The sequence below is a fragment of the Necator americanus genome, chromosome III (genome assembly GCF_031761385.1).
Source record: "Necator americanus strain Aroian chromosome III, whole genome shotgun sequence".
Taxonomy (NCBI): Eukaryota; Metazoa; Nematoda; class Chromadorea; order Rhabditida; family Ancylostomatidae; genus Necator; species Necator americanus.
Genome location: NC_087373.1, coordinates 34876430 through 35014680, shown reverse-complemented (window position 1 = coordinate 35014680; position 138251 = coordinate 34876430). Strand labels below are relative to the sequence as shown.

General features: G+C 38.0%; 14 protein-coding genes across 21 annotated transcripts; 8 read left to right on the top strand and 6 right to left on the bottom strand.

Moving 5' to 3' along the window:
• Positions 1 to 15747: 15747 nt before the first annotated feature.
• On the bottom strand, positions 15748 to 17441 carry RB195_011961 (uncharacterized protein; the record flags this gene model as incomplete). The annotated part of the gene is made up of 3 exons (XM_064193602.1): positions 15748 to 15873; positions 17200 to 17347; positions 17398 to 17441. The coding sequence occupies 3 exons, from the start codon at positions 17439 to 17441 to the stop codon at positions 15748 to 15750; spliced, it is 318 nt and encodes a 105-aa protein (XP_064051185.1).
• A 23353-nt stretch (positions 17442 to 40794) lies between these two features.
• On the bottom strand, positions 40795 to 48029 carry RB195_011960 (uncharacterized protein; the record flags this gene model as incomplete). 2 transcript variants are annotated; one of them, XM_064193600.1, is made up of 3 exons in its annotated part: positions 40795 to 40870; positions 46050 to 46271; positions 46352 to 46383. In XM_064193600.1, 3 exons carry the CDS (start codon positions 46381 to 46383, stop codon positions 40795 to 40797), a joined length of 330 nt encoding a protein of 109 aa, XP_064051184.1. The 2 variants fall into 2 exon arrangements, with proteins under 2 accessions (XP_064051184.1, XP_064051183.1); XM_064193601.1 differs by lacking the exons at positions 40795 to 40870; positions 46352 to 46383 and adding exons at positions 45906 to 46049; positions 47878 to 48029 and having other exon boundaries at positions 46112 to 46271.
• Positions 48030 to 62700: 14671 nt separating this feature from the next.
• On the bottom strand, positions 62701 to 63012 carry RB195_011959 (uncharacterized protein; the record flags this gene model as incomplete). Its single annotated transcript, XM_064193599.1, has 1 exon — positions 62701 to 63012. The coding sequence occupies one exon, from the start codon at positions 63010 to 63012 to the stop codon at positions 62701 to 62703; it is 312 nt and encodes a 103-aa protein (XP_064051182.1).
• A 2071-nt stretch (positions 63013 to 65083) lies between these two features.
• Positions 65084 to 82384, top strand: RB195_011956 (uncharacterized protein; the record flags this gene model as incomplete). Of its 2 annotated transcripts, XM_064193597.1 has the most annotated exons (14): positions 65084 to 65105; positions 65302 to 65406; positions 65488 to 65598; positions 67623 to 67774; positions 72658 to 72770; positions 74887 to 75016; positions 75695 to 75750; positions 78665 to 78771; positions 78862 to 79060; positions 79131 to 79227; positions 79799 to 79987; positions 80548 to 80697; positions 81517 to 81677; positions 82330 to 82384. In XM_064193597.1, the coding sequence occupies 14 exons, from the start codon at positions 65084 to 65086 to the stop codon at positions 82382 to 82384; spliced, it is 1647 nt and encodes a 548-aa protein (XP_064051179.1). The 2 variants fall into 2 exon arrangements, with proteins under 2 accessions (XP_064051179.1, XP_064051180.1); XM_064193596.1 differs by lacking the exons at positions 65084 to 65105; positions 65302 to 65406; positions 65488 to 65598; positions 67623 to 67774 and adding an exon at positions 71830 to 71886.
• On the top strand, positions 67628 to 70210 carry RB195_011958 (uncharacterized protein; the record flags this gene model as incomplete). The annotated part of the gene is made up of 2 exons (XM_013449578.2): positions 67628 to 67774; positions 70139 to 70210. 2 exons carry the CDS (start codon positions 67628 to 67630, stop codon positions 70208 to 70210), a joined length of 219 nt encoding a protein of 72 aa, XP_013305032.2.
• On the top strand, positions 71147 to 71560 carry RB195_011957 (uncharacterized protein; the record flags this gene model as incomplete). Its single annotated transcript, XM_064193598.1, has 1 exon — positions 71147 to 71560. One exon carries the CDS (start codon positions 71147 to 71149, stop codon positions 71558 to 71560), a length of 414 nt encoding a protein of 137 aa, XP_064051181.1.
• A 7948-nt stretch (positions 82385 to 90332) lies between the features above and the next one.
• On the top strand, positions 90333 to 113335 carry RB195_011955 (uncharacterized protein; the record flags this gene model as incomplete). The annotated part of the gene is made up of 31 exons (XM_064193595.1): positions 90333 to 90472; positions 94181 to 94319; positions 97303 to 97365; positions 98837 to 98960; positions 99226 to 99346; positions 100196 to 100330; positions 100666 to 100812; positions 102029 to 102148; positions 103390 to 103465; positions 103549 to 103653; positions 103720 to 103797; positions 103968 to 104081; positions 105205 to 105278; positions 105339 to 105438; positions 105562 to 105648; positions 107169 to 107323; positions 107389 to 107471; positions 107805 to 107917; positions 108020 to 108138; positions 108408 to 108499; positions 108580 to 108653; positions 108820 to 108906; positions 109087 to 109190; positions 109304 to 109381; positions 110259 to 110336; positions 110422 to 110585; positions 110730 to 110875; positions 111024 to 111195; positions 111497 to 111652; positions 112804 to 112916; positions 113216 to 113335. 31 exons carry the CDS (start codon positions 90333 to 90335, stop codon positions 113333 to 113335), a joined length of 3477 nt encoding a protein of 1158 aa, XP_064051178.1.
• Positions 113336 to 113812: 477 nt separating this feature from the next.
• On the bottom strand, positions 113813 to 117190 carry RB195_011954 (uncharacterized protein; the record flags this gene model as incomplete). The annotated part of the gene is made up of 8 exons (XM_064193594.1): positions 113813 to 114129; positions 114191 to 114290; positions 115184 to 115264; positions 115326 to 115373; positions 115463 to 115492; positions 115549 to 115602; positions 116725 to 117087; positions 117155 to 117190. The coding sequence occupies 8 exons, from the start codon at positions 117188 to 117190 to the stop codon at positions 113813 to 113815; spliced, it is 1029 nt and encodes a 342-aa protein (XP_064051177.1).
• A 956-nt stretch (positions 117191 to 118146) lies between these two features.
• RB195_011953 (uncharacterized protein) lies at positions 118147 to 118557 on the top strand (the record flags this gene model as incomplete). Its single annotated transcript, XM_064193593.1, has 1 exon — positions 118147 to 118557. The coding sequence occupies one exon, from the start codon at positions 118147 to 118149 to the stop codon at positions 118555 to 118557; it is 411 nt and encodes a 136-aa protein (XP_064051176.1).
• Positions 118558 to 118704: 147 nt separating this feature from the next.
• RB195_011952 (uncharacterized protein) lies at positions 118705 to 119100 on the top strand (the record flags this gene model as incomplete). Its single annotated transcript, XM_064193592.1, has 1 exon — positions 118705 to 119100. One exon carries the CDS (start codon positions 118705 to 118707, stop codon positions 119098 to 119100), a length of 396 nt encoding a protein of 131 aa, XP_064051175.1.
• Positions 119101 to 119331: 231 nt separating this feature from the next.
• Positions 119332 to 120764, top strand: RB195_011951 (uncharacterized protein; the record flags this gene model as incomplete). Of its 2 annotated transcripts, XM_064193591.1 has the most annotated exons (2): positions 119332 to 119717; positions 119771 to 120764. In XM_064193591.1, the coding sequence occupies 2 exons, from the start codon at positions 119332 to 119334 to the stop codon at positions 120762 to 120764; spliced, it is 1380 nt and encodes a 459-aa protein (XP_064051172.1). The 2 variants fall into 2 exon arrangements, with proteins under 2 accessions (XP_064051172.1, XP_064051174.1); XM_064193590.1 differs by lacking the exon at positions 119771 to 120764 and having other exon boundaries at positions 119383 to 119760.
• Positions 119892 to 120764, top strand: RB195_011950 (uncharacterized protein; the record flags this gene model as incomplete). Its single annotated transcript, XM_064193589.1, has 1 exon — positions 119892 to 120764. The coding sequence occupies one exon, from the start codon at positions 119892 to 119894 to the stop codon at positions 120762 to 120764; it is 873 nt and encodes a 290-aa protein (XP_064051173.1).
• A 1114-nt stretch (positions 120765 to 121878) lies between these two features.
• On the bottom strand, positions 121879 to 127707 carry RB195_011949 (uncharacterized protein; the record flags this gene model as incomplete). 2 transcript variants are annotated; one of them, XM_064193588.1, is made up of 15 exons in its annotated part: positions 121879 to 122131; positions 122519 to 122575; positions 122630 to 122675; positions 122997 to 123075; positions 124847 to 124904; positions 125004 to 125050; positions 125088 to 125251; positions 125537 to 125615; positions 126179 to 126260; positions 126323 to 126408; positions 126488 to 126529; positions 126615 to 126668; positions 126764 to 126814; positions 127359 to 127415; positions 127486 to 127707. In XM_064193588.1, the coding sequence occupies 15 exons, from the start codon at positions 127705 to 127707 to the stop codon at positions 121879 to 121881; spliced, it is 1377 nt and encodes a 458-aa protein (XP_064051170.1). The 2 variants fall into 2 exon arrangements, with proteins under 2 accessions (XP_064051170.1, XP_064051171.1); XM_064193587.1 differs by lacking the exons at positions 121879 to 122131; positions 122519 to 122575; positions 122630 to 122675; positions 122997 to 123075; positions 124847 to 124904 and having other exon boundaries at positions 125004 to 125251.
• A 321-nt stretch (positions 127708 to 128028) lies between these two features.
• RB195_011948 (uncharacterized protein) lies at positions 128029 to 137825 on the bottom strand (the record flags this gene model as incomplete). Of its 4 annotated transcripts, none has more annotated exons than XM_064193585.1 (20): positions 128029 to 128100; positions 130281 to 130394; positions 130726 to 130859; positions 131909 to 131978; positions 132132 to 132236; positions 132682 to 132789; positions 132862 to 132957; positions 133133 to 133232; positions 133554 to 133626; positions 133750 to 133826; positions 134349 to 134515; positions 134870 to 134973; positions 135109 to 135259; positions 135393 to 135500; positions 135582 to 135665; positions 135750 to 135843; positions 135905 to 135977; positions 136178 to 136338; positions 136585 to 136606; positions 137810 to 137825. In XM_064193585.1, 20 exons carry the CDS (start codon positions 137823 to 137825, stop codon positions 128029 to 128031), a joined length of 1929 nt encoding a protein of 642 aa, XP_064051166.1. The 4 variants fall into 4 exon arrangements, with proteins under 4 accessions (XP_064051166.1, XP_064051167.1, XP_064051169.1 ...); XM_064193586.1 differs by having other exon boundaries at positions 135905 to 135968; XM_064193584.1 differs by lacking the exons at positions 134349 to 134515; positions 134870 to 134973; positions 135109 to 135259; ... (5 more) ...; positions 136585 to 136606; positions 137810 to 137825 and having other exon boundaries at positions 133750 to 133819.
• Between the last annotated feature and the right edge of the window lie 426 nt (positions 137826 to 138251).

Genomic DNA, 138251 nt, shown 5'->3' with positions numbered 1-138251 from the left:
AAAATTCTCGTAAACAACCTATTTCTCGAAATCCATGAAATAATCTATTTTATTCTACGATCATTCTAAAATCATTCTAAAACATATTTTCTTTTTTTATATTATCGTATCGTTTATTTTTCCTTTTTTTTCTCATCTCTTCACTTTCTTTTTCTTCTATCACTTTTTCTCTTACGTTTCCACTTCAATTTCTTTCTTTTTATTCGAAATACTCTCTTCTTTCGAATTCCGAATTTCGAATTTTTTCGAATCGAATCACCGAACAATTTTTTTACTCAAAAAAAAAACTCAAATTTCTACTCAAATTTTCCTCAATCCAAGCAGTTTTCATTATAGTAATAATTTCGAGTGAAAATAAATCCAATAATCTTTTGGGAATTTTCGCGTATCTCTGCGTCTGAGCTTTTCACACACTCGCTCACTCATTCACCTCATTTCCCTCATTTTCCCGTTCCCGCCCCCAATTACTGCTTGACATTGTGTGTCTCGTGTTGAACGCACAGCTAGCCAGCCACACTAGTCCACAAGTCCCGAAACCGGCCTGTTTATCTTTTCATCTCGTCGTCTGCGTCGTCCACAATTCTCCACACTATTTCCACGGCATCTCCATCTCTCGGGCCCTCTCTACGTTCCCTATTGATTTCCCGGCCGCTCGTTGAGTCCTGTACTACGAGATTCCATTGCTGCTGCAATTGCAGCAGCTCTATGCCCTATGGGGCTTCCTGAAAGTGAATTCGTGTCCGAGGAGGAGGTGGTGGTGGTGAAGACCCAACTTGTAGATCAAATTCGTCCGACCGGTCGAAAAGTGCATAAATTTTTTCCCCCAAAAAATCCCATCGAAAATCCTCGCTTTAAACCTCTTTTTCTCTTGAAGAACCTGATATTTTTAGGATTTCCCGAATTCTTGAAAATTAAAGTAAATTTCTGCTTTCTACTTTGGCTTCACACCTCCTCCTCCTCCTCATTCCTAGAAAATCTGCTATTTTTCCTTGAATTCTGTACTTTTTACAATTTCCAGAATTTTTCATCGATTGAATCGATGGATTCTTCCTTTCCTTTCGCCTCTTTGCTCTCTTTTTTTCTATTTATGCAAATTCGCATCACTTAAGAGAAATTTCCCCTTTCACCTTTGATGCCTTTTCTTCCAAATTGAAAAATTAGATTGTTTCTCTCCTATTTCTTTGAATTTTCTTTCACAGTGAAAAATTTGTTCGTCTCGAAATTTTTTGCGTTTTTCAAAAAAATCGTATGTTCTTCCCAGTTTTGCGCTTTATTTATCTTATTTTTATTTATTCTTTATTTATTCCAATTTCTTTCAAGAATTTCGAAAACAAAAACGCTGTCCTTTATTAAATTCTCTTTTTTCTTCTCTTCGAATGCTAAATTTCACCATTGGCTGAACGTTCTGTTCGGTTTTTACCTAATAGGACATTCCCCAAATTTTTTTAAAATTTATTCCCTGCTCGATTTTTTATTTTAGCGCATAAATAATCAAATAATAAATAATAATTAATAGTAAGTGTTAATTTATAGTCCATTTGCACTTTTTTTTATAATGGATAAGCTCTTTAGCCTCAGAGGATTCGAATGTTGTCCGATTGTCGCTTAAATTAAACCTGCATTCGAATGAGAAGAAAAAAAAATCAAACTAGCCATAAAAGCTGTGGAGTTTTTTTTTCCACAAAAAAAAACGTCCCGTCTGCTTTACTGGTTCCTCGCTCTAAATAGTTGTGAACTTTTTCTGCAAAGCAAACACCGTTTTGTGCACGTGAATAGCAGGAAAATTCTGGTATTTTTCTGTTTACTTACTTTTTTCACTAATTTATTTATTTATTTATTTATTTATTGTTTAGTCACTGGGACGCTTCTGAAGAAATCAGTAGTTATGGGTGAATGATTGAAGTTTTTTCTCTTTCCGAATTATTTCACGATTTTTACGTTCTCAAAGAGAGCCAATCCTCAAAGATGAGTGAAAATATGAATAGTCGAATCACTTCGAATATTCGTTCGAATGTTGGAAATCCCCTCCAATGGGGCTTCTACGTAGAAACTTTTATTTTATTTTTTTCTTACTGAGTGATGGTTGAATACAATTTCTCGTTTGGAGCGAATTTCTAGGATTCAAACTAATATTCGAACTCATTCAACCATTTATATTTTCATTCCTGGTCAAAATTCATTCGAGTTTCGACGTTCGACCAATCCAAATCGAACACGTCCAACATCTAACGAATAATCATTCATACGTATTCGTTCGAGGACTCTCCTCTTTTTCGATTATTCGAATATTCAAAATTGTTCGTCGAAAGTCCAAGAGAAAGATGATGCGCTTTTGTGAGTTTGCACACACAAACACATTAGACGCAAGGGTGCTCGGATGTAGTTTTTCATTTCGAACGAATATTCGAACTCATTCGACTGTTCATATATTCATTCGTGGCGGGGAACTTAAAAACTTGTACACTCGACTATTCCAATTCGAATAATTTCAAAATAAACAATAAAATAATATAATAGGTGATCGAATAATGATCACTCATTCGTTCCTACTCGTTCGAATACGGCCCAGATTTCTGATTGCTCGACGTGTTCGAATATTCGAATTCGTTGATGGAATCGTCGAACGTCTTCCACACTAAACATAATCGTATTCGGATCACATATGATATTCTTTCGCTTTGTGTACGGTACTAGGAGGTCCGTCCGTTCGTGCGTCCATCCGTCCGTCCGTCATCGAGCGGACCTCCTTATCTCCGCGCGACGGCGCTCGTCGTCGTCGTCACCTCCGCCGCCGCCGCCGCTCGCACATACGCACAAGCTCTTTGTCCGCTTTTCAAACTTTCCGCGCACTCATCGCGCTGAACTGTCGTCGACGGAATTTTTGAGTACCGTTCCGCATTCCACGCATCCCGTGAACTTTCGAACAGGCGCTCATCGAAACAAAAATTTTCGAAAAAGTTTTCGAGAAAGTTTTCCCAATAATTCTCGGAATTTGGTTTAGTTAAGAGAAATCCTTCGGTTAGGTCCTGGGACTATCGCTGACATCAGACGTTGATCCAAGTGATGAATAGATCAAGAAATTCCCGTAACTGGACTAGGCTCGCCCGTCGCTGACAGACGATATGGACGTTTCTGAGGGAATTTCCTCAAAATTTCCAGAGATTTATTAGGGTTAGTTGGGAAAAATCCTTCGATTACCTTCTTGGCTATTCGTTCACAACATCACACAAATCATCCAAGTGATGATCAGATCAAACAAGGTCCATTACTCGCATTGTTTGGTCTGATTTTTCGGATGACCCTGAGCTGATCGACGGTAATTTGTAGGGTCATTGGCAAGGTGAACCTCTTCACTAACCGTAGAAGTTTTGTTGGAAAATGTCAAAAAAAAAAACCTCTAAAAACTTAAGCCTTTTCTTTCGATCACACTCCTTTTCTATCATTGTTCTTTTTTTGCTTTTTTTGCCCTACCTCATAATCTCCTCTGATCCTCTCGGCTTTTTCATGCGTCTTTTTTCTCCTCTGCACTTTCTTTCGAGAACATTCTTTCTTTGCGTTTTTTTAAATGTCTTTTTTTCTATTTTTACTATTTTTCAACAATAACTTTACAACATAGATTAAAGATTATAGGAAAAAAAGTCAAGTGAAACTTCTTAGATCGGGTTTTAAAATTAAAAATGAAAATGGATCAGTTATGGGAGGAGAAACATAACGAGCTTCAAATCCGATTTTTAGGTTGTTCACGACTTATATGATTAAAAATTCATTTTTTATTACTTTCCTTGTTTATTAATTGTTTATTCCCGATTCTCGAAATTCCATTCTCGGAGATCCTCTTCGTAAAATTCCTTTAAATCCTCTTCATTCCTGTTTTTTTCACCCAATTTTTGTCAGAAACATCCTTCACCTTTTTGAGATGGGGATGGGGTCAATTTGTTTTATTCTTAGTTTTCTTAATTTAGATCTTAAAATAAATCCTAGGGATTTATTTCAGTTTCTTTACCTTTTCTTTATTATTTCTTCTTTTATGTTCTATTTCTTTTTCTTATTTATCCACATACTCCAACAGCGCAGCAAAAAAGAACAAAATAAATTTTTATGGAATTTTAGAATGAGTAAATTTCAAAGAAAACCTATTTTTTCCGACTTGAACGGTCTTATTTTATTTTTATTGCATATTTTGGATACTTTCATACATTAAGCGAATAGATTCATTTATTAGATGCTAGAGTTAGTGAGCCCTTCCACTTTAGGTCCCACCACCCCTTCGTCCAGGGTCCCTGACGGATTCATCCGCTCCGGGTTAAGCTGATCACCTAAACCTCAGTAACTCTTATATACTGTAGCGTTCTGGGTTTGGAAAAAGAATCTCGTGTGAGAATTTCTCAGGATTTCTGTAGCAGGAGAAGAAACTGCCAATCCACCACACATTATTCTGTGAAGGACCAGCCTTGCTGTGTAAAACTTATGCGACTAATGGGCTCTGTTCCATCTTGTTTTTTGTTTTATGGCACACCTGTGGGCGTTTTCAGATAAATAAATAAATAAATAAATAAGTAAATAAGTAAATTAATAAATATTGATCCGGTTTTTCTCGTCTAATTTGAGCTCAGTCCTAGGACAAAACTCAGGTTCGCGATATCCCCGTGTCCGAATGAGTTAACCGGGTTTTGTTTGTTAGGTTCCTCTTCAGTGATTACTCAGAATCCTGAGATCAACGTTCAGGTTTGCAAAATCTCTGTGTCCGAAAGTGAAAATTTCGGAAAAAAAAGTAAAATGAAACTTTTTAGATCAGGTTTCAAAATCAAAAATGAAAATGGATCAGTTACGGGAGGAAAAATTTACATAACGAGCTTCAAATCCGATTTTTAGGTTGTTCACGACTTATGTGGGTGGAAATTTAGCGGTTTAGCGGTTAGCGGCATTTTGCTCGGTTCCTCTCCAATAATTACTCGGAATCCTGAGATTGGGCATTTGATGGAACAGCTGCTGCGGCTGCTGCTGCTGCTTGTGTCTGATTCATTCGTTCGTGTATTCCTGTTCCTGGACGACGAACGAGCGAGGAACGAGCGACCGACCGACCGATCGAGCGCTTCTTAGCGTTAACAGACACGCGGACGGACAGAATCGAGAAAAACAGGGAACGGTGGGGGTGACGGTGACGGTGACGGTGACGGTGTTTGTGCATTGCTGCTTACTACTGCTGGTGATGGGGGGTGAGGGGGGAAGGGGGTACCAAATGCCACAGGGGCTCATCCTCACACGTCACTTTCACTTATAAACGCAGGTTCTGAGAAGAAAAGAGGTGTTTTCACTTTCGTTTCGGGCGCCGGGGGGAGGATTCTGTGGGAGTTCGTCTGCTTCTGCTTTCTTTCTTTCCTTTCCTTCCCTTCCCTTTCCTTTTCTTCCCTCTTTTTCCTTCCTTTCTTTCTTCCATTCTTTCCTGTCGATGTCCTCCTATAAAGTATGAAATATGAAATTCCTTATTCATTTCCATTTAACTCTATGAATCTTTGTAATTATGTTAATTAATATGTAAATGTTAATCTTTTTAATTAGTGTTTAATTTAATTCCAATTTTCTCCATTTATTTGTTTATTTGTTTATTATTTCTCATAGTCTAGCGCTTTATTTACTCTTACCTTTATTTACCTACAGTTGGACAGTTCGCTATTGTTTATCATTTTGTTGTTTTTTTTTAAAATTGAATACGTACCTTGGATTAGTACTCATTCACATGAGAACACTGGGGATTTCTTCGCTCAGGGCATTTTTTTTAAAAATAAATGCTCCACCTCCTACACATTCGTGTAAAACTCGTCCTCGAACAGATTCGGTTGCGAAAAATCCCCTCTAATCAGCGCAGTCATTACCTCGTTCGTTGTTCTTGTTTATGGTACACCTATGGATGTTTGGAAACAAATAAATAAATTGATAAATAAACTAAAATATAAATAAATAATGACTAAAACATTGTCCGGAGTGTGTCTCACATAAAATTCACCTTATTAATTGAATTCTACACCACTAGAATTGTACCTGCCTCCTGATTTTGATAACGGAAAACTCGTCCATATCTCCGCTATCTTCTTCTCATCAAGTGAATAATATTTGAAATTATTTATTTTGTGCAGGAATTAACATAGTGCTCACCTGGTGGTCTCTAATTTGCTCCAAATTTGATCCTTAAATCCGATCAGACCGCTGTACAAAAATGGTAATAAGTAAGTAGTAAGTAAGTAATAGAAAAATAAATTTTAAAAAATATTAAAAAAATAGTTCTTTGCTCTTCATCACTTAGAACTCTGTGTTCTAAGCACAGAAATATTTCTCTAAAACTTTTTCCATGGATAAACATGTAGAAATTTTCTGTATTATTGATCGCTTAGATGTTTAGCGTTTTTTCTCAAAATTTCACTCTTCGATTCTGAAAATATTGCTGGAATAGCGATAAACGTTACGTAAATACCTGTAATTCGTGCAAAATTGCGTGTTTTCATTTGGTTTTGAATTTTTGCCAACTCGCCAATTAAATGAAAAGTGAGACGCGCGCATCGTATTCGAAAATGTTCGACTTCTTTTTTTTTGCACATAGTTTCTCGTTTCTCCCTCGTATTGTACAATTTTCTTTTCTTTCTTTTTCAGAGAAAAAAAATCCAGCAAGAGTTTCCATCGATTTTCAGGATTCCCTTTTTTTCATGATTAGATACATATGAGTTGAAGTTCTCATAGACTCACTTGGGAGTTTCTAATTGCTTCTTGGAATTGAATTTTTTTGTTCGCTTTTTTCATTTTAATATTTGCAAAAACTTTCTCGCTCTCTTTTTTTACATTTACACAAGATGAATTAAGAATTTTTCCTTTTTTTCTAACTGAATTATTTCTGTTAATTCTATTTATTTTTACTAATTCACTTATTTTATATTTTACTTTTTTAAAAGTTTTTTCAACTGCTAAACTTTCGTTAGTAAATGATCCCTCTCTACAAGCTTTTTCAAGCATTACTGTTTTTTTTTGTTTAATTTTTTTAAAATTTCATATTCTTTTCGGGAAAAAATTTGGAATGAAATAAATAAACAATTAATAAAATAAAATAAATAAAATAAAAAACACAAAAAATGGAATAGTATAATCACTTCGTCACAAAAATCCGTGATGAATACGCGACGCGTCATCTCGCGCTGCCTCTGTCCTCGTCCGTCGAACCCACCGTATCAGTGCAGGGTGCGTGGTCCGTTGGGGAATACTCGGTCATAGCCTGAACTCAGAGCTACTACAGATAACACTATGATACAACTGAAATTATCGAATTATTGATCGGTTCCGGTCGATTAGGACGCGATAGCATTTACGCAATATTGCACCAGAAAGCAACTTTTTGAAATCTTTACCGCCATTAATCATATTTTCTTATACATACTTGTATGTATGATATATTTCCACATTCTTTTTCTTTTTGGCGATAAGTGATCTTTTAAAGATTTCGAATGGATTAGTCAATTTTAGCATTTTTCACTACGTTGAGTACAACGTACAACCTGCGTAGTAGCTAGAGTAGTAGCTTGACTTTTCTGCTTTCCACTGCACTTTTACCACCCGTTATCCGGTATTCGAGTTCTTTTTTTCCCTCTTTCCTCTATTTACGTTTCTTTTGAATTTGCACTTTGGTTGCACTTTACGGAACGTTCTAGAATTTCCATCCAATGGCTTCATTTTTACGATTTTCGGTTTACCTTGACTTACCACAATTTTGGGGTCCCTCCATGCTGGGGGCGGGGAGTCTTACAAAACTTCAAAGTGTTAGAAGTTAAAAATAATAGATAGGTGAATAAAAATATAATAGGATAGTGTGATAATGAATGGAACAAACTCTTTAACTTTTTAAAAATTTTCGAAATTATATTGAAGGACAAAGGATAAAGTCACTGGCGCTAATCAATCCGCTTGGGACCCGCCAACACGCCCAACTTCAATTCAGAATCCCCACTATATCAAAATTCAGAATCGTTTGAGGTTTACGAACGTGCAACTGGCCTCTACAATGACTTGCGGTGGCTAGCCGATGTGTCAAGTCAGTGTTTTTATCCTCCCAGACAAGTCTGGTACCAATTTATCGACCCCGGAGGGATGAAAAGCTTGGTGACACCGGGGCGGACTCCAACCTCCGATCGATCGTTCAGTAAACGGAACCTCTAACCGCTACACTACAAAAAAACCCACCAACTCAAAATTATGTTATTGAATATTTATATTACTTAAAAACACCTAAAAGTTGTTTGGGTACTAACTTTTATTTCTCAAATTCTATTTTTCCTTTCAAGCCTTTTTCCCATATTTCCTCCCAAATACTGAAAAAAGGTTTTTTGTTGTCTGTTTATGTATGCTTTGTTTATTTCGATTTTCGACCTCCTTTCGTAACTTTGGATGTTTTTAAATTTTTTCTTCGTTTTCTGTATCTTTCAGAGGCTATCGTAACATCTGATACCGTAAGGTCGTAACTGATGATCATTGCTCATTTTTAAAAGTTTTCTTAAACAAAAAAACAATCGATCACGCGACTCGATCCCTTCACTTGTTTTGTTTTTTTTGTTTAAATTTTCAAACTGACTGACTGAAGAGGAGTGGACGTTTTGATTAGTCCTACCGTACTCCCGGCTCACTCGAATAACTCACCTATTACACACTCATAAGTCTTGTCGGAGCAGTGAACGACGGAAGTCGGCCGGCTCGCCTCGACTGACCGCTGATCGTCAGTTCAACAATTCATTCATTCATTCATTCATTCATTCATTCATTCATTCATTCATTCATTCATTCATTCATTCATTCATTCATTCATTCATTCATTCATTCATTCATTCATTCATTCATTCATTCATTCATTCATTCATTCATTCATTCATTCATCCATTCATTCATTCATTCATTCATTCATTCATTCATTCATTCATTCATTCATTTAGTCGTCCATTCAGTCGCTCAATCATCCATTCGCTCATTCAGTCGCTCATTCATTCATTTGCTCATTCATTCGGTCATCCTTTGATTAACTCGTTCATCCGTTCGCTCATTCAGTCGCTCATTCATTCATCCGCTAATTTATCCATTCACTCATTCTTTCATTCACTCGTTCATTCATTCGCTCATTCATTCAATCATTCGCTCGTTCATTTATTTGTTCATTCGCTCATTCATTCATGGTCTCTGAACCGTCTTTTCCACCATAGAATAACTGAGCGTTCGTGAAAATCGAGTAGTTTCCATTGTTTTCTTCCTTTACGACGAGGTCGTTTTTCGGAGAAAGGGGGTAGGGGGAGGGGGGTGAAACCCGTTCCTGGACGGGGCCGAGGAGGGTCGTGTCGGCAGCAGTAGTTCAAGCAAGAGACAAGCCTCGTTTCTACCCCCTAGAACCACTTCTCGAGCGGAGCGTCCTTTCATCAGAACTCATCCGCTGGAACGTATTGAAGATGGTCGGCGGTCACACACATAAATACGTATTGTACACACATGTCAACATACCGTAGTCCGAGTCCGTAACCTGTCCGACGCCTATTCTCCGTTCTTCCGTCACTTCACTTCAGACCTCTGTGACACAAAGCAACGATGGCACTACCTACGGTTGTGATTGGAGGGGGCCAGAGGGGGTGCGGGAGACGGTAGAATTCAGGGAGAGGAAAAAGAGGGGACCATGAACGGTGGTTTTCTTCAAACACCTTAATTTTTGTATATTTTTACATCTTATTTTTTATATTTATTTTACTACGTTATATATATATATTACACATATAGTGCATTGTATAACATATTTTTATATCTTATTATTATTTAATTTTATTTTTGTATATATATTTGTTTTGTTATTTATTTTACTTTATTATTTGTCTTTTATTTCTCTTTTATTTTATTTTCTTCCCTATTATTTATTTTGATTTTTGAATTCAAATTTAAATTCAACCCGAAACCCTGCCAAAACTATTTATTTCACCTAAATTTGGAATATTTCCTTTTTTCTGGAAATTTTTCCACTGAAAGCTTGTTGTGTTTTCAAAACCCCGCTTCAAAATCCGCTTAGCTCGACTTAGTTGCTTCTATCTACGGAGATCTGCGGATTTTTTACTTTGAATTTTATTTCTGGAGTAAAACGTCCAGCAAAACGTTCCTTTTCAAATCCGTTATTGATTCCCATTAATGCGTTTTTTGCTGTGGATTTGTAAGTTATTGGAAAAATACTTTGTTTCCTCAAAAACCACTCAGAATTCGCGCTTTTATTGCTTGCTGCATCGATTCCCGCCCGCTTTCGATTTCTACTAATTAGTTCCTCATTGAGGAGAGTTTTTCGCTGTAGGCTATAGGGTCCATGGTATAATTTTCAATTCAAAAATTTTTCGTTAAATATTCTAGGTCCATTTCTTCTCTTTCTTCTTCCTCATTTTTTTTCCTTACGCCTTTTATGCCAATTAATAATACTAAGTTTTTGAAAAATCCATTGTTTCTCAGTTTTTATCGCTTCAAACGAGCATTTCGATTGCAATTGATCCTGAGAGCATTCCTGTAGAATTTTTAATGAGAAGAAATTTTTGATGGCGAGAAATGGAAATTTTTCATCCAAATTTTTTCAAGTAAAGGCAAGTTTTCCGGCGTTGTCTCGGTAGAAGATTTTTACTAAGTACTGTCGTAAAAATCCATTATTTTGGTTTTTTGGAAGATTCAAAGTTTTTAACTTTTTCCCCAACTTTCTCTCGATTAAAACGACGACTGAGCTATTTTACAGAGGAAAAGAGAGGAAGAATGCCATTTCCCCTGGAAATTTCAAAATTTTGGCGTTTTTCGTCTATGCTAGTGCTCTTACGAGCTTTATAGACGGATACTTTGTAAAATCCTTGACGTTTCAACGTTTTGGCTTGAATGGAATTTTCTATTGAGAGGAATAATTTAACACTTACCTTTTTCTTCTTTAAAATATCAATATTCATCATTTTGACAATTTTTCTATTCTTTAATATTTTGTTATTTTTAAATGTATAGATTATTATTAATTGATTGATTATTAATTGCGATTTTTTGATCCACAGTTGTTTGTTTTTAAATTTCTTCATCCAACTACACATTTGTTTAGTCACTTTATTGCCTATTAAATGATAATCCTCTTTTTTGATTATTTCATCAGTTTACCCAATTACCATTCCATCCAACAATTCAATCTTTCTACTCATTCATTCATTCATTCATTCATTCATTCATTCATTCATTCATTCATTCATTCATTCATTCATTCATTCATTCATTCACTTATTCATTCGTTCATTTGCTAATCCATTCATTTATTCATCTATTCATCGAGTCTTCCTTTCATTAATTCGATCATTCGCTTGTTCATTCATTTACTCGTTCATTTGTTGCTGATGGAGGAAAATTTCTCATTACCTTCTGAGAGAGGATTATGAGAGATCAAACTAATCAATAATTGATTAACTAATTTTTGCTGATTGAGATGTCTGCCATGTGAAATTTTTATAAGACACTGAATTTATCCTTGTTATCTGTTAGAAAGTTTAGGAAAGCAGGAAACTCTCTTCTTTTTTTTTACAAGAGTTGAAAAAATTATTTCTATGAGGCACATTGAAAATTTTTCCACTTTCGGACCTCTCGATGTCTAACATGTCTGACGCTATCCGATCAATCGATAAGCGATAGTGAATGGCAAAAAAAGCGGCGGTGCGGATGTGGATGTGGAGAACTTTGAGCATCCAGCGGGATAACGTTGTAAAAAAACGGGTTCCCCGCGAGTTTCACGACGAATTTCACGCATATCACTCTGGAATCAACAACGTATCTGGAAAGATTCCGAATATGTTGGGTGCTTGAGCATCCAACGATCTCGGTTCTGTCTCTGCCTCCAAAATTTTCCCGGCATGAAGATCTCATCTGGATTCGTTCCCGGATCAATTTCTCTTCTTTGATTTTGCTTTTTTCATGCACTTTTCATCCCGATTAATACGTAAAAATTTCACTGAGATCGAAAAAAATCATTGATTCCAAATTTCTGTCACTGAAAATGTATTTCAATCATAGTTAATCCAAAGAATGAAATATCGTCTGTGGTGTAGTGGTTATCACGTCTGCTTCACACTCCCGGAGTCAGCGGTTCGATCCCAGCCAGCAGCTTTTCCGTAGTCTTATTCGTCCCAAACGTGCATCCCAACACAATTTTTAATAACAAGAGAAGATCCTAAAATTTTTGGAAAGTTCTTTTCAAATTAAGAAGTGTTCATAGGTCTCAGAAATTTCGAAAAGTTTTTTCTTCACCCATTTCTAAGATGAGCCTAAAAATTTCCGTGAATTTTTTCTTCCACATTCTCGCATGTTAATGTAAATTTTATTAAATTTTCTCGGTAGAAGGTTACGATCGAATCTCAACGATTTCATGTTTTCTAAGCGAAAATAGTTTCATCGTTTTTTCTGTATATTTTTTTATTTAGAAATCTTTTTTCAGTCTCTGTCTTTCAGGGTTCACCAATGTTTTTACGTTTTCTGATCGCTTTTCTATTTAATCGAATTTTATTCCGCGAAAAAATGGGAATACATCGAAGAAAGCGAAAATGCGGAACTATTTTACTTTATCATCTAAAATAGCGGGACCTAGCACTAAAACCAAAAAATTCCTCAGTCGCACGGTCCTCAAAAATGGACCAATTAGAATTATATTATATAAAAAGAATATTATAAGAATATTCATAAGAATAATAATGAAAAAAGGGGGATAAGGCCGTCCACAGTGAGAAAATGTTTTAAAAGAATACAGATTTAAAAAAAAAAAACTAAAGTAAAAAAACAATTTTCAGACGAATAATTCTGGGTTTTTTCTGGATAACATGCTTTCACTTCTCGTCTCAAGCTATTTTTGTTTTATTTTTTTTCTCTAGAAAAAAACTCTAGTATGATCCATAACTCCGTTCTGCTTGTTCAAGTGAGATCCTGAATTTATGAATTCCTCCTACGAAATGAGTTATCTTCCACTTCCTACTACTTTCTACTCTTCCTACTACTTTTTTCTACCATCTCGACGGAGGAAGAAAAATCCAGACCGAAAGCGCTTAGCGCTGAGTTGAACGAGTCGGTGTCTCCGGCGCTGCCGATAGTGGTCATCACTCATTCGGCGCGCCGGCCGTTCCCACAACGTTCGGCCGTTGCTCCCTCGCGTTCTTGTACACAATCCGGAAAGTCCAGAGGTCGAAAGATCGAGGAATTCGAATGTGTATCACGTTACCGAGCGAGCGAAAGGGTTCGCAACTCGGAATCCTCGAAAGAATGACCATTAGATTTTCCGTCAGATTTTTTTTCTCATTCACCTACCTCGGCTAGAAAGTAGTGGAGTTCATCAAAATTATAAAAAATTAGCGATAAGATCCAGAATGTCTTCCATATAATCACAAATCACAGTCGGAATGGGACCTATACACCTCCTAGGTCCCATTGTTATATGTCTAATTAGCGAAGCCGTGCACGGCTGTAGACATGTCTTCGCTCGCATTATCCGTTTACAGTCCATCCCATGCCTTTTGTTCCCTTATTCACTGCGTCGTGACCGTGCTGCTGAGCGGCTCAACTAGAGCCGCGTCAGATCTTCAAAAACAAGGACACTACGGGAAAATGGCTTCTTAATCGATTGAAAATCGATCAATACACCACCTCCAGAGACGGGAAAGTGTCGGCTGCTCACGCGTCGCAGCCGCACACGCGGAGCTGGCGCGCGGGACAAAAACCATGGGAACTAGTATAGTTGATCTGATGAATAAATAATAAGCCATCAAATTGTGGGAGTACCGAGATTTTTTTTTCGAGGAAGTGGCAAACTCTATCGTGTACATGCGATGAGTGTGGAAAAAAACTGTTTCTAGGCAACACGGTGTAAGAAAATGTCATAACATCAATTTTCATTTTGTCGCAGCACAGACTCTGTAAAAACGACAGTATTCCTTCTTCTCTTCACCATTCCTCTGCCTAGCTTCTTTTCTTTCTTCCTACATTCTCTTTTCTCTTTCTTTTCCTTCTCATTTTTTCTTCCTTTAAATGGATGTGGATAAAACCAACGAAGAGTATTGTTAAATAGCTCTCATAAAGATATTTTCATAAGTTTTCTCTTTAGTTTCTTTATATATTATTTATTATTTTATTTATTTATTTATTATTTTTGTTTATTATTTATTATTATTTTATCATTTTTATTACATATGTTATTTATTAATAAAAATATTTTAAAAAAATATTTAAAAGTTAAATCTATCAAATATTATAAAAAAAAATGGTATCCAACAACGAAAATCTTCCGCGTGGTCAGGCCTAATTATGTCCTCAGGGTATATCTGCATAACAAAGTCAAAGGGTCATGGCAAAGAAAAAATCTGCCGTTTTTCGTCGTCTTGGATATGGATACGTATGGATCAAGTATGTAGACCAATTGTGAAATTTGAATACTCATCTGATAAATTTTCTTTTATTTTCCTGAATTTCAAGTTTTGGTTATTTTTAGTTTAGTTCTAGTTAGTTTTAGTTTAACTTTTTTATGATTGATTTTAAAATTTGGTGAAATGAATTTATTTTCAATATTTTTCTGCATTATATTACTATAATATTGAATTAGCTTTGAATTAATTGAAAATTTTGAGATTTGAGCGGCATATCACGAGCTAAATTCTTTTATTTTTTTTATTCTTTTATTTCTCTTTTATTTAGCATGTATTCGAGCAAATATTTAATGCAAAATTTTCTAGCATTATTGAGTTTCAAATTTATTATCTATAATAATCTTTTAATACTTGATTTTTGAGAAAAAAAAACTGTTCTACTTAGAAGCAACGTTCTATACTCAACTTGAATTGGTGAAAATACGTCCTCGTCGTCGTTTTCGTCAAAAATAAAATATAAAAAGGAATATGAAATAATAACTAAATAAAGAAATAACAAAGAAAAACAAATAATGAAGAAAATAATAACAAAGAAATAATTTTAATGAAATAAAAAAAATAAAATTAAAATAAAGTACATGAGTTTCCTTGTGGATACACGGCTCTAACGATAATTTCCGTCTCCATAGTTCTAGACTTTTTTTAGTCCGGGGCAAAATTGTTTTTAGATTGAAATTTTCGCTGTAATTTATCCGTTAGATCCATCAATATGGACTAGGTTAATCCTTGAGAAAAAATCCCCACTTTTATATTAATTTTTATTTTTGAGAAATAAGAAAACAACCCTTTAAAATTGGAAGTGTTTTATCCTTCATTATTTTTGAGGCTCTTTAGTTTTCTCGGTTGGTTTTTAATTCTCTTCTTCTATCTGACTTCAATTTCTTCCCGAATTTTTTTTTATATCTATTTCTTCTTATTATTATTATTTCCTGTTTTTATTAATATTAATTTTCATGAGCATTGTCCATATTTTCCATGAGCAACAGAATAGAGACAGGAAAAATTCTTTCAATTTTTCTTCTCGATTTTCTTAAAATTCTTCTAATCTTTTTGAACTTTCTATAACCGTTAGTCGTGGATTTGAAGCCGATCCAGGCTAAGTACAAAGTGTAAGGGCCATCCAGTGCAAACACACACACACAGCACCGTTATGGATGTTTCCATCCGTCCGTCCGTCCGCCCGCCCGTCCGTCCGCCCGTCCTTCCGTCCGTACGATGGCGGCACTTTTGACGGACGGCGACCAATTCTCCGTTGGTGGCCTGCGGCCGATTGATTATGCGCTTAGTCTCTCGTTCGTTCGCTTCTCGTGCTCTTCGTTTTGCTGCCACCACCAGCAAATGGTCCCTGAAGGAGGAGGTCGTCGGCCTTATTAGCATCCAAACCGCCTCCGCTCGTTGATTTCGCCCTCTGAACCTCAATCCTCACGAGTGTACTCGCGAACTACAACTACAATCCAAAAGAAAAACCTCGAAAACTCCAGCTTAGCGGTTTTTCCCGCAATATGCGTTGATCCGACGACGGCTGCGGCGATGATTACCGTAGTCGCGCCGCTTACTTTACAGTGTTGTTGACGTCATACAGCGATCGACCGAGGACGACGACGACGACGACGACTCGAAAATCCGAGTCTTCGTGTCTCGTGTCCATCCATCCGTCCGTCCGTCCGTCAAACGATGCGGGTTCGGATAGAGATATGTGTGTGGATGATGGCTGTGGTGGTGGTGAAACTAGTGATCTCGCTCCTATCGCTCGCTCGCTCGGTTGGTCGGTCTGTCTGTCTGTCTGTCGCGTTCCTTGCTCTGCTCTCCATCACGGATATTCTTCCTTCAACACTACGTTCAACGATTGATAGGAACTCCACGATTTATCGCCGTCTGGATCTGTTATATTTTACTGCTGTAAATGAATGTTTTGTTGAACAGTTGCTATCCGTGCTAAACTACGCGGAGGGAAGGAGGGGACACCGAGAGGAACGTTTGGAGCCGACCTCCTCTGCAATTCCTTTACTTTTAACCTCGACAATTCTTCCAAATATTTGATAATTTTGGATGAATAAATCACTGAAAGAGTAGGTTAGAAACGCTTATTACATGAATTAATTTTTTCCCGATCTTTCTTTCTTTTTTTCTTCTTCCTGTTTTTATTTTGTTTTGTTTGTTGGGTGTTGTTTGTTTACTATGCAGTTTTTCTTTTTTTGTCTACGATTTAGTCTAAAAACCGGTTTTCCTTCTTTTCGATTAATTTTGAAGACTCATACGATATCATAAATTTTCTGCAATATCGAATAATTTTTTATTTAGTTGCGCGGTTAAGTTCTGATGTTTTCTTCCAGCGATTTAAATGGAAAAAACCAAAAAAACTTTGAAATTTGTTTTAAAAATTGTTCATTACTCTTGGATAAAATCTATATTTTAATAGGAACTGTGGTTGATTTAAATGCGCTTTCAAATTAGTATTTTTTTATTTAAAAAAAAGAATAAACAGATGTGAGATTTCTTTATACATAATGCTTTAATTTACCGATTTGCAGTCCTTTTCCATCTTCTGTATAGATTTTTGATGACTTTTTTTCTCTCTCAGGTGCTACCTTAGTTTTTCTTTTGTTTTTTTTTTGCAGGGATTTTAAAAAATTAAGCATCAGTTATAGGGTTTATTTGGTTAAGCTCTTGATTATTAGTAGATCCTAGATCTGGATCATATGGGATCGGGTTAAAATAGTAATAGTATCAGTACTAATGCTGCTAATAATAATAATAATAATAATAATAATAATAATAATAATAATAATAATAATAATAATAATAATAATAATAATAATAATAATAATAATAATAATAATAATAATAATAATAATAATAATAATAATAATAATAATAAGTAGCTGAACGTAGAAACCGTTTTTTTTATTGATTTATTCTGTAAACTACTTACTAATCGAATAGTATCAACTTGGAACTTTCTTGGATTTTTTTCATGGATCCGAGTTATTTCTGTTCTCAGTGACAGTATAAAGTTTTCCGTCAATTACAGTTACAAATCAGTCTTTATTAAAAATTTTCCGCTTTTTTAAAGGCTGCCGAAAATTCGACTTTGCGAAAAATTTCCAGTTTCAACCGCTTGGTAAGTGAACCACCACGGGAGATGGGGTGCTGTCCGTGTCGAACGTATAGATTTGCACTGTTGGTTGGGAGGTTTTTGAAACAAACGATGGAATTAGTGGACCTTCCGGATCGAGGGTCCATCATCGATCTTCAGGATCAAATTCTCGTGCGAGTATTGATTAGGACAGATTTTCTGAGAGATTTCCTTGCATGTGCGGCTGTTCTGACGTATTCTCCAGCTCTTGCCACTCAAATCTATCATTAATTTGGGTAATGTAAAATTTTTTCCACATCTGTTCTCCTCATTCTGTTTTTCACACAAGATTTTTTTTCTTTTTTTTTCTATTGTTTAAAGTGTATTGTACTACAAATTTTATCTATTCAAAATAAAAAGTATGATTTTCAGCAGTATTTTAATACATTTTTACATTTTGTTCGGGCTGATGGGGGAAAATAGGACTGGAAAAATCCCTCGATAATTCTTTACAACAGGAAAAAAGTTTAGATAGATGGATGAGAGATTACTCCCTTGTTTTCTGTTTCTACATTTTATTTATTATATCGATTATATTTATACTTTAATAGATGTTTTGTTGTAAACTGTATACGACATTTTCTTTCTTTTTTTTTTCTTTTTTTCTATCATAATATATTTTGTGCCCCTGCTGTGAGCCATGTAACTTTTTTTTTAGTTTCATAAAAGAAACAGGATGGCGCACAAACAAACAAAGTGCATAGATAAAGTGAAAATAATTAGCTCAAATATATAAAAAATAACAAAAAAACAAAAAAAAAAACGAAAAAATAGACCGAACAGATAACAACAAAGTTTTGCTGGGATAAACTGCCCGATACTGGGCGTAGCACGTTGAATTTGTAACTGGATGGTATGGTGCCGTTCAGATATTTTTGTTGGGTAAATCGTTTATATTTTTTCTATAAATTTTTCGTATCGATTTTCAAGGAAATAGCAGGTAACAGGCGGATATCTTCTGTGCTAACTGTTTCTTCATTTACCTCCTGCACTCTGATCTTTTGCGAACTCTTTTTCTCTTCATTTCAAAACTGATCGGATGGAATTTTTGGGAAAAAAATTGTATCCATTGTATATTTTCCAAACATCTTCAAAATATTACAGGTAGATGATTGTTAAAAAATAAAGACCGTTTAGTTTTTTACTTGGATATTTCTTTGTGGTACGATACGGTACAGTCGACTTTCTGTATTGCGGACACGGCGCAACTCACAGCTGCGTCGCGTATCTTACTTTGCCTCTTTTTTCTTCTTCATCTTTCTTCTCTTTTTTCAGATAGGAACTCTTTGATTCTCTTCAAATTTATATGCAAATTTCCTCATGTAGTGGAATAACCATCGTTTGCATTTGTTTCCTCAAATTTCGATTTCCTCGTAGAGTTTTTATTTTTTTTTAAAGATTTTCTCTACACTAGAACTGTACAGTGCCGCTCCACTTGCTTATTCGCTGATTCCTAAGCGCTATCCAGAATGTTCTGGTGTTTTTCCGGTTGTGTTCTGAGTCTTCTCCTCGCCGAATATCGTGCCGCATTAAAATCTTCAGCATTGTGCTTCTCACACAGTGCCGGCTAAGTGCTGAGGTTAAGCACTTCACGTCGCCGTCGTCACCGCTTTCCCTCCGACTGAGTGCCTCGTTGAGGTGAACGCTTAGTTCTCGATCTGTTTCGCTAATATATATATATATATTTATTTATTTATTTATGGTGCACTACAGGTCGAACACACTTGATTTGTGATATCAGTCCAGTTTCAGCGCAGGTCGCTCTCTTTCTCTCTACCATACCCCCCGATGGATAAATAATACAGTTCGGTGAAGAATTTGCGCCCTTTTTTTAGTGTTTCCGCATTTTGTTGCCCGTTCTAGACGGTATACATCAAAAATGACGATATTGGGACATTTTCGCAAAAATTTAGGGTGGAAGAGAGGGAGGTGGAGTGACAGGGTTCAGAGAGAAAATGACTACTATGAGCGCAATTAAGCTCAATTTTCCCTAATTTTACGGAAAACGTCTTGTCGATCGAATTTCCCTACGAGGCACCCAATAACGTCCCATGTCTGCGAAAGCAGTCGTACGCGCCGCGTCCGCGCGCGAGCGGAGCTTCAAGTCGTTTTGATTCAACTATACTAAGCAAAAAATCCGATTTTCTCTTGATTCGGAGTAAACTCGATAACGCGTGGTCCAACTTAGATTCATCCTCCTCGGGTCGTGGGTTAGGTAATACCTTTCGCTGATACGTCCACCTCGGGCTACTCCATTATGTGCAAAAAAAAAAATTCCCACCCCATTAGGTTCCCAGTATTTAGAGAAAAACACCTGTTAGCGAATTGCTTTAGCAAACAATTAATTAGATTTAACCTTAATTGAATTGAATAATGTAGTAATATTCATTTTTTATAGTTTATATTTGTGAAATTTGTTTCTTGTATGCTTATGTTCATACACATATGGATAATCATATTGTGAGTAAATAAATAAATAGCTAACGAAGTAATAAACATCAACAAATAGTGAGTATATGTATAAATATATAAATAATGAGTAAACATCTGAAGAACCACCAGAAATACTTTCTCCTGGCCATTTCCTGAACGCAGTTGGATCGTGCTGTCTCAATAATACTCGAGTTCCCCCCAAGTTACCGTCTAATCCTGTAATTATTTCGAAAAAAGGAATGTAGCGTGGATATTTTCTTGAATTTTCACACACTCAACTAATGGGTAGCTTCTGGATTTTCTGAAAAATATTGCAAAAATATTTTCAAACTACAAATCAACTAACTAATGAGTTTTTTTTTCTGGATTTTCCGAAAAATATTGCAAAAATACCTCATTATCATCCTCGCCATCTTTCTATCTCCTTTTTTTTTGTTTCTGATTTTTCCAGGATGGACAGTCACCTTTCGCATGCTTCTTGGGACATCTTAAGAGTTTACGGTGACTTCTCTCTATCTTTCTTTGTAAAAAAAAGGTGGAATGTCCTGGTCGTGTACTCAGTTGAGATTGTTTTATTCTTGTTCAAGTCGTTTTTTTTTTTCTTGCTCGCATTTTTTCTCCTCCTTCTTTCTTTTCGTTTCTCTTGCTTTAGTTCTTTTTTTCGTCGTCACACATATTTATGGGTTTTCGGAAATTTGTGACGATGGTACGGTAGTAGCGGGTAGCGTTTCTTGATTTTTTTTAATCTCAGCCGCCATACGAGCTGCTCCGGCCGCTTCGCAGCCATTCCTGTGCCGACGCATACAGCTGCTGCCGCTGCGGCGTCCGCGTCGCGACCGAAACCTGCCGCCGTCGGTGAGGAGTTTGTCGGGAATTCTGCAGGTACGTGGTCGTCGTTAATTGCTTCTTTGCTTCTTTTTTTCTCAATTCACGAATTTTCCTCCGGTGTTTACGTTATGTTCACGTTTGATTAGTGATTTACGTTTTTCTAACACCGTTATAAGACCTGCGACGAGCAGTTCCAGAAGTTGATTGGATTCCGTTTAGGACCGGCATTCGTTTTTCTCACTTTTCTCTTTTTTTTCCTCCTGCTATACGACTGGTCCTTACGGCTTCGTTCTTCTCTTCTTCTTCGCTTTTTTTCTCTAAAATAATTAGTAACTGCACTAATTTTTCTGATCTAATAATGATGTTTTTAATTTTTTTTTTCATTTTCTGCTGTAACCATCAAACATTCGTGTGATAAGGAGGTAGGAAAGGAGAAAAAGGGGTTTCTTAGCTGGGAACCCACTTCTTTTCCTCATTTTTCTGGAAAACCCACTAGAAAGGAGTTTCACGTTCCTCTGTTCCCACAAAGGGAAGGAAGAAAAATGAAAACGCCAAGTTTTTATTGCTTAAAACAATTACTTCTTTTCCTGTGTTCATTTGAATAAATTGATTTTTACTTTTCCTTACTTTTTTCCAATTCATTTTTGGATTTTTTTGTTTTTATCTCCTCCTGCCCATTCATAAATTTGTCGTTTCCTGGTCTAAGGAACCAGTCTAAAATGTTCATCGACATTAGATCTACAGCAATTTTTAACGATATCCAGGAAGACCGCCAACTCTTTTTAACCACGGAAATTTTTTTTATATATATTATATTCTATCACCAATTTATTACAACTATTAATGTTATTATTTAATATATTTATATTATTTTATATGTTTATTATATTATATATTATATTCGTTATTCTTATTTGAGCAATGATTTTCGGAAGGATCCAAGGGTTTTCAACCTAATTCATTTTTTCATCCTCAACCCAATCCAAATTCGATTCCTTGATTTGTAGTCACCGTTTTCACCCCATTCGACACTTTCTGGATTTCTTCTTCTTTTATTCCTGAACGAATACTTCCGAACGAACGAGCACTTCTTTCACTATCGTTTTGTTTTGTTGTTCTTGTTTTTTTTTTCCAAAAGAAGTTTTCCAATAATTTTCCTTTCCGGGTGGTTTTTTTTACATTCTTTTAGTATATATACACTCAAATTATTTTCCCTTATATTACCCTTATTTATTTGTTTATTTGCACTTTTGATCATGCAGTTGAGGTGCCGCTGGGTAATTCAAAACAACAGAGCAGAACACTAACGTGTCGTTGTGGAAGAAATTTTTCAAGAAAAAAAAACGATGTAAAATATGAAATGCAAATATAAAATACGAATATAAATAATAAGAAATTAATTATTTTTCAAGGAGTTAATGATCTATTGAACAAACGGCCTCTTCCTTTTTTCATTTGTTCTTTACCTACTTTTTTCCTTGTTTATTTAGCAATCAATCAATCAATATTTCATTTCATATACCGTTTCTCTACATTTGGATTCTGGTGGAAGTGTCGTTAACCTCTTAATCCATTTCAATTCCCTCGAACTAGTAGTATCTATGACGGATGTCATAGATCTAGGATTATTGATTTTTTTATGGCGCCTATTTCCTGGAACGGGTTGCTGCACACTGTTTTCGCTTGTCGTTACTCTTCACTTTCACTTCGATTTATCCACGCATACGATTTTTGGGTCATCGAAAGAGACCTATTTCTTTTCATTTTCGTATTTTTGAGGAGTTCAGAGGTTTTTTTTTTTGAGGAGGTGGGCTTCTGAATCAGTTTTTAGTATTTTCAAATATTTACGATTTTATTGTTTAATAGTATTTTATTGTTATCATTTGAAATTTAATAATAATAATAATAATAATAATAATAATAATAAAAAAAAAAAAAAAAAAAAAAAAAAAAAAAAAAAAAAAAAAAAAAAAAAAAAAAAATAATAAAATAATAAGTAATAACAAGTAATAAGTAATAATAATAATAATAATAATAATAATAATAATAATAATAATAATAATAATAATAATAATAATAATAATAATAATAATAATAATAATAATAATAATAATAATAATAATAATAATAATAATAATAATAATAATAATAATAATAATAATAATAATAATAATAATAATAATAATAATAATAATAATAATAATAATAATAATAATAATAATAATAATAATAATAATAATAATAATAATAATAATAATAATAATAATAATAATAATAATAATAATAATAATAATAATAATAATAATAATAATAATAATAATAATAATAATAATAATAATAATAATAATAATAATAATAATAATAATAATAATAATAATAATAATAATAATAACAATAATAATAATAATAATAATAATAATAATAATAATAATAATAATAATAATAATAATAATAATAATAATAATAATAATAATAATAATAATATATGGGGTGTAGGGGGAGAAAGTTACCTCAGTGGGACTCTTTACAATACGCCGTATTTGAATTATCGCTTGAAGGTATTTTCTTTTAATTTTATTTAATTTTTTACCACTACTTTTATTTATTTTATTTGTTGTTTACTTTCATTGAATCATTTATTATTACTAATACCATTTATAATTTATTATCATTAATATCATGTATTATTTATTTTCTTCTGTTTATTAAATTATTTATTAATATCATTTAAAACTAGCCCTTTTCTCACTTGTTTACTTCGTACATTTCACACCTCATTGGTTACCACCTCGTTGTCCGTCCATTAAAAATTTCATTGAAACGGTAAAATTTTCCTCAAAAAAAATTTTTTGTCACAAAATTATATTTAGCTATCCTCTAATCTCTGATTTTCTAGAAAAAAATTTTCAAGTCGTTAAAATTTCAAAAAAAAGCTGTCAGTTTTTATTTATTACTGTCATTAATTTTTCATATAAACCGTTAAAAAAAACAATTTTGAAAAATCATTAATAATTTAAAAATAATAAATAATAAAAAAATAATAAAAAAATTTTTTGTTTAATATTAAAAATAATAGTAATAATATTCTTTTAAATATCTTTGTATAATATTAACAATGATTTTAAAAACATCTTTGTATAATTGTAATAATAATAATATATATATAGTTACAAATATACAATCTCCTTCTATAATATTAATAATAATAATTCTAAAATTGTTTGTGTGTAATAAGAAATAATAATAGTAATAATTTTGGCGGTCTCCTTTTATTACACTAATCAATAATGTTAATAATGATTCTAAAAAATATTATTTGAACACTCTTATAGAATCCTCGCGTTCTCATTGTATCCAAAATATTTTTGGTTCTTTTTTCTTGATCCTCTACGTGCGGTCCCAACCTTTTCCCATTTCCAGAACTATGGATAGCGTTTCGGAAAACGGGGAACTCGTTGAAAGCAACGCTTGACGGTGTTGGCGCCGGTGCCGGTGGTGGCGGTATTGTTGTCGTCCGAGCATGCGCGCGCTCCGCTCTGCCTGTGTTGTTCCGGATAGTATTACCTGGCTGGACACCGTCGGCTGACCAGTTGCTATCGCTGGATGCTGGCCGGGCCGGACGTCAGGACATCGCGGATACGATTTTTCCTACGAACCGGATTCTCACTGCCTTCTAGCACGGAATTCATGTGAATCTACCTGAAAAAGCAACCATTCTTAATTTTCTCACAATCTTCTACGTATATAATCAATATAATAATAATATAATATAATTCTAGGTATATAATATATAATAATAATATAATAGTACGAATTTCCCGCCTATTTGGTGAATTTTCACTTGAACCTCGGAATTTTTAGCCGGTTGTAAACAAATCCTGGCGTGGACTCGGATGGCTGTGCCAAGTGCTTAGTGTCAACAATAACAATTCTGCAAAATTATTCCAATACCTTCCAGAGTGTGCTGTAAATTTTCTCCATTCTCAATTTTGTTTTTTTTCCTCGAAATTTCACATTCTCAATTTTTCAAGATACCTTTTTCCTTTGATTTCTCAAAACCTTTTGAAGTGATTTGTGAAAAAAAAATTACGCACTCTCTTTTCTAAAAAAAATCTTCAAAAAAATCCTATCTAAAATTTTAGAACTGAAGCCATAGGGCTGATAAACGCGCGGAAAACATTATTTTAAAAAAGCAAAAAATTAAAGTTAAAATCCTTATAATCAATTCTTTGTAGATTCGTAACTGAATTTTTTAATTGAATTAACAGTTCATAGCTATACTTACTATGGCACCTTAGACACATTCACATTCGCACCGGAAAAGAAGAAACCACTTTTTTTTCTAACAACAATTTTGGTTTTTTTTAAATCTAAATCTAGTAGTTGTACGAATAGCGTAGCGTTACTATGAGACTTTTCCAGACATTCCAATTCGTTCATCGAAAAAATGTGATTTTCTCGAAAATTCTTTCCATTTCTCAGCGTGTACCATACGTGAAATGTTGGCTAATAGTCGTCGGCTATCCATTCAAATTTCTATTTGCAATCACTGGAGCTAAACATGCAATTGTATAGGTGGGACTGTATGCTAAGCTAATAATAGCCAATTCAAAAACTCTAGAAAATTTTATTTAACTATGAAATTTAAATCCTTGCAACCACCCTTTTTCAACATTTGCAATCTAAATTTTAAAAAAATAAAAGAATCTTTATAGTACAATCTTTTATGAATTCGGAAACTGCAAGGTTTTTTTTTAAATAAACACTAATATTTTAGTTCTAAAAATTATTAGATACGTTTTAAATCTACTCAAAATCAAGTTGCGATCTTATGATTCATTAAAGTTAGAAAATTCGAAAAAATTGGGAATTTTTTTTAGACGTAAACTCTTCTTTAACACGCTAAAACCGATAAAAAGTGTTTTTGCCGATAAATAAAAAAAATAATAAATAAAAAAGAACAATATTAAATTGTTCTGTAAATGAAAATAATTTGTTAGTAAGTAAGTAAATAAAAGTAAAAAATAGTTGAGTAGTCCCAAAAGTCCTGTTGTCTGATTCACAGCTTAATTGATGTCAAGTGCAAATTTCTTTAAAAAAATAAATAGCAAGTCGATGATATTTGTCACAATTTTAAAGCTCTTTATCCCAAAAGATAAGTATATCAAATACAAGTCGAGTCTTTGTTTTTAGAGAGGAGCTGTGGTTAAGAATTATTCCTTTCATAATTTAATTCAATCTCTATGAATGAGATTTTTAATCCTTAAATAATATAAATACAGTTATACACGTCTTTTCGACAGCTCACGAAAAAACATCAAAATTGACGATGTTAGAATCTCTCACCGCGGAACAGATAGGATTAGTGACGTCGTGGATCACGATCCACTTTATTTATTTATTCATGTCGTACGCTGTTATTTATTCATTACTTTTGCTATCAACTCAAAAAAAAAGAACAACACCAAAAAAATAGAGATATTAAATTTTTGGGCGAAAAAATTTCTTCCACAAATGAGTGCGACAACGTGTTTCTTCTTTTTTCAAGTGAAAATTCTTTTTTTCTAATTTATGTTTAATTAATAATGATTATTATGATTTTTATTTAATTAATAATTTATGTTATATTTTATGCGCTTTTTGATTCTCTTTGATGATCTCCCCGTTAAATAAATAAATAACTATATAAATAAATATAAAGAAACAATAAATATAACTAAATAATAATTATAAATAACTACATAAATAATAAATAACATTGGATCGGATTTTTTCCCATGTCTTTTTTCTGTGGATTTTCTCACGACGTTCCTCTCCCGTTAAGCACTTTCGGTCGCCTTGTTTTTGGTCATCCATGTGAATCTTCGTCGGGATTTTCAATTCCTGTGATTATTTGAGTTGTTTGAGCGCTTTCTTCGAATATCTACATATCTACGCGTCACGCGTCACGTACGTCCCTTAATCATATCGCCACATTCCGAAAAACAACACGCACGCACACGTATAATTCTTTATTTACGTCGCTCATTAATTTGTTGACGTTGTGTCGAAGTCCGACCAGCAAGCACGAGATCCTTTCGAGGAAAAAATGAGTCCATTGGCGCCGATCGCTGATATCTTGTTTGTTTACCTGTTCGTCCACATATACTAGGTGTAGGGTGAATATAAGAGAAATTTTTGGGAAAAAAATAATAAATAAACATAAATAAATACACAATTAAATAAATGTAGCAAAAAAAAACAAAGAGGAAACCTTCTAGAAGTGTCTAGAAGTGCTTGACTTTAACGAACATTATGTAGCTTTGTCCAATACTAGGGGCTTGGAACCTAATATTTCACTGATTTTAAAAATTAAAAAAAAAACTCGAAAAAAAAATGTCACAGTAATAAGAAAGAGTCTCCTGAGTCTTGAGGAAGCCGTGGTACCGTAGTCAACGAGGCTACCAAAACGGAAAACGATACTAGTTGCTTATGTATACATACTAACCAATTATATCAACATAATTATCTCATAATTATCTCAGGGGTTTTTTCCAATAGCAAAAAAAATAATTGAATTACAATAGAAAGCATTTTGTTATTTTAGTTTAGCATTTTGTTAGTATTAGTTAGTATCTTTATTTGTTAGTATTTTTTGTTATTTGTTAGTATTTTTTGAGTATTTTGTTCGAATCAAAACGAGAAAAGAAAAAAGATTTTTTACCAGTTTTTTTTTGTGCTGAAGGAAACTGGCGAGATACGAAGAGGGGGGAGGGTGTAAAACAAAATGTTTCCGTGTTTCGTTTTTTTGTCGAATTTTTCCTTGTTCTTGTCTCATAGCTTTATCGTGAAATTCACTCTTGATTCTACTTTTTACATTCTTTAGAAAAATTTTTTTAGAATATATTTACTAAATATTTCACTACATCATCTATCATTAGCTTTTTCTTGTGTAATAATTTGTGATTTTCAAACATTCACGTCCAAAAATGGTTTTTGAAAAATGACAATGTGGAAATAAAGAGAAATAGCTGGAAAAAGGACTAAGATACATTAAGTTCCTTCTCCCCCCCCCCCCCCCCCCTCTTTTGTTCAAAAAAAAGTGATAAAATAGAAATTCCTATGGATTTCTACGCTTTTCTCAGTTCAGCACACTTTTTTCTCGTTCTCATCCCGTGATTTCTGTCTTTTGTCGTGTCATTCGATTCTGTCCATCCATGCGTCGAATCCATGAAACTTTTTCGCTTCGAATTTTAAATATTCTATCGTTCTATGTGGAACACGTTTCAAATTAATTTTTAGCAATTTCCGTGTCCTATTCAAAATCAATCGTATTTTTTACCGCGGAAAAATTCTCTAAACATGAAAATTGAATTTGAAAATAGGATCATGTGACAGTTGATTCCTCGTAGCCTCAAAAAATATCCATGTCTGGGTGTGAACGAAGTCGATGGTGTTAGCGCGCTGTTGGAAATTACTTCCCTACTACACCTTCGCTAATCCCAAAATATCCCCCTACACGGGGCACGGCGCTTCCTTGTTTTTATTCTCGGATTGCTAACGGATAAGCTGCCTGAGGAACAATTCCCCGTGCACGTACTGTGTTCGTCGGTACGTCGGTGATTTGGGTGGTGGGACCTGGGACCTGTGCCGCGATCCGTCAACCTGGGACTTACTTGTGCCATTCTTGTGGGTTCTTGGGGAGGGGAGGGGGAAGGGAGGGGACATTTGTGTGGAGCGTCTGGTACCATTCCTGAGAATAGTTCAGGTTGCTTGTTTGTTGTCCACGTTAAAAATTTTTGATCCAAAAAATGTAAGTATATATTATATTTATTATTTATCTCACTTATTGTTTATTTATATTTATAATTTATTTAAATATTATCCTATTGTGTTGTATTTTACATTTTTCTTGAGTGTCCTTGTGAATAATCTCCTGGTCTCATAGCTTTATTCTTTCACGTTTTTTTTAATTCATTGCAGGGTCACGTGAATAACAAAGAATTATTCCCATGGAAAAAATTAGAAGTCTTTTTTCTTTTTCGTTTTCTTTTTCTTAAAGGCATCACTCCTCGAATCTGAATCCCGTACCACCTCAGATGCGTGGGGTGATGCCTTTAACCCAGTGATGACGGCGTGGATTTTTTTTTGCGTATCGGGAACGTGCGACAACTCAAAACGGCTTTTACGAGCTACATTTCTGCTCTTTTTGAAAATAATATGCTTAAAAATGTTTGAAAATAATAGATCCAATAAGTACAAATCTTTTTTTGAGGGAAAAAGTTAGAAAATCATGAAAAGTCACTGTTGGAAAGTAGGCGCCCCTCACCTTTGACCCGCACCGTCATCTCAGGGTTAGCAATATCAACTCATGAGGTGCAGAAAACCCCAAATTGACCATCCGTATCGATTCCTCAGCAATTCCTGACTTTTCTTGATTCTTCTCCGTCAAATATCCGTATTTCGTATGAAAAAGTTCGGTTGACGTACTGTAGTTGGCATCAGTGACAGGACCAGCACATCACCTTTAATAAGCTTCAATACCCATCTAAATCATCTAACTCTTTCTGGATTATTTTCTTTTATACTTTTTCCTTCTTCTTCTCTTATATCTTTTTATTTTTATCATTGGAAAGTTCCTTCTCTTCTTATTTTTTTCGTCTTTCTTCCTTTTTTTATTACTTCCCTACCGTTTCGAACTTAAAGTTATTCTTTTAAAAAAAGTGAACTAAATGTGGAGATCATTTCTCGCAATTATTCTGAACAATGGAGAGGACTACTTTTCGCAAATTCAAGCGCTTAAACTACTTTTCATGGTGGGAATTGTAAGGATTTTTGATTTTAGAAAAATAAGAAAAATATAATAGAATTCAGTAATGTTCATAGAATAAGAAATTTTTGCAGAAATTCAGGATTTGTTTCTTTATTTTTGTGTTCCCTCTATGAAAAATTTCTTTTATAGAAAATAAAATTTCTCCGTTAGGAAATTTCGCTTATGTAGGGGTCCTTGACCTCTTCACCAGTTCAGAATCTGGAAATCATCTTCCCCCCCCCCTTCCCTTCCCTTCCCGTCCGTGAAAAAAAACGTATCTCGTCCATCCAGGATTGTTGTTGTGTTGTTGTATTTTATGTGATCACTAAGGAATAATCTTTGATTTTACGGAATAGACGGTTGTTTTCGTGTTCGGAAGGCGCGGACGAGTTGAACGCCGTCGTCCATAGCCGTCGTCGTTCTTTGATCCATGGGGTGGGGATGGCGGTCGTAGATTACTTCCTTGAATGGACGGCGGCGGCGGCCGAGGCAGCGGCATACACACAGAGACACGCCGTCGCTGCTGCCGTCAGCCGACGGCGGCGGCGACGACGACGACCGCGACGTAGTAACGTAGCGTCAAAACATTCGATGAAACACAAAGACCAGACAACAAAACTACGCGCCGTATTCGCCTGCCGTCGGCGGAAGATTGGATTCGTTCCTGAATTCGAAATGAAAAGCTTCGATGACGTCATCGCGCCGGCTGGACTCGATGAGTATTCAGTTTTCTGACCACATTCAACTAGTTTTTTCAGAGGTTTATGTGTCAATTACTCTGATAGGAGGATTTTTTCTTTTCTTTTCTCTACAGAACCCTTTCATGTTATTTTTTTATGGCATACATTTATTTTCCTGCGTTTCGTCTAAAATCTTCAGATATTGTTCTTATAACTATTATTACCACTTTTATATCCTTCCTGTGCTGCTATTTTTGAAAGTTTTCTTTTTAGAAGAACAATTTTAGTAATATTGTTATATTATTTTTAAGAAAAACCAGTCTTTTACGTATTTTTTGAATTTTTTATTCGTTCAATATTTACTTTATTTCATCATCCGGTTATTTGATTTTATTTGTTTTTTTTTCTAAACTTTATCCAGTATTAAGTGTTTATTTTAGATTTATTCCACTTAATTAATTATTACTACTTACTAATTATTATTATTATTATTAATATTATTATTATTATTACTTATTCATATTCAATTCATATAAAGGAGCCTAAGTAAAATCTAAATATTTTTTTAATTTATAAGAATCTTAAAAATTTAAAATCTAAATATTTTTTTGATTTATAATTTTCTATTTTTTTAATTTTTTTCAATTTATATATTTATTTTTTAGTTTATAATTTGTAAGTAAATCATATTTTTTTATTTGCCGTATTTATCGTCTATTTTTTTATTATTTATATTTATTATTATTTATTTCTGCATTATTTTATTTTTATTCATTTTACGTGTTTATTTTGTTGTTTTTTTTTTCAATTTTTCTTCAGCATCCATATATCACTAGTCTCTTGGCCTCGTTGTTTTATTCTTTCATGCTTTTTTTCATTTTTTTTTCTAATCATCACGGACTCACGTGATGATTTGAAAAAAAACGTATTCCTATGGGAAAAGTCAGAAGTCTTTTTTTTTCTTCACGAAGGTTCGCGGCTCGTTACATTAGCCGCCGCATACTGTACTTTGTGTTCTCTCGTGTCCTCAACAGCACTTTTTCTTCAACGAACGAACAATGAACGAATTATCCGGCGGGCGCAACTGTTTATGAGACGTTCTCTGATGTATTTTTATTTGCTTTAATTTACTTCATAAAATTAATCGTTTCTGGATCGCCTCTGCTCCAACGTGCAATGTTCTTCTTATGTATCATAATAAGTTATTACAGTACTGCCGATATTACTGTATGTCCCCAGTTTATTTCATCTACAAAACCCCTGAAAATAAGTCGAGTTTCTGAAATTTGCACTTTGAACCATCTGAAATCAACCTTCGGTCACGTAGCATCCGAACCGAGTCGCCACCATCCTAGCGAAATTCCTAGATAACCGACTCAAACTTGGATCTGAGAGATATAAGCAGGGAAATTCGGTCCCACGACGATTACTGCGTAGTGTAAATAGCGCCGGAATGTTTTTGATGGAATACACGAGAGATTTGCGAGTACAGTACATTCGCATGTGGAAATAGAGAGCGCCAATTTACTGATTATTGAGAAATGCTTTTCTGGGAAAGTTTTCGATGGCGAGTTCTTTCTGGATGACGTTCTGGACATAGCTTTGCAAATATTACGGCAAAAAAGCAAAACCGCCCATAAACCCGGCAATCAGAGGACTCGACAGCATCGTAGGGATCAGTTCACCCAACGATGCAACACTTTACGCCCAACAAAATTGACAAATTAAACCACGTGGAATTCTTTTTCCACTTTTTTTACTATTCTGTTACTATCTTATTTCTTCATCAATACCAGTGTAAAAAGTTGCTTCATTGTGCTATATCAGCATTAGTTCATTGTAGACTCTTTCAGTAAGTCAGGCCGCAGGGTGTAAATAGTTGCCTCGTCGGACGAATAGAGCCTATGGCGCTTTCAAGGCCTCTTAATTGTGCTTTCAAACGACCTCCTAAACCCTATGTACCTCTGTCGGCGAGGAAAAAACCCCGAAAATATAGTTCATGAATCCTCGTTGCCCTTAAAGTCATCAGAAAAAATTATTTGTGTGGATTTCCACGGATGAAATATCCGCTAACACCCTCAGTTCACACTTCAGTCAGAAATATACGTTAAAACAACATAAAGGGCGAGTTCTGTGCACCTTACATTATTATATGATTCACGTGAAATTCTCATGTGTACGTGTGTGTGTGTGTGTTGACGTGTTAGAGACTATCAGTACAACTCGTCCGCTTCCGCTCGAAATCCAAACTCTCGATCCTCATTTCGGGACTTCATTCCATTTCTCTTTCTTATTTCCAACCGAATTCCATTTTTTAAGACCCTTTCATCACTTTTGAGGGACTTTTGACCCATTATTTATTCCAGAATAGTGTTATTTTGTTCATTACACTGCAAAATTTTACATTTTAATTTTCAATAGGAATATAATAAAAGACAAAGAACAGTAGCTCATATGAAGAGCATCTGCGGGGCGATCTGTGATAAATAACATTTGAATCAATCGAAAACATCCCCTAAGCGACACATATGGGGTCCCATTAATAGGGACGTACCGAAAAATTCCCAAAAAAAAGCTCTTTTAAATCAGAGCTTGATTTTTAAGTGTTGAAATTAGTTCAGGCTCTTGGAATCCATGAAAGTCTCCGGAGTCCCTGTTTCAGTACGCCTCGCCGTTGAACATAAATAGTAAATATGTGTGAATAAATAAGTAAATAAGCAAACAAATAAACATTGAATCCGAAAAAATAAATAAACATTAAATATAAATATTAAATATTAAATAAACATTAAATCCGAGAAAATAATTAAGTAAATAATAAATAAATGTTTAAAGAACCAACCTGAATAAATAATTACTAAATCTAAAAAAGTAGGTCAAATAAATAAACACAAAAAATAGATAAATATATACTTAATGTCTCTGTATTTAATGTAATAATACCTATGTAAAGACAATTAAAAAGCTATTAAAATTGAAATTTGTTCAAGATTTTAATCTTTCTCATTTTCACCTTATCTTTTTCTCTTTCGTTTCTATTTTTCTATTTCATATTTATCTATTCTATTTTATATTTTTTCCATGTCTTTTTTATTCTCGAAAATTCCTGTTCCTCACTTTTTTCTCACTCATTATCGAATTTATTTGATTACTCAACGAATTTGCTTTGTTGCCGTTTAGCGCTTAACGCTAGACACCTCCATCCAACAACTCCCGCTAGACACTCGAAGTGGATTTCTTCCTGAATATGCGTTTGTGTGTGTGTGTGTTTTAAACATTTGCGGTCAGGAACAAAGCACACACACACACACACTCGCAAATATCCTCACAGAGAATCCGTCAATACGAGTTGCCGACGCCGCTGCCGTCGACGCCGCCGCCGCCGCCGCGCCGCCACACGCAGCACACAAATGTTGTAAATTTCCCGGAAAAACTCATCGCTTGCAGTAACGGCGGCAGTAAATCGTCGGGTCACGTCTCTCATTGTGTATATATGTGTATATACATATATTTCCATGCGTGTGGAGTGATATATGCATATATATATATATATATATATACGTGTGTATATCTGTGTGGTTTCCCCTTTATAACCGTAATTTCTAACATTTGGGGGTAGGAACAAAGTACACACACACACACACACACACACACACACACACACACACACACACACACACACACACACACACACACACACACACACACACACACACACACACACACACACACACACACACACACACACACACACACACACACACACACACACACACACACACACACACACACACACACACACACACACACACACACACACACACACACACACACACACACACACACACACAAAGCACATATGTATATCCCCACAGAGGATGTATGTGCACGTATATCTGTGTATACACGTGCGTATACATGTGTATATTTGTATTTGTGGCGTGATGAATGCGTGTGTATGTATGTATATCCATATATCTGTGTGTTCCCCCCCTCTATGACCGTAATTCGTGAGACTTCCTGATTATTCTCTCTGCCTATTATTTATCTAAAAATTTTGTTTCAATTCAATTTATGTTACATTACTTTTTGTTTACATTTATTTTAATCATTTTCCCCAATCGTTATGCTTGCTGTAATTTTGATAACCTTCAAAAATTTCCAACAAGGATAAATGGACAGAAAAATGTATGTTTTTTTATTTATTTATTTTTAGTAGTTTTTGATTGTTATTCAATGCTGCGGTGCGAGACGTTGTTCCTCCTTGTTTGTTCACTTGTTTACTTGTTTACTTGTTTATCTCATGTCCCGCAAGATATGACATTAAATAGAAAATGGAGAATTTATGGAATTTGGTGTTGAATGGCAGAATCCTTGCGAATTTTCTTCTTTTCGCGGATTTTTGGATCCATTGGAATTTCGAAGATCTCGTGCGTGCGCTCACAGTTCCTGATCGATTACTTCCAAAAATCCGTGAATTTACACAAAGGTGCTTATGTTTGACCGCGCGGCCCGTGCACGCGTTCGATTAGAGCACGAAAAGTGGCAATGGGTGCATGTGGAAAGCGTAAAGCGTGTTTTTAAGTTGTAGCGGTGGAGCGTTGCGGTCACACGCACAAACATAGGCGCCGGCGACTGTGAACACATTTTAAAACGCGATGTACATGTGCATGGCACCTAAAAATTGATTTTCGTGCAAAAAATGGTGTTGAGGTTTGTAATCACCCCGCATAGGGTTTTTTTTAGAATGACTTAATTCTCAACAATCAAAATAATTAGTTAATTTTTAATTATAATAGAGGTATTGTCATAATTTACAAGTTTTGCAGGAAATTTGCTAATGTTTTACGAAACAGAATCACTTCAAAGAAAAATCTTCCCACCTTTCAATTGCATTCAGGAACAACAACCACAGAAATAATTCTTCCACTGAGATTCTCAGTAATTTTTTTTTCGCAGTTAGAGTCGAGCTCGAGCAAATTTGAATCGTAAATCTCTTTTCAAGAAGAAAAACAGTCACAATTGGATGGCGTGACTATTTAAATGGGGGTAAATCCATGAATTTGCAGCGATCTGAGCAACTTTTCAGCAACTAACAAAATTCTAAGCGAATTTTGAAGGTAGAGGAATTTTTTTCCTGTAATTTTTTTTTCAATGGAACGGGAATCTTCTCCTATTTATTTATTTTTATTTCTAAAAAGTAACGAAAGTATTATGATGCTACTATTGGTGTAAGTAGTAATTTATTTGCCAATTAGAAAATAAATAAATAATGTCTTGTCTGGATTCTTGTACAGATCAGGATCAGAGTACGTATTTATTTACACGTGCAGCTATCACATGACCATATATATTCGAACGCGATTCGAATGCACTGAACTCGTCCTTTATGTCCGTTTGTCGCTGAGGTTTGTGTGTACTTTCGAACGATTTTTATAACAACGTTACGGTACGTATTATATGATCAGCCCATAGATATCCATATAAATAATCCAGCAAGTCGCCCACATTTTATGATTTTTCCCCATATTTTTATGATTTTTCCCCATATTCTATGATTTTTCCCACGGATTACTCCATACTTATTTATTTTTTAAAATTACATTTGTGTTTATTTTTATCTTAACCACTTTCTATTTTTTTTTCTGGAAACGATTAAACAAACGATTATAACGATTTTTTGTCAAGGATTCCTCCATACTTTGCAAATCTCTGAATGCATCCCTAATTTCTTCATTTTTTCCCATGAGGTCCAGTTCTATGTCCCGTCCGGAAATCTTCGACCTCGTCTCCAACCTCATTGTTTTTGTTTATACTATATTCGTTGTCTCACGCACGTGATGATGTCAACACGTTCTCGTCGCGTCGCATTCGTGCCGTCGCCGCCACCGCCGTTCACGGTGGCACCATGATTACCTCCGTATGGTGTGGTGGTGACGGTGGCGGCGGCGGTGCCGTCACGTCACGTCACGTGTACGTGTACGCTCGCTCGCACGCGTACTAGCGCGAACGTTTTCGTGCTAGTATGTGTCAGTAGCGCCCCGAGCAGCCGAGTCTCTCGTGGATGTTGCGGGGTTGTCTCGAACTGAACTGCATCGTTGTTTACTGCGTTGTTTACTCAACGGCGGCGGCTCGGCAGCGACGGCATCGCCACCGTCACTAGGAGGAGGCGGCGGCGACTAGACGTGCCGAGTTTCGTGCTGGCGCACCGAAATAACTGCCGCGATAGCGCTTATCGTCGGAAATTCGTGGCGATCCAACTGCAAATAAAACCCGAGCAGAGTCCGCGTGTCTCTTTCTGGAGCGTCTCCTGGCGCGATCCGTGAATAAAAGTGTCGTATCACATCACATCCTAATCATTATGCTATGTGTTTATACTCGATTGTTGCCGAATCTTACATAATCGATTCATTGATTTTTTGATAAGCTATACACATAGCATTTAGAGACGTACCTAGCATTATCGATTTTTTTCAGAACATTTTACTGAATTATTTTACTCGATCGATAAACTAGTTTCAGCAGCACCAATTCATTGATACTTTTGGGTTTCCTAAAGGTTTTTTTACTTCACATCCTTGCTTACAATCTATTAAAAAATCGATATTGTTTTTTTTTTATTTTTTGCTGATTTTTTGCAGATTTTTGAAGTTTTTTTATGATGCAACCATTTTTAGAATTTTTAAATTTTTGAAAAAAATTTAATCAATTACATTCATTTTTTATGAGATGAATCGATATATTTTCCAATTTACTACAGCCGTGCATAATTCCATCTCTGAGGTTTTGGGCGGACTGAGGAACTCGGTTGAACTCAACTGAACTCCTTAGTCAATTAAGCGGTTAAGGTAACCGTGATAGATGACTTTGTGGGACCTGGTCCCACTTGTTCTTGAATAGTCGACATTTCGCAGAATATCCCGATTAGAAATCAAATGCCTCAAATTCGTACAATATCTTTTCCCACGGTCCAGTTCAATTTTGTAACACATCTCGAACAATCGATATATCCTGCCAAATCTCGATTTCCTTTTTTTCGAATATTCGAATAGTTTCAAATAATTCGAAACTCTACCACCACAGATTTCTGAGCAAATCGAATCCAACCAGTGAACGAAGGGTCTACGGGAGGTCAACGGTGGTGCGCATCTTCCTCCCGTGGACCTCGGTGCCACAATTTTTCCCTCCTCACCCACATTCGTGGTCACCGGTAGAAATTCACGTTCTCGTCGATGTAGCTGTTACGATGGCGCTGTTACGATGGTATCCGTCCGTTCGTCCGTCGGTCGGTCGTGGTCGTGGTTTTTTCCCCCATGCCTCCCTGGTAAGAACATGATGTCCACCAGGCGCCTACTGGTAGGAAGGTCGTCTCAGCCGGTACCACCACGCGCTGATATACCGTCCGTCACCATCGCTGCGCGCTCGCAGCTGCTGCGATCGGCGGAGGAGGGTGCGCGGCGACGTCTCATCCGTCCGTCGTCAACTCGCTCTCACGTAGGATTCAACCATCCCATTCAGTCTCCTGGATCTCCTTTTTATGTGATTCTGTTTCATGCCGGGAATACGCATCCAACCACCATCAAATCGTGCATAATTGAATGGAAATATGCCCGAAAACGTGAACTCTACGATGATTTTTGAAACATTTCCTAATTTTACGTATAATCTTTCGTTTCCAATCTCATCAATCAATCGATCCAATCGATCAATTTCGTTTCCGTTTCGGTTATTGAAATGAAAATTAATCTCCTCAGAATGAGGCATCTTTCAAAAAACTCCAGTAAAATTCCAGAAAACCTCCGGATCACTTCGATCTTGCCTTCTTTTCCCACTTTAGTTCTTTGTCGGATTTTGCACATTATTTTATTTCCCTGGCGACACTTCGTTCATTAAATCCACCTCTGACTTCTTTGGGGAACAAAATGTATTCGGGGAATTTTTCAAGATTAAGGAAATAGTACAGAAATTGTCGGATTATTCCACTGTGTACCTCCCGGGACAAAGTTGAAAATTGATTCTTTCGGAAAACTTCGTCGAGAAAAAGAAATTCTCCTATGAACAAAAGAGGAGGAAAGATTTGTGGTCGAACTTTCTTCTCAAGGGATCACCGGGATTACATCCTTCGGTTTCGGGGGGAAGTTCCTCGAAATATTTTTTAATCGACAACTTAATTTAGAATTTTTGATGAAATTTTCTGTTACTTATTAATAATATCTTTATTTATTATTTATCTTTATTTATTTCTAAATTAGAAGCCGCTCTGTGTGGAAGCTATGATCCAGACATTCTTCGTGTGTTTTTCTTTGTACTGATTTTTGTCTGCAATTGGTGTAATGATTTCATTCATTCATTCATTCATTCATTCATTCATTCATTCATTCATTCATTCACTCATTCATTCATTCACCTGTTCATTCACTCATTTGCTCACTCATTCATCCGTTTATCGGTTTACTCATCCGTCCATTCATCCATCCATCCATTCGTTCACTCATTCATCCATTTAATCACCTAGTCATTCACTCATTCATTCATTCTCCCATACTCATCTACTCATCCACTACTCATCCATCCTTTCTTTCATTCATTCACTTCTCCACCTATTCATTCATTCACTCATTCATTCACCCATTCATTCGTTCATCCCTTTCATTTTTCTCTCTCAACTCCAAGAGACCTTAAAAATCCACTCTATGGTCTCGTGTTGACCGTAAACACGCTTCCACAGGCAGACACTCAACAATCGTTTCTAAATCGGGCATGTCTCGGCGGCTGTGCGCTGGCGGTGACCTTTAGCCGTCCGTCCATGGCACTTGTTTACATATTTATTTGTTTATTCGCTGTGATTGTCGGCATGGGGAGCGCGGCTGACGAGGTGCAAATGAGGTAATAACAATCGGCGGGCGGGCTGCTGAGGAGCTCCTGTTCACGGGAGGATCTGGCTGGTCGGTCACGGTCGGTGGCGACGAAATGAAGACGAACACAGGTCGTATGGTGGTGGTGGTGGATGGATGTATGTACGAGTATGTATGTATGTGTGTATGTATGTATGTATGGTGTCTCCACATTGACCCATTCTCATTCGTTCCGGAATCCACCGCCGCCACTGCCGCCGCTGCTGCACGCCGAAATGTGTGTGTGTGTGTGGCAGAGACGCAGAGGCAGAACACTCACTGACAACGGGTGCTCGGTGAACTGAGGACATCGGTGTCGACGGTTGGCTTAGCGCCTAGCCTGTTGCTGTGTATGTATGTATGTATGTGTGTATGTATGTATATATATGTATGTACGTGTGCGGCTCGTCGCCAGGACACATCCACGGTCGTCCTTGACGTCGCCGCTGCTGCACTTCGAGGACATTTCTACTCTCCGATTCGGCTTAGACGTATGCCCTTACGTACATATTTCTTTCCTCGTCGAATCGTCGAGAACTTACCCTGTCACTCCCGATGCTGCTAAACTACCGCTTTTAAGGATAATTCTCTCACATGGCTCGTGACAACCAATTTCTCTCGATTCCTTTAGTTTTCTTTAATCCTTCATCCTACCGTACCCGCCTACCGTACTACTCGATAATTACTCTGATCGTGATTTCTTTGTTCCTTGTATGGTAGGGATATATGAACGTTGAGTTCGAGCGCGGTTCAAGCGCACTTCGGGGATCAGCCGAACTGCCGCCAACCAACGACGAAATGTGACCGCTGCACTACACACGCACACACAGACACAGTTGTCCTTCCTCATTGCCTACGTCTCCCCTCCTCCTCCTCTTCTTCTTCTCCTCCTCTTCTCCAGCTCTTGAAATAACTTTCCGAGAAAAAAAAACGTTCATAGCTTTTGCAAAATGTTCGGCACTCGATTACACTTTTGCCATTTGCCGTCCACGAAATTTCTAACAACTGTTCAGACCACAATATGCTTTTTTCCCGTTCCTATTTCTTATTCTTTTTTCTTATCATTAACTTTTTTTCCTATTTTGTCAAAAGTGCTGCATCGTGGCTAAAAATCTATTGATCTTCAAAAAAAAATACCTTAAGATTTTAGGAATTTTCAAGATCAGGAGTAAAAAGGATTTAATCCGTTTCTCTAATTTCTTGAAGTTTCTTTTCTTCAAATTTCTGCGTTAAAGATCCTTAAAAAGTCTTTTAATAATATTTCCTTTTCCGTTTCTTTTCTCCAGCCATCGAACTTTTTTCTGGATATTTTTCTATTCTCTGAAATTTTCCAAACTATCAATAACGTTGGAAGCTCTTGCATTTCAACGAATTTCTTTCATTTCTCAGATACCCGGTGGAATATTTTTTTATGCTACCCACGATTTTGTAACTGTTCCTCCGTCTGGATGGTCATTCCATAATCAATCCTTTAATTAGATTCTCCTATAAATTCTTTTCTATTGTTTGGCTGAGGTTTTTTTTTCTTAAAATTTCTATTTTCTACCCAACAATGGGGACATTTCAATCAGCAATGGCTGCCAAAATCGTCAGTGATCTTCATCGGTCGATCGGGTAGATCCGCGATCTCTTTTATCTGAGGCCTGGACGTGAAAACTTTGTCCGTGAAAAAAAAAACTTATAGGATCATACAAGAACAGTTTATTTCCATTCATATTTGATGATGATGATGATGGTCCTGAAACATATCTACAAGGTTTGTTGAAATAAAAAGGGAGGGGCGCGTAGGGCGGAATATTTAAGCGATTCGAAAAATCCGAGAGTGCCAAGACGTGACCGATTCGACACTTCTGCACGTCATCTGGAGCAGATGGAGCGTTCGTGCGTGTGTGTTCGTCGTCGTTCCCCCCCCCCCCGGTCGCCTCGTGAACATCTGTTCCATCTGTGTGGTGTGTGTGCGTGGTGTGATGATCATGAGCCTCATTCACCCATGACCGACCCATGATGAGCGGCGGAAGCATGAGGTCGAATCCGAAAGCAAAGGATGAGGTTTCGTGGATTATTCCGTCTTCTCCTGGTTTTTTTGAGTTTCAAGCACAGTTTTCCCCATATTTTCCATGTTTTCCCCATCCATCGACTGCATGGATCTGATTCCCTTGGGGAATTCCTGCTTTTTCATTCGATTTACCGTAATGATACGTAATGATGGCCGCATGCATCGTAGCGGCCAACAATCGTCTCCTTACGTTCTCATTCTGCACAAGAAATCGATTCAAACGCCTCCTCACCAAAGTGGGTTGGGTCGCCGCTCAGGAAAACGTTGTACTCCGAATTTCTGGGATTTTCCCAATTTTTTCCCTCCAGAGTGAGAACATTGTCATTCTATCTCAATATGCGGTCGAATGCCTTCTTGCTTAGTTTGTACTTTTACTCAGGAAAAATCTGAAGAATACGAAGCTTTTTTTTTGTTGTCTATTTATTTCTTGTCTATTTTTCTTTTTTCTATTTTTTTATTCATTTATTCTGATTAACACAATTCGATTCAATTCAGTGTTCATTCTTTATACTTTATTGTTTATTTTATTTTTACTTTTATTTAATTAATTTAATTTTGATATTTTGATATTTGATATATTTTTTTTTGATATTTGATATATTTTTGATTTAATTTAATTCAATTCAATTCAATGTTTATTCTTTATATTTTGTTATTATTTATAAGAAATTCGTATCGCTTCGAAATTTTACGACCTCTCGTCGCGTCGTAATCCAACGTGCCTCTTATCAGCGCCCTATAAACACGACTGATGTTATTATCATTATTATTTCGCTGTTGTTTGTTTACTTTCTTTTATTTACCTCTTTTTTTTCCTTACGTCAGAGGTCCACGTGAGAAAATGGAGAGTGTTCTTTTTCTCTGTTTTCCTTTTTTGATCTGATAAGGCTATGGCAAGTTTTTAAGATGAATAAAATAAATATTTTTAGAATAGTTGGAAATTTATTTCTTGATTGTACACGGGAAAAATGGAAAAATATACCGTATCCTAATCCGAGTAAGAGCTATTGAGTTCAATTTCGATAGCGTTGGGAGTATGTAGTGGTCTGGATCCCCCGAAAGTTCGTTTTTTTTGGAGGAAGTAAATTTTAAGAAAAAAGAAGGAAACAAAAAAAAGAAGAAAAAGAAGGTAAGAAAAGAAAAAATAATTTTTATTCTAACTTATAAAAATGTAAAATAATAGGGATGGAATAATGGAAACAATTTTTGAAAATGTAAAAATATCGCAACATCTTGATCTTATCTTTCGATTGATTGATCTTCATCTCAACAAATTAACATATTATTTGTATATATAAGCAAATTTTATTTGTATTTATTTGTTATATTATTGTCGTATTATTTGTTGTATTTATTTCTGTATTTACATATTTTTTTTGGTATTTTTGTCACATAGCCATTCTTGGTGACTTGGATCATTAAATAAATTATTATTATTGTTACTATTATATTATTATTGTTATTTTTACTGTTGTTGTTAATAGTAATAATATACTAATTATTAATAGTAGTAAGAATAATAATAGTAAATGTATTACGATTATTAGAGAATTTATTGTTATATAAATAAATAAATATCCCGAATATTAAATATTAAATAAATAATTAATTAATAAATATCCTGAAGAATTTTGACAGCTTACCAAAATATAATTATCACCGAGAGGAATATTCTGGAATTTTCGGACATGTTCACTACTCGCCAATTTCTTTTCCCCAACGTTCACCGCATTCGAATAATTCGCCTCACATCCTGAAACCTCCTATCCACCACATCTCTTAGTACGTTTCCATTAAACTGCGTCGATGGACGCGAAATGCTCCCGGAAGCGCCACCAAATTTTTACCACTTTTATGAATTTCGAGGACATTTCGAGTGTGTTCAACTTAAAAAGCTCCAAATTTCATTTTTTTTCTCTTATTATCCATCTTTTTATTTTTTTCCCACTTTTCGCCCTAATTTTCTGTCAAATCTTTTATTTCAATGAAATAAAAATAATAAAGAATAAAATCCTCTTAGTTGAATGAAACGGAACGGAATTCCTACTAGAGTAGCTGAGGCGAATGAATGGTTCGAATATTCGACGTGGCGAATATTCGATGTGGCGAATACGTGAATGAATGTCGATGGTATTCGAATGGTATTGACCGCATATAGTCCTCATTCATTCTCATTTGTTTTGATGCTTTCGACCGTTCGCTTGCACTCGACCACTATTGATCGATTCATTCTCGATTATATTTATTTGTTTGTTTATTCATTTCTCTGTTTATTCGAGAACTGATTCTTTAGACTTTTCTGTAATGTCGAATTCGAATACTCGAACGTATTCAGATATTTTCACCTGTTGAATGTTCGAATGGGTCCCGTCCCTTTCAATAATATCTAAAAAAAATTCAGTTCTATTGTTCTATTCTAATCACACTTTAATACCCGTGCTTATATTTGTTTGAATTTTATTTTTATTTCATTTATTTCATTATTATTTTTGTTTTCAACTTTTTTCCCTCGAATACTCATTCGAATACGGCTGGCATTCGGTCCCGGGCACGGGTACTTCGAGGTCATGTCGGGGTTTTTTTTTGAAGGCGCTTCTCCTCAGATGCCCTCTCTCTTTCTTCCTACCTCTCCCTTTTTCTTTCTTTTTTTTTCTTTCTTCCTGTCACATAATATTCCCGGCAAATAACGTTGATAGGGTACGGTATAATCACTGGTTATTTCTCCGAAGAAACAGACCGATTGCGACGATTAACGAAACCCGATAATGCCGGCTAATCACTACATCGATCGCTCGTATCGATAAATGTGGCGACGATGCGTGCGACGACGACGATGACGTCGCAGGCCAGCGCAAGTTCACCGCAACACGATGTGATATCACCGTGCCGGGGCGATTCTGCTGTTACATGGTTTGATCTGTGCTAATCGCGCTTCTGCTGTAGCGAGGAGGTGCAAAAAAGCAAGAAGCGATATCGAGCGACAAAGTATAAACGCACCAATATGACGCGCTGGAGCACGTAAAGTCGTCCGTTCCTCTTGGGATAAATTCCAGCTGATCTTGACGCTTTGCTGTTTATTTATTCGACGTGGTCCCCCCGGGTCCCATTCGGGTATTCATCCGCGCCCGGTCTGAACACCCCGCTCCCACCGATCATTAACACCATTCATTAACACATCCTGCTCAGCTAGTATAAATAGTCCAAAATTTCAAGGAAATATCGAAATTACGAAAAATTTATCACGATAAAAACGTGTGCGATTACCTTGTCTTCAGTCAGAAATTTCCCCAGAAATTTTACGAAACATTTATTACGAAAAAAAAAATGTTTGTGATTATTTTGTCCAGAGTCAGAAAGTTTCTCCAGAAATTCCAAGCCCCTCCTTTTCCTGATTTCCGATCGCCTGACCTTATTCCTTGCTCATTTCTTTTAAGCTAATAAGAAACGACTAGGAAAAAAAGGTGATTAAATGAATTTACCAGAAGTTCAGATGTCCTTTCAAATCCGTTTAACATCCGGCTTATCAAGGATTTATTAGTGAAGTGCATTCCTCCTGAGAGTGAAATTCTTTTTTTTTTTGCACTTCCAGCTAACTTCGTTAGCTGATCGTCTCGTAGTGTCCGGCGCACCACTGCTGTCTGTGCGTGCAAAAAGAAAAAAAATCTCTTAAATTCTCCACAAAATCCTTAGAATTGTTGAAAAGTTTTGAAAAAAGCGAAACGAAACGATTTTTATACTTAAACTTTTATACTTACTCTCTACGCGGACCATATTTGCTGCAACAACAAAATTTATTCCATTTGTTCCATTTTTAATTTATTTTTAATTAATTTATTCTTAAGAGTGACAGTCTCGGTTCCAAACAACGTTGTGCGTGCGATCTTCGCCTGATATCAGAAATTTCCAGAAAATTCCCCATAAATATCTTTTCCCCAACCCCCCTTTCGCCCAGGATTAGAGCCATAAAGAACGCAAAAAATAAGACAGTCATGAAAATTTATTCTAGGGAAAAATATTCCTGATTTTCTTTCCTCCTTTCCTGAAGAATAAAATCAGAAGAGGAGCAGAAAAGTTTCACAAAAACGAGACTAAAAGCGAGCTGATCTTTATTTTGGCCACAATGACCTGGCGAAGTTCCTGATTTCTGACCGCTTCTGTTTCGATCATTTTTGATGTAAAACATTTTTAAAAAATGGAATTAAAATAAAATAATAATATTAGTGATAAAATAAAATAAACTAAAATGACCTAAAGATAACTAAGTGAAAATAAAATAATAATAATGATATTAATGAAATATATAAAATATCCGGTGGTTGAAGTTACCCCCGTCTATGCCTATAAAAATAAATGAAAATTAAATGAAAATAAATGCTAAAAATATAATTAATAATTATTATAAATCACACCATAATTATTTAGTAATCATTTAATAAATAATAATCATAATTCATATCATAATCATCCATTTATAAACGTAGTTTGACCATGGATGCTTATCTCACGACACCCATCATCTGCCAGAAACCTCCGTAGATCCATTACTGATCTCTCAGCTCAGCGAGGATCACGTTGATTTCGAATTTGTCGCGCGCTGAAGAGCGGCGGCGACGGCGGTGACGTCATCGCGACGGCGTTCCAGATTTTGATAGTACGGGATGAGTGCGAGAAGTCGCTGCTGCTAACCGGATGACACAGGTTCGTGCCGGGGTGTCGGTCGGCGGCGGTGGCGGCTGCGGTGGTGGCCGCGCGGCCAACCAGTTGACCTTAGATGTCCGGCAGAAAGAGTGCGTGCGTGCGGTGATGGTGGTGGTGGTGGTGACCTCACATCTGCTCCGGCTGCTGCTGCTGCTGCTGCTGTTCGTGTAAGGTGAGCGTGCCACTGCGCGATCGGGAACGCAGCAACGAACGCAGCGCAACCGAACGCATCCGAGCCCCGTTCGCACTCGGATCGTCTCTCACACGTACACTTTTGTGCTTTTTCCCCTCTGCAAGAACTGTGAGATGAGCCCGAGAATCAGCTGTTCGAGCCAGGAAGCGATGACTCATCCATGCATGACGATCTCACCTCAGCTGAACGGCAACTGTTGATTCACTCATGCGATCACCTTATGATTCGATGTCTTGGTATAAATAATGGAAATTTCATCATAATTCTTCCGGAATCCTACGCTCCCAATTCCTTTCCTATAAATATTGACTGTCGATGGTGTGTTGGACGCGTTTGCACATCGTACACCTACTTACGTAATTCATCTCCATCTTACGTTACGATATGGGGTGTTTATTGCCCAAAGTGTTGTTGGGGGGCTGAGGAGGTGATTACGGTTGTGGTGGTGGTGGTGGTGGTGGTGGTGGAGGTACGTAAAGAGGTGAGAGGGGGGAGCGCCCCGTCCGTTCGTCCGAGCGACCGACCGACCGACCGGTGGTGGTTGCAAGGGCGTACCACTCGGTGCGGCCAGAGGTCAGCGCCACCCGGGCCGCGTGACCGCCCGTAACCATTGTCACCATCACCTCAGAGTGGCCGGATCGAGACCGTATTATCCAATGTCTCCAAGATATCCTACTAATATTTTACTCACTCAAAATTTAGTGTGGACGAGTTTTCCGCATCCTCACATATGTCTGCAGCTATTTGTGCACGTCTATTTACGGTGATTCCAAGAATTTCCCCCGCAAAACCATAAGTTATCCAATCTCTCTAAGATGTTCTTCTGATCTTTTGCTTTGCTACTGTTGAGCTTGGACGAGTTTTCCGAATTCTTTAGATCTCGCCTAAGGATATTTCTGCTGATTCCTCACGGGATTTTCTTGAATTTTTCGAGAAAACCATTTTTTTTTTGTGGTCGGAACTGCTCTCGACCTGTTAAAAACGATTATTTACGTATTTATTCACTATCATTATTATTTACGATTGTTTATTTATGTATTTTTGGCATCACCATAATCGCCTACCGTAATCTCTGCATTCGTTTCTGATTTTCTCGTTGAAATACACAGCTTTGAATCGATTTTCAATTATATTTTAATATTGTTACAATTATAAAACCGGTTCAAACGTTTACCTTTTGAGAACTTCACTTCAACCTATTTGAAGTTATTCCTAAAATTTTATGGTTAAAATCAATCGATATTATGTTGTATTATAACTTGTTGCTTATTGGTTAATTTTTCCGTCGACCAATAGGACACGTCCAGAGAGATTTCGCTATGTTTTCCTACGATTTCAGCTTATTCTTGTTTTTTTTTAATTTTTATCCCCTTATAAAAGAAATCATTTTAAGTTTTTCACGTTTTTTTTTCAGGCAATCTTTTTGTCCTATGACTCATATTTCATCCGATTTAATAGAAATTATGGAGAATATTTGGTGTTTCTTTTTATTTCTATATTTTTATTTCTATTTTCATGTTTAGTATGGAATATTTCAATAATGAGAATGAGCAATAAATTTTCATGAGTCAGAAAAAGTCATATTTTCCGCTGGAGTACCCTCTTATCGATTTGATCCGCTTTAACAGTCACTTCCTCTCCCCTCTCTACTATTTTTTCCCATTTTTTTCCGGAGTTTCGTTCTAAAATTTCACTTATTTAACCCGAATTTGAAACCATCTACGCTTTCGAACATCCGGTAATTTACCTCCTCCTCCTCCTCCTCCTCCACCTCCTCCTCCTCCCCATCTTCCTCCGCCCACCTGCTGCACACGTTGTCATCGATGGCGGTGGTCGTCGGCCGCTGACACAACATCCCCCGAATCTCGTTTGCATCACAAAACCACTTGTCGTCGAGATGTTCGCTCGTTCCATTTTCGATACGTGTCGATACGAGGTGATTGCGACGACGACGACGATGACGGAGCGGTAACGGACGGACGGTACGCAGCGGTCGTAACTGGTTTCCAGCGCCATCAGAGCCCCTCTCGCTGCTCCTCACCGCCTGCGGAACGCGACGACGGCGGCGGCAGCTAGCTTATTCGTCACTTAACGCGATCACGCCCGCATCGCAGCGATGGTGTCGCAGCGCGACGCGACAACGGCTGCGAAGTCACCGTCGTCTCCGCCGTATAACTGGTTTCGTCGCCGTTGAGTTTTCGTTTTCATCCCGTCCGCTCCACGAAGGGTGGGAGCGGCCGCAACGACGACCGGCTCTTACGTAAGACTTATTCGTTGTTGTGTTTTTCATCGTACCATTTATTTGTTTGTTTATTTATTTATCCTATAAGCCCATGGGTGCGCAATTAATCTCTATATCAAACTAAAGTGGTTCGAACATAGAGATTTTAGTGATAATGATTCTTTTAGTGATTTTTTAGATGATTTTTTTTAAATGTTAGGCCATAAATTACTACCTTAACCTGAAAAACCTCGCCTCTCTAAAACCAATTTTTTTGTGGAAAATGTTTTTCCTACTAATTTTTCCATCTAATTCCACATTTCCAGCAGTAATTCCTTCGAAAGTAGCAAATATTTCAGAAGTACGTCAAATATTTTTTCAATGAAGGAATTGTTTGTTTTTTTTTTGAATTTTTAAACAATTTTCTCTTAGCACTCATGGCGTTGTTAAAATTTCTAAGTGATTTTTCGGAAAATAAAATTTTATTTTTCTCTAACTTCTTCTTACTTACTGGATGTATCTTTTCGATGGATCCCCCATTTTCCTCCTTTCTTTCATTTTCACCGTCGTTTTCCAGTTTTTTTTTTTCATTAGAATACCTAAAATTGTCGTCTGTTCACTCCCTTTGGACGGTTTTTTTTCGGAGAGTTTCGAGTTTTTTTCTATTTTAACTAATTTTTAATCCAATTTTAGTCCCTAACAGTTTGCGTAGAGTAGAGTATAAATTACTGTAAATGTTAATAAATTTCTTGATCGTAAAATTTTCTAAAATTCTATTTCTCTAAAATTGTAAAATTCTAAAAAAAAATTAGAATTTCTACGAATATTCTCTTCTTTTCACAAATATCTACAGGGATTTGGGCGATTAAGGGACTTTGAGGGCCAGTGGGGTGGAATGTTTGATCTATTAGAGCGGAAAAAAACTGGGTGAATTTTCAAAATTCACCGGGATTTTCCCCGGAAAATCGGTCTGAATTCTCCAAATTCACCACCACTTTTTTTGGAAAATCCCTTCGTTATTCGTATGATTTGATCGTTCGTATGATTTTATTCCAGGTTTTCTTTACTTTATGTTTTCGTACAAATGAGGGCAGGAGGATGGTAGGAGCTAGGCTAATAAAAAGGACGAGGTGGTGCACTTTTTGAATTCCTATGGTTTCCAGCCGCAGCAACACCAGCAGCACATCCTTGATTCTTTTACGATCCTTCACATCCTCCACAAAGACAGAGACTAAATACTTAATTAGTGATCTTCTTTTAGAAGCTGAACGTAAAGTGCATTTTTTTTTCTTCATCGAAAGCGAGAGAGAGGGAGAACGAGCGAAAAAATTCTTTTAATTTTTGTACTTTTCCAAAAACGTCGAAAACATCAGTTCATCCATATTTCATTCCTCTCTTCGGTTCCGGGGTTCCGGGGTCGCAGTCTCTCTATATAAAAACGTACGTGTACCTAAATATTTGCGTATGTATGCCTGCTCTTCTGGTTATGTAACGATGTGATGTACGTACGTACATACTTGCGTATGGTTACGTTTACGGTTACGGTCATTGTCATCGATGATTGAATTTTTGTTTGTCGAAGCTTTTCACGATTTTTTCCTTTGCATCGTCGTCGTCGGCAGCGGCGGTGGCGGCGCCGGCATCGGCGAACGGTGCCTCAATAGAGAAGGAGGCTATTTCGTCTACGTCTCCTCGTCCGCTCCTCGTCCTTCTTCTTTACATATCGGGTTCTGAAACCACCGTATACATACACACATACACGCTATCCACACACACACAAAAATACGTTGTCGTAACGTAAAAAGAAACAAGCTTGCTGCCGCCATCGCTGCCGCCGCCGTTAGCTTTCCTTGTCCTTCGTCGCTATCATTCATTCCTCGATCCCACCCTCACATTCCCCTCATGTTCCCCTTCGCCGCCTCCCCCTCTCCCACCCTCATTTCTCCATTTCACGTTTTTCGCACAAATGTGTAAGAATTCGTCGTCGTCGTCGTCCTCTCAGCCGCGCCACTACGAGACCCGACACGATCGTGTGATTCGTATGATACGACGTTATTGCGTTTAGCAGCAGCAGCAGCGGCAGCAGCAGCTGAAGCTCGTTCTCACTCACTCACTCGGCCTTCTCTCACTTCCTCTCAGTTGTATAACCCTATTGATCGGTTGTTCGAATATCGAATATTCGAAATTCCTCACAATAAACCTTATTAATAACACTTATAATTTAATTGTTATTAGTGTTTATTATTTATATTTTACGTTTTGCAGCTAAAGCTGAAGCTCGTTCTCACTCACTCGTCCTCTCTCACTTCCTCTCAGTTGTACAGACACACCTGTTAATATCCCGGTTAGTTGAGGCGTTCGAATATCGAATATTCGAAATTACCAGCAATAAACCTTATTAATAATGTTTATAATTTAGTTATTATTAGCACTTATTATTTTAATCTATTCTTATTACTTTATTTCTATCCTTTTTTCTACTTATATTTACTGTTTTTATTTATTCTTCATGTTAATTGTTTATATTTTGTTTATAAATTTAAATACATATGGATTTATATTTTGTTTCTACTCTGTTTGTGTTTTGTTTATATTTATTATTTGTACTAATTAACGTGCAAGCTCATGTAAATATCCACTCTTAAGAATGAACAATATTCACTTCAAATATATTCGTTTGTTTTGGTAACGTTCGAACTCGAATACCTGCTCGTTTAACGCTTCGAATATTCGACTATTCGAATATGAATCTCACCACGAATGGTTCATTTCGTTTTCGATTTTTTCGTTCCATTTTTTGAAACCTCATCTATTCCTTCGTATTCGTGAAGGGAATGGACTGAATGATTCCGGATGCATTCTTTTGTGAATTCCCTTATTTTTATCGCTATTCGTTCGGCATCCTTCTTGATCCTGAGGACGGGGCGGAGCTTAGTGTTTACGCCGCTTCGAGGGCGGGGCGAATTGTTTAGGCGCCGGTGCGATCCGGTTTTATTCGATAGTGTCTTGGCTAATGGGAGTCGGATGCTTCCTGGGCACGCCGCCCCGTTCACCTTCATTCCCCCTCGTACGGGCACGTATCCTCGAACGGGTTTCTGTTTTATAATTGTATTAGTAGTATCGAATCGAGCGGTGATGAATGAATGAATGAATGAATGAGTGGATGGGTGAATGAATGAATGGATCGGTGAATGAATGAATGAATGAGTAGTTGAATGGACGAGGAAATGAATCAAATCAATCAAATCCAATTTTCATAGCAAACCTAGCAAAATAATAATTTGATAAAAAAGTAATAATTTTAACTGCGAATTTTAATGAATTTCCAATTAAAAAATAGATAAAAAATAAATCCAAATAAAACAAATAAACAAATGCTGCAATTTTTCACGGTGATCACAAGCACGGATCCATCGAGAATTTTCTTTAAAAAAAATCATCCAGTTTCACTTCTCTTCCTCCTGCTCCAACTTCGCCTCCTCCTTCCTACGTCCCGGTTTTATTTCGATTTTTCGTCTGGCGTCTCGTCAAGTTTTACTCTCTCTCTCTGCCTCTGTCCGTGTCTTGGAACGCTTGGGAAACCGCTTTTTATCATCACGCTTGCTTTACTGAATTGAGAGTGTGTGTGTGTGTGTATGTGTGTGTGTGTGTGTGTGTACGTGAGCACTAGTAAACAATTTTCCCACTTGACGCTATCCGCCGAAGTTTTTACCGCGTACGCTTCGCGTCGCGCGATCCTACTTTCACTTTCCACATGCCCACCTCTTCCATCAAGCCGCTCGCTCGTACGGTCGACGTAACGTGAATCGTCGTCCAGAACCAGCTACGATCGAATCGAATTCTTCCTCTGAGTGTACGTGTGCGTGTGTGGGCGTTTTTTTCCGCTTGTACTTCCTATTATATCCGCGGCGGACACGGGGATCCTTGAAATCAGATCAATCAGATGCATTCAAGGTGCGATGTGTGGATGACGAGATTCCAGGAGTCTCCCAGGAGAAGTTCCCGGGATTTTTTTTTATCCGGAATGATTCACAAACTTGGTTGTTTACATATGTCCCGAATGCGGATTTCCGCTCTTCAACTGCCCAAGGCCCATGTGACCGTAACTTCTTCGTCTGAGCACCTGATTTCTTTTTCCATTTCCAACCCCATAGTTTTCCATACCATAGTTTCCAAGTCATCCAAGCATTCCGTCGTTGCCGCAGCACGTCCCCGTCCCGTTTACGTCGCTGACGAAGAAGAAAAAGAAAAAACCAGAACGATACGCGATGTGTTCAATCAACGAATGGCGAGCGCACGCACGATCCCTCCGGACTTTTCTCCTATCGCCTCATCGTCGTCACCTCATCGTCGAAGAACTCCTACTTCTGCTCCTAACTCTGCTTCCTTGATAAAACGTAAATTTTATGATTAAATTTTATTTTTATTTTATTACTATTTTTTTATTAAATTTTATGGAAATTTTCCTTGGAGAATATTTTCTATATTCAATCTATTTTTTGCATATATTTGCATTTCATTTCATTTATTTTATTTTATTTTCACATCTGTATTTTTTTACTGTTTCCTAATTCGCATATTTTGATAAAGTAGCAAAATAAGTCCTGGAAAAAATAAACAATAAATAAGTAAACATAAAATAAACATATCAGGTTGATAAATAATAAAATAAATAGGTGTTTTTTTTTTCTGGAGAACATTTCGTGTAATATATTTTTACATATATAAGCATACCTTTTTATATTTTTTACGTTTTTTTTTTAATTTTTCTATTTTTTACTGTGTTCCAACTCACATATTTAAATAAATTAAATAAATTAAAAAATAAATGCTGAAAAAGGAACATTAGATAAATAAACATAGAATAAATATATTATTGTTCACAAATAATAAAATAAATAGATGATAGTAATAAATATAAATAAAAATGTGCGGGAATAGAAATATTATAAATATTTGAAATTTTAACTTGTTGTGCTCTGAAATTGTAAAAATATTATATGATTATACTTCTCAAAGATTTTTCACTACCATTTTATTTTTCCGATTTGATGACGTCATATTTTCTTGAAACAAAAAAAAACTCACTCAATCGAAAATAAGCATCGAAACGAGGGATTTACTCGAAAATTTTGAAAAAAAAATAAAAGAGAAAAACCCGCGGAAAAATAAAAGAGTCGTTAGAAAAATATCTCCTACCATGCATTTCCAGTCAAATATTTCCAGATAGATATCCTACCCTCTGAAATTTCCTAATTTTCCTTTTCTCTAATTCTAATTTCTTAATCAGAAATTTCTAGACTTTTTCTTTCTTTTTCAATTTAAAAAAGAAGTTTCGATGGTTGATATTAGCATCCGATGTTTTTCGAAGATTAGTAGACCTTTGATAACTGAGTTTTACCGCATTTTTGTCTTTTTTTCTAAATTTCTCTTCGTTAAAATTCTCTGATTTTTCGTCCGCCTGCTTTCACGTTTCACGCAGAACTAGTAGCGGCTAGCGCTAATCATCATCGCCAAGCTGGTAGCTGTTGATGATTCTTGGGGTTCCATTTTCGTCCTTCATACGAACTTGTTTTCCGTAAATAAATGCTGTGCTATGTGACGGGACTTTTCCTAACTGATCAACATGTCTCTAAAGTGATTCCCCATTAAGTAAGTGAAGCGGCGCCGTTCTCCTGCTCGTTTTCAAGGATCTTCCCCTCCTCGTCTGCGAACGACGCGGCTGAACGTCGTTCAAGTCGTTTCTTCTTAGCGCGTCGTGGCGTGGTCGCCCTCCCTCCGTGGTAGTTGTTGTACTTTAAGGAAAAGCTGAAGATGGAATGAAGAGAGTGAAAATTTCCGGTTCGAAGAGTTTTGTGCGTGTGTCTGTGTGTGTCTGTGAAAAGTGAAAGCACGATTCCGGTTCTCTTACGGATTTATCCAATTGACGTGTGTGTGTGTGTGAGGCGTAATCGTTGCCGTATATACTGTATGTAGTAGTTAGGGTGCTTAAAGCATCAGTTAAGAACGTGTGTACGCACGCGTCGGTCCGCCGTAAGAAAAATCCAGATCCTCATTGATCCAAATTTGAATCGATTTTCCTTTTTTTTTTGCTTTGCTGGAACTCTCAAGCAGTTTCAAGCTCAGTGAAATTAGTGGAGAATTTTTGAATTTTTTTCCTGAAATATGAAATTCTCCTGAGGGTTTATACTTCCGCCGTGCTTCCTACCGTAACCAGTATTACTATAAATTATCCTCCACAAAATAATAAGGCTGTTTGTAGCAGATCTAGTGTTATTCGACAGATTCATTGTTGATTACGAACTATGATCGGATATTTCCATCTCCGTAAGAAATTTCAGGATGAGAAGAATTGGGAGAAATTTCTGGATCTTTTCCTGAGGTTCTATAGTCCCCCTCGCGCTTCCTAACGTACCCAATATCACTATTTAATGTCTCTGACCGAATAATTATGATGTTTATAGTTCGATCTGATGTTTTTCGATCGATCTGTGCTCTATGTGACGCAATGTTGCTACGTTGCTCGTTGCGCTGCGATACGCGCGCGCGCAAATCGTCGTCGTAACCGTGTCGTCGTTATTTTTTCCACCACCACCCTCACTCTCTGCTCTAAAACGGGAGACGATGAACGACGACAAAAACGTTGACGCGTTCAATCGACCGACGGACGGACGGACGGACGGACCGGGTGGGGTGGCGCTGGCGATGGCGGCGGCGGCGGCTGCGGTGGTGGTGACGGCGGTGACGGTGACGGTGCGAGCGTAGCGATGAGACCAGTTTATGTGAAGCCAGTTCGGCACACAGCGGCTTCACATTCTTGATGATGGCCTACGCAGCGCACGCACGCATGCATACATATGTACGTAGCTGGCCGCCCTCTCTCTCTCCTCTCCACTCCCCTCTTCTTCTCTTCTCTCCTCTCCCCAACCAACCAACCAACCAACCAACCAACCAAGCAACCAGACCCACCCGATCGCTTCGAATCAGCCCGGCCTTGTAGCACACTGTCACACACGCACACACACACATACATACACACGCATACAACTAACGAATATCGGTGCTAAGTTACGGTAGTTGACTTCTTGCTATTAGTTCCATCATCTTATTACTACGGTAACTTTCTCCTCCATGACCTGAGCTCACCTCACAGTTTGTCAACTCACCTCACATACCGAAATCGATCCGATCTTTCTTCGAATCCGCCCCACCTCAAGCTCTTTTTTTCCGGACCAGTGCTGAGGTTAACGAACTTTGCTCTGGTGGTCCCATATTTTGAAAATGATTTCCTAGAGAGACTCATCTATTTTTTTGTCCGAATTTCTTCTCGGGACCTTTTCCCAGGGATATCCTTGACTACGGAATTTTCTTTGTCCGAAAGTGAATTTAGAGAATTCCGAGTCGTTCTCTAAGCTAAATTATATCATTTCAATCCTTGAAATACTACCGTCAACGAAAATCTGACGACTAATCGATAAAATCAGACATAAAGCATTTCTCCATAAAATTTCTGCGCTTTGACGCTTTGGAAAAATATGAGTTTTCTGTGTGAATGTGTGTGCTTTTTTCATTTTTACGATCATCACAGTCATTTACAGTATACTTCCTCCTCATTTCTTTCCATCTCATCGAAATCGTCGCCGTTTTTAATGGATTTCTGGCACTTTTTTCTTCATTCTTATGATGTTGTATCGTTGTTTTTTTCTTCGTACTTCTATTCATTTCTCTCTCTCTTTCTCTTTTTTCTCCTTAGAAAACGATCGATCAGAGTCAAATCTCACATTATTTCCTTCCAAAATTCTCGTTATTTTTGTTATTTCTTATTCTAGATCAAAAAAAAAAATTCCACAATCTGTTCAGCAAAAGTTTTCACATGCACCTCCTCTTTCAACTGACATTTCTCTATCATGCAACGCTGAGTATCTCTCCATCTCTCTCTCTTTCTCTCTCATTCGTTCTCTCTTTCTCTCTCTCTCTCTGTCTCTCTCTCTCTCTCTCTCGCTCTCTCTGAAACTTGTTGGAAATCGTCGGCGATGATGAGCTTATCACACATGCGCGCGCACGCATGCACGTACGCACGCGCATGTACGCAGTAGCGCAATTCACCGTTTTTTTTCCCCATCACCGCCACATCCACCCACCGGTGGTTCTGGACTGGAATCGAACCGTGGTTACACGGTGCTGGTGCTAGTGGAATTTACGCCATCGCATAGATGCATGTAAGTGGCAGAACGATCACATGTCATCACGTTAATTGCGTACCGTTTACCTGAAAATTATCATTTTTTTCTAATTATTTTATTTTATTTTCCTATTGTTTTAAATACTTACTAAAATACTTAAATAATAATAAATACTTTATTTGCTTTAAATACTACTGCTAAGTTTTTAATTAACCAACTAGTTCGTAATTATGAATTACTGCACATTTGATCGATAGAACTATAGAATATTTTATTTACTATATATTTATTTATATTTATTTTAAATATTTAGCATTAGCTTCAACTTCATTGTTTTAAATACTATTATTAAAATAAATTAAATTATTAATTATTATTATTATTATTATTATTATATAATAATATACAGTAATTAATATTATTACATAATAATTATAATTAATAAATTATATAATAATAATAATAATAATAATAACACTGATAATAATAGTAATGAAAAGGAAGTAATATTACTGTATTTATATTTATATGTTTACTATATTATTATTTATTCTTGCATTTTATATAGTTTAACATTTATTTTGTTTACATGTATATAGTATTTTAAAAAATTATGAAATAGTAATATTATTAGTAAAACCAAAATTGATGCAGTAATAATGAAATAACAATGGAAAGGAGATCAAAAATGTAGGGTTGATAATAATGGTGGTAAAATAATAAATAAATAAATAATAAATGTATAAATAATAATGGTGCTAGAACAGTATGTAGGAGTGGTAATGATCTCAATATAATAATAATAATAACAATCTAATATTAATAGTAATAACAATAATATTATTAATAATTGCAGTAATATTAATAGTAGTAACAATAGCAATAGTTGCAATAATAGTAGTGATAACAATAACGAATAATAATAATAATAATAATAATAATAATAATAATAATAATAATAATAATAATAATAATAATAATAATAATAATAATAATAATAACGGCAATAGTAATATTTAGTAATGTGTATTTTACCTTTCCGTGTTAATGTTTACTAATACTCCCTGGTGCTTGGATTTTATTCGCTCGATTCGCTCGGCGGGTCCAGATCGCTCGGAGATCGTGCGCTCTCCGGCGAGCAAACGAAGCGCTTTATTCGTCCGTCTCGTGGGTTATTCTTGGACAGAATAGGTCCGTACGAACGTCGCGAAAACGACGATGACGCACGAGCCCACAGCTCTCTTTATAGAAATTCCAAATATGGAATTCTTTTCATAGAACTGCTTTCGAGAAGGAAAAAAAACCTCTCTGTGTATTTTCTCAGCTCTTACTAGTCCTCGTGATGCTTTTCTGAATTCTCTATTATTATTATTATTATTATTATTATTATTATTATTATTATTATTATTATTATTATTATTATTACTATTATTATTACTATTATTATTACTATTACTATTATTATTTTGTTACTATTACCGCTATTTCGTTATCATTGCCCATTATTTCGATACATTGTTGACATTTTTATTATTATTATTATTATTATTATTATTATTGTATTTTATAAACATGTTACTTTATATATTAATATAACTTTCTTTTTAACTTTAGCAACTTGTTATCGTGGCTTCGAAACATCTTCGCTCGTAGCGCAGGCAAAAATTACTTGAAATAACTTCTGGAAAATAAATCCTCCGGATTGGACGCATATTGAATTTTTTTACTGAGAAAACGATTGATCGAAGTCAAATCTCACATTATTTTCTTCTACAATTCTCAATATTTTTGTTATTTCTTATTCTAGATCAAAAAAATCTTCAATCTTTAGTTCGGCAAAAAATCTGATTAGTCATTCAGATTTCACCTTCTCCATAATATTTCTTCGAAACTCAACCATTTCTGGAACTAAACAGAAAATTCTGATTTTGGTTTTATTTTATGATTATCTTCGAAATGAATCCATTTCCCTCGAAGTAGTTTAAGGTTCTATTTGTGATGTTGATTGATGTTAAAAATTATTTTATTCGAGTTTAAAAATATACTTGTTTCGAGTTTTTTCTGTAAAAATAGATCCACTCCCTATGATTAGCCGAAAATATCCTGGAAGTCGTCGGATTCCGTCCGATTACCTGCCTAAAATATCTTCTTATTAGCCGAACAAAAAAAAGCGATTCCCAAAGAAGTTCAGCTTCAGGTTTTCTGAACGAAATGTTCCTGTGTGTCGGCGTAGACAAAGCCCTTTTACATGTTGCTGAACCACCACCACCACCACCATCGCCACCACCGAAAATCCCTCGGCACGTGATTCTCGTGCTCTGCACGACACGACGAATGCGCTCAACTCTGAATCATCGGCCGTATTAAGTGGCACTAGCCTCAGTCTAGCGAGATGTGTATTTTTAGCTCCGGTCCGTGCTTAGAATGGGTTTGCGCGTGTGAAAAAAACAGCGACAAGCACACGCAGCACGCACGTAGTGCTGCGTGCTAAATTCGTGCACGACTCGTGGCTATTCTCGTCTTTTCATCGCGCCTAAAGCGGTGATGGTGTCGGCGGCGGCGGCGGCGGCGGTGGTGGTGGTGGTGGTGGTGGTCGAGCGGCGGCGTGACTTCGCCTAGTCGGACCTCGAAATAGAAACTCATCACGCAGCAGCAGCAGCAGCAGCAGCGGCGGTAGGTGCGCTGGCTTGCGCCGAACGATTCGTGCGCAAATACGCGTTCGCGTTCCAACACACTGAGAATCGTCGTCGGTCGAACGGTCGGTTGGTCGGTCGACCCCGTCCACCTCCACCCTCCTCCTCCTCCTATTCGAACACAGCTATTTGTTATGTAGCGTTCGCCTGTACCCTAGAGTGAGTCCACTAGGACCTTCCACAACCCCTAGGGGTAAATTCTTGGATTTCTGCTTCTCTTCTCTTTTCAGCAACTTTATTCTCATTCATTCAGATTTCTGTGGATTCTTAGCAAAATCTCCAAGTGTCCGGTGTGTGTCCTACTGTAACTCTATGTGATGAACGAACTTTTTCCGTACTTTCTCGGTCTAGCTAATTCATCCGGCCACTGTTCCTACAGCAGCTGCTGCTGCCGCCGCCATCCCCATCTCTGCGTCCTTTAAAACTTTAAGGACATCGTCTGCGAACTCGCTCTCTGTCTCTGCGTTCGTCTCCGTCACTCTCATCGCTCCGGCGCCGCCACCACCTTAATCACATGCATTTTGTACTGTAACGCCTGATTCCTGGAAGCAGGAGCGAATCGAGTTCGTCGAGCGATGATCACGAGGCTGAAAAGACACAGCCAGAACCTCCCTCTCGTGGAACTAAATCTCTGGATTTCTATGAGGTGACGCATCCGCGTCGTTGTTTTGTGTTTTCATTGCGGTCGAAAATGTTTCTCGACGCGAAATTTTGATTAACGCGCGCAGGTGTTTTCTGATTTATCTCATCATAAGCGACGTTAGCTTCCGCTTCCACCCACGCACACACTGATTTACTGCCGGGATAAGATTTTCCTGAAAAAAAAATCGTTTATCCGCAAGCAAGGAAGAAAGGAACTAGTTTTTTTTTCGGAACTGTTTATACCGTAATGATACAATATGTGGAGACTGTTACCGTGCTTTATTCTAGTTTCTACCAGTTATTTCTCTTCGTCCTCCTTTTTCGCCTGTTTTCTTTTCATCTTTTCATACATTTCCCTCAAATAACTAACTCTAAATGGATTATTTTGGTTTTTCAAAGCCAACTGTTAGTAAATCTCGGTTTTTAGAGGACAATTTCCTTAATATTCTCTTTTCCCCTTCCATCTCTTCATGCTTGAACTTTTTCCCGCTATTTTCTTCCACTTCTTAATTTTTATAGAAATAAATCCACTAATTCATGTAGCTTTATGTTTTCCAAGCCAATTTTGGTTTTTAAAAGCGTTCAAAGTACTTTTTTCCTTGAAGAGATGCTTTTTTCACAATATTTCGTCCATACTTTTGCTTACTGCTATTCCCATAATTTTCCATTTATTTATCTACTTATTTATTTATTTATTTATTTATTTGCTACCTCCTAATATAGTGTCCATCGAATACTTCAAAGCTTAATTTCACATAAGATGACACCTTTTCCCGTTTTAGAAAAACTCCCCTTTTCTCCATTATTTTTCTGTTCATCTCTTCTCTTATTTTCTTCTCTTTTATATTTTCTACTTATTTGCTCCGTTTTATTCATCATTTTCCTCATTTTATCATCGTCACATAATCATTCCACTGGTTTTTTTTTCGCGGGGATTTTTTCCATGCAAAAAGAAAAATTCATGGTTAGTTGATAATATTGTTATTATTCTTTTATTTTTCTTCTCTTTATTCTTTCATTCATTTTTATTCATTTCGGAAGAAATTCTGAACTTCATGGAAGAAATCTCATGTCGATTTATTATTATTTCATCCATTGTTATCCATATTTATTGTTATTCTATCAGAGTTTTCTCTTTTTTTTACTGTTTTCTTATACATTTATCAGATTTATGAGGAAATTCATTGTGTTCTCTCTCGTTCTCTCCTCTCTCTCTCTCTCTCGTTTCCTCCATTCCTTTCTTATCTCTCTATCGCTATTGTTCCTCCTCCTCCTCCTTCGCTTATCTTTCGCATTTTAAGCGCTAATGCGGCGACGGTTTGACGGTGTCTAAACTCGGTCCATGGATAGGCGCTTTTAGCCTGGAAAAAGAAAAAAAACGAGAAAACACATCCGAATTCCAGTTGGAATTCGCGTTGGATTTTAATCTATTTTTCCATTTCCCGTGAAATATTACGGAAGAAAATTCTCCCGAATATGAAAAGTGCGGGAAATTTCGCCGTATATTCCTATTATGTACGAGTTAACCACGCAACCGATGATTTATGCATGCATAAGCTGTTCCCTATGTATAAACAGTGCACGCATGGATTACATGACGTGAAAACTCGTCCACGTTGCCCGAAAATGAACGGATCTGATCCCGGTACCAAGAGTGATTTTCTAATGATCTCTTCACCTCGGTACATTCGCCTATAGAACAGATATCGATTAGATCCAGATTTTCCGGAATGTTATGGTGATAGAATAGCATTAGTCGTGGACAATCAGCCTGTTATTTCTGCAAATGTGCTGCTATTGTCGCGGAAAAGTCCTCTAAGGCGACATGGTGATTGTTATTCTTCGTTGACAAAGTCTTGTCCTCGACTCCATCACTTTTTCTCCGGCTTTTGTTCCCTCTCTCTCTCTTTCTCTTCCTCCTCTCTCTCTCTCTCGGTCACTGACGTTCATCGCTGTTCGTTGTGCTATGCTGCTACTGCTGCTACTGCTACTGTTGCTGGTGGTGGTGCTGATGTTTTGGCTCGTCGTGCTGTTTTTGTTTACTGTTTACCACCATATATGTGCATGGGTGTAGGACGGCGTCGAACGCGAAGAACGTCGTGTGCGTCTCGCCTCCTCCTCCTCCTCCTCGTCGAATCATATTGAGGAAATTTTGCAGCAGCAGCAGCAGTAGCAGCAGCTGTGGATGTGGTTTCCCGCTCTCTCGCTCCCTCTCTCTCTGCCTCCTTTCGTTGTATAGTGGTTGTGCGTGTAGTTCGTTGCGTTTGTCACTCATCGCTCGGCCATGGCCGCTGGCTCGCTTACGAATCATTTAATAACTCTCCGTCTATCTGTCGCGCTTCTCCTAATTCATCGTTCTGGACACTCATTTGTCAAAACGGAGCGCGTTATCTGCTCGTCTTGCGCGCGTTCCCATTTAGAATTTCACATTCGGTCATACGTTCATTAGCATATATGGCACCATCGAATCCCAAATCCATAGGGATGGGGCGCGAATAGGAATAGGAGGTGGAGGACGGGGGTGGAGAACAGGGGGGACGGGTAGTGGTGGAGGTAGCGAGCGAGAGGAACGACGACGGGACCGGTCTTGAAACTGGCCGGGCCGAGCCAGCTACCACCACCGTTGCCGCCGACGACGACGACGACGACGTATGTGGTGTAGTGTTGTATGTATGTATGTATGTGTGCGTGTGTGCGTGTGTGTGATTGTGCGTGTTTACGCGTGTTTCTCTGCGTCACGCTGCTTCGTGTGCTATTTTCTCGGCGGTCCGTATCGGACCCCCACTACTACCTCTCATGTTTGATGTACGCTTGACCGATCAATCCTCGACCGGCCGCTCGGCCACCACCGCCACCGCCATCGCCATTGCCGCCACCACCGCCACCAACACACGCAGCAGCAGCAGCAGCAGCAGCAGCAGAATCGAATTGAACGCAGCCTCGCAACGACGACACAACGTGCGCGGTCTCAGCTGATTCGAGCGAGCCCGCGACCGCTAGCCGCTGACCACCACCACCGCCCATCCACGCACGCACGCACCCACCCAGCCACCCACCCACATCCATATGCTCATCTCGTTTTATTGACTTTGAGTCCATGTTGGTTCAGCCAAACCTCTTCCAGAAATAAATCCTGGGAATTTCCTTTTTCGCACAAATTTATTCTGTTTTCCCCATCTAATCTCATCGTGTTTTCCTGGAAAATAAAACACGACTTTCTTCTTCGTATTTTCTTTTTTTTTTCTTCTTTTCTTTTCTTCTTTTTTGAATCATGTGCTGTCCTGAAACATTTCAACTCACACGAATAATTTCCACATCAAACATCAATCCACAATATGAAAATAATGGAATTCCAGCGAAATCGCGGTTTTCTCACGATTTACCTCAGCCACATGTATTTTCTCATTCACTGAATATGGAATTAAGTAGAATTCATTGAAAAACGTGGGATCGTATAGTTATCCGACGAAAATTCCAGAAAATCACATCGAACCGTTCCAATAAGCCGTATTTCATAGATGTACTTGTATTTGGAGGATGAGGTGGAACATATGATTCCTTTCCATTTATGGACTTACGGACCCTAAGATTTCCATTTTTCTTCCCTTTCTTTTCTCTCTTCTCTCTTTTTTTTTCGACGTTTCCTCCTTCACTGTTGTTGTTCCTTGCAGTATTTTTATTTGCTTTTCCGAACTTTTTCATAAAAAATTTCACATTTTTACTCATATTATTCTGCTGTATGGTGTGAATATTTATTTTTACATTTATTTGAGCGTGATTTAAACTTTACTTATCGATTTTTCTATTCGCTACTCATCTCATGTGTGGAAATGTCGCGTCGAAATATCTCTCGGCAGATTTCTGTGACGTAAAAATTGAAATTTTGGGTTTGATTGGTAAATTCTACTTAATTTTCACTTAATCAAATTAATTTTAACTTCTTAATTCATTTGAAGAAGTTTTAGTTTTTTTTAGTTTATTCTCCATAAGTTTATTTTAGGATTTTTCGATGATTTCCGCTATTATTTAGGACATTACCTGATTGAGTTGAAATTCTCGCATTCTTTTCCCTATCTTTTTAATATTTATGATTTTAAATTTATATTAAAATGTATTCATAAGTTTTCGAGTTCGGGAAATTCGCACGTGATCACCGTTACGTGGGTGTGACCTCATCGATATCTCCCTATCAGCGGTCATTAATCACCTTCGCGTTAAGGTGGACTGCATCCTGCATGCACAGCTCGGAAAAAAAGCAAGGATGGATTTTTTATGGATTTCCTTATTTCTATACGAGATTTATATTGTTCATTTGTCGATTTTTAAAATCGTTCACACCTCATCAAATCCCCTCTTTGCCGTAAATATTGCAAAAATATAGCATTTTTTCTTGTTTTTCCATTAGTTTCAACCAAAAATTGAATTCGATTTTGATTCACCTACGCGCAAATCTACGAATTGTATTTACATCATAAATTATTGTGGTTATTTATGTTGTTTATCATAAAATTTTATATCATCTGTTTATTTTTAATTACTATCACTAATATCTAACTTTTTGACGTTACTATAAGTGTGTATTGTATTCTTTTTCTTCTCATTATTATTATTTACTGTATTATTTTATATTTTCGCATTTTACTTCTACTTATCTATTTTCTATTTATGTTTATATTTATATTTATTATTATTATATTATTTATATCTATGTTATTATTATTGTCATTTATTATATTATATTATTATTTATTATTATATTTATTCATTAATATATTTTGTTTATTTATATTTATTCACTTTTCTATTTATGTTTCTATTTTTACGAGTAGTTGGGGAAAAAGATGGCAAACTCGTCCTAACTCCTCCTCATCTCTGAAAATTGACTCACTTGACTTAACGATCTCCGGTTTCTTAATATACTAACGGTGTTTTTTTTTACTTTTCGTCGCTTTTCAACATATTTTGGGCAGATTTTCTTTCCATGAAATCCTCAGAAAATAGTTGTTACATTACATCTAAACGATTGTACTTATGTTTACACGAATGACCGTGACGCGTGTCCCTGAGCTGCACCGTAAAGGAGGGATGGGGAGCACACGTACTGGCACACACATCGGCTGCACCAAATTCACTTGGGTACCTCCTGAGCGGCGCCCCCCCCCACGTGCAAATGTGTAAGTTGGCCGAGAAGAGTGCGTGAGTTGCTGCGGATGCGTCGCGGTCTTCCGGATGAACATAGGTGTCTATCCCTGTCTAACATCTTTGATTCTCCCTCCTCATTGAACATCGTGATTTTCTGCGTAGTTTCTTTTTTTCTTTCTTCTTATTCGTATAAGCTACCGATCGAATCGATCGATTCATCGATGCATTGAATCCGACACATTCTAGGATCGAGTTCGTCGTCGGGCTGTAGTTCGTCGGCTACTTGTGAGCTGTACGATCTAGCCACCGCACACGCATTTCTTGCCCGACAACAGCAGTTGATACATCAAGGTGAGAGTGTCGTTCTTGATCAATCAATCGATTTTCGTCGCTGTTCACGTCTTCCTCAAGTGGAATAATTTTTTTTTACAGCAAATTTTCCACTAATATCATCCGTAGAACTCGTACAACAACTGGCCCATCATCAACAACTTCAACATTTACAACATCATATACAAGGAATTGTACATCACAATTTAGTAGGTGAGTGAGCGAGTGTTCAAATTATTGATTTTTATTGATTTTTTTTTCCTGCTGAACTCATTGTAAGCAGAATCCGTTGTCAATTGTTCATAATTCGCTTCAAGAATTCTCGTGAAATTCCGATGAAAATTTCGACAACAATTTAAAATGTACATTTTATTGTTTATGTACTAATGTTATCATAAGATTGTAGTTTTTTTCATAAATTTCTAAGATATTTCCAAGTTTTTTTTCTCGAAAATATCAAAGTCTCGAGACTTTTTTCCTCGTGATATTCGCTTGAATTCTACTTGAAATTGCGGGAAATCTCAATTTTAGAAAATTCCCTTCAGCAATTTGGCGGTATCCTGAGAATTCCGAGAATAAAAGTTATCAAATCATGGAGAGAATAATGAAGAAATTATCGGAACAAATTCCAGAATTTCCGGGACGTTCTTTATCGGATTTTTGAAAATTCTTTCTAATAGAATCTTCTCTCCAGCTTACCTACGTTTTCCTCTGTTCGAAAATTTTCTCCTGGATAAGCATTCATCGTTTTATGGATGGAATTTTAAGTCGGGTGGGAAGGAGGCGAATGTTTATACTTTACGAGTGTACTAATGTTATAACGTTGGGTAAAACGTGCTAATCACTCTACTTTAAGGTTTCTGGCCCTAATAGTGCAATTTCTTTTGCTCGAGAATTTTTTGAATGTGAAAAAATTCAACTCAACTTAATTTTTATTCGATTTTTTCTCTAATTTTTCCTTTTCCTATGGAAGAAGTACATGGAATAAAGTAACTACCTTTCTTCCTTAGTTTGGAATATGAAATAAAAAAAAATATTTTCGGAAAAGATCGAAGAATAATAAGAAGAATGGTAAAAAAATGAGTATGAAAGGAGAAACGGAAAAGAATAAGGAAAAACGGAGAGAATAAAATAAATAACAATAATAGACAGGGGAGTATAGTGATTTTTCCAGGGAAAAACTGGTGTGAGGTCGCAAAAAACAGAAAAATAACTCCTCTTCGATCCTCCATCGCCCCCCCCCCGTCAGCCCCACCGTAGTTCCCGACGCCTAAGACCCGTTTTTTTTCTTCTCGTCTAACGACGAGCGACGTGATCATGTGATCTCCCCACGCGCTCGATACCACGGATGATCTTCGTAGGATCCGGGAAGTGATGGCACAGGTGACCGACCGTCTGTGATGACCTCAAGCGTCCTACAGTGACACCCACACCCCGAGGTCGAGCTGTGCTTAGGCCATCGAATTATTGATCGATCCCGGTCTTGCACGGTCTCTCGCTCACTCTCGCTCGGTCTACGAGTTAATTGCTTACATGCGGAAATGATCCACTATAGCGCGTCTGTCTCGGGCCGCTCTCGGATCCATGTTTGTTGTTTGTTTATTGATCGATTTCGGCCATCATGATTCTCCTACGTACGGCACGTGTTAATACGCTAAATCATTCTTTAAACAATCCTCGGACCATGTCATGGGACCCTTTTTTGTCTCCCTCTCAAAAGAAAAAGGAACTTCTCGGATATCTTTAAAAACAGGTTCATTTCTCTTCATTTAACATAGAGCTATCCATGGATTTCCTTCTTACTACCGTATCCTACAGTATACTACGACTTCTGTGGTATTTTCTGGATTTATGTAGTTGATCGTAATATTATGATTTATTTATAACTTACAAGGATTATAGCCATAATGCTCTAGTAGTAGTAAGTATCCATCGTGTTTTATAAAAAAAATATCACAGTAATTATTTTATATAGCTACTTTAAAAATGTATTAAGTATGTTTATGGTTAGGAATGTTTAGTATTTTTATATGTTAACTGTTTTTTATTCGATTTTTCCCCGTCCAAACAAATTCAAACAGAAATTTCCCACCAACTAACATTTCTGAACTATTTTAAAGACTGTTTTTGGTAGCAAATATTAGTAGTTTTATGAGTTTTCTGTTTTTTGCAAGATTTTTCCCGTTTCAAACAGAAATTTCCCAACAAATACACTAAAATCCCCGCTGATTTTGCAGGCGACATGGCGCTCGTGTCGCATCCGGCGACTGCGGCGGCAGTTGGCGCGGCGCCAATGTACGCCGGTAACGTTGGCGTACAGAAGGAGAAGAAACCGCAACCAACACCGCATCAGGTCATGCAAATCCAACAACAACAACAATTACCACAGGTGAGCGACCGATCGGATGCATCGATCATTCATGTACCGTATGAAACGGGAATTATTATCTTTATTTTTATTTTTTACTTATTTTCCTTTTTTTATCCCGCTTGGATCCAAAAATTAATGACATTAAATATTCTTTTGGATTTTTTTTTTGAATATATCCTGATCAGAATCGAACATTACTATTTTACCCTCGATTATATTTTTTTTTCGCCAAGATCAATTTTCATTTGATTTTGTTTTTCTTTTTTTTGTGAAATATGATACTCGTCGAAATTTCACTTTTTTAACCTTTTCTTTCGTTTTCGAAGTAAATTTCGTATCCAGAAAAGGATGAATGGAACGATTTCGCTCTCTCTTTCTATTTGGATTTTATTTTTTGTAGTTGATTTTTTAGCATTCTTATTGTTCTTAATGAAATTCGATGTTTAAACCCCTTCTCGCCTGCTGGTTTTCTTCTCAGGACCCTCCTCATAAATTCCTGTGCTCTTCTGTAGATGTTAAAAAGGGAATTTTTGAGTGCGGTGTATTTATAATTGAATACCCCCAAAAAGTTGAACTATTTGTTGTGCTCGTGGAATTTTTTCCCTTCTCCTGCCACTATGCATTTATTTTCGATTTTTCGACTAGAAATTCAATTTCATTTTGAAAATTGAATCTGTCGATTGTTTCTTCGTTCACTTTCCTCCCATAACGTAGATGTTTTTGCTCGTCGGCGAGAGCTGTTTTGTAATTGTGTGGCTGGCGCGCCCGTAGTGGCGTGCACGTGGTGCTGATCGGACGGGAATTCGCGCTCGGATCACCTCATGGACGACTCAACGGGCACAACACGTGATCGACGGGACGTATCGGCTGCCGCTGCTGCTGCTGTTTGCTTCACTATAATGATTCTTTCTATCACATCGTACCTACCTATTACCGTATCCTTACGTACATGTCTGATTCGTACTCCTCCTCACTGAATCCTCAAATCACAAGCGGAGCCTTACCTCAATCTCTCTCTCTCCCTTTTTCTTTCCCCTCAAAATTTGTTCTGAGAGAAACATGAAATTTCTAGAAAGCGCCTGTGTAGTGCAACGTCTGGGAAAAAATAGCAATACCGAAAATCATCCTTCAGCTCTGAAATCTCGAGTTTTCCGGATTTTTCTCCACATTTGGACGAGTTACGATAGCGCTTCGTCACATGTTTTGACCTATACGATCGATAAAATAACGGTTAGCGGCGAAGCGGCCTGCGTTACCGCTCGGTTCTCGGTGAACTCGTGCTTAAGACATTTTTTGAAAACGGGTTTATAAGGATTTTCGTGAAATTAGTCTACGTTCTGGAAATCGGCTTAAATTTTAAGAAAATTTTGACTGAGTCAACATGAGGACTCCATAAATGCGTTAGTCAAAGTAAATATAGCGAAAATATCGTTGGATCGCGAGCTTTCGTAGGATTTCCGTTCAGAAAATCATATTCTGGTGGCTGTTGACACGATCAAAAATTAAAAGTACGAAAAAAGGAAGAATTAGGAAAAATAAAAAATTGTGAAAGAATCTCAAGTACGATTATGAGGTGGGAATCCCCTAGATCCATCGAGGAAAATCTTTTTTTTTTTTTCGTCAAGAATTTCCAAAGAATAGAATTTCCGCTGCATGCAACGGAAATACTCTTTGTATTCACAGTAGGTTCGCACATTTCTCTCATTCCGTAACTTGTCCGGAATGACAACGAATCGTTTGTTTTCTGCAGCGATCGACGATGCTCGGTGTTCACGTGAAAATCAGTTGAAAAATCATTTCATGGAAAACTTTTGCACGTATCGACCGACACCGGACGAAGAGGCTGAAAAAGACGGACGAAAAAATTCTATTGAGGCAGTTAACGCAGCCGCGGCACGGGAACCCCACGGAGAATCGTTCCCGCGATACTGTACCTGGTTCAATACCATCCGGATGCGATTCGATGCGATTCGGTGCGATCGCAGCCCCGTTCGCAAAATCCATGCAGTGCCCCGCTGGTTCCCGTCCCCATTTTTGACTTCATATTTGTTGACAACCGGCTGCCACATCACCTCCCCCCGGCCCCCGGCCTAAATGTCAATATTTTCCCCCTCATCGATGTCTGTGTTTGTATGCATGTATGTATGTCTGCATATTTGCGTCTGTGTCTGAACGTTATGCTAAAAACATGCGAGAATTTTAACACGGCTGTCGAGAGTGATTCACCGGTGGGTCACGCTTTTTGCTCACTCACCACATGCGACCATGTCACCACCATAGATGGCAGATTTTTCTGGAAAAAAATGCATTCTGCACTTTTCAGCAAAAACAGCAAAAATCCGCACTTTTGGAACAGCGGAGGTCATCTGCAAGTTTTTGAAGGAGAAGGAGAGGCCACCATGTGACCCAATGGTCGACGAGGGTCACATGGTCTTTGCTGTCCCAAAAGTGTAGACCTTTGCCGCTTTAAAAGTGCAGAATTTCAATTTTCAAACACTATTCCTTCCAGATCGTTTTTTTCCCCGGAGTTTTTCTACCCTTCCGAAAACAAAAAAAAACCTCGATTCATCTCATCCAAGAAGTAAACATTTTCGTTTCTGGATTTTTTTTTTCGTGGAGAGTTTTCACCATCCAGAAAGGAAATGGCGCTTGGACTATGGGGAATAGCAGAAATCTGCACTCCTGGAACATCAAAGCACCCAAATTTTCTCACAGTTCTCTCAGAAAAAGGAAAAATTTAGCCGAAATAGATAATTTCATGATTACTTCACTGTCGATAACTATTTTTTTGTCCTTCATTTCCTTTCATATCAACTTTTTTCTTCCTTTCTCCTTTTATTCTTCGAGAAAAATTGTTAGAATGGAGGAATGAAGGGTGGAAAATTTTCCAGGAAAAGAGAAGAAAATTAGACGATTCAAGTTTTTCCCTATTTCCCCAGTTCGCGTTAAGTCAACGTTATTTCCTCGACAATTTCATTCTCGGTTCTCTTTCCTTTCTATTTTTTTCCCTTGAATTTTTTCTCTTCCAAGATTCCTTTGTGGTTTGAGCAGTGTCAGCAGTTACCTTTTCTTCCTCATTTTGCTTCCTCACTTTTTTTTCGCTCACGGAAATAGGAAAATTATTCAGTTTCGGTAAAAGAAAACCCGTGAAATTGATTAAAACTCTTTCTTGTCACTTCATGTCATTTCTTTATTTTTGGGGAAAAGGAAAATAATTCCACAAGCATTATTGTTTTCTTCATTTCTCCTACCTTTTACCGGTTCCTCATCTTTTTTTTCTGTTTTTTCCTCTGTGACGCACGTCTGACACTTTTTGCAGCAGTTTCTTTTTTTTGTACATTTTTTCTATCATTCGTCTCTGCATTTCTCGTTCCGCTGTCTCCTTTGATCATGGAAAAATTGCCGCGTCGTCGTCAGCGAGAACCGTTCAATGATCGTGTGGCGCTCGTTCACATGCATTTCTCAGCCGCGATCGACTCCACCACCGTTCCTTCTTTGCGCCCATCCACATTTCCATCCGACAACGACGACGCCGACATCAACGTTATTTGTGTGTCTGCCTCTGCAACAAGCACTTCGGTCATAGTTCGTTCAATAGCGGCGCCGCACATCGCTTCTGTTGGACCGGTTCCTGACGCGCCCGGGCACGGCACGACGCCAGTTTCGAATCCGTCGCCGACGACGACGTCGTCGCCATCATCGCCGCCGTCGCCGCGACCAACGCCTAGCCGAGCCAAGCTCCCCAATCCGGATTCTCCGCCGAGATCGCCCCTAGCGATCAGTCAAGCATTGGCGATCAATTGATCGTTATCGATCAAGTTTGTTGTACAGCTGAGCATCGCCAACACCACCACCACCGTGAATAAAGCACGGACACACGGACTCGGACACACACACACCTTGTCCACCTGTCATAGGTGCTGGTTGGTGTATACACTCGCTCGGTGACGAACAGACACAGACGGATAGAACTACGAACACGTTGTTTGTTTATTTGTTTATTCTTCGTCAAACTTCTCTCCGCTCCATCTCCACTCCATCTCCCCCTTCATATCAATGTTATTACGGACGCGATGTCATTGCTATTGGCGATTATTGAAGGTGTTATCGAATATCTGAAACGGATCCTGGTGAGTTCGCGGCTCGTTGTAGCGATTTTTCGGAAAAAAAATCCCAGCAAATATTCACATTCCTTCCTTCCTTGCAAAATATCTCTCAGACTAGAAATATCCAGGTTTTTCATAATAAAAACTCTTTTTTTTTCGGAAATGACTTCATAATTCTTGAAAATTTCAGTTGTTGTGTTTCAATACGTTATACTGTAAGGTTTCAATTATTTTAAATATAATGGTTATATGGTTTCAATTATTTTAAATTTCTAAAAAAATATTGACAATTAGGTTTTAAAGACGTTGCGGATTTATTTTTTTTTTCAAACAATTTTTTTACAAATATATTTTCTTATCCGGGATACACCTGCATTGTCTATTTTCTCCTATCTTTTTTTTTCTTGCACATTCATATTTTTCATACCGAACTTATTTTTCTTAAACACTCACCTTTGAGTCTATTTTTCAGAATTTGAAGAAAAAGAAAATCGAGAGTTTTCAGAAAGCTTTTCAGAAAGTGTATTGGAGAGTTTTGTGATTTTTTAGGATCACAAAAATTCTCTTTAAATTATTATTCAAAAAGTTTTCATGATTTTTTTTCAAGTTTTTTTTCCAATGGATGGATAGAATTCTAATTTTTAGCAAATTTTTGGCGAATGACTTTGATTTCGTTTGATAATTTTTGTTTTATTCAATGTTTCTTGAGTAATAATAATAAATAAAAATAATTGAATAAATGGTTTGAATGGTTGAAATTAGTTATTATAATCAATTATTGGTTTTTGTTTCTAGGCTGCACACGTTTCGAATGCGATCCTTGCCGCAACACAACCGTTCTATCCTGCTCCGGTGCAGGACGCACAACCGGACAGACCAATCGGTTACGGAGCGTTCGGTGTCGTGTGGTGGGTGGAGTTGTCCCATTATGATTGTTGTTGTTGTTGTTTTCCCACTTAAGTCCCATTTAAGTTAAGCTTCATAGGCAAAATAAATTCGTAACAATATGACCACCCCTGTTCTCCTGTCCGGGTCCCATTGTGTGTCTCATCTCTGCGCGACGACGAGCATGTGACATCGTCGTCGTAGGCACAAGCAATGTCGGACTGACATGGTGGAACCCGCTAGGGGGGAACCTGTTTCAGTTCAGTGGGGTGATCGTCTCGGCATACTGTAACGCACTGTATGTGACACATAGCAGCTAGGAGGGTCGTTTTGGAAGTTTTGGAGGCTTTTAGGAGGAGAAGAAAAAAAACTGAGAAAACCAGTTTTTCGAGATTTTTAAAAGGCGAAAAAAAAAGAACGGAAAAGAGGAAAATCATTAACCAAGGGAAATCCCAAACATCCGAGGAATTTGTTTCTTAGCAGAAACTCTAAAAAAAATATGTATAGAGGGTACACACACTCATACAGGCATGGATCAACGAGTTTCCAATTTTTTAACCTTTCTCTCTTTTTTTTAGTCCCTATGAACTTTAAATGACCATTGATCCACATTTTTCAACAACAATTAAGCTCGGTTTGTTGGAGTTCACGAACAGATTTACCCTGAAATAGGACCTTGTAGATGGAATAGAGAGGAAATTCACGCCATCAATCAATACCCAATTCGATCATTTTCTTCTCTTAGAATTTTTTTCGATCTGCCTTTATCGGAGAAACTCACAGACTTGCAGTTTAGCGCCTTATCCCAACAGATGAAGATTTTTCACATCAAAACACTACAACGGTTGAACTCCGTGCCAGCTCCAGATCGAAATTTCTTCCGGGGCAGAATTTAGGAGTTGTGATTTTTTGGGAATAACGTCATCAAACGAATTTTGATGTCCGAAATGACATAAAATTTCCTCGAGGCTTATTAACGACCCTCGTATCCGATCAAAATGGGTTTTAGCAGTCTAGTAACTACGAACAATAGACGAGTAGTATTGGGATTTAAATTTGCTCATTTTATTTTAATTTTATAAATATTTAATTAATATTTTAATTTATTTTAATTTTATAAATGATAATCCCTTATGAACGATCATATTTAGGAGGAATAACATTTTTCTCCTGAAATATGTCTATTTTGACTGTTTATGTTGTCTTTTTTTTCCGCGAACGTTCATTTTATTTATTCATTCGTTCATTCATTTATTCGTTTACCCATTCATTCATTCATTCATTCATTCATTCACTCATTTACTCTTTCGTTATTTTATCATTTATTATCTAACTATTACTTTTTGCTTTTTGTTTGCTTTTTGCAATTTCCCTCCATTATTTTTTGTCCACCTTGAATTATAGGATTTACATGAAAATAATAAAATTAAATCCTACTTACTATCTCTTTTTGAAAATAATGAATTTTTGGAAATCACGCAATACATAGAACACATTTTATGGTAGCTGTTGATACGGTAGCTTTTAAGATTGATACGGTAGTTCTTAAGATTTTTTTTAAAAACGTGAAAATTCCCGCTCACCTGGAAATAATTTTCAAAACTATCTACTATTTTACTTATTTTATTTTTTATTATTATTTTCTAGAGATTTACTTGAGATGATCTTCTATTTAGTTAGAACTTACGATTCTTGCACCTTTTATCATTTTGAACAGTAAAATTCGGCACATTTCACTATCCATTGAATCCATTTCTGGCGATGTTCGCACTTTTCATTTGATTTGGTCGATATGAATCGATATATTGATCGTTGCAAAACCGCCACTGACTTCTTTCTCCAAAAGCCCATCTTCAGCGGATTAATCCGTCTGAGAATGAGTCTGTGTAATAAATAAATATATAAATATAAATAATATAATACAAATATATATAAATATAATAATAATAAAAAATGCGATTGTGGACAATTTATCTTCCGACACAACATTTTACTATTTAGATTTTCAAAACAACAACAATTACAACTTACTGCCATAGGTATCCCTATCATAAATCGATTTGTTTTCTTTAATTTCATAACTTTTGACTCATTTATTCGATTTTCATTGTTAAATTGAATTTATTTGATTAATTTTAGGTCGGTAACGGATCCACGAAGCGGTAAACGTGTAGCGTTAAAGAAAATGCCAAACGTCTTTCAAAACCTGGCCTCTTGTAAACGGGTTTTTCGCGAAATTCGCATGCTTTCATCGTTTAAGCATGATAATGTAAGTTTATTGATTTTATTGATTTCCATTTTAAAAAAAAGCTCTTTGCATAGTTTTTTCTTTTTTAATTTGACCCCTAGAGGTAGTCGCTACGTCCACAGAATGCATATCGATTCTTGAGCATATTTTTTCTTTTTTTCGGAGTAAATTCTTGTATTTATTTATTTGGTTTTTTTTCTCTTTGTGACTTCCTTGAGACTTTTTCGTCCGGATTTTTTCTCTTCCGAATTTTTACAAAATATTCCAAAATTTCTAAGGATGATTGTGAACAGATAAAACGTTTATTATTATTTTTTCTCAAATTTTTAATCTTTAGATCGAAAACAGCTTTTTTCTTTCAGAATACGAAAAATTTTTAATTAATTATCGATAATTGTTTCCATCAAAACTTTATGAATTTTCTTCTGTGTTAGTCTGTTGGATGAAATTTTTTATTCTTTTCTCTTTTTCTTTTTTTTAATTTATTTTTTGATGCGAAATTATGATGCTTTCTCTTCTTTCCTTTTTCTCAGGATCACTTTTTTATTTTTAGATTTTAGATTTTTCTAGAAAGTAAGTAACTGAGCATTTTTCCTGCATATCTTATTTACACATGTATTTCTATTTTTCTATTTATTTTTACATTTTCTATTCATATTCTTCAGTTTTTATGTGTTTATTTAAAAGAAGAAATTTCAGGTGCTTTCCCTATTGGACATCTTGCAACCGACTAATCCACATTTCTTTCAAGAGCTGTAAGTTCGCTGTTTTCTTCATTCGGTTTCGTTTCGTTTCGTTTCATTTCATCGAAAATTTGTCGCGTTTTTTCTCTCTGGTACCTCCGCCGTAGCGTGCGCTCTCTTGCCACCCACTATTACTGCACTACACACTACTTGACCGCATGCACAGTAATTGATGCGTATCGATCGGCGGGCTGATGGATGATGGGTTGATACGCCCTCGACATCGACGACGGCGACCATCTGCCACCTCAAATAGTTGAGGTCATGAGTTCGAGGTCAACGCTCTGAGTTCATATCGGATCTCAACCAGGTTTCGGGGCCAGGTTCAAATCAAATCGCGTATCTCTTGGAGTTAGGGGGGAATTCCAGGAATTCATGAGCCTACCACACATCCCCGGCGAACGAACCGGGTTCGTGAAATCGAAAGTGAAAGAGAAATGACACGAATTTCACTCGGATTTCGAATCGGCGAAGGGGGCGGGACAAACGGGGATGAAACGAGGAATATGGGTTAGTCAGGCGATGTGTGATTATTCATTGAAACCGAAATGTCAAGGATACGAACCTGCTGGGGACATTAGTCAGGGGATTTTCTGGAGGTTGAGAAAGATCCAGGAAAAGAAAAGCCGCTACAAAAATGATTAGGGGGGCTGAGAACGGATCTACGGGACTTCTTCGCCGGAGGTCCCATGTCTTTTCTCTTTTTCTCCTCTTCTTCGACTGCTGTGCTTCCTGGCTTGGAAGCGCATTCCATCCGTAGCATTTCATTCCGAGAAGCATCCGCTACGTTTTCCATCACACATCCGAATCCCCAATGGCCATGAATTTCTTCCATGACCTAGCCAATCGTAGCCGTAATGATCGTTAATTACCGTAACCCAGGACGGACTCTCTGAACACCGGATGCTCGAAGACGAAGAAGAAGACACGCGCGAGAGCGTGCGTAAGGGGGTTCGGCTGGTGTGGTATTTGTTGGATGCTGTGTGTTGGTGGTGGTGGTGGTGGTGGTGTCCTTAGTGCCTGGTACGCGATTGACCCGCACATACCCCCCATCCGTGTACCACCACACCATCGCCAGCCCTAACAAATAACAATGCCCCGGTCATGTCTGCTCCTCCTCCTCCTCCTTCATTCTTCTTCTTCTTCGTCGCCAATTGAGCCCCCATTAATAAGAAAAGGGAATGATGATGAGGGATTGAGCATCGCTTCAGCACAGGTGCGCGGATCGTGGACAAAGAATGAATGTTTGCGAAGAAAAACTGGATGAGGTGTCCGTTATTCGAATTGTTATTCGAATTTCTGGAGTTATTCGCTGGAAAGAAACAGCAACAAGTCTGAAAATTGAAAAAATGAAAGAAAATTGACTTAAGAAGGGCTATGGAATGAAAATTCTTTTAAAAAAAAAAAGAGTATAGCCGCAAAAATGTTAACCTAGTGAAATTTCTTTGATTCCGTTTCTTGTTTTTTTCGCAATTTTCTTCGCTTTTTTTTCGGTTTGTGAACAATTTCTGGAAAAAAGAAACTATTTCTTCTTCAAAAATGAATTAAATTTTATTTATTTGGTTTAATCATCACGCATTCGAAGGGTTCCAAGAAAAAATAAATAAATAAAACTAGAATAATTATGGTATTTAGATTAGTAGTAACCCTAAAAATAGGGACTAAAAAAAGTTTTGGAGAGAATTTTTTTTCAGTTTGAATTAGTTTTAAACTGAAAAATGTCGCAAACTCCTTTTTCTGGATGGTTTACTAGAGAAAAATGCTATTTCTTCCGCTCCAATTTTGATCCTTCCGGAAAGAAATTTATTCTTTAGGAAATTTTGATCCTTCTAGAAAGAAATTTATTCCTTCAGAGCGAAAAATGAGAATGAAACTGAATGGGAAAACTTTTTAAAATAGTAACTGGACATCTAGATCACATTTTTTCTCGACAATTTCTTCTTTGGATAGACATCAGCTTGAAAATTAAAGTATGGATATCGGTACGGTAGCGCTGCTGAAGATTTCATCTCGTCAGAATTAGAAATAATCCCGTCATTGCAGCTATTATAAGTGAACTATTCTTTTTTTTCGTCGTCGTCAAGATCAATTGATTGATTGTCAGTTGATCAGTGAGGTGACATTCAATCAACTGATGTGCTGCTACAATTTATTGACGGCCTTCAATCTGTCTGCCTAAACATGTTTTTTGATCATTGAAGTGCAATAAACATGCACTTTGTGCTCATATCTTGGGTCTGAATACGGTAGCGGGGAAAAAAAGTGATCAGAAAAGAAATGATCGAAAGATTGATCAGAAAGAAAAAATTGATCATCTTTGATCAGCAACAGTGATTTTATTGTGAGGGTTGGAGGCAGTGGAAGGGATTTGAGGTCACACTTCTCCTAATAATCCCTTCAATAATTTTAAATAAAATAAATATAAATAATGTAATAATAATAATACAATGTATAATAAATAATATAATAATACAATATCTAACAAAAATAAATATATATATAAACACCGTCTAATTTGTGCTTTAATAAATTTTATTACTACATCTATATAATTAATAATTAATTACAATCCAATATAATTAAGCCAGCACATATTTAATTTATTTAGTTTTAAATGAAAGTTCCTAAATTTATGCAGTTTATATTTAAAATATTTTATATTATTTAATTTTATTAATAAATAGTATTATTATTACCTCATTTATTTATACTTACTTTATACTGTTTTATTATTTACCCATTCATTTACGCTCACTTTATACTATTTTATTATTTACTCATTTATTTACGCTTACTTAAATTATTTTATTATTTACTCATTTATTTACGCTTGCTTAAATTATTTTATTATTTATTCATTTATTTACACTTACTTTATACTATTTTACTTATTTATACTTCAATAAATATATTCTCCATATTTTAGGTACGTTTTAACGGAGCTCATGCAAAGTGATCTACATAAAATAATCGTCTCACCACAACCATTAACCGTTGATCACGTGAAAGTGTTTGTGTATCAAATTTTGAGAGGTTTGTTCTTATTTTTTTATCACATTTTTTGTGTATACAGGTCCTGTACAGAATTTCCCACTATTTTCTACGATTTGTGCAATTTTTCAGGACTAAAATATCTTCATTCGGCCAATATTCTACACAGAGACATTAAACCCGGTAATCTCCTGGTGAACAGTAATTGTATACTGAAAATTTGTGATTTTGGATTGGCAAGAATTTGGGACTCTCGAGAACGACAAAATATGACACATGAAGTGGTCACACAATACTATCGTGCACCGGAATTATTGATGGGTGCTCGAAGGTACGTGCGTTCACCCCAATCAATCGATAACGGATCAATAATCGCCAATTCAATCACATAATTCTTATAGGTATACCGGTGCGGTTGATATATGGTCGGTTGGATGTATTTTTGCGGAACTACTTGCTAGGCGGATATTATTTCAAGCACAAGGACCAATTGATCAGGTTAGTAGCGTACGATTGATTGATTGATTGATTGATTAATTGGTTGATTGATTGATCGGCGGGGATTTCCTGGATTTTCTTTTCCTCTGCACCGTTGCCTTCTTCTTGCCAGTTTTTTTCGATGATTAGGACTAGGTCAAATAAAAATTCTTTAGGATAGGTGAATTTTTTTGGGTTTTCTTCTTCTACATCGGATTTTTTCCTGAAAAAAAATCAAGCAGAGATCCTTGAATAAATCCTTGAATAACAAATAATTGATTGATTGATCGGCGGGGGTTTCTTGGATTTTCTTTTCCTCTGCACCGTTGCCTTCTTCTTGCCGGTTCTTTCGATGATTAGGACTAGATCAAATAAAAATCGTTAGAATCTGTGGATTTTCTGGATTTTCTTCTTCTACATCGAATTTTTCCTGAAAAAAACCAAGTAGAAATCCTTGAATAATTCCTTGAACAATAAATAAATCCTAGAAATAGTGGAAGAAATAGAAATAGAAAAATAAAAAATAAAAAAGAAATAGAAAAGAAAATTTAAAAAGAAAATAAAAATAGGAAATCAAGTGATTTTTTTTCAGTTGGATCTGATCATTGATCTGCTCGGGACCCCAACGCCGGAAGAAATGAAATACGCCTGCGAGGGTGCCAGGAATCATGTACTTCGTGCACCATTTCGTGTAAATACGTTCCATCGTATGCGACAACTCAGCCAACACACAACCGATGATGCCGTGCAATTGTTGGCGATTATGTTGCAATTCGATCCGGTACGTTACGTGCTGCGGTTCTACCGTAATCTTCGTACCGTAACCTCCGTATATAGGCGTAGATTTTACGAATCATTTATACCTACTTTTATTGCACACAATTACTCTTCGCCATACTCCGTACCGTACTCATTTACGATGAGAAATTATTCAATTTTACTCTCAACGCTGTTGAACGTGGTAAATAAGTAAATAACAATAACAAACAAAGCAAATAGTAAATAAGTGAAGTAATAACAGTAAATAAGTGTAGCAGTGAATAAATATCACTAATAAATAAATAAGCTAATAAGTTCGCTGATGAGTGGACGACTGAAGGAATTTCCTAGAGGAGAAATTTCCAGGAATTCAAGCGAAATTTCTAATTTTCCCCTTCTAATTCTGATTCTGGTTTCTAATTCTATTTTCTAACTTTTCTTTCTATTTTTCCCCTCCTTTTCGTCCTTTTTTCCATTTTTTTCGTGATTTTCAATGAAATAGACCAACTTAGAGATAAATAATACGATTTTCACAAAGAGTCTCTTGGTAACATTCAGCAATAAAAAGTCCCTGATTTTCAGGATAAACGAGCCACCGTCGAACAAACGTTGAAACACAGTTATTTGGATGAAGGACGAATGCGTTTCCATTCATGTATGTGCTCGTGTTGTTACACGAACACCACAGTACCCGGGAATACACGAATTTTCAGCACGGATCCGGATCCAATGGTAAGTTTACGGAAGGAAATTTTCTCTTTTTTCTTCTCTTGAATTTTGTTTTATTTTCTTCCCACATCCTACCGTATTCATTACTGTAGTTTCCCGAACCCGTTATTCCCCATAAATTTACTCATTGTTGGTCTTGGCTGAGATCCAGAATGAGATAATCATTAAGGATCAGAAAATGAGAAAAAATGAAGGAATTTTCTCCCAGGATCAATAAACTTACTGAGGGTAAACTCAATTAGAATGATACAATTTTTATGAAAATAAAATTAGAAATAAATAGAGTTAATAAAATTTTATAAAATGAGGTTTACACTGAGTAAATGAATTTCCCCTATCAGGAAATTTATAATTCAAATTTTTGACAAAAATCCTAGAAATTTTCACTTTAGCCCGTTTATTTGGTATGGAGTCCTGGTAATCCAGAATGAGTAAACCAATAAGCGTTATTCGCCAATGTTTAGCGTTAGGTAGAAGTCTTGAGAGGTCTAGATTAGGTAGATCAACAAACATCGTTAGATCTACCGAGGATAAGAAAAAATAATCCTTTTCTTTTCGGGACCCAATGTCTACACAAATAATAAAAAGTGTTATTAAAAAAGTGGAGAATTCAGCTGTCACTAGCTTTCTAGAATTCGAAATGATTAAATCAGGGAACTTTACCAAATTTACCTTAGCTTAACCCAAAAATCGATAGATACTGGGACTTGTCTCCCTCTCTCTAATACATCACGATTTTTTTCTTTTATTTATTTTTTTTTTTTTTTCTTTTGACATCCTTTTAAAAATTCAATTGAAAATTTCGCTACCACTTTTTTTCAGCACGAAATGCCATTCGATCCGAAATGGGAGAAGGAATTGTCTCGTTTATCAATGTTTGATCTACGTGATCGTATGTATAAGTTTGTCACGGAACGTACACCGCTTTTTGGGACACCGTTATGCATCAATCCGAGTTCAGCCGCGTACAAGAATTTTGCCAGGTTTGTTTTTTTCTTCTACACTTTTTTTTTGTTTTCTGTTTTACAAAAACTATTTGTCGAAGAAATTACGAAGATACGACGGAAAAAAAACCGCTCGTTTCCTGTTTTACGCACGCAAATACAAAAATAGAAATCAATACATATCTGAGAAAAAACAAAGAAAAAAGTCAGCTAACTTTGGTATTATAATAATTTTAAGTCCACCAGAAATTTCAAACTAAGTTAATTTTTTTTAAGTTTTCCCATAGTTTTATTGTTGTTTTCCTCGTCAATGTAGGTTTTTTCCGCTCGGTCTCATAGTAGAAGTTAACTAATTGCAGTTCAAAAAGAATTTTTCTTTAAAAAAAAAACATTTGTTCGATTTCTTCCAGTTCCAAAAGAATTTTTCTCATCCCATCAAAATCAAAAATCCATATTTTGCAACTTTTCTGTGGAAATTTCCGCTTATTTTGGACGTCGTCACATCGTTTGAATTTCGGGAAGTTTTTATTCTTGCTCGGACTTATATTATCTAGAAGAATGCTCTGCTTCGTGGATTTTAAAATTTGAAATTCTAGTTTTAAATTTTAAACTTTTAAAACTCCCAAAAATTCCAAACTTTTAGTAAATTCACTTTCAATTTTTACCTCTCACCTGAATTTTTTGTTTTCAGTTCCTCCGTGGCACAAGCATCCGAACTACCGCCGTCACCGAACGCGTGGGATTAATCGGGACCGTCGAGTCGAGTCGAGTCGCTCGTGTCGCTCGTGCCGCTCGCTCGCGCGCCCAGCCAATCAATATGTTGAGCCCAATTCACTTTCAAAGAAGAAAAGCACTGTCGTTCATTATTTTTTTTTGCAAAAATTAATATGATTATATCAGACTCCTCATATCCGACTTCCTCATTCACATCCTGCCTGCTTAAATTTTAATGATCGTTTATACTTTATATACGCTATGCGTGTGCGGACAACATATATATGTATACACCACACACATACACACGATCTGATTCGGTTTTTAGGCACCAGTGCTGCTCGCCCTTTCTCTCACCCCTCCCTCACCCCGCTCCCCGTTTATACTAAACGCCCTGATGGCTTTCATCCTTTCTTTTTTTCTCTCAATCTACTAACGTTGCGGTCCACCGCCGTATATGTTATGTTATTTCTCACCGTATAACTCTTTCATTATTGATTTATTGATTTGTATTATTCTAGGGAGCATATGTATGTATGTGCGTGTGTTCTATATTGTATAGTCATTTACCGCCGAATGTGATGATCCATTGCCGTATTGTGTGTCTAATAACCCTATCTCCTCATCCATATTTTAACTAAGCAAAAAAATCGATAATAACCACCAAACAAACAGCAAGATTATCGAGCAACAACTCGTCAGTGCTTTCGTCCGTTTACACTTCCCCCCACCCACCCGCCCACGCCTCCCGCGTCCCGCGCGATTTATTATGTCGTTACCCCCGTTTTTTCCCCCTTCTTTTTTTCTTTTTCTTTTCGCCCCTCGATCATCCACTCATTCGTTTTGGTTCAGCCGATGTCTTTCAGAGGCGCCCCATGGCGCGTCTCCAACGCCCGCCTATAGTCGGGCGCGCTCTCTCGCCCGCCCGCCCGCTCGCCCACCCGCCCGCCCACCCGTTCGTTTCACGTTAATTTTCGAAGTGTGATGTGTGTGATTTGCTTCTTCTTTTTTTTGTATTTATCTTTTCCATCTCCCTATAACACGTGTTGTATTGTGAGTCTCGCAGCTCAAACATCCCACTCGACATACTTTCATAACATTTTCATTTTATAACACTCAATCCGCGATTTTTTCTACTACTTCTTCTTCTTCTTCTTCGGGGACGCTGATCCCGTTCCAATTATCCATTTTGTGTGCTTGTATATACTTTATTTTGAGGTTTGTGATTAATTGTGTTGTATTTCCTGTTTTAACACGGTTTCATCACGTTTGGTGCGGCGTTTTTCTCCGGTCCGCGAGGTCCTGGCACGAAAATTGGCCAGGGGCGCCGCATGCGTGCGGCGTGTGCGGTCGCCTGCGTGGACATAAGTCCCGAGTTGGCTTTTTTCCGGGGGGAAAAATGGCGTCAAAAGTGATGAAATCTCATCACCCCCACCCCGTATCCCTCGTTCCTCGTTCTTACGTAGCTCGTACTACTTTTCTCGTCTAGTGTTCGCCTCAAAGTTGTTAACTGAGCAGCTCTTCCAAGTATAGTAGCCAAGCTTCCCCCTAACGGCCAAATACGTCCTTCACAAGTGATTTTGTGGGTATTATTTTCAAGAAATATTGTCATTTTATATTTTGATGTTTATAGTAGTAGATATGTGTATGATGTGTGTAGTATATACGAATGTTTGTGTGTGGATGGATGTGCTGCTCTGATCACACATCACATTTCCCCCACCCAGAAACTCGTCCACTCTAGACTCTAACACCGCCGCCGCCCTCCTACGTCCTCCTCAACACGAGACCGTACATGTGTGCATTTTCACTCACCATTCTTGGCTTGATTCATGTTTTTTTTTTGTTTTTCCTTCCTCCTCCATATTATACCCATATTTCGACCCTCATCGTCGTAGTCAGGATATCGATCGATCGATTCGATCTATATTTACCATATACCAGTAAAAATATTGATCGATCGATATCCTCTTTATCGTCTAGTTCATTTATTATCCCTGTCCATTCGGTTAGTTACAGTTAATTTATGTTGATCGATATTGATTGTTATCGATCAATTGTGATTGGTTTTAAAATCACATCGTGTGCGTCTGTGTTCCTCTCCTCGATTGACCCTCACATCACACCTCTCGCTTCGATGATTGGGCGGAGATTGTCATAATATTGTTATATAAATTGCCCATTTTCTAGTAATAAATCTTAAGATGAGCCGTTGTCCTTGTGAGCAATCGATATATTGATCTATTCAAAAGTTGAAGCAAATTCTTACGGTAGACTTTCTAGAAGTAGCGCTCAAGAAATGTTTGTTTTAAAGACATAATCCTCGGTTAAAATAACGTGTAGTTCACTGGAATTTTTTTGGAACTGTACGAGTTGCGTTGGCTTTTTGTACGAGTTTTCTCGGAAACTGGCAACAATGTTGCTGCATTGACGACATCAATTTATTGATTATACACAGTAGAACATGTAAAACACCGGTACAAGCGATGTAACTCGTCCGAGTCGCGTGGGAAAATTTGGTAGTCAACAAAATAGCTCCTGGAAAGCTCTTGAAGATGAGATTTTCCACATTTTCAAAATTTTCAACGGCTCGTAAATGTGTTTAATGATTCCCAAGAACTATATTTCCGGAAAAATCCCGAGAATAACACCTGGATAGTGATTTTTCTCCGGACAATTCGAAAAAAGTGGGTGAAAAAAAGAAGAAAATTCAACTAAAAAAATTGAAGTAAATATCGTTCGTTCGTGAAAAATAAGAATATTTTATATAAAGTATTTCTGGGGGAATATTTTGAACTGAAACGAACTCTACTCGTTCGTGAAAAATGACAATATTTTATTTAAAATATTCCTGGGGAAAATTTTGTGTCTAGTTTGTCTACACATATATTCAGAAACATCCAGAAATCCCGAAACAGATTGGGATCAATTTTAAGTCTTCTTCTTGGAAGTTAACTGAAAGCCGAAACCGACCCTGAAAATCAGTGAGGCGAGAGCCTCAGCCGTAATGTCTACAATCTCGTCAGGATACTGTCTATTTGTTTATTATTTATTTATTTGTAAAATAAAATAGCAATGATGATAACAACAGTAAAAATGGTAAAAACAATGACGAAACGATAAGATGAATGATGGTATCCTGACGTGATTTATCAAGCGCTAGCGGAATATTTCCGATTTTCAATTCATTCCGGATGGTTCATTCCAAGAAGTCCATTTCGGACACGCGGTGAACATCATGTGCGTCCCGACGAAGCTGAGAAATCCGGCGCTAGTAGCGGATCGTGTCACGGGTGCCAGAGCCGCCGACGGATCGCTGACCGAATTGGAACTGAGCCCACCACGATTATCTAGACGCCAGCACCGGAAATAGTGGTGGAATTCCACGAAGCAGTCTGTCCTGCTCAGTGGTATATAATAGTTAGATTCGTATGATTTATATGCAAGAGAAATTTTTTTTTTGGAAAATAAATATAACAGAAAAAAATGACAAAAACGAGAAAAAACCAGAAAATTTCACGGTCAGATGATGTCAGGAGATGGCAAAAACAAAGTGTTGTACCTGTTTCAAAAAGTGAAGCGTAAATTAAAATCTATGAAATTTTCTTGGAGATCTGCCCAATTACTTTAAAACTGTTAAATATTAAACATACAATGTAAAACAGTAGGATCACAGCATTACAATTTTCAAAAACGAAAATTATAAAAAAAAACTTTCGTGGAACGAAAAAGGTGAAAAAACGTAAATTTATGGCGTTTTTTGCAGCTGCAAGTCCTGCCACGGAATTTTCTCGACATTTTTTGAATTATTTCCGAATTTTAGTAAAATCGGTGACATCTACGTTGTGTTCCACGATTAGCAGTGGAAATGCAAAACATCTGCTCCGTGGGAGGATCGAACTCCCGACCTCGGCATTGCTTATAATTATAAGTACCACGCGCTAACCAACTGCGCCAACGGAGCACGGGTTGAAGTTTCGTAAAAGTGGTAGTTGATGTTCATGATAATTTTCATGCATTTTCTTGTTAGGAATTAACGTCTAACAAAAATCCATGGATTCGCTTTTTACACTGTTATTTATTTGGCTAATTTTTATTATTATTTATTTTTAAAAAACTAGAAAATTTTCATGAATTACGACAGAAAATTTGGTTTCCTTCAACGAGAAACGTCCTTCTAAATCTCTCTTACGGGGGAAAAATGAAAGAGAAATTGCTAGAAATAATAAATCATCATAAGTCTAACTGTGAAATATTAAAAAAAAATACGGCCTAACATGTGAAAAAAATGAAAAAAGAGAGAAAAAACAGCATGTCTTTATCGGGGGGTCTTTAGGCACATTTTGATGCTCTTCTGTTCCGCGGAAACAACAGAAGAAATTTTTGGTGAAATTTGCTAATTTTACAAATTCAAATAATCTAAATACGTGAACTTATATTCTAGAAAAGTATATACTCCCATTGACTCCGTCGAAGACTAAAAATAGCAGTTTCCAACGTTTTCTCCACGAATTCCTCAAATGTTTCAATGAAAATCTTTATTTTTACCAATTTTGTTTTCTTGGAAAATCTGTGTCTCTTTAGTAAATCACTATAAAATCCTTTAACTTCACTGGGTTATTTTTTTTTCTTGAAAAAATTGTTGCACCTAAAATTGTTAGTTGCATTCCACAAAGAACTGCACATAAGAGGTTTTACTCACTGAAAACGATAAGAATTTTTGCGTAGTGTCGGTTCTACCGGAAGAGAGGACCAGTAAACCTTAAGGAATTTTCCTAGAACGTCTTTATTTTGCCCCAGATCTTCAAATATCTTTCAATCAGTCGTTCACTGTTCCTTGATAAAGCATAAAGGGCACAAAGTGTCCTGCGTTAATCAATCCGTTTGGGACCCACAAATGCGCCCACTTCAATTCAGAGTCGTTTGAGTCGGTTCACGAACGTGTAGCTGTCCCACATACAATGACTTGCGGGAGCTAATGGGCGATGGGTCAAGTCAGTGCTTTTATCCTTCCGGACATGCCTGGAACCATCGACCATCATTTATCGACCCCGGAAGGTGGAAAGATTTAGTTGGCACTGGGGCGGTTTCGAACTATCGATAGATTGTGCAGTCACAGTCGGATCTCCTACCAACTGCTCTACACCCTCCCTTTGTTTTCCTCCCCTTTTTTGTTGTTAATGATATTTTTGATATTTTCTTTGATATTTTTGTTTTTGAAATCTCTTTCCTATCAGGTCTCTTTTAATATTTTAGGTCAATCAATTGTTATTTTTGCTCTATTTCCTCGTAATTTTGTGTTTTTAAGCTTTTTCTGAACAGGATGCGCCTTCTTTTCATTTTTTAAATTTGTTTTATTCCATAAAAACACCTGATCGCGTGTAAATAAAGATTAGAACGTTAAAGGGATGAACTGATTAGCGAAAACCAACGAGTGGAGCCCAGCTCCGTGTTGGATCGAAGGATGAGGGTGAGTTTGAGCCGGAGGAGGTTGAGGTGAGCAGCAGGAGCTGGACCCGAGAGAGGTCCGGGCAGTGGGCGACAGGCGGCGCGATGTTGTGACCATCGGTCCCCGTCACATCCGCGGATCGCCGTATGGCTGCAGCATTGAAATGTGCCAGCCAGGACATTTGTTGTTCCACTTATCCTAAAGCGTATCGATCCATATGAAATCAATCAACTAATCCGTACCTATGGCCCTAGTAGCTCGTATATCCTCGATTTCCATCCATAATTCACTGCCAATCTATCCATTATTGTTTGTTCATGATCTATCGGAAAAATCGACTACCTAACAGCAATCGATATTTCATGTTCAACCTTCGATTTACGTTTTTCTTGATTATTTCAATCCAGAAAATCAGTCTTTTATAAATTCTCTCTTATGAAATCATTTGAGAATTTTGATCTCTGGAATTCTTGAATTTTCGTAGCACTTGATCAAAGATCTTATGTGATATGTTCATGTTGTTTATGTTATGTTTATGTTTATATTCTAATGCTGTGATATTCTTTTTTCCCCATTAGAATTTTATTTGTCTTCTCTTCTCTCTTCTCTTTCTTTTCTCTTTTTCTTCTCTGTAACTCACACCATAAAATTTTATTAGCAGCTCATTCAAAAAAAAAGTTGGACTTGTGAAAATTTCCAACACTTAAAAATAGCTCTAACAAGAGTCTCAAAACCACATTCAATTCATACGTATTGATCCAACGTGAGCGTTTCCCAATCTGTTATCAGATGGCCTCATAGATTTTTTTCCCCAAAAGTGCACAAAAAAAAACTTTCAGCAATTGGTGATTTTTGGTAAAAAAAAAAGTAACTGTGATCACCCTGATCCTAGATTTCTGATTTTATTTTTTTTATTTTCATTTTATTATTTTTTTTTATTTTTTTATTTATGATTTATTTTGTTTCTGTTGTTATTTTTTAGCTTAGATATTCGCGAAACACCATTCTTGTATAAAATACCACTAGATAAGAAAAAAATGAACAAAAATAAATTAAAATAATAGTAAACAACGAAGAAATATGCTTACGAGCAGCTGTTCAGTCAGGAGAACTAAGTAGTAGTGATATCGGTGTGTAAATATGTGAACGAAGCAGCTTTGAACATTCGTTTTCGATCGATAATCCTTAATTTGTCAATTATGCGGTCATTTGGCAATTTTTTTCCCTGAAATTACGTTCTACGCACATTTGATCGGAGAAATCAAAAGAACGACCGTTCAAGAACGACTTTCGAGTTCTGTTGGTCAACTCTTTTGGATTTTTTTTTTTACATTTTTCTTGGATTTAAATTTCTGGCAGAATCTCATGAATAAAGATAGACTTGACTCTTCATCTATTCAATGAAGAAATAAGTAAAATTAAGTGTTTTAATAAAGTAATAAAGAATAATGAGGAATTGTCTGTTTTTACGTTTAATCAAGCAACACACATGAAATCTCTTCCTAACAGCCTCACACAATTTTTACGCTGCTCGTTAGCACTTCTTTAAAATTTGCCTGCTCGTAGTGCTGCAATTGTCCTGACATTGTCTGGAAAACTCTTACAACAGACTGCTGCTTTCTGACTGCCGTCAGCAAAAATGTGGCGTTTTTCGCGAACAGAGGCAAATGTTTGAAAAAAAAAACCGTAATACGATATATCTGAATAGAAACTGGATCGCTTAAAGAAAGTTTATCACGAATGTTGGGACCTATCCACGGCAATAGATTGCTAAGGGTGTACATCACAAGTATGGTAGCAATTACACTCAATTTCCCCTGATAGCCGTGAAAAACGGCGTGGGAAACTGCCTTGTTGATCGAATTTCCCTACGAGACACCTGGCAACGCGCCGAGTATGCGAACGCAAGCATACGCAGCGCGTCTGCTGGCGAGTGGGGGACCAACGTGCTACTTGATGCGGCCTCTCCCGTGCGTACATGGTACGTTGTAAGGTGTCTCGTAGTGGGATTTGATCGAGTGGGCTGCTTCCCACGCTCCTCTTCACGGCAACTACAAGGAATTGAATGTGATCACTCGCTCTAATCTATACCCCTACGCCTATCGTTTAGTGTGCCGATCCTAACATTGTCGATTTCGACGGATGTGCTGCCTTTAAACATCGCTTCAGGTGTTTTTTAATGGAATTTTCCAGCTGCTGTTGTGTGTTTCTGGATGAAATATGTGAGATGTCAAAATATTGACGTCTTTGTGCATACGGTTAAATCGAATGCGTCAGCTGCATCCATAAAACCTGCATGAAATAAATTGGTTCCTGGACACTTCACCTTCTTATTCATATCCCACATGCGTTCGTTCGGCAACTTTTATTCGTTTACACAACCTTTCAACACACCGATTCGTAACACTTATTCGGGAAATTTTATGGTTGAAAATTTGGGAAATTTTCAATTTCGAGCATTTTTGATCGTGATCGATGATCGCGTCGAGAAAAAGCGTTTTTCCTCTTTTACAACACACACACACAAACAGATGTCTACACGACTTCTCAATCCGGACGACGCGGACGATTCGGACTCATCGGATACCTCCACGGATTCGCCGGTGAAAATCCCCAAAAGATCGGCAACAGTTTCGCCAAGCACAAGAAGTCTGCTAAGAGAACATCGACGGTAAATTTTTACTAATTTTTTCGTCTCATTTCATTTTTTCCATCTATCATCTCTTTTTTTGCCTCTAGATTTGTTATTTCTTCATTATCATGGCTCTCTTCTTCAATTTCTTACTTTTCTATTGCGGAAAATCAGTAACAGCAACCAAATTCCTTGGATTTCGAGATTCCCGCAACCTTTTTTTCCTCGAATTTTTCGAAAATTTCTCGACCTTCTCGAACTATCTTCGTTATATGGTACTGATTTCAATTCTATAAATAGAATTATCAGAAAAAAAGAGACAGTAGTAAATAAATAAGATTATAGACTCATAAAAAATTCTAGAAATGAAAAATATTCGGAGCCACAAATCAATCAAATCAATGCGTCAATCTATGGCTCTTTTCTCGTCTTGATCTAAATTTTATTGATTTTTCTGATAATTTTCTAGTAGAACTGATTGCTTCTTAATATGTATGTGTGAATAAAATTTGACTTGAATTCGGAATTGAATTTCCTGAAAGAAATCTGATTGATTTGGAAAAAATTCACTCGAGAACAGATCCAAACATTGTCGAATTTTCTTCACAGTGGATCCGGCGGACGGATTTTCCCGCCTACAAATATGATCGATTTTCATAGTACCGGCATGGAGGAGATGTAATCTCGTACGTAATTCCGTTTCCCTCTTTTTTTTTGCGTTTTTCTCCTACCGTAACTTTAAATTGTATTGTGTAGCATTTTGTTGGTGAATTATACTGGACACATGAAATTGAGAATATACTTTTTCTCTGGTAGTTTGGAAAATAGAGGAACATAAAAAATACGAAAAAAAATAACAGAATAAAATAATAAATGACATAAAATAGTGCTAAACTTTATAAAATCACATTAAAATCATACATAAAATCAAATTTATAAAATCAAGCCAAATTCCACAGAATCCCTCGAATTTGAAGAGAAGTAGTGTCACCTTTGGATCAGGGTTCAAGCCGAGGTTTTAAAATTTTACGGTTGTGAAGGCCCCGGTGGCGTGAGGCGATATATAATGAGGAGAAGGTGTTCCCCCACCTACTTGGCGGTCTGTATATTCGTCTGTTTCTTTGTTGTCTGTTTGTTTTTATGTATATGTTTGTTTTTCTGTTTGCTTACCTGTTTGTTTGTTTGTCTGTTCGTCTGTCTGTCTGTCTGTGTGTCTGTCTGTGTGTCTGTGTGTCTGTCTGTCTGTGTGTCTGTGTGTCTATCTGTCTGTCCGTCTGTTCATGACTACACTTTTTCTGTGTTTTTATGAATGTTCGACGTTTTCTAGCTGGAATTGTTAGCAATGACGGCTACTGTACTGACTGTAGAATCTCTGTCCTCTTCTCGGAATCCTATACACCATTCTGGATACTAAATTTTTAGAAATTTCTTCAAAAAAAAAGTTTTTCTTAACATTAATTTTCCTAGAAGTTCTCCTCGAAAATTAACTTGTTTCTACAAAGCGTTTTTCCTAAACGTTCTCCTAGAAAATTAGATTTTTTCTTATGAAGGTAAGTATTTCTTTCCACTTTCTTTTCTGTATTATTTTTTTTCACGAAACTGAACATATTCCTTTCATTTCCTACCTCATTTCCTACCTTATTTTCCTCAACAAAAAAAAAACAGAGCCTAAAGCATCTTATCGCTTTCCCATACTATTTACACTGCTTATTACTCTCGCTGGTTCATTTTCCACGACTGGTATAGCACCCACTCTTCTTTCTGGAATTGATTCCTCCTTGATGGATCCACATCCACAAAAGAAAAAAAAAGTTGAGAACCTTCGAGAAAATGGCGCTACCGCGGTTGCCGCTTTTCTTCGGTGAATCATGCGCTTTAAAGCACTTTTCGGTTCGGATTGCTATTGATTTTGAAATTGATGGCAGCCAGCGACGATCTCGTGCTCTCGGTCTCGTGGATTCTGAAGTATTTAAGGCTAAGGCAAATTCAACTGTACATACATGTGTTCGTGTGTTTTCCGTCCCGAAATCATTGCTTCTCTATTTTTTCCTATTCTATTTTTCTCTTATTTTTATTCTTATTTTCTTTTCTATTTTCTTCTTATTTTCTTATTCTTTTTTAAAAATTTTTCTCTGATAATTCTGGAAAATTATCTCTTCTCTGGATTTATGTTTCCTTGTTTTGACAACGACAACGTTTTTGGTGAAACTTTACTGCTGGCTTTTTCAGTTAACAATTTTCTATTTCTATTTCATCTATTCCCTTTATAACAATTTTTTATGCATAAAAAAATTGAAATTTGAAAAAGGTGCCTAAATTAATTCTTATCTGCTTAATTTAATTCTTATATGTTCACTGAACCCAAATAGGTGCATTCATGTTTTCTTGTTGTCCTAACGAGGTTTTAGTGAAACTTTATTATTTGCCTGACGTTTCGACAAACTCCTCTTTATTAAAGGCATCACACCTCATCTGTGACACACCACAACTCATCTTCCATGGAGAGATTCCAACAGTCTACTTCCGTAATACGCACCTTTAACCCCTCTGGCGGTTATGACGTAACATTATATACGTCATGGAGTGCACCCTTTGTGCAGTCGTTCGCACCTAAAGGCACCCCCTCACGAATTTGGGGTGGTATGGATTTCCGATGGCCGAGGACTCGTATAAAGGGATCGTAGATTATGGAGAGAGGGGTGATTTCGTCCATTTCTTGCTAAATGGCGTAAAAAACGACCCGGAAGATGCTGCATGTGCATGCGGCTGGCGCGCTCCAATCGAACTCGTTGTAGAAAATAGCGCCCCGGAACGCTCGAAGCTCCATCTTCCGGGTCGTTTTTTACGGCAGTTAGCAAGAAATGGACGGAATCACCTTACTCGCCATAATCTACTACTCCTTATTCGAATAATCCACCTCAAATCGGTACCATCCCAGATTCGTGGAGTGATGCCTTTAAAGGCCTAAAAATGGTTCGAGGTCCATTTGATGCTATCCACATCCCATCAAGCTTCTCCTCTCTCCTCGCGAAGCCTCAATAGGGAGGCTAAGGCTGGTGAACCACCGCATTCTTACAGATTGTCACCTAAGGCTAATGAGATCCACGTACTGTACAGTATCCTTAAGGATTGGGTTCTGGATGGTGTTAAGGAACTGCATGTAGGACAATCTTATAGCCGACAAGTGTCACGAACGGTAATAAAGTCATTAGTAATAGATAAGTGCTCATTTTTGTTATTCACGGATGGATTCCTGACGGGAAATCCAGAATGTGCATTCTCAGAAGGAGCGTTTGGGTGTTTTCTGAAAAGATTTTCAAGAGAATTTTTCGGAATCGAAGATTATTTTTTTGAGTTTCTGGGAGAAAATTGAGTATTCAATCCGAGGATAACCCGGTCCTCGTTTATTTATTGATTTTGCCTCTCTTTTAACATTTCTTTGCTCGGTTTTTCTCATTTATTTTTGGTTCCACTGCTTCTTTCTTTATATTGTGTATGGGACAATTTTATAATTCAAAGAGTATTACGAACAGCAACCGAGTGATTAGTAATTGACCCACAATCATTCATTTCTGCAATATTCATTATTCCTGGATTCCTGAAAGGAAATCCGGAATGCTTTCAGTCCCTTCCTAACCTTTATTAAATTTATTATTAATTTATTTTTTATCAGTATTTAGTTGTTTTTGTTAATTACCTGTATACTTTATTAAATTCCCGAATGAACTACAGTACCTCGATTTCCAGGAGACGATCCGATTTCAATCTAGATGGTGAAAAAGAAAAACGTCGACGAAGTATGGCCCGTAGCAGTAGGGAACATAGTGTCGTCCGACGACATCTGCGTAAGACCAGTAGTGAGCCGAACGTAGAAGGAGTAGGAGTGGTAAGTCATGAGTCTAGATAAGAAATTTTTTTCTCCTCTTTTAAAAATCACTGATTTTAGTAATTAATTTGGGAATTATCATCAATTATTAATTATTAATTACTTATTTATATTTATGTTTTTATATTTGTATATTTTTTATATTTTATTTACATTTATATTTTTATATTTTTTACATCTATATTTTATTATATTCTATGTATATTATATTGTATTTATTTATATTATTATTTATTATTTATTTTTTGCATGTTTATTATTATACTACCTATTATATTGTCCATATTTATTATTTATATCATATTTCATTTATATTTTATCATCATTATTCATCATGTTACTACTTATCTTTATTTATTACCAGTTTATTTTTTATTATTTTTTATTCATTATTTTAGCACAAATAGCTAGAATGCCCAACTCATTCTTTTGCTTCGTAGCTAAGAAACTCGTACACGAACCTTTCGTACGAGTTTTCCATTTCCGAGTAGGATACTCGTACAAATGTTGCTTCGGAAATATGTAAGGGTATGATACTGAGGTTTTCACGGATTCTCGTATCTTGAACTAAAATATGACAAGCGCTCGCATATCAGGTTGTTCCATAAGTTTTTTTTTCGAATCAATAATCTTTCTTCTAATAATTTTATTTTTTTATAATAAATTTTAGTTCACAGGGACTGGAGTCTTAGCTCAAGAAAAAACGACAATTTATTGGATTATATACAAATATACATAAATAATAGCAATTTTTTTCTAAATTTAAACACACAAAGAAAAAAAAAACTGTAAGTATACTGTAACTATCTGAAAAAGCACTTTTTTCTCTACAAGGTAGCGCTTTTGGATCTATGGCGATTGATTTTCTTTTTTAATTTTTAGATCAATATTCGTCAGATCGATAGACGAAGCTTTATAGCACTATCTGCTGACTATCTCTTCTGTTGGCTGTAATATCTTTGTAGCCGAATAGAAATTTTTCAGAAATTTTAAGAAAAAATAAATTTACTTTTAAAAATTAAAAGGTCAAATTAAAATTGGATTAAAACTGAAGTTTATTTCGTAGAAAATAGCAATTTTTTCTAAATTTAAACACACAGAGAAAAAAATAACTGTAAGTATACTATACTGTATACTGTAACTATTTGAAAAAGCACTTTTTTCTCTACAAGGTAGCGCTTTTGGATTTATGGATTTGTCAGATCGATAGACGAAGACGATATTATTATGTATTTTGTTAACTAGAATATTTTTGTAGTTGAACAGAATTTTTTCCAGAACTTTTAAGAAAAATTAAATTAAATTTAAAAAAAATTAGAAACTTATAAATTAAAATTGAATTACAATTAGATTTAAATTGAAATTTATTTTAAAAAGAATAAACAAATAAATAAACTTTATCGGACAATCTGACAAAGTTGCAATGCACAGAACAAATCTCATGGATGTAATGGATGATCCACGGAACGATCAAAGTGCAGCTGAACCTATCAATTTCGAGCTCGAGCTTGGACGAGTTTACAGCACGCCGCCCTTCCCAAAATCTATACACTTAATTATACACTTAATATATGTATAGGTCACGGTATCACGTGAATCACGTGAACATCACACAACGTGGAAATGCTATGAACTCGTCCTTCGTGTTGGTTTGTGTTGACATGTATCGAAAGAGGAGCAAAGGTAAGGGGGGGGGACACTCAACACTGCTCTAATCGAACTGGACACTGGGGCGCAAAATTGCAATTAAAGCACGAAATCGGTCTTTAAGAGCCAAACAGACTTTCCCATTTAATGCCTAAGAACGGTATTGAGAAGGCGATAGTTTGCTAATTGATAGTTCATCATTAGAAGTGAATAGTTGGGTCAGTTGGGACCCTAAAACCTAGGAGTTCGTGTTCAATGGGACCCACAACATTGAGGATAATAGGCTATTCACAGAAAAAAAATTATTTTTTTTTTTTTTTTTTTATTTTTTTTTTTTTAAAAATTTTTTTTTTTAATTTTTTTTTTTTTTTTTTTTTTTTTTTATTTTTTTTTAAAAAAAAATAATTTTTATAAATAAAGAATACAATAATTAAGAGAAGATAGAGGTGGAACTATCAATCCTTAAACTTCACCACGCTCTCCACTACATACTTATTACCATACCGTACATATTCTACGATCTATTACTGTTCAACGGTAAAAAAAATGACCAAAAATTGCCTCAGTAATGATTTCTCGACAATTGGCGGCACTTGACAGCTGAGAACGATTTTTTTGCCCTGGGAACGATTTTTAACTCTGGGAACGCGTTTTGTGCTGTAGGAACGATTTATGTGCTCTAGTAACGATTTTTTTGACCTGAGAACCATTTTTGTGCCCTGAGAACGATTTTTTATGCTCTAAAAACAGTTCACCTGCTTTAGGAACGGTTTGTGTGCTTTGGGAACAATTTTTGTGCCGCAGGAACGATTTTTGTGCTCACGTCTGCTCTAGGGACGAGTTTTGTGCTTTGTGAACGATTTGTGTGCCCTGAGAACCATTTTTGTGCTCTGAGAACGTGTTTTGTGCTCTAGGAATTATTTTTCATGTTCCAAGAACAATTTTTGTGCCGTAGGAACGAGCACTGCCTTCACTCAACTTCCTTTGTACCAAAAAAAGATAAGAATATGCATTCTTTCAACAACGATTTCCGGAAATAATATGATAATAATAACAAAACAACTAATAATAATGAATGATAAAACAAAACAACATGAGAATGAAATAAGAAAAAGAAAAAATGAATAATAAGAATGATTATAAACGGCGGGTAGTGACGAGACAAAAATTACGTTTAATTTGCTGAAAAAAAGAAATTAAAGAGTCACGAGATGAATTTTTGAAGAAAATTTTGTTTTTTTAAATGAATTTTTGAATGAAGGAGTTACAGTACGTAGTGATCCAGCCAAAACCACAGTATTTCTACAATTCGCAGCGATTCATTGCAATTTTTCAGATTGACATCATTGCTCTCAGCAAACTGCTTAATTCCATACCAAAATTCACCACACCACAACAGGTAAGCGTACTTACTTGAAGTTACTGGTTACTTTTCTGAGAGTAGAAACAGACTTGGAAGAGGAGGATGCTGAACTACCAAGTCATAGCTTTTTTGTAAGGACAAAACACTTTTAATTTGATTCCTTCTCCCAGAAAATTCCTTTGAAAACAAATCAGATGCACTGGTTACATGCAAGGAATCCCAATCCTTGACAGAGTACACCTAAAGGTCGCAAATCACAGAATTAAGGTATTTAAGATCTTTTCAGAAAAGGATAGGGTTAAGGGTGCAGAGTCGCCCCTGAAAAACGGCGTGGGAAACGACCTTCGGTGATCAAATTCTCCTACAAAACACCTGGTAACGCGACACCTCTATACCCTCAGGTTGCCTCAACAACCTATTTCTTCGTTTGGCTCGGATAGGCTGCTAAGGAAACCTCGTTGATTTTCGTTCATTCGCTTGAGGACGCAACGAGTGTAAAGACACGGCGCGTTGCTATGTGTCTCGTAGGGAGATTCGATCACCAAAGCCGTTTCTCACGCCGTTTTTAAGGACAGTTTGAGGAGAATTGAGCATGCACACACTCATACTCGTGATCTACACCACTAACTCTATCTTTCCATGGAGAGATTCCAACATCGTCTACTTCCGTAATACGCTACCTTTAACCCCTCTGGCGGTTATGACGTATACATTATATACGTCATGGAGTGCACCTTTTGTGCAGTCGTGTCGCACCTAAAGGCACCTCCCCACGAATTTGGGGTGGTATGGATTTCCGATGGCCGAGGACTGTACGGGGTCGTAGATTATGGAGAGAGGGGTGATTTCGTCCATTTCTTGCTAAATGGCGTAAAAAACGGCCCGGAAGATGCTGCATGTGCATGCGGCTGGCGCGCTCCAATCGAACTCGTAAAAAATAACGCCGGAACGTTCAAAGCCGTATTTTCCGGGCCATTTTTTCGGCAATTAGGAAGAGATGGACGGAATCACCCACCTCTCCATAATCTACGATCCCGTATACGAATACTCCACCTGAAATCCGTACCATCTCAGATTCGTGGGGTGATGCCTTTAAAGGGTTAAATAGCAACAGACGACTTTTTTTAGGCAGAAGTAGGGGCGGGGCACGACGGGCGGTATGCAAGGGTAGTTATTACAGAGGACCTCGCTGCGGGTAGGTGGCCGCCGACCTTTAACATCTGGAGGATTTGTAGGATTCGCTTAAGAATTCCAGAAACGAGTTTAAGTTTATAAGCTGCCCTTAGGGAATGCTTGAAATAGTGCGATTAACTCAAATTTATAAGAACTTAAGCACTACCGCCTTAATTTATGCAATCATGCTGGTTTAATGAATTTTAAGTTGGCTATGCCTGGTTTCCACATTCTTTTTCGTTCACAAGCTCCCTTACTACCCTTTCCTTTAAATTTTTTGTTGCCTTTCCATATAAAAAGTAGTTGAAGCACCTCTGCCTTCATCTGAGTTCAGGATGACTCTGATTCTGGCGGTGAAGACGTAACCACTGAAATCGAGGAACTACGCGATGCGGCAAAATCGATCCAATCGCTCCAGCGAGTGCTGAAAATGCCACAACATTCTTCTGATCGAGGAGGTAAATTTCACTAGGAGTTCGGCAAGGATCACAGGATTCGCCGATTCTCCGAGAAAACCACGAAGAAAACCACGTTTCTCCTATCTTTGAGGAAAATTCTTTTCAATTTCCTCATCAAAACGAGCCCTAGTTTTAAAGTACTTCAATTTCACCCCATTAGCAACTTTTGTTAACTAATAAATTTTTGTAGAATATAGGAAATACGAGGAGAAATAGAACAGGCTCATAACTTATCTTTGGATATTATCAATGGTATTTTTTTCAGTTTTCTCTGATGTCGACGAATCGTCGATCGCGGCAGATTCAAGCGTGGACGGACGAGTTTCCGGTATATCCACTCGTCTGGGTCATCCAAGAGGAGTGATGCAATTTCTCCCCTCAATGGGGTACGGTATTATGAACAGATGAAGAGATGTGGGAAGAAGAACAGCATGATCTCCAGCAGCTTCGAACAAATTCAAGCATTCGTATATTCGTGGAAAATTCCGAACTTTCCTAACTTTTTTTGAAGAGTTATGATATCTTGTGAAACTCCGCCAAGACCAAATAAAAAAAAATAGAAAAAAATATTTTGTCGAGAAAACTCCGACTTCTTAAATGTAAAGCGTAAATGTAAATCCTTCATATTTTCAAGAACCGAACAAATTCTCAAATATTTCTCCCACTAACAACCAAGTCACCGACTAAACAAATGAAATTTGATTACTGTCTTCTTTCTTCTCAGCTCTCCTGTATCTTTTTTTCCCTGCTCCAAATTTTCCATGAGAAATAAATTTTCAAAACTCCCGCCATTAGTTTCCACAAATTCTTCAAAGCGCTTTGGTAAAGCTGTCACTGTCGCTGGTTTCAGGTGGTTCACGTGAAAAATTGTCTCGATCGATTTAATTTCTGCGAATTTTTTGTTAAGAGGTTTATGTGAGAAGTGAAAGCACGAGAACGTTGGATTTCCATCTAGGAGTAATTTCGAAAAATTTGTCGATAAATCAGCGATGATCAACGATGGATCGATCCTTTTTGAAAAATCACCTGAGCAATGTACGAAGCTATGTATGAGGCTATTTTCGATGATTATTGATTAAATTTGATTTTTGGTTATTGACATAGTTTCCTACGTTAAGAACTTGGTTGGAATTTACTTATTTATTTGTTTATTTATTTGATTTGTTAACGATATAGCGGATTTTTCAGTTCTCAGCGTATTTTTACTTCATTCCCCAATGAGATCCTGGTTATAGGAATGAGATCTTTATCGCACCGGCGGACTCGTACAAAAAAGCATCATTATCCAGGAAAACGTCAGCTCCGGATGCTTTTATCTCGCTAACAGATATTCTCTCAGGCCCGGAACAAGCAATAAGTCCACGAACCAGGTGATTTGTTCATATGTTGTTTGAACAAATCGATTTAACACATAAATTTCCCCGATTTCTATTGATCTCATTTGTTTTATTGACATTTTCGATACTATGGTTTTACGTCAATGCCAAATATTCTCGTAGATGTTTTTATTTTCATTCATTTCTGTTCATTTATCATGTTTATGGATATATCTTTTTCTTTCTAAAGTATCTATGTATAAAGTAGTATAAAGTATAGAGTAGTCTATGTATAAAATAGTATTCATGTTTTGTTTTTTTTTTCTAAAGAAAACACTTCCGATTATTATTATTATTATTATTATTATTATTATTACTGTATTTTACAGACGTCGTGGAGTGGTGGACGATTTGTTTGGAACGCCATTGGATCGAAAAAGTTCCGAAAGTTTAGCTGGAATCAGTCGTTTCTCGAAACTTCTGCGTAGTTTTCGATCCGGGCAAAGTTCACCGGAACCGCATCCAACGATATCTTGGTTGGTGGGATCAGCTCAAATCATTTTATTTCTAAATGTAGTGAGACATCCAAAATTAGTTCAAATCTCTATTTTTATTTTCTCTTTTTTGTCACTTTTCAAACTTTTTTGACACTTTCAAGCAAATAAAATATTCTCGGATGAAGAAAGTAAAACATCGAGATACGATGTATCTATACAAAACTGAACTGTGTCAACTCAGTGTTTTTATCCGCCCAGACAAATCTTGTGACAATTTATCGACCCCGGAGAGATGAAAGGCTTGGTGAGCACTAGGGCGGATTCGAACCTCCGATCGATCGTGCAGACAGTGGAGCCTCTTACCGACTGCGCTACACCCACCCCTATAAAATTGATTATTTAAAAAAAAAACGTTCATTAGATCTTTTAGAAGAAATTAGTTTGGTGTGGATACAAATAAAGAAGAGTCTATTTTTTTTCTAAATTCGTTTTTTTTAATCAAATTAATGAAAACTTTTAAAATTAAATTAATGAAACGTCCACAATTTTTCTTCTAATTCCGTTTCTTTTTTAATCAATTTCGTTCAATTTCAATTTTTTAATGGTCACTTAATTCAATGGAAGTATTTACTGAAGTTACTAAAGAATAATTCTGTTGAGAAGATCACTTCAGTACGGATATGAGTTAGGAAAGGCCGAATTTTCCAATTTTTCTAGTGATTATTGATTATTTGATTAATGATTACCTGATTTAGTGGAAGTATTTACAGAATATAGGGCGGGTGTGCTGCAGTCGGTTAGAGGTCAGTTGTAGCCACACGGTCGAAGGCTCGAAACCGCCCTAGTGCAAACCAATCCTTTCCTCCGGGGTCGATAAATTGGTACCAGACTTGTCTGGGAGGATAAAAACACTGACTTGATCATTGGCTGGTTGGTGCATCCTAAGTGGATTGATCCTATGGATGATAATCCTAAGTGGCCTAAGTATTTGTACTATAATACTTAAATAAGGGCAGGTGTAGTGTAGCGGTTAGAGGTTCCGCTTCCTGCACGATCGATCGGAGGTTCGATACCTTCCAGTTCCAAACACGAGTTCCAAAACCTCAACGATTACGAATTCCAGTAAAACGCGTTGGCGCATCCCGAATGGATTCATACGCCAGTGACTTTGACTTTATCTTTATTTACAGAATATTCGAATTCCTGAAAATATCTGCTGGAAATCTGTCAAAGTTCTGTGTACGGATCGTTTCAGGCGTCCCTATGGTTACTCAGAATCGGCTGGTGAAGAATGCCGTATGGAAGATTCATTGCTTCAGGCCGACATACTACTATGGAAAAAACGATCACGTGCCAGTCTTAGGAAACATTACAGGTAAATCTGGGATTTGGATCTATTTCTGCTATACATAAAGGAATAAATAGGATTTATATTCCTCTGATTATCTGCCATGAATAAACAAATAAACACAATCATATACATGATCATCATCATACTAATTATGTATGTTATTTCGGATAGAAATGAGAAAAATAAGAAAATGTCTAAATAAAAACTCAAAATAGCTAGCAAAGACTCTAATTAGAGCCTTACGCAATTATTTATCAATTATCAGCCCCTATTTTCCTCCTTATTAACCTCAAAATCACCATAAGAAGTATTTATGCACATAAATTAATGTCAATCGTTGAAATTTCACTCAGTCAGGGAGGAGGAGGAACGAGAGAAATAAACCAAGAGTAAACTTATTCAAAAATTCTGTGAATATTACTTTTAAAAAATATTCTAACAGGTAAAAATATATCTCAACCATTTTAGGGGGAATTAAAGTATATAATTAATTAATTTAGTTAATTAAAAACTTAATCTCTTCAAAATATTTAAAGTACAATTTTAAAGTCTGCTCCTCTCAAAAAAAAACTAATACTTTATTACCGGCATTAAAATTAGTTAATTTAAATTTGATTAATTAAATTTTATGAACTGAACAAAACCAAATTTCTGCTTTACTAACCTTACGTTCTATTAAACCTTATTAAACTCTATAAATTTCTATCAAATTACTCAACCTTAGTTTTTTTCCGCTTTCACATCCAGGATCCTGTGGTTCCGAAAGTGTTAAAGGCATCATCTCACGAATCTGAGGTGGTGCAGATTTCAGGTGGAGTATTCGTATACAGGATGGGAGACTACGGAGAGGGAGGTGATTCCGTCCATTTCTTGCTAATTGCCGTAAAAAACGGCCCGGAAGATGCGGCGCCGCACAATTCTGGCGCGCTCCAGTCGAACTCCTTGTGGAAAATAGTGCGCCAGAACGCCCGAAGCTTATCTTCCGGACCGTTTTTTACGGCAATTAGGAAGAAATGGACGGAGTCACCCTCCTCTCCATAGTCTCCCATCCCGTACACCACCTGAAATCCGTACCACCTCAGATTCGTGGAGTGATGCCTTTAAACATTGTAATCGTCAAGGTACACCCAATTAGGTCCAACTCCTCCAAAAAATCTTTCTTCAAATGATTGAACTGTACTGGAAAGAAAGCGTAATTGAGCAGAAATTTTAAAAATACAAAAAATAATTGATTTTACCACCAAACTACAATAACTTAATTTTAGTGTAAGAAACTTGGCCGCCCGCGAATTATTCGACACAGAAAAGTCATTTGTGGAAGGGCTTGAGTTTTTGGTTACGGTAAGTCCCCAACGAGCTCTAAACTGAAGTGTTTTGTTTATGGAATCCAGAGAAATCAAAGGTAATATTTCATTATTTTCCAGAAATATATGCGCCCTCTGAGACAACCCCTCGAGTGCACATTAATTGAACCCGGGCTGGCGGATAAGATCTTCTACAAGGTACCAGAAGTGCTTGCACATCATCAGGTAATCAATAAACGATCGATAACTGATGTAATCACGATTAAATCAGCTAAAACTTCTATCTCGTAGGTTCTTCTTGCTGCTTTAAGCTCAAGGATTGAGGAATGGAATAAGGACAGCGTTATCGGCGACGTATTGTTGGCTCATGTAAGTCGCGGAACGATCAATACCTATGTTAACCGTGTGTTATTCAATAAAACGTTGCATGTCAAAGATTTCCCCGCAGATTTTTTTTACAAACATTGTTATGGTGGTTATGATGTTCTCCCATGTATTTGCTTTACTGATCTTTATTGATCGACTATAGATCGTTTCAGTTTGCTAAACAATCGATGATCGAGACCTATATATCATTCGTGGACAATTTCAAATACGCAAAAGGTGCTATCACACAAGCTCGAGGAAAACCTTCGTTTGAAAAGTATTATAACGTGAGTTAATTATAACTGTTCGCTAATTAAAAGCGACATGTCATGATACTGACGATATTGGGTCCCGCCACGAAAAGATGAGTGAAGTCCACGAGTAGGAGCGTTATCATGCTCAGTTTCGCTTGGTGATTCAGATAAAAGCGGCGTGAGAAACACTCGTGGGCCCATCGGTGCTGCCTACGATGCAACTTTTTACGCGATATAACGCGAACAATTTCCTCATCATCCATCATCCGCAGATCCACTAATCTAATTCGAACACGTAGCAAAAGCTGCTCCACTCGCACAATCGTAGACACTGCCCTCGTCGCGGACTATCCTCATTCTGTCATTCGTAATAAGTTGCATCGTAGGGGAAACAGTATCACATAATGCAGTTACACGACTTTTTCTGGATTACTAAAAGGAATCAAACGTGATCAAGCTCATGCTTATGAACTACATCCGTACTCGTATTTTTTCGCTCAGTGGTCTGAACACCGTCAATTTCGTGATTTCTCCCTTTAAGTTCCTCTCCCTTTAAATTTCTCCCTTTAAATATAATCGTTAGAATATAGTCGTTCGGAGCTTATGTTTACTCTGACGACTGCGACGCGTCAGCAATGACACGCGCACTTTCTTTGCCTGATGCACGCTCACTCTGTCCTCTGCCCTGCCCTTGCCCTTGATCGTGTGTATTTTGTGATCGTCCACGTGTACGTTAGGAAAAACGCCTGCCCATCTTGTCGTTGTCTGTCTTGTCACTGAAAGCATTTATTTGCTATTTATGTTATTTTTAAATGAATAAATTGACTTATTTATCTATTTTATCCAAGTATTTATATCTTCTCATTATTTATTGTTGTATAATCTTCAAAATGCTGCCTGATCGGAATTCCCTAGTTTTCATGTTGCAACCCCTTGTCACGTGTCTGCGTTCGGCGCATCCACCGTAACCGCCAAACGCGCACCTTTCTTCGAGCAGCAAAATCCACTCCGCTTTTATAGCATTGCTCATACCACTTAGCCATTTGCATCAAAATTCAAAATTTTTTGATAGTGTTGTATTTAATGTCTATTTTCAACCGCAGAAAAAAATGATTTTAAAAAAATGGTTAGGAATTACTGTCCACAACTGTTGCAGAGATGCTGCCGAGATCACAGAAGCAAGCTAGATTTGGATTCATTGCTGATCTCACCCATTCAAAGAGTACCTAGGTAAGTGGGAAGTAGCGCAGGACATTGGCTGCCAGGAAAAGACTCTTATTATTCTATCAGGTACGAATTACTCGTGAAACAGTTGATCAAGCACACTCCCACCGAACATCCTGACCATGAAGTTTTGCTGAGAGCACAACGTCATATTCATAACCTCGCGGTGAGTTTTTTTTTCATATTGCTTTGTGTCCCCTTCAAAAAGTTACTATATGTGGGTCCTACACTGATCAGTCAGTCAGGGTCCCACATTGATTAGGGGCCAAAAAAAATCTCCAGTGTTTAGGTTGCAATCAATCAACATAAGGAGGCAAATGAACAGATGGAACAACGACTAAGAGAGATCGAAGCAATAGTAGATGGACTTGATGACGTGAGTGATTGGATAGGCTTATCTGATACGCAATTTTGCAGAAAAAGAGCGGCGGACTTGTCTGATTCAAACCTTCATTCGGGAAGCGAGTGTGGTACGAGTGTAGTTCTAGGGTTGGGATATAAATTAAAGTTTGAGATTGCCGCCTTTGAATCGCTTAAACCAATTCTGACCCATCCTAAGAGGCATCGCTTCTTTGCCTACAGTTCTCTGGAATTTCTGGCCTAGTTTTTATAGGTTTGACGCCCGAATAAATGCAAAAACCAGGAAGTGTTAAAAATGTTTCCTTTTATCGACTTAACACTCTAGTTCAATTACCTGAAAAGAGCAGAAAGTAGATCAGGGTAAAAGAAAAAACTGAACAAATTATTTTGTAGAACATATAATTCCCTATCGATAAAGGTAAACCGCAAAAAATTTGCTTTTCGGCGCAAAATTCTCACTCAAAAAAAAAACGCCAGGACATACGAGCCAGCCCAATACATCTCAACAATAAGAATCACTTCTAACCGAGGAGAATGCTGCAATCATACCAAAAAAAAACTGTATGGTGCCGTTTTATCGACAGAATGAATGTAATATTATGCAACCAATGCCATTTGAGTTGTATATCAATCATGGATTCTGGTACTTATGTTCACTTAAACGACTGCCATGCACGTACAGTTGAAGCGGAGAAGAGAACTAAGAGCGTTCAACAGAAAAATCTCATATGGAATACTTTAAATGAGCTTTATACGTGCTTGACGATAGCTTGGACAAAAAGAAGTATCGGAATCAATTTATCCACATCCGGGAAATCTATAGTCGGATCAAAACGACAGCATAACACAGTGGATTAACGCTCGAAACTCGAAACGCGGTAGAGGCAGCAGTTGGAACCGAGGTGGGACCATCGTAAACTGCAGCGATGGTTGCAAGAGTTACAGTACCTACCGCTGCGCTCCATCACACCACCTCGAGAGAAGCCGAGTACGCAATTGCACCTTATTTCATGTCGTTTTGACCCTGCCGTAGATCAAAACGACGTGGGTTATGGTTGAATTGCATAAGTAGCTGCGCACGAAGTGGCGCCTCAGGTCCTTCACTCGCAGTTCGACCTAGGTTAGCAAGGATCCCGCCGAGAACGCACAGGGCTTCTGCAATTGCACCACAAGTCAGGTCGTTTCATACCACCAACAGCAGTCGAGCCAAAACGACATGAATCTCGATGCGGTTGCGCTTGAAGCGGGGCGGTGAATCTGACGGTTAGGATCGACATGGGACCATCACGAACTTACAGCAGTGGGTGAAGCTAGCGAGCGACAATCACTCCCGCCACCCTCGATCCTATCCGCGACGCCCCGACGCTTCGAGCGCAGCCGTTTACGTAACTGCACGAAACTTCATGTTGTTTTGACTCGCCTATCAGTCTTCCTCAGTACCTTCACAGATAAAATCGAACTGTATGAATACGTTTCTCAACATTTATCTAGATTAATGACTTTTTCCACACATTCGTATGAATCCTAACACTTCAGCTCGTCTCTACGGGTAGAAACCTCGTCCGCTACGATATGGTGCAGATGCGATGTCGTGGCGATGAGAAACGACAACGATGCGTGTTTACACTTAGCGATCAACTCGTACTAACTAGTGTTCGAAGGAAGAATCCAATGAAAAACACAAAACTGATGTAAGTCTTACAGAAACGATCCGTTGTCGATAGAATACAATTTGAAAAAAACGGTTCTTTTTCAGCACTCAGTCAGCTGATTTTCTGGATAGTAATCGATTTAAACTGATCATCAAGATCTCTCTAGATGATGTTGAAATCGCTAAAGGTATGCATGTTCGTCTAAATGTTATATCGCAAAATTTATCTATTTATCTATAGTCGGGTGGAAATTACCTGAAGCTCGGTGCAGCGGCGTAAGTGGTTGCGCTCGAAGAGGCGTAAGCGGTTGCGCTCGAAGCGGCGCGGAAGAGCGTAGCGGTTCGGGTCGAGAGAGAACCTTTGCTAGCACCGCTGCAGTTCGTGCTGGTTCCACCACGATCGCAACCGCTAGCTGCACTGCGCCGCTTCCAGCGCAGCAGCTCACGCAACTGCGCAACCGAGCTTCATTTCGTTTCCAGCCGACTATATACTCACTCACACTCACGTTCGATAAATTCAGACACGCTCAAGATGTTGCAAGAAACTGAACAAACAATCGACGTCGTAAGAGAGGATGAAAAAGTGATCCGTAAAGTGATGGAACTAGCAAATCTAATCAAAGGCAACAAAGAAGTGAGTTCAACTGTAAGAATTATCAATCAGCTAACGTCTGTAAGTGATTACTAATCTGTATCACCTGTGATATTTTGATGAAAATATTCACGGAAATTTTAGAAGTTAATAAATGTACTGGACGAAATGGACAGTGAGAATACGCTTCGTCTTCGGTGTTTGAATGAACAGATGACATCGAATCCCGATCTCACCACCGTGTATCTCTCCGTTGCTACTGTGTTAGTTATATAGATGCTTGAAAAAGATTGATCGCAAAGTATAGTAGGGCCAAAACGACCTGAAACACGGTGCAGTTGCGTACGCGGAGGCGGTGGGGTGAAGCGTAGCGGTTAGGAGTTTTGCTGATACCATCCATCGCTACAGCTCGCATTGGTCCCACCTCGGTCCCCACCGCTGCCTCCACCGCACCGTTTCGCGCGCGTACGCAAACGCAGCGTGCTTGATGTCGTTTTGACCGCATTACAATGGTAAGATGATGAATTTTCAGGAACGGCATTGAAACTGTTCCATTAGAATTCGGGAACGCTGAGAAACGAGCCGTTTGGGAGATGGCATTTCGGGAAACGAAGACAACGCTTAGTGAGTTCTATCTCGATGAGAAATTTCGATCCGAATCCACTGCTATCTTCTTTATTCTACAATTAACTGTCCGTTTTCAGTTAATCAACAAATCTCAGCACCACCTGCTCAATTAAAATCCGTCATAGTTCATCAGACTCGACCAGGCCTCCAGGTGAAGAGGTTTTTTTCTTTTATTCTCTTAGTTTACTTCCTTTCTTATAATATTTTTATATCATCTTCTATCCATACTTTTCATTATATTACTATTATATATCAATGCTCGCCTTCCGATTCTCAGTCGGCTTCCGAGTTTTCCGATCAAATCCTTCTATTTACAGCTCTGTGCCGCAACGGTGGTTCCCGGTAAACGGCCTGATTCTGCCCCCTTCGTTTGGCTTTGTGCCAGCGACAAGTTCAGTGGACAGGTAACTTTGAAGAGCTTATCTCACTACACAGAAACGGGTAGATAATAGAAGAAGGTAGATAAACCCGACAAAAAAAGATTCATGGTTAGATTCAGCAATCCATCTGAAATCCTGAAAAATAGATGTTTGGACAAGTTGTCATTTTTGCTTTTCTCCCTGAGATAACAAATTGTTCTTCAGGTAGCAGTTGTTTCGCTAGAAAACGGTGATCCATGTATCGAAAGTTGTGCCGGAATCGGAAATGCTGCTGTAACAGCCGCCTGTACGGTGCCACCACCGTCAAGGTAGAACTGAAGTTAATTCCATTTTACTACGTTAGCTCTCGCTGTTTTTTTTTTTTGACGAAAGCAATAAACGTGTGAAAAAAACTCATGAATGAAAACTTTCTCCCTGTCAGGAAACGAAAACGCAAAGTACGATCCCAGAAATCGCTGGATCATCTCTCCAGGATTGAGGCGCTGTTTGACAGAAACAGGTGTGATACTTGGAATATTTCATGTGTTTCTAGATTTTTTTATAAGCTCTGACTATAGCTCAGTATATTTACGCAGTGAATGTAATAATCGAGTCAAAACAGCTTGAAGCCTGTTGCGTAAACGCCCCTCTTGCTGCAATTGGACCACACGGAGGTATAAGGTCCCATATCTCGGTCGCAGCCGCTTGCGCCACTGCGCCGCTCTAAAAGCAGACACTTACCAAATTGCACCGAGCTTCAGATCATTTTTATCTTACGATACAGTAGCCATAATTGCTGTTAGGACCTATGTTTGCTTTGGGCGACAACGAAGCGACCGGAGTACAGTCGAATCAAAACGACATGAAGCACGGACTGTTGCGTAAGCGACTGCGCTCGAAGCAACGCAGTGGATCGTAGCGTTTGGGATCGTGTAAGGATCCTTGCTACCGCCACCCATCTCTCGATGGCGGCGCGATGGAGACAGCGGTTGCAATAGAATTGGGATCATGGCGAACTGCAGAGATGGATGACGGTAGCGAGAATCCTTACACCATTCCAACCGCTACGCTCCACCGCCCTGCTTCAAGCGCTATCGCTTGCGCAACCTGTCCGTGCTTCATGTCGCTTTGACCCAACTATAACTCACGCACCTCCTCTATTATTTGTGGTTCAAGCAAGCATAAGAACGTAACTGAGCAGTTTTTCGCAGAAACACAATAACACAATTTGCTGCATGCTCCATGCTCTATGCTCGATCAGTGCTTCGCGACAGCCAGATGGACACACTTTGCGATAGATAAACTCACAATTCCCTCAAACTCCAAACTAACATACACTGTAATGACCATTCTGGATTCCTACAATGAACTTTTTAAAACGAACTTCTCTCTTTAAGCAGTGGTGACTCTTCCGAATCAGACGACGACAGCAACACCGGTCAAATTAGTGTCTGGATTGGTAATGACGATGGCGAGTGAGTTTTAGACTGATGAGTACTTTTCTTTTCCCATAGCAAGATCGCTTCATCATTGCTGCACGTTCCATAGTTCACAATCCAGAGTGTTCGTCGTGAATTCAACCGAACGTGTGAGAACTCGAGCTCGGGAACGTGTGGCCAGATTGACCTACCCGGTCACTGCTATTGCTGCCGTTGCTGGCTATGTTTTTGTTGCCACATCCAGTACTACAAATGTTCAACTCCTTCGATTTCATGCGACTGCAGGTGATTTCAAATTTTATTTTCTGTATTTTTTTGAACACACTGCACTTTTGGAATCATTTTCAATCCTCCGAGTAGAAGGATTGTAATTTCTGTGTTAGTTTCGATAAAGGTAAACCAATCCCCAATTGTAGTTTTCAAATTCAGAACGTTCCTGGGAGTTGGACTCTCCTACCACAATCAATCATTCGCTGACAAAGCCAGTCTTAGCAATGTGTCAAGTTGGTAGACGTCTGATTCTTGCGAGTGGACATCAAATTCACGCTTTCGATACAGAAGGAGCTGGATGGGAGGTGAATTGAACGATCAATCAATCAAATCAAATTTTAAAATATACGTTTTCTTTTTCATAATCAAGTAATTTTCTAAGTTGGTAAGTAAAGTAAACAAGTTCTCAATTCCTTCATCTCTGTTTGTAATTAGTACCCCAAGAACATTTAGGCACCTGTCGACGTAGTGGTTTCATCAGACTCCGTCTCCTTAATGGCATCATCCGGATCTGTTATTTTTTGTTGTGGCCGAAAGGCCACAAATATTCATGCAGTGGATGCATTTTCACTCAAAGTATTTAATCATTTTGGAATTGCTGCCTGTGTGAGAAATCAATTGGCGGGTGAGTAGGTTTTGATCGGTAGAAATTCATGGTAGGATACTTTCAGTATGACCATGTTTATATACTCTATCTCTATTTTGTTTTATTTTGTTTTGTAACCGTATATATTGTTGCCTCCATTACTCATTTTAAAGCTAAATTTAGAAGCTTAGAAACTCACTTCTGAAGCCTCCTTGTTACAGTATTTTTCTCCGATTATCCATTTTTTGTGTTCTTCGTGGGTGTAAAGGTCACACGTGACATTATCTCAACAACTTCCTTCTTTATAATCTTATTTCTCCACTCATTGCTTATTCCTTAGGTCGTGAAGATATCATCCGCGAACATAAAATGGGTTGCCTTCGGATATCCTGCATCACCGTTGCAACCTCACAGCTATGGATCGGCACTTCGGCTGGATTAGTGATTTCAACACCATTGCACTGTGCAAAAACGCAGCAAAATCCTCCTTTGTCAGGTTGGTAGTTACGATTATTTCGGACATTTCTAGAAACTATAGTCGGGTCAAGCGACATGATGCACGATGCATTTACGCACCCGCTCGAAACGGCGCTGTGGAGGAAGCAATCGGAACCGAGGTGGAACCATCGCAAACTGCTGCGATGGGTGGCGCCAGCAAGGTACCAGTACCCTCCTAACCGCTACGCTACATCGCACCGCCTCGAGAGGAGCAGTGTACGCAATTGCACCGTGCTTCATTTCGTTTTGATCCTACTATAAGTTGTGTAATTATGCAATGATCTTCCTTGTATCTCTTCTGAATTGGAGCAATTGTCGGAAAAGAAGGTTTTGATTAAGAACTGTGCACACTGCTATTTTTAGGAACTAGTAATAAAATGTGATATGTTTCTGTTTGCGATCTGCAACAATTGGCAAACAATTGTATGGTAGCGTCAAAACGACATGAAGCACAGTGCAGTTGCGTAAGCGGTTACGCTCGAAGCGGAGCAGTTGAGCCAGAGCTTGCCAGCGAACGGAGATAGGTGGAGCTAAGGAGAGTCCCACGTCGATCAAAAAACCGCTAGCTTCACCGCGCCACCTCGAGTGTGACTCCCAAGGAAATTGCATCGAACTTCAAGTCGTTCTGGCCCAACTATATCACACGACTAGAGCAAAATTTCTCAGAAATATTTCCTCACAATCTTATCTTTATTTGGTTGTCTTTACTGCTCGTGCATAAGTCTTTGTCTAAAAGGAGATTCTGCGTTGAACTGTTATTATGAATAAATGTATTGTTTCTGTCAAACGAGAATTTTTTTTTTTTTATAAAAGAGGTAAAAGTGGTGTTATGATTCAGAAAAAAAGAAATAATAATTCTGCTGATGCGATTTTACAGCAACAGAGCTCTCTAATCATGACACCATTTTTAACAGCATTATTTTAGAATTTTCTCGTTTGACTTGATGTAATATTTATCGCAAGTGGGAAAATTCTAACGGGTATAGCGATAAAACCACGGGGAAATGATTTTGTAAAGAATACCTAGTCCTATTCATGTGCTATCATACTGGTAAAAGTGATGTTATGATTGCATTTTTGGGTATGCTTTCTTTATTCCCTTTGTAAGAACTCTAACCAAATCTTTTTATACACATGACGGATTTTCAGTTCGTGAAATGGGACATGCTGGACCGTGTCGAGTGCTACTTCCGATCAATGTCGCATTCACAAGAAAAGTCAAACGAATGTCTCTTAACGTACCTTCGCAACAAGCCTCTCAGGTAATTGATTACTACACAGGGAGTTCTTATAACGACTCCACCATGTACGGTAATATCACCGTCGTTCCTTCTAATTAACTAGAACGAGTTATAGGATGCACAAGTATACTAGTAAGAATGATGCTATAGTAATAATAGGAGGAAACGCAGAGGATGATGCTGTGCTTTTTCCGTTTCTTGCAAATTGGACGACCGCTCACTTTCTTTTTCTAATTACTTCAGAATCTTTACAATATTAGTGCCTTCTCATGTCATTGATTATCCGCTGCCAATTTTTTAAAATAACCTATTGGGTTCAGTTGCTGGTGGCTAGTTGTGGTGAAGGTCTCGACGATCGGACAAGTAGTCAAGATCCAACTAATGATGCGATAAATCATTTAATTTTTTGGAAATGTTCACAATTATGTGATCCCAGCTAAGTTGATCCTATGTTTGCTATAAATTAACTGTTATTTCTTTCTTTTCTTCTCAAGTCCGTTTTTCGATTCGAACATCACATCATTAACTTCACTAATCTTTGTTTCTAATCATTCCATGTGAGAAGTTTGAGAATTTCTCTTCCATACATTATATTTATAGATGGAAAATTATTTATACGATTCTATTGTTGCTCCGAATTCTCATTGATTATACCTCAAATAGTTTATTTACGTACATACATGACAATTTTGTACCATATTTGTTGAAAATTGTCTTTTTTCTTGAAAAATACAGTATTTTCTCCTTAATTGTTCGAATAATATTGTTTTGTTCAAACAAATGTACTACGTTTCAATTAAAAGTAAGCAAGAGTACATTGTTAGGCACGAAGATCTGTCCATCTATGGTACAAACGAACATTTTGGAAGTTAAAAGTTTATGAAAGCGATCTGTTTCATTACAAAATGCAATATGTATCACGTTTGTCGAGTTGACTTTATTGATTTATCCTTCTTCTCATTCACTGACATGACATTCATAGAATCTTTCCTGCGAAGTAGTTTTTGTAGGAAATTTGTTGCTACTCCCGTAGTTTCTTTACGATTTTTCTTCTTCATATTAGTCGAAGTCTTATCCTCCGCTGACGTATCCCTTTTTTTGCTTCGCGCCCTACGTTCCTTGATTTTTTTCGACATTCTTTGTCTAAACGCAACTGCCACGTTAGGTGTTTTGGTTGTACGCTTTCGTACTTCTACTTTCCCTGATTTCTCCGTCATTTCTTCGGCTGATTGTGCTCAAAATCGGTTTTTGAAATTTCACATAAACATATAACGACAAGTAACCGAAAACTGTACCAGTATTGAGGAGAGGTTGAGGTGGTACTGCAAAATAGGCTTCCAACTTTTTCATATCTGGAGCGCTGTTCGCGCCCTTTAGTTGGGTTTGTGTAGTTGCCTAAGATATGCGGTGTCACGTGATAACCATAATCTCTATCACAAATTAATATAGAGCACAGTGACTTGTTTTTGTCGAATGAAATCTGGTCAAAATTCCCCATGTTTCTAATGTAATCCCGCAAGCGGTTATACTCGAAGTAGAATGGGACCCTTGCCGGATGATTGGTCCTACCGTGATTGCAACTGTTTCTTTACTTAGATCACAAGTCAGGTCGTTTTGATGCACCTGCTTACTTCCCCCCACTAGAAAACACTACAACTTCCATGGAAGTTGCCATTGCAGGCAATGAATTCTCCGGATTCCGCATGTCATTCTCCTATAACGGAGCTAGCGGTTCGGATCGAGGTGGGACCATCGCGAACCGAGGCGATGAGTGGTGCCAACAGAGGTCCCTCCTGGAAATCCTAATCGCTACGCTTCACCGCACCGCTTCGAGCGCAGCCGGTTACGCAACTGCACCACGCTTCCGTCGTTTTGATCCGACTATAACTCGCCAAAATCTGCGAAGATCTGTATGGGTGGTTTTATCATTTGATTTGGATCTTGGATTTGGAGTTTGTCCATGTTCCAAAACCAAGCAATCTTTAAAAGGGACAAACAACAAAACAAACGAGTTGAACCAACGAATTTTTTGTTACGTTGAGTGGTATACAATTAAATTTGATGAGAACCTCCTGAAACTGGAATGGACATCCCTTGATTTGATTTGAGAGTAAGTCTAATGATCGCTTTCAATACATATTTGAATCGATCTCGTTTTTAAAAGGATGGTGTTGAGTTACGGTTCATTCCCATATAAAACGTAGAAAAAGCACGACATTTCTCAACTCATAGGTCCAAAGAATCGACAAATTCAAAGCTCAGTAGGCAAAAACCACAGTAGGACTTACGTAGAGGTCGATATTAGATAGTTCCCCATCGTCGTACACAGAAACCCCATCTTTATGAAGAAATGAATATTTCCGAGCTTCCTCAAACAGTAAATAATAACCAATTCCGTCTTCCCATGCAACTATAAAACTAAATAATTACCTCTCGAGGGATGGTAGAAATGTCCAGCGCAGTTTTTATTGAATCCGACTGAAATATAACATTATCCTTGGATTACTAAACCACATTTCACACTTCTAACTAAATGGAAACGACTTAGAACTTCTTGAAATACGAACTTTAGTCTTTTCTGCTTCCATCTCTCCACCCTTAACGAATAATTCATCGAACTCCTTCAATCTGTCACTACTATGATCACTCTTACCTTCTTTTCGTCCTTTGAACTTTGTTTGTTTTTGACATTTTCTGAAGTCTTTCCCTAAAATGATGGCCAATGACAGCTATAGTAATGTTATGCAATGTTCCTTCCTGAACCTACATACAACATGGACGAGTTTACATCACTGGTTTTTACCGCTTAAATATGACAGTATCACGTACGCAAAGTACACCAAAACGATCTAAACCCTGGCGAGGAGTATGGAGCTGTAGTGACCGTGCCCCTACCTATTTCTGCATCGAGCGAAGGTCCCGCATCGATCGCAGGAGGTGTCTCCATCGCACCACTAAGGGCGCAGTCCCCTACAAATCTGCACCGAGCATCAGGTCGTCGTCCTAGATGCAGAACAAGCGATTAAACTACTGGAAAATGGTCTTTTTTTAACCACATAGTCCTGTCCTTTTATACGAGAAAAGGACCTTTAAAGAAACGCTGAAAAGCAAGGAGAAAAGAGGTCCAGCGGCTGTTCCCTGCACACTGTAGAGAGAAAATGCGCAGCTTCGCGGGAGCAGCGTCCCGTCAACCTTTCGGAACACGTTTTACGCCGACTATATATGGTTTTCCTCGAACGCTCCGCAAAAAGTCATACATTCACAATCGAAAAGTCAACAGTCAACAAAACAACCTTGCTCGTTTTATTCCTCCTACGAGCTCGCAAAATCACGCAACGGACCCACACTTTTCGCTTGCGGTGGAACCAGGAAATTTCCCGTTGCATCAGTTTGTGTCCTCGCAGTGCGCACTAGCACTCGTCCAATCCATAACGATCTGTTGATTTTGTGGTAAGGCCAAAGCGACGATGAAGCACAGTGCAGTTGCGTAAGCAATTTTTTCGTAGCAAGAAGCGGCGCGGCGGAGCGTAGCGGTTAGAACCCAGCTGGGATCTTTAGTGACGGGATTCCTCGCTGTAGTTTGCGATGGCCCCACGTGGGTCCCAAACGTCTTCTCCACCGCGCCCCTTCGATCGCAACCGCTTGCGCAGCTGCAGCGTGGTTCATGTCGTTTTACCGGATTATATATAGTGGGTATAACATTTAACTACGCACTGATATGATTTCTAAGTTTCACTTTTTTCTAATGGAACTTTCTTGTTGCTTTTATCAAATCCTATCTCACCTGTATTTTTGAAATCAGCTTCACAAAAGATTTCTTAACGCTTACTTGTGAACCACTTGATCTGCCACATGTTTTATTTTTGGAATCCTGAGTCGGTGGACCTTTCGCCGATTCTGCGTTCACGTAGTCCCTCTGCGTTTTTGTGCTTTGACAGGTTATACTCTCTGGTTTTACTGTGCTCTCACTAGCTATGCTACGATTGGTTGTGTCTAGATTTGCCGTTTTTGGAGTATCTTCTACCTTTCCCTTATTCGTTGGGGTTACAGAATGACCACGTAAGTCGTCTGTGGCCACTATTTTTGATTTCTTTTTCAATGACACATCATCAGGCAGTATTGCATCCGGCATCATCATAAATTGTGCATCATCATTTTGTGAAACAGGCATGCCATCAACATCCACAACTATCTAAAATTCTTATAGCTTTCTTTCGTATTGATATAGTTATGTATCTCTGCAAATCTTCTTCACTTACTACTTTTGAATCGCCAACGTTCTCTTGTTTTTGCATTGTTTTTCTTGAATTATAGGATATATTCTGGAAAGAGCATTTTCAGGTACATAACAAAAGGAATAGTAAACCAACTTTGTTCCAGAAACTTTGTTCGTTTGCTATTCTTTTCAATCCCTATGTGATACGTCCCTGCTTATTATGCTACAGTCGAGTCTAAACGTTACATGAAGCACGGACAGCGGATGGAATCAAGGTGGGACCATGGCGAACTGCAAAGATTGGTGGCGGTAGTGAGGATCCTTGCACGATCTCAACCGCTACGCTCCGCCGCACCGCTTCGAGCGCAGCCGCTTACGCAACTGTCCGTGTTTCGTGTCGTTTTGACCCAACTATAAAGGTCGGTCCAGTAACGTAATCGCGTGCGCCCAAAGCAGCGCGGTGCAGCCAGCGGTTGTAATCGAAGTGGGACCATCGCGAACTACGACGATGATTGGTGTTGGCGAGGGCCCCTCTCTCGATCTCAGCATCATGATTAATCTATCATCATCAGCATCCCAACAGCACCGAACTTCAAGGGGTTTTGACCTAACTATACCTAAGTAGTCTACGGATCTCCCTCACTAGAGGGATCACAGCCGGTTAGTCGCGAGGCTACGTGGCGCGTCCACGGGTGGCGGATAGGGGGCTAATCGTGGACCAAAAGCGACCTTGTGCTTGCCCAGAGACGCAGGTGCATTCAGAGGATGGACTCCCTGTTTCTGCTGAGCCAAAACTGACTCCTGACATCCTTGTATCCCGCACGACGGTCCGGCCAGAAGCCTGCAATCAAGTGACTGGGAGGTGCAAGGGAGGCGGTTTGGAGTCGCCTCCAACAAATAAGCTCCTCATGTCCACTCCGGGAGAACGGAAGTTCTCCCAGAAACTCATGGGACTAGAGGCCTGCAACCTGCCCGTGGGTTTTAAAATTCTATGCAAAACACAGTAATAGAAAAGATTCCGGACGAAAGCCTGGTATGGTAGCGCCAGGTAGGACGGGGTTGCAGGAGTCATATAGGCTACCGAAACGGAAAACGACTACGATGGCGATCTGTACTTCTAACGTACGTACGCTTGCATCGGAAGCGGCTATCGAAGATATGATGATGCAAGCCAAGAAGATCAAGTACGACGTCATTGGAATGACCGAGAAGAGACGACGTCACCATCTCAACGCCGTATATGAAACTGGAGAAGAACTGTTCTTAGGAACATGCGACAGTAGAGGTGTTGGTGGAGTTGGCATCCTCGTCAACACGAGTATGGCAAAGAACAACGACTCTTTCGAACAACTTACGACCCGAATCGGACGTCTGCTGCGGATGAGAAGATCCAACACCAGCTTTGACTATCTTCGTCGCTTACGCTCCAACATCAAGCTACGATGAAAAAGAAGTCGAAGCTTTCTATATGGACCTGGAGAAGTTCTACCGAGAAGATCATGCCTTCTACAAGGTCATAATTGGCGATTTCAACGCCAAAGTTGGCCCAAGAAGAACGCCGGAGGAACTTTACATCGGGACCCACGGCCTACAATGGAACGAACTGGGGGGAAGCTCTCCAAGTTCATCATGACGACTAAGACCATCCATGGGAACTCGCAATTTCAGAAGCCCTCTTCTCTACGCTGGACGTGGGAGTCACCCGGTGGAGGGTACCGTAATGAAATAGACTACATCATCGTCAATAAAAGGTTCTGCCTGACGGACGTCGCTGTTGTACCAAAGTTCTATACGGGATCGGACCATCGCCTCCTCCGAGGAAGATTTTCCTTCACAAGGAGAGCAGAGAAAGCCGCCAAATTCAGAGAGAGAAATCCCAGAACTGTCATCAACTGGGATATCTTCGCTACGCTAGCCGGCTTTTGGGAAGATTCCACAATGGACAGCATCGACGAGGACCGGCTCGTTGAACTGCGCGAAGAAGGCTGAGAGTTTTAAAACCACCAAGAGGCGCCTGTTTCTTGAAACTCTTGAGCTGATACGCCAGCAGCAGCACGAGGCGCAAGGAACCAAGAACTCACGTCCATGCTCGCAAGACTTTGCAGAGAGGCGATAAAGGAAGACTTTAAAGAGAGAAGAGCAGAAGTGCTGGCTGAAGCTGCAGAGGCGGGGAAAAGCATCCGCTATGCCCGTTGAGACTTTGCCAGTCGCAAGACAAGGATGACTGCTCTCCGGAACCCGAGGGGAACAACCATTGCATCGAGAAGGGGGATGGAGAAAATCATCTACGACTTCTACTCTGATCTCTTCGACACCCATGTCCACTTGCCTCCTCACTATCTGAGGGAAGACGGACATGTCATTCCAGAGGTTCTCCCGTCCGAAATACGGCATGCTATCATGTCGGTAAGAAACCGTACGGCACCCGCTCCCGACAGAATAAGATCAGAACAACTGAAGAACCTTCCGTCAGTACTCATCAACACCCTGGCGAGGCTCTTTACACGTTACCTGTCGGAATGCAAGGTTCCTAAACAGTGGAAGACCAGCAAGACCGTGTTGCTGTATAAAAAGGAGATCCACATGACATCGGCAACTATCGCCCAGTCTGCTTACTGTTCGTCATCTACAAGCACTTTACAAGAGTGATCCCTAATAGGATTGAAAAAGTCTTGGACGAAGGACAGGCATGCGAGCAAGCAGGGTTTCGAAAAGGATTCAGCACGATTGACCACATTCACATTGTTTCGAAACTCATCGAGGTATCACGAGAGTACAAGATGCCGCTCTGTCTCACCTTCATCGACTTGAAGAAGGCCTTCGACTCCGTTGAGACGGAGGCGGTCGTGGAAGCCTTTGACAACCAAGGCGTCCCTACTCAGTACATAAAGGTACTTCGAGAGCTGTACAGTAACTTCACGACCGGAATTTCGTCATTCTACAAGAACATCATCATTGACGTGAAGAGGGGGGTCCGACAGAGTGATACAATTTCACCCAAAATATTCAGAGCCACCCTCGAGAACGCAATGCGAAGGTTGGAATGGGACGACATGGGAGTGAAGGTCAACGGTCGGCAGCTACACCATTTGTGCTTTGCTGATGACATCGTACTGGTAACACCTAGCATCAGCCAAGCGGAACGAATGCTGACCGAATTCGACGAAACATGTGGATGCATCGGTCTTCAGCTGAATCTACAAAAGACGATGTTCATGCGGAACGAATGGGTCTCGGATGCCCCATTCACGCTCAACGGAACGAACATATCCGAATGCACCAGCTACGTTTATCTGGGTCGAGAACTGAACATGATGAACGACCTGACCCCCGAGCTGAGCAGGAGGAGACGAGCGGCTTGGGGAGCGTACAAGAGCATCGAGGATTTAGTGAAGAAGACCAGGAACACCCGGCTTCGTGCTCACTTCTTCAACACCACCGTACTTCCTGCTTTGACTTATGCTTCGGAAACCTGGGCATTTCGCAAGCAGGAAGAAAACGCAGTGAACCTCATTGAACGCGCAATTGAGAGAGTGATGCTAGGAGTATCCCGTTTCATGCAAGTGAGGGACGAGATTCGAAGTTCTCTCCTACGTCAGCGATCGAAGATTAGAGACGCCGCCGCGTTTGCCAAGGAAAGTAAAATGAGGTAGCCGGACACATGATGCGCTTTAACGACAACCGTTGGACCAGAGCCGTGAGCGACTGGGTTCCCCGCGATATTAAGCGCACTACAGGAAGACCGCTGTTCCGATGGTCAGATTTCTTCACGAAGTCCTTCAAAGAAAAGTATGATGCTCTTCGTGTCCCACGCGAATGGAGAAACCACTGGGCTATTCTGGAACGCGAAGCTCTTAAGTTAGTCAATTAGCCCGCACGAGGTCGTGTGAAAAGACGTCTGTCAAAATGATTTCCGCTTTCTCAGAACAAAATGAGGACACGTGACATGCTGCAACAACAAAATCTCTTTGTTCACCTATTGATGAAATGCTTAGTGCTTTTGTACGCGATAATTTTCCTCATCTTGTGAGGTAACAAAACTCATTTTGTTCGAAAAGTCACCACAGACCGGTGGCTCTTTAGCTTCTTAGTGTTTCAAATTCCTAAAATCGTCATGGGAGTTGCGCGTTCCGTCATCGTGATACTTGCGAACAATGCCCTGACCCCTACAGTTAGATCGATACGACTTGACGTTTGATGTAATTGTGTTGGTGGTGGGACCCTCACTGAGTTTTACGAATCGACTTTAGTTATAACGAAGGTAACATCACAAGCGCATTCTCCTACACAATTGCACCACAAGTGAGGTTGTTTCGATCCGACTAGACCTATAATTGGGTCAAAACGACATGAAGCGCGGACGGCTGCGCTCGAAGCGGCACGGTGGAGCTTAGCGGTGGGGGTCGTGTAAAGATCCTCGCTACCGCCATCAACCTTGCAATTCGCCATGGTCCCACTTCGCTTCCAACCTCTGTCTCCCACCATAACGCTACGAGCGCAGGGGCTTACGCAATTGTCCGTGCCTCATGTCGTTTTGATCCAACTATCCTGTAGGGAACCTCACAACCACGAGAAATTTCGCCTAGCACTGCCTTTAAAGATAACATCCTTGGGACTACAGGCGAGTCGAAAACATGCGGTGTGTATCGTGCACAATCGCGTTGATATGTGATTGATTGCAGATAGCCAAATCACTTGATATTGACTGAGAACGACCGCATTTCAAGCGTTTCTCGGACAATGATCTTTTCACAAGATACACCCGGGTCAAAACTGCATGAATATCGGTGCAGTTGTGTTAGGGGCTGCGCTCGGTGCGGTGTGGTAGAGCGTAGGATCGAGAAGGGGACCTTTGATAGCACCACTCATCGCTGCAGTTCGCGATGGTCCCATCTCGATCGCGAACCGCCAGCTCCGTCGCGCTGCCTCCGGCGGGGCGGCTCGCACATTTACACCGAGCTTCATGTCGCTTTGACTCGACCGTACTACATCACGATTTCGAACCCGATTACGAAGCCTCCTGGGGTTTTTCGTATTCTGATACCTCGATTTAAGATAGAAAGAATACCGAATCCCGAATCCCTGTTAGATAATTGTAGGCCTAAGAAATAACTATCAGTGTTTGGTACAGTTGAATAGAATTCCGGCTTCGTGGACGAGTTTACACAACAGTAGTCCACCACTTCGCCCTTATGTAAAGTTAGCACGTCTCAATGAAGCTGAAGAAAGCCGAGGGAGTTTTTTTTTTCCTTAATCATGGACCCGCCTTCAATTTTAACACTAGAACTATGCAGTTAAACCCGCACTGAAGTTCCACAAAATTCTAGGAGTCCATCCCTGGAATCTTCTTGATTCACCAATCCATTCTGATCACAAAACTTCTCCTGACAGTTTTGATACGTCTTACCTTAGGATTTCTCTAATTGTTTTCTTAGATCGCTTTGATTTCAATATGCTGTGATTCCTGAAAAGATTTCATAGATATGTACAGTAGGTTCGCGTTGGTCATTGCTCTAACCTTTCTCTTCTTCTTTTCTGGTACTGTTTAGTGGTTTCTTTTTCAACTGAAACAAAGCGATGCAACTTCACAAAAACTATTTAGCCGGGATGGATTTTGCCTCAGTTACGGAAGAATATTTATTTAGTCGGGTCAAAACGGACTGAAACACGTGCGCAGTTGCGTGAACGACTCGAAGCGGTGTGGTGTAGGTTAGTGGCTGCGATCGAAGTAGGACCCCCTGCCGTCGGAGTGGAGATAGCAAAGTTCCGACTTCTATTGTTACCGCTGGCTTCACAACACCGCTTCGAACGCAACCGCTTACACAACTACACCGAGCCTCAGGTGGTTGTACTGGCCTATGGATCTAAGTGCAACTTCAATTCACCGAGTTGCAGTGAGTAGAACTCCAATGATTGGAGTGAACCGCTTACAGACAAAGGACAAGTTGAAAATAATTCGTAGCACTAGAGCAACTCGCTTTTATACGACATATGATAGAGATCTGATGTGAACAAACAAATATGATCAAGGAATTCTTGTAACCAGCGTGGGATCGGTGAGTTCATCCATGATGCAATTCTTATATAAGCAGTGAGAGCACACTCAAAATTTCCGGCGAGCGTTGTAAGGTCAGTACTTAATCCAGAAGTGGAACCGTAACAGTACCAAAGCTCATGTTCAGTGAACTTGCAGAACTTATTACTAGCTACTTGTTCAGCTGCCCAAATGACTCTTGAATCAGGGGAAACAGATTAAGATCGAATGCGATGCTGTAGCGTTATTAATGAAAACTACAATTAATAACTCGAAAAGCTCTGTTGAAGCCTTATTGATATGCTGATGAACTCACGGACGAATACTTTTTGTTTCGCTTCTTCTATGATGAGGCTTTTTTTTTCATTTCTTCTTCCAACTTTTTTTGTGTGTTTTATATCGAGACCGGACGTGATGGTTAAAAAGTAGTTCTTACGCCTACTGAATTTTCAAAAGGATAGAAAAGCTTCTAGTAGGGCATCGTGAACCAAGTTTCCGGACTGAACTTCCCCTATCCAGAACACCTCGACACATGTACATTGGCTAAGATCCTGGTTAATCAATGTGGTCCACAAATAAACCGCAAGACACTATGAAATAATCCTTTCGGCCTCGTGGCGCAGGAAATGTGCTTGAAAAGAGCAAAAGTGTAATCATCGGGAAAACAAAACTAGGCGTTATGAAATTTTTGATCCATACAGTACAATGAAACCGTTTACAATAAGTATGTCGATGTAATCAGTTCTCATTTCTTGCACTCTAATCAAACTATTCCATACACGGTTCTCCTTCAATCTTCTTTGTGGCAAAATTCAGCAACCTTAGCCGTTCAGTTTCTAAACCACAGCAAAATTACACACTATGATTCTTCCAAACTTAATCCCTCGGATAATATGGTCAAAAAGACATGCACTTTTATTTCGTTAATATATCTACATGTACTACACAGAACAAAACACGAAAGCTACAGTAACACCATAAAATAGGGACACAGCGAAAACGCAAATAAAAGATGTAATGCCCATCCATATAAGAGACCAGTCAGGAAAAACTAACAACACATCGCTGAATTCGGAAACTAGAGGCAGTTTTCAAAAAGAAGTTTTTAGGGTAATAAGTTCGGAGCTTTGATTTGACAGTGTTTCAAATCACAGCACGCCGCTTCAAAAACATACTCCTTGTTCATAAAAATGATATTCTCGTGCATGACACATCGGAATCGGACAAATAGAACTACCATTCTCTGATGAACTACAAGAAAGTACGGCGATTTAATGTCAGAGATTCTAGTTCCTATCACGAATCGCAAATGATACAGTTGACTTTAAGAGACATCCTTTTGTTAAGACGAATAAGCCACACATTAAGTTATTCTCCGAACTTATTACGAGAAACACTACCTGTATATTTGGCATTAACATTGCTTTGATAGGGAGTAGTACAAATAATCGATCTAATCGTGAGAAGAATCAGTACAAATCGTCACTGTTTCAGTGTTTAACACCGGAACAACATGAACAATTTTCTATGAGAAAATTTCCAAGGAAAAATCAAAAACTAGATGCAAGCAAGTTCCAAGAGTCACCAAGATAATGTTACGATGTTCTAAATTTCAAGTACCAAGAAAGATGTCAAATGATGAGAGGTAGAATTTCAAGTTACAAAAAAGTATACTGGACATTATTTATAACTTTAGAGAACAATTTGAGAAAATACGCAGACAACATTCGACATCATCCCTTCTAGTGTATTAACTTTCCTTAAACAAAGATCTCAAATCACTAAGTGAATCACACCTCGTATTTCTAAATGAGACGAAAAAAAACGATAGTGGGCAGCGTTTAGATCAAACACTCGCCTATATGCCGAACCATTCCATAATTCCATGATGCCCTCTTTGTCGTGCTGTAAGAGGTGAACGATGTGCACGAATTTGGCTTACTCGAACAACTAGTGGGGAGCGGATTGTCCTGTCTCTAGAGACACGACTGCGGGGTTGAGGTGTAGATCCTCGACGTCGACCACGCATTCCTCCACCTTGATAGGCCAAACATTCGGTTTCTACGGCATCAAGGGCTTCTAACTCGGTGGCACTTCGACGCTTACCTGAACAATCTTTTTAAAGATTGACTTAACAACAGATAATAAGCCATAATGATAAAGAGATAGCGATAATTTTCAGCGCCCCACTTGAGAGCAGAACTTCATCGCTTCTTTTTTTTTGAAGAATTCTGTAGGAACAAATTTCGAAAAATGATAAGTGCAATGAAACACGTTGATGTACCAAAAAATGTCAACAACGTTTCTCAGAGCACAAATGCTATAAGGTTTCGAACTTCTCCACTAAGGACCTAAAATATGCTGCAATCTAAAATAAAATACAGGGCTCACTTGGGTTCGCAGTCAAGAAAGACTCGACAACCTCATTGAACTGAGGATCCTTCTGCATGCTGTGGATTGGACCGCGACACTGAAACACGTCATTTATACACAAAAAAACATACTTTGGAATAGTACATAGTAGATTATACTAAAAACGTTAATGTTGCGATCATTAGTTCATACTAATGAAATGGAACTAACATTGATTAATGATAACACAACACGATCAGTGTATGTTCAAGAAATAGTACGGTATTTGGATGAGCGAAGAGGGAATTGAAGTTATGTTATCAACCCTAATACTAGGGCCTAGGCTATAGGAAAGGGAGGAGGTCGCTGGAAATCCACAGAGAGCATCCATCAGAAAAATAGTGAGTCAATTAATGCTGGTGACTTCTTCTGGTTCAAGATATGGGCAGTATTACAGCATGTGCGTTGCATCAAAACTATTACTGATAGGATGCATAGCCCAGGTAGGAAAAGAAACAGGAATAGAAGGATCAAAACGAATGCTATGATGTCGAAATGTTAACTATGAAATAAAACCTATGTCAATTTCGCCTACAGCTCGAGTAACCTGATCAAAGTTCATCCTTGCTGAAAGGATTCAAGGAATACCAAAAACAAACATTTCTGAAGAACAGACTCTACCTGTGGACATACAGCCGCCTGGTTGGTCCTCTTCCAAGACAAAAGACAGGAGTAACAAAACTTGTGGTTGCAAGGGATAACGCTAAACAGTGCAGCGTTAGAATCGCTACGGAAAATAACAAGACTAAAGAAAAACAGGATTACTTTGCCGGGTTATGGAAGATCTCCATACAAATTGAGCACCTCATTAATATTTCGAAACTGGCTGGGACGCAAAGAGTATTACCAGCCTAGAAATGATAGCACATGAAATTTTAAGCTACACTTTGTGTATACTTCTAGCGACTAGGATTTATACCAAAGACTCACCCCAACATTCGAATTCGATGTCGTGGTGCTGCCAGTAGTGCTCTGAAACAATTACATTACAACTGTGCGAACTAAGTTGATCACAGTAAAGATTACTACAATAAGTGAATTTAAAAAAGGCTACAACCTCATTCTCAGAGCTGAGAAGAGGCACTTGTGCATCTATTGATGTACTCTCGACCTAAAAAAAAGAAAGATCACGGTGATAAAAAAAATCTAGGGATGTAGAAAAATTGTTGAATAACAAATTAAATCTAGAATCCAGTAAACACCCACCGGTTCACCTCTTAAGTTTATAGGTGGTATAGATGCTGCATTTGTGGTAGTCTGAAAGTAAAGAATCTTTTTATGAAAATATGTAGAGCTTTTTTTTATTCCCATCCAGTTAACTGCACTTAATTTATTTTCAAAATGGAATTATAACAGCATTATGGTAATCATAAAAGCGTGAAAGGTCATTCTTCTCTTAAAGGGCTCCGTCACTTACGTCACATCAATCACGGTGAAAAGAGCAATGATGATGGCAACGGCACCAGTAATAATAGGAGAAGATCTTACCGAAGCAAGTTTGGAAAATATGGAGGAAACAATGCTATAGAAACTTTATCATGACAAGTATATAGTTAATTAAAGTCTCTACATTAACTGGCCTTCAAAAATCTATCTATCAAACTAGATCCGAAAGTCGAATACTCCACATTAACGCTTTGACCATCTATTATTTTTAAATAAACAATCTTTGTAATGTTCATCGGTAAACATAGGTTCCAAAAACCCAGTCATAACTATGTGTTACATGATGTTGTGGAAAAAGACATAAATTGACAACAAAAGAAAAAAACGTCCACGTGAATGTTTGAAACTGACTGACCGATCCACGATTATTGTTCGATTGCAGCTGATGAGAAGGACGTAATTCGTCAATAATCTAGAACGAAAATGTGTAGGAAATAAAAAGTGATTTCGACCCAGAAATCCCCTCGAACAAGGAAACGAACTTCCACGTATGCCCCAAGTGGGCATTTCCTTCGTGACGTCAGTCTCAGTGTACCGTTAGCGCGGCCGCGCGTATGTGTATGTTCGTTCGAGTTTCTCTGCTCGACCGGTGAAACTCCAAGTACAATAGGGTTTTCGCTAGTTCCTAGATCTTCCAGTCTTCGAGGAGCAGGAGCGGATGTTTGGTTGTCTCTTGGTTGAGTACCTTCCACTTCTTCAATCATACACAGCACTGATGCAGCTGTCTATCCTGGATTAAACGTTATATTGAAACAGTGCTACTCAGATAGACGACAAGTCATCGATAAGAATTAATAAATTGAAAAATCTTCTGAAATCTGAAGGAGTAGTGCAATTCGAAACAAGCACTACTGTAACAGGCGACAGTTGAAATTCCCATAAACAACTTCTGAACCAAAACAATAGTAATAAGAAGAATAGCAGAATAAGAAACCGCCTCATACAAAGAGTCACACATAGAATAGAAAATCTTCATACACATGGCATACAAATAATTTTGTCTCTGCTATTACTGAAACTGGCACTTAAAAGGAATGAATGTGGAAGTCATATATCAGTCCATCTTCACTCAATTGCAGTGGAGCGGCGTTAATCACCTGCAAAAAAAAGTTAGTGTTTAAAAGTCTCCTCCGTTATACCTAATATTTTTATACTATAAAATTATTCCTTTACACCATCCAAACCGTAAGCTTTACTTCTTCTTTTTTAATTTCTGGCAGAATAACTGGACATCATCTATTTTTTAAAGTTTCCTTTGTTTTGTTTTTTTTGGACCCTTGTTGTGCTTAATGAACGCTCCTGATTCATGCCGAGAAATGTTCGCAACGAAAAATGTTTTCCTTCTTTGCAGTCTGAGTGCCTTGTCTTCATTGTTAAGTTGTTTGGAGCTTGCTTAATAACGGCAAAAGTATACTTTAGAACTTCTATTTTTAACCACAACGCAAGAAAAATGGGATTTTCTGGACATCTTTGCAGCAATTCTTACAAGTTGAACTTTCCCAAGGAACATTACATTAAGGAATCTCATTGAGTTTATCGCACATTGAGATTAAAACAACCAATTTAATCAAATCAAAAGCTCACAGTGCACTTCTTTTTGTTTGAAAAAAAAAACATAGTTGATGTACACTGATGATAGACATTGAGTTAAAAAGATATGCGTCTAATGCAACGGCGTAGATGGTTGCGCTCGAGGCGGCACAGTGGAGATAGTGGTTACGACTGAGGCGAGTCTCTCACTGGCTGCAATCGGACTAGAACGATGACTAAGGGTCCCGCATGGATTGCAGCCGATAGCTCCACCGTGCTACTTCGATCGCACCCGCTTTAGCAATTGCACCAAACTTCGAGTGGAAAAGTTCGACTTTCAATGAACCTCGGCATAGTTGAATGTAGTATTGAGTTTGATAAGCTGTACGCGAGGTTGCTAAATAAATTTATTGGCTAACGTTTCGGCAATATCGCCTTTTTCAGAGCCTGAAATGGGCGATTCAATCTACAATTTAAACGACGAACCTCTACGCAAACTAAACTGATAAACTCCATGCTTACTTTTCCAACCACAAACTTAGCGACTACACTAAATGCTCAGCTTAGATCGGAGACGCCTGGCATGGACCGCTGTCTGATCGATCACGAGGGCGAAGTTCGAATGTCTCATTCGGATCGGAAGAACCATTCGAGATATGGCGCAAGCTCCCGCGTTCCAAGCCAAAATGCCTCCAGCGATTTTCGAGCCAACGTTTTAGATTCGTGCGCTAAGATTTGGACCCTAATTTCAAAATCGGCTCCGTCGTGTTTTTGTGTTCTATGGGCACCTAAAGGTGTCCATTCTCGTAACCTATTCTTGCCGTTCACGTGCTCTTTGATGCGGACATACAGCGGTCGTGCCGTTTAAACTATATACATAATCGTCGCAACAGTTCATGCAAGAAATCAGGTGGATTACCCCGGACCTCAAGCAGTCTCCTGGTCTACCTGTGGAACAAATAATACAGTTCAGTGTTGTACAGATGGTATCGTACAAACGATTCCGAACTAGCTGACGTTTCAAATTGTTCGGTGGATTTTGGATGCAAGCCAAAACCACTAAAATGAACCGCAAGGACGAATGTCTGTCGATAACGCAGGAACTCGCGCCATATCTCGAATAGTTCTTCCGATCCGAATGTGACATTCGAACCATTCGCCTTCGTGATCGATCAGTCAGCGGTCCTTGCTAGGCGTCCCCGATCTAAGGTGAGCATTCAGTGTAGTCGCTAAGTAGGTGATTGGAAGTAGGCGTTATCAGTTAGTTTATCAGTTTAGTTGTGGAGAGGTTGGTCGTTTAAATTGTAGGTTGAATCGCCCATTTCAGGCTCTGAAGAAGGTGATACTGCCGAAACGTTAGTCAATAAATTTATTTAACAACCTCGTGTACAGCTTCAAACTTCGAGTTGTTTTGACCCGACTGCATTCGCTAAGTAAGGTTTTAGAAAATTGAGAATTTTCACCAAAATAACGGATGTAAAAAATGAGGCACACTTTCATTGGCACTCCCAGAATTAACTATCTCGTTTTACGGAAGAATACGGAAGAAGAAAGTGCGAAAGTCTGGGACAATGGTAAGCTATTCGCCGCAGTCGACCTACTTTCTTGGTATATCTCCCATTTTGGTAGCTTAATACGCTGTTCACACAGCGGAATGCCATACTGTGGAAAACAAACAACTGAGCTGGACGTCTTGACCATAGAAAAAAAGTAAAATAAAACAACTCTTTCGACATAAAATGAGTACCTTGTGGCACATATCAATTCGCATAACAACATAACGTGGAGTGATAAAACCGTAATTTGGAGGCATCTGCAAGAACATTCGCTCTTTCTCAAGGTTGAATGACAACTGTCGCACCTAAATTAGAATTCTTCGTATGTAAAGTTCTGTGATCACGTAAAGAACAATTTCAAAACTTAGGAAGGAAGCGGAAAAAATACTTGCATAATGTGAATGTAGGACTAGTCTACTGGGTTTACTACGAAATCTGTGCACGGTTTTGTAACCAATCAAGAGCAACAAAAACCGTTAATAAACAAGGGATACACTCCAAACTTAAAGATTGAACGTATCAGGTTTTTCTTAAATAAAATGCCGTGTTAGCATTTCAAAAATTTGGTGACCATTGACATACTGGTTACAAATAATAGACACAAACAGAACTTTGGAGACAATGAAAAGAACCTACCATCTTGTACAACTCATTTTTCCTTAATAAGGCAGCTAAAATGATTGAATATCGAAAATACGGTTGATCCAGTACTTCTCCAGTGGCGTCCTTTGGTACAATAGATGCCGAATGTATCATCCGCGAAATCGTACCTGAAAATTGCGTAGGAATAATATCTTAATCAAGCTAGATCCAGCTTCCTCATGACCACCGCACATCGAACAATATCGGCAATATAGCAGGGTCAAAACGACATTAAACACGGTGCAGTCGCGTAAGCGGTTTCGCTTGATGCGGTGCGGTGGAGCGTAGCGGTTAGCATCCATTGGAGACCGCTGCTGCCACCGTTCATTGCTGCAGTTCGTGGTGGTCCCGCCTCGATTCCAATTCCAATAACAGCAATGATAGTTATCGTATAATAGGGTCAAAACGACCTCAAGCTCGGTGCAATTATGTATAGTCGGTTCAAAACGACATGAAGCATGGTACAGTTCCGTAAGCGGCTGTGATCGAAGCGGTGCGGTGGAGAAAGCGGTTAGAATCGAGATGGGACCATCGCTAACTGCAGTGAAGAATGGTGCTAGCAAGGATCCTCCCTCTATCCTAACCGCTCCGCTCCACCGCTTCGCTTAAAACGCAGCCAGTTACGCAACTGCACTTTGTTTCATGTTGTTTTGACCCTTTTACTCGCTGTACGCGAACTACTATAAAACACTCGAGTGATATTACTGATAGAATTTGCACTAAACCACTTATTTTCTCAACTAATGACATGAATACTACGAACCAGATTACCTTCAAATGTATTAACATTGATAAACTCATTTATAATAATCCTGAAATACTAAACCTCCAAAACTACAGGAATGCTTTGCTGAGTTCGCAGCGAATATTTTGTCCTGCACTATTTATTGATCTCTAACGTATTCACTAAACGACTTGATCTCAATTTCTCACTTAATATATAAACTCACCATTTTATCTCAAGAACCAATATTATTATATCACTCTAGTAATTCTAGACAACGATGAGTCTTGAGAACGGTAGAACTATACATTTCCCTTTACAATGATAGAAACTAAACAAGCTTAGTCAGATTCTAATATATTCATCTATTAAGTACCCCATGTGAGGCGGAACATGATGAAGTCCAAAATTAACTAAGAATTTTAGTAAGCGAATGACATCAAAGGACTTTACCTCGTTCAGTTCCAAAACCATCCCAATTGTACACAAAACCGTTAGATCCAACAAAATCAGCGTCAGTAACCTGTAAGAGACTTCTACATATATATATAATATATATATATATATATATATATATATATATATATATATATATATATATATATATATATATATTAGACATATATATATATATAAAAATGTATAAAAGGAATAAATGCACTTCTATCACACAAACCATTAATGCATCCCTTTGCTTCTCTTTTAAATTCCATACCAATTTTCTATGCAAATCCAAAGCACTGCTTCGAAGCATGAGCGGTCCTAAAGACTCCACCTTCCTCTAAAATAGCAACAATATGGGGTAGAAGCGAACAGAAACCACAATGTGATCATCATGTAAATCTCGAAGCTATCCTTAACTAAAACCCTTGATTTGACGGGACTACAGACATAAAGAGCAAGAAATTCAAGTAAACACTATAAACGAGAAACAAAAGAAAAGGTTTCACCTCGACGGCAGCCTGGATTGCAGAGTGACATATATGCTGCATATATATTTTCTGAGCAGTAGAAAATCTAAGATGAAATTTTTCAGAACAAGTTCTCTGATGGTATCCGTAGTTCGCAACTTCAGTTGTTTAACTGTCTAACAAAAATTATTGGGCAATTGAATTTTGAGGTTAACTCAAAGCTTCAAGACGCACATGACAATAACAGCATAGTTTTAGCGAAACTGCTACCACCGTGACTACATCAAAAAGTGTGAGAGATAAAAATCAACGCACTCCTACAACTGCGTCAAGGATCGTCCGGAATACTTTCTGTCCACCTCGTACGAGATCCTCATCACTCATTGCTAATGTTGGCGTCGCCCCAAGTATAAAGAATTTCGTCTAAACAATGAATTTGAAGTCAACTTGCCGCCGGTAGAGGTTAACTCTTCCAGAAAATGAAAGCGGACAAACCTTTAACCACGTAAGGTACGCCAACGCTTTCGTCCAGACATCAATTCCTTTGTACTGTGTCAAAACGAGATTATTTTCTTCTCTGAAGCAAAGACCCTGAAGTTGGAGATCTGAGACAAGACCAAAGATCAAAGAACTAAAGAATGATTCGCTACCTAACAAAACAATTTTTGTTATAAAAAAGTTCTGTACAAATGACAAAAAATGATGAACTTCGTTAAGTAAATAAAGGAGTTAATTCAGTAAGATCAATCAACGAATAATTCCCTACTTTTTGATATTTGCTAGTAGTTTCACTGGAATCACGAGTCAAAGAAAATGCTTTTTGGTCTTTTGGATACCTGTCCTGTGAGCGAAGAGGGGCTCGATTCCTAAACAAAAGAACTCTATGAAGGAAATCCAAGATACTTATTTCCAATATCAAAATCTGGCAACAATCTCAACACAGGCCGATACTCCCATGTCAAAAACACGCGTAACTTGACACACGATGTATGGGAGCAAAATTTATGATATTAGTGGTGGTACTCGCGAGATTTTTGAATACAGTAGCGGTGTTCTGTTAGCAAAAAATCCAAAAAAGCAGAAATCCAGAACGTCCGACATTTAAGTGATGATAAGTACAAATAAAAGTACAAATTAAGAAAAAACCCTCAATAATAATTTTCATGGCAGTGTAGTTGACAACTCACCACACTTTAGCTAGGCTAACGATATCACTAAATTCACCTTCTTCAGTATTGTGAGTACTAAGTTGACGACAAACTGAAACACACGCCTAGTGAGAGCAAGTATTTGTAATAAAAACACTTTGAAAGAAAAAGTGAAGTTCAATTGTCCAAATAACTTTGAAACTTCGAAAACAAAGTAAAGTCATATCGAACAAACCTTGGGGAGCTCTCCTACTAGCACAGCGATTCAGTAACTGCGAGCAATGTGCTACTACTACATGGACCATAACCGGCCTAAATATACTAAAAAGGTTCATATTTGGAAACGCCTGAACGTGTGCGTATTGTCCAGCTCCCATAAACTTCTAAATGTAGAAGGAAGTGAGTAATGTGGATCTTACACATCATTAACGCAAATACATGACAAATCCCTTAATTATTCATTTCTAAACTCAACATCACAATCTTTGAAAGAGTTAGTAAAGGAAAAATCCACAACAAAAAAGACAGAAGAACAGAACATCGGGAACTTTTTAGGTGAAAAATTGGGTCAATACCAATGAACAAGATTAACACCAGCAATGGAGGGAAAACATGAATAGATTCTGAACTATCAATGAATCTATCTCTGCAGCAAGTGACTGTTAATGAAGAATCAAAGACGAGATAGTAATATTGCGCTCAAGAAGAAAATGAATAAGCTTAGCATCATCAAAATAACCATGTTCCTATACCTATCACATGTCTCAAAAAATTCATTATCTATTGTTGAATAAAGACCTACTTTCAACTAATACAAATCAGATAACCAAGTACTGGAAATCAAGCAAATGCACATCCTGATTAACTTCTCCTTTGCTGAGTATCTGGTTACCAAATGTTATAAATGCAAATATGAGACGAGGAGCAGCATAACCGTAATCAGTTGGTATAGGAATATACTCGATTTTGTCACCGCTTTCAAGCAAAGGCAAATCACGAACCTGAACGAAAGTAATCAGGAAAATTTCACTTCGCACTTCACTTCTAAGACTCTCGGTGGGAATTCTGGAGGAACAAATGAAGCAAAATAGGCACTATTCGAAAGTCATACCCATAAATTACGATATAACAATTAAATTTCAAGCAACATTTGATGCATGTATCGCTGTTTTACAAACCCGAAACAATACTATGCCATGTGCATTTGAAGTTTGTGTATGAAAGTTTGAAATTTCAACTGTGTCTGCATTTAAAATAGCTTGTTTTTAACGGCGAATTGTCCAGAGTAGAAGCGGTGTTAAAGTATACAAAGAAAGCAAAAGTTGAAGAACGGCAAATTAAACTATTTGACTTACAGCATCGAATAACATCTGTTTCTTGTAGAAAGCACAACAAAGAAGGCTGTAACTAATAAAAGGTTGCTTATTCCGTAATACTGGCCGAATCAGTTGAAATGGACCTGAAAAACAGAAGAATGCATAACAGTGCATGTTGTTAGAAGGAATAGTATTCTTCTATGAATGCATTCTGAGAGCTGCGTGAAGAAAAGATAACAACGAAATTAAAAATTGTCTAATTAGGCCCAACGACTAACCTAAAACTCCAGGAGCTATAGCATAAATGTCTTGTTCAGTGAGATTGAGCAAGGCACGTTGTCTTTCGCTCATATTACAACTGGCCGCTTCAAAACGTCGGATTAGGTCTTCACCACAAACCTTCTTCGTCACCAATTCCTTCATATTGTCCTAAAACAGTTGAACATAGGATTAGCAGGAAACTTTTAGGAATACCCTACAAAACACAAAACCAATGCAAAGTTCAAAGGATGTAAAACTGTCAAGTGGAAGATATCAAATCAAAGCAAAACAGATGACGTACCTTACATGCATGTTGACTAATTACTTCAAATACACGTTTTGCCCCTGCTCGAACATTCTTTTCATTGAATATTCCTGTAGAGTTAAATAATGTGAAGTTGCCCTTTGCCTGGAAACTATTCAGTAGATATAGAATAACAAAGAACGAGAAGCAGAAAACAAAAGAGTACATAATGGAAAAAGCAATTACTCGAACTTTCCTGAAGAAGTGACGAAGCATCATGAAGCCAAAAGGTACCATGTTCACAAAACCACGCTCAGGTCGCAACTCTACCTGAAACTCTATTCCGACTTGTAAATAGGGGATTTCTGGGAGGTTGAGTGTAGTGAATAAGCTAATTTCAAAGAAATGCTATACAGGGTGCATCATTTTCCCAATGAAAGTACGTTCTATGATACCAAAAGGTTGTTCCTCGTCTGGCCATTCTTGCGGTTGCTTTCGGAACCTTTGCCTACAAAAGACATTTGAATTGCGAACAGAAAACAGAACAACCATAACATAAGTTGACTAACACTATCTTCATCACTGTTTCACCATCTTTGGGAAAATGTTCTCTTCCCGGAAAGTTGACAACTTCTGTTTGCGCTAAAACAACCATGACTGAACTTTCGAGAAAGTAAAAGATTTATCGCAAAAACATTCAAAAGAAGAACAACATTTACTGTGGAAACACTTTTCATAGAACACCACAAGGAGGAAAACTTTAAAAGATATGGTCTTTCACTTGAAAGGAAAGAGAGAAAAAGGCATAAACAGGGAAAACCAACAAAAAAAAAAACACATACCTTCAGAGGGTCCTGCTTGTGAACCTGACGTTTGTTCGGCTTTTCTCAGCAGAGAAGTCCAAAGGAGTCGCCGATGTGAAACAAATGTGAAGACCGACGTCGACAATCGAGACATTATCGGTGCGTATCCCGCATGGGTGTAACCAGTTGTTGGTAGAACTCTGAAAGCAAAAACAGCAAAAATACGTAAAAACTATGCACCACAACAGAAGAAACTCTCCTAAAACAATTGCGCTTGACTGTCTACCGCTCGTTTCCTCCCAAATATGAGTGAAATTCTCAGAAAAGTTACGGAAAACACAGATGTGCTGTCGTCTGTTTGCTCTGATATTTTTCCTCCCGGAGCGAAGAGCATAAAGAGGCAAAAATATCAATCCCTACATACCGATACAAGTACTTATGCTTACCCAAGCGACCGTAACACTTCCGCTGGAATTCACACACTGAACCCGTATGGTAAGGACAGCAAATCCGGATCGACGGAAACAATAGCTCTAGTACAGCGCACTGAATTCACAGTAGAGCGCACTTGTCCCGCTGATACGTGAGCCTCGTTTAGAAGAGGACTTTATGGGCACTAGTCACACGAAATCGGGAAAAATGTTGTTGGAGGAGGGGTGCAGTCAGTGGTGCCCTTAATTTCACGACGCTCTAACTTACTTTTTTCTTTTAGTAACTTTAGTTCACTTGTCTTAGATCGTCTAAGACCAATGCTTGGGGCCACGATTGATTTGATTATTTACCTTGAGAAATAAGGGCCCCTCTGAGCATCCCCCAGAATGCTTACAGTGTTGGTCAGAGAAAACGCTAAGATTTCCACCCAAACACTAATCTGCACTATCTTTCCTGTGCCATGTTGCTCGACTCAGTTATCACTGTGTTTCTCTTCGTTTTCCACTCGTTTCTATATAGCGAAGTTGTTTGAAGTTTTTCTTTTCTCAATGTGACATTCGTTTACGATCCTAAAGTTAGTTTTTGAGATGGAGTGAGTGTGTCGTGTAGAAAATCCAAGATACATGTGTATAGTAGTGTCAAAACGACATGAAGCATGGTGCAGTTGCGTAAGCGGCTGCGCTCCAAGTGGTGCGGTTGAGCGTAGCGGTTAGCGCCGACCACCGTTCATTGCTGCAGTTCGCGTCCGTTGCAGCCGTGTTTCATGTCATTTTAACCCTACTAGGCTGTGCGAGTAAATTTGTGCGACAATATTTGAAGCGCTTGAAAAGTATTGTAGTTAGCGGTGATGGGTAGCGATGCGAGGCGAGAAAGACGTGCAACAACAACAACGGCAATTCCTCTTTTATAGCATGGAATTTGAAAGGACGCAGAATTCGGCGAAAATTGCGAAGGTAGTTGTCGTGGGAAATCAATCCAAACTATTATCAGTATCATTATATTGATCCATCTTTGCTGTGTTGACGTCGGAACTTGACAGCTGTTTTTATATACACTGACCTTAGTTTCTACATATTGCGAAAACTCTCGAACTTCTTAGGATGATCTATAGGCATCTCTTGTGATTGTTTCCGGTATTTATGTGTGTTTTTAAATGCATGCATTTGCTCCTCACATTAATATTTGGGTTAAAAAAAGTAGTGCTGCCGACGCGAGAGGCAGGCGAAGCAGGCACCTTACCGCGATTTTCAAACATTTTCGAATCCAGCGTAGTGTAAGTTTTACTCGGACATTCTAGAGACCTTGCAAGAAAAACTATTCACAGTAGCAAGAAAGGCATGTTTTATGTACGTAGCTATCTCCTCGATTAGAAAATTGTTCGATGTTCGAGTAACTCCTCGAATCACATTGCGATCTAGCAACTTCCTGCTGCGCTTTAAACTTGATTCTCAAATAACGGTACAGATGTCACATTTCATTTCCAAAACAAATGAATGAAATACGTTATCATGAGATGTCTAATACATGAAACACAACACAGTAAACATTCACAGGACGGAAACCGTACACATTGAAAGACTTCACATGTAGAACTCTATAGAATCAACTAGATTGGTATTAAGAACTCAATCAAGAAATGCATGTTTTACAGGTAGAAGAACAAATAGACACAATGAAAGGA